The sequence below is a fragment of the Cervus canadensis genome, chromosome 17, assembly GCF_019320065.1.
Source record: "Cervus canadensis isolate Bull #8, Minnesota chromosome 17, ASM1932006v1, whole genome shotgun sequence".
NCBI lineage: Eukaryota > Metazoa > Chordata > Mammalia > Artiodactyla > Cervidae > Cervus > Cervus canadensis.
In genome coordinates, this window is record NC_057402.1 from 882906 (window position 1) to 1027084 (window position 144179).

General features: G+C 43.5%; 4 long non-coding RNA genes across 4 annotated transcripts; 3 read left to right on the forward strand and 1 right to left on the reverse strand.

Moving 5' to 3' along the window:
• The first annotated feature begins 30268 nt into the window (after window positions 1-30268).
• LOC122455230 lies at window positions 30269-54610 on the forward strand. The gene is made up of 3 exons (XR_006273619.1): window positions 30269-30422; window positions 30528-30578; window positions 54538-54610. It is a non-coding gene; the product is annotated as an uncharacterized LOC122455230 (long non-coding RNA).
• Window positions 54611-79968: 25358 nt separating this feature from the next.
• On the forward strand, window positions 79969-81787 carry LOC122455231. Its single transcript, XR_006273620.1, has 3 exons — window positions 79969-80031; window positions 80165-80367; window positions 81162-81787. It is a non-coding gene; the product is annotated as an uncharacterized LOC122455231 (long non-coding RNA).
• Window positions 81788-112797: 31010 nt separating this feature from the next.
• On the reverse strand, window positions 112798-117513 carry LOC122454741. Its single transcript, XR_006273513.1, has 3 exons — window positions 117398-117513; window positions 117016-117198; window positions 112798-112861 (listed from the first exon to the last, which is right to left on the reverse strand). It is a non-coding gene; the product is annotated as an uncharacterized LOC122454741 (long non-coding RNA).
• An 8384-nt stretch (window positions 117514-125897) lies between these two features.
• LOC122454833 lies at window positions 125898-138138 on the forward strand. Its single transcript, XR_006273539.1, has 3 exons — window positions 125898-126052; window positions 136039-136045; window positions 138030-138138. It is a non-coding gene; the product is annotated as an uncharacterized LOC122454833 (long non-coding RNA).
• The last annotated feature ends 6041 nt before the right edge of the window (window positions 138139-144179 follow it).

The following is a 144179-nucleotide window of genomic DNA, read 5'->3' on the forward strand; positions in this document are numbered from 1 at the left end:
GACAAATGTGGCTACTCCCAGTTAGTTTTCCTTCTTTCCACTTTGAATACAGATGTGATGACTGGTTCTAAGAAAGTAGTCTTATTACCAAACTGCGGTAGTTGAAATACCTGTAATGGAATAGCAGAAAGATACAACGAATCTGAGTGTTAAGTGGTATCGTGAAGCTGCTACTATTCCAGCCTTTCACTGCTTACATCTAGAAATTTAAGGGGAAAATAGCAACTTCCTAATTGCTTCATTGAATAATTATTGGATTTTCATAATCTACAGAATCCTTTTCTGATAAAGCTTGATCACTCTTTTTGGTATATGCCTGAGGGATTTAAAATTCCCTGAATGGTTTATAGCCCCTAACACTTTTTAAAATTGTTTTGGGGCTTCCCCAGTGGTCCAGTGGTTAAGATTTCACCTTCCAATGCATGGGGTGTTCATTCAATCCCTGGTCAGAGAACTAAGATCCCGCATATCTCATGGCCAAAAAACCAAACACATAAAACAGAAGCAATATTGTAACAAATTCAGTGAAGACTTTAAAAATGTCCACATTAAAAAAAAAAAAATCTTGAAAAAAATTTTAAAATGGGCAATATATTAATTGATTTGTCTATCCAACAAATATTGACTGCCTCAGTCCAATGTTTTCAGTGTTTGGGGCTTATCAGGAAACGAACTGGACCAAGATCCTTCTCCTTGTGAGGATTAAGGCCCACCTATCCCTTCCCCTCTATGTACTTGAGAGATCCTCACTGGAGCGCATCTAGCACATGAGCATTCTTCCCCACGTTTCTCAGTTTCCGTGAGCCAAGATCACCGTCCATTTCCTCCAGCAGAGCCTGACCCCGGGAGTGCCACTGACACGTCATCAATCACAATTTAAAAACCACACAAGACGTACAAAGCACAAATGTTTTGCATTTTCAATCACTGACGTGGCTATCTTGATATCATCCTGAAAACAGAAAAAAAAACGTGGACTCACATGACCAGCTTTCCCTTCTGCATCCCCTTCTGCTCTGGACCCAAGAAGGCAAAGGTCTGTTATCACAGAGGAAGGCTAAGAAAACATCAGGTTTCATCTTCACCGCTGTGGCATTTCAACAAATTCTTTTTGGCCTTTACACATGATGTTGGGAATTCTCCTACATCTTGCCTCCTTGTCTTTCTTGGATGACAGTGTCTCCTTATTCCACTGTATTATTTTTTGTTCATTTTCTAGCAGCCTGCTGTGGATCTTAAAATATTTTTAGGATTGCGGGGAGATGCTCAAAGTTTGGATGTGTGTGAGGCAGACAGTCATATTTATTGGTGCCTTTTCTGACTTGGAAAGGAAAAAAAAAAAGGTCTACATCTAAATTTAGTGAGGAGAAAATATCCTAAGTTGGGGCCTTTCCTGAAAGAGAGAGAGAGAGAAAAAAATTCTCATCTTTTAATATTATAAATATGTCTTCTCAAATGAGAATTGTTAGTGTCATTTCAAAGTAGTAAGATTCAAAGTTGCAGTAAAAGCAAAACTTTGGTAATAAGGGGGAAAAAAAAAAAGAGTAGAATCTATAAATGGTTTCATTCAAAGGGCTGTTTTTAATGTTGCTGTGGTAACAGATTAAGGAGGAGAAACTTGAACCAGACCTTTGACCAGTTGTGGGGTCAGGGGTTGCCTCGGTCTGTGTTCGGGCTCCTCTGACAACTTCCTGTATAATTTGACTATTATTTGCGTGTCTGGGCACTGTCTGACCCTGGAGTCTGGAAAAATGAGAAAGGCAGCCTGCATTTCCATGCCATATGGACTGCAGCGAGGGAGGGCGCGTTTAATCAGATTTGGGTGGGAAACATCGTTTGATCCCAGGTTAGAGGAAGAAGCGTGCATGGGCTTTCCAACAGACTGGGGGAGGAAGGGTCGGATGACAGACATGGCCGTGATTTAGGGCACATGGCCCCCGCCAGACGCTGGTGTGGCTGCAACTACATTTTAAATTTGGAAGCAGATCAATTATGAGAGAAGGGAAGAGAGGTGCTGGTGGCATTTCAAACTGTAAGTGGACTTCTGCCATGAAAGTCCAGAAAAACTAAATTTTCAAAATCCAAATAAATGCATTTCTAACACAGACTTAAATAACAAGAAAATGGGCCCTTTGGGCAGAAATAAAGAACTTAAAAAAAAAATGTAGGTATGTATATGGGCTTTCCTGGTGTCTCAGATGGTAGAGAATCTGCCTGCAACAGGAGATGTGGGTTTGATCCCTGGGTGGGAAATATCCCCTAGAGAAGGATATGGAAACCCACTCCAGTATACTTGCCTAAAGAATCCCATGGACAGAGGAGGCTGGTGGGCTACAGTGTGACTCTTTGGGTCGCAAAGTGTAGGATATGACTGAGCAACTAACATATATATATGCATATATGTATATATATATATATATATACACATATATGCATATAGTTTACTTACTAAAAATATAATAAATGCATTTCTCTACTTGGGGGACTTAATACAAGAAAACTGTATAATAGTACATCCAAGTTTCTGAGCAACATGAAATAGTTTACATGGCCATACAAAGTTCTTAAAATGTTAGCAAAGGTAAAGTCTTAACTTTCTAACCTGTAAGATTTTGTCATGTTAAACTATGTACTCATAGATTTGAGTAGCCCTGGGTTTTATTAAGAAAATTCAAAGAAAAAAAAAAAAAGAAAATTCCCAGGACCAGTGACCTCACTTGTTATAAAGGATCAAGGGCCCTCATCTTCTTGACACCCATCACAGCCTCCTGAGATGGATGGTAATGGTGGAGAGTCCAGGGCGGGTCTCAGATGACACTCATTCATCTTTGGATCCACATAGACTCTGAACAGCAATCAGTAGCCATATCTGGGTGTTGGAGCCAAGAACTTGGGCATCGCTTCAACAAACAGAGTGAAGGTAAGATGAGTGAAGTCCCATTGGCCTTAAAAGTCTGTAAGGGTGTAGGGAGCAAGGCAGGACATAGTCCTGCTCAGGGCTCAGGGCATAGTCAAGAGGCAAAGGTCTTTTTGGAGAGTGGTTTGTAAGTACCTGAGCTGATCCTGGAAGGATGGGAAGATTTAGGGAAGAGAGAAGAAGGGAAGATGAAGAGGAGCAAAAGGACCACGAGGTTCAGAGCTAGGTCAGACTTCTCAGATATCACCACACTCGACTCTTTCCACTTTATAGACCAGGAAACAGTGGGGCTTCCCAACTGCTACTGGTGGTGAAGAATTCACCTCCCAGTGCAGAAGACTTGAGATGAGGGTTGGATCCCTGGGTCAGGAAGATCCCCTAGAGAAGGGAGTGGCATCCCACTCCAGTATTCTTGCCTTGGAAATCCCATGATCAGAGGAGCCTAGTGGGCTCCCCCAGTCCCTGGGGCCTCAAAGAGTTGGACACAACTGAGTGACTGAGCGCCTAAAACTGGGTGGTGACAAAGTTCAGTAAGTTTGCCCTAAGTTACTAATATCTGGTTAGGTAAAAGCAGACCTGCGTTCAGTCCCAAGTGATGTGACACCTGAAGTGTCAGACCCAAGGTCACCCTGAAAGCAAGGACCCCAAGTCCCATGCTTTTTCTGTTTCAAGCGCAGAAGGAGAAAACATCTAATTTCTACATGTTAAAAGATCCTCAGGCTTTAGATATATGAGTAAGTTTTAGGTTTTAGTGAGTTCATAAGAAGATAAATGAGTCACAAGAGTTGACTCATTGGAAAAGACCCTGATGCTGGGAAGGATTGGGGGCAGGAGGCAAAGGGGATGACAGAGGATGAGATGGCTGGATGGCATCACCGACTCGATGGACATGGGTTTGGGTAGACTCTGGGAGTTGGTGATGGACAGGGAGGCCTGGTGTGCTGTGATTCACGGGGTCGCAGAGAGTTGGACACGACAGAGTGACTGAGCTGAACTGAAGAAGATAAAAGATCATAATCAGGGAGGTTTTGGTCTTAAGTTCCCTCTGACAAAAACTAAGATCTTAGCAAAAAAGACTTCTTTTCCTCTTCTAAGAAACATACTGCAAAACACTTCAGTTAATAGATTGGAGCTATTCTATTAAAATATATCTTCTGGCTACTGATTTTTTTCTTTTAGGCATGCATGTTCAGTCACTTCAGTCCTGCCTGACTCTTTGTGACTCTATAGACTGTGACCTGCTAGTACCCTCTGTCCCTGGGATTTCCCAGGCAAGAATACTGGAGTGGGCTGCTGTGCCCTCCTCCAGTGGATGTTCCTGACCCAGGAATGGAACCCATGTCTCCTGTGTCTCCTGCATTGCAAGCGGATTCTTTACCACTGAGCCACCTGGGAAGACCCTAGGGAGGACATTTATTATGAAACGTATGTCATAGAAACGGACACCACTTATGGAGCATCTACTCTATATTAGAGGGTGTTCAATAGTTCATAAACTCATTTAATCACAAGACCAAAGCTGAAGATGCATATTCATCACCTTGCTTTAGAGCAGAAGAAACTGAGGCTCCCAGAATGACGAGCCAGGTGGCTGCAAGCTGCAGCCCCCACCCAGGCCTGCCTTCCTGCAAGTTCCTCCCACTGCACCCTGCTGGGCCCCCTCATGACACCCACTCCTGGAATGGCCTTTGAAGAAAGTGGTCTTATTTCCTACATGAGGGTTGCTGCACTTTGCATTTTTTTTAGGTTGCTAATTTTTAAACATTCAATATTCTAGTGTTAGTAACTCAGTCGGTAAAGAATCTGCCTGCAGTGGAGGAGACCCAGGTTCAATCCCCAGGTCGGGAAGATCACCTGGAGAAGGAAATGGCAACCCACTCCAGTATTCTTGCCTGGAAAATCCCAAGGACAGAGGAGCCTGGTGAGCTACAGTCCATGAGGTCTCAGGAGTCGGCATGCCTGAGCGACTAAACCACCACCTCCAGTGTCAAAAATAGGAATTAAAGAGAGGTAGACATAGGAAAGGTCCTCGGGTCCAGGTCGAGGACAATGTCATGATCCTCTCGATCCTCTCTGGACCCGGGCCATGTCAGTTCTTCCTTCTGGATCTCAACGACTTCATCCCAAAGGGATACAAAATGTGCTGGGGACCAGGTCCTCTCTAAGGATTCTTCCACTGTAGAGAGAGAGTCTGTCTTCCCCTTTGTTTCTTGCTGGCGTCGCCAAGAGCATCAGACCATTGCAGAGTGGGGGAGGCCGAGGACACCCTTGCTCCCTTTTCCAGAGACCTGAGCCACTCTGTCTCTCTCTGTCATGTTTAGGGACAGGGAAGCTAGGGTTCATGCCCTGGGGTGCTTTGTCATCGTGGAGGTTCTGGTGTCTGGCTTGGTTTTAAGACTCGCCTTTCCCCTCAGGCCCTGTGTCCCCTTTCATGGCATGCCGTGGGGAATGTCGAGCCCTTATTAAATATCAGGAGCCCTCCATCTGCCTCTGTCTTTCCTCTGAGACGGCCGCCAGACAGCCGAGGTCAAGGCCACATGTGCCCCGCTGATCCCATGGCAGGAGGGGTGGGGGTCGGGGGTGCTGGAGGCTGCCTGTCTGCACAGGGCAAGACACAAAAGCGCTGCTATTTAGAAGATTGGTCTGTACCGTGGGAGGATCAGGAGCTGAACACCCACAGCACACACTCCCAAAGCCACGTTTTTGTGTTGTTTTTTTTCCCCTTCACTTCATTAGGCTGTCACATTCAACTGAGACGTGAGGACTCACTTTGGAGTCAGAAGAGGCAGGTGAGGGGGACAGTTTTCCCCCTTGCTGACATCTGTATCTGATGGAGTCAAGGGATGCTCAGTTCAGCTTTTAAGCCTTACTTGAGATCTGGTGTTCAGTTTATTTGAACCAAATGCTGACTGATCCAAAGACAGAGGTGTGTGTTTGACTTCAGATAAAATTATTTCTCTAAAGAAGATGATAATGAAGCATTCGGGCAGAAGGAAAAGTTTCCCCAGCCCTGGCTTTTCACCTCCTAGCTAATGGGTCTGGATAAGTTACATCACCTCTCTCTGCTGTGAGCAATAATAAAACCTACTGCTTTGGATTTTGGTGAAGATTGAATGAATCAGTATGCAAGAGCAGGGTGTGGCCAGTGATAAATGCACCATAAATGCTGATTGCCATTCTCATTGTCAGTTTTATCACTGTCATTGTTTGGGGACTGTATCGTTGCTTAGCCTCGGTGTCCCAAATTGTAAAATCTGAATGGAAAAAAAAATAATAATAATTTCGACTTTTCTTGCAGGTCAGAGCTCCTGGTTTTGGGTTCACAAAGGAGTTCTACAACAGTACTGCAGCTGTTTGAGAAAGGAAGCCTTGATTCTCAAACTGATTCATTTCTTAGATGCCATCCCATAATCAAAGTTGGGCAAACTCCAGGAGATAGTGAGGGACAGGGAGGTCTGGCATACTTCAGTTCATGGGATTGCAAAGAGTTGGACATGACTCAATGACCAAACAGCAACAACAAGAAAAAAAAAAAAAAGGCAGAAATTAGAAGGCCACAAATAAGAAGGCTTACCTTGCTTTTTGTCACTTGAAGGTCCTCATTTCCAGAATTCTCCCTTGGTCCCCAGAGTTCTTGTGTCATTATCTCCTATTGAAAGGATTCAGATGACATCATTTGCATGGAAACTCGCATACCAAAGATGCCATCTATGCCAAAAGCCTGCCTTACAATGAAGGGAAAGATGATTGTGTCATGTGGACTTGACGTTCCTAATGCCTTCAAATCAAATCAGTGCTAGCAGTTCTTAACTGCTCAAGTCTGCTGAAAATACATCACTTCTGCTATGGAAGGACTATTTTAGGGTGCTAACCTGCTTATCAAATGGTACTGACCTGTAGTGTCCCCGTTATCATTTAACCACTAAGCTGTATCCGAATCTGCAACCCCATGGACTGAAGACCGTCAGGCTCCTCTGTCCATGGGATTTCCCAGGCTAGAATACTGGAGTGGGTTGTCATTACCTTCTCTAGGAGATCTTCACAAGCCAGGGATCAAATCCTACATTGACGGGTGGATTCCTTACTGCTGAGCTCCTGGGGAAGCTCATAGCAGGCCAGGCAAAGATCGCTCAACTGAGGTGGGTGTAGGAGCTTTGAGTCAACGAGGCAAGCTAGGTTAACAAACTACAACCTTTCCCCAACCAACACCATCATGACTTGATGATGGTGTTTCTAATATCTTTTCAAAGAAGTTTCACTTGGAAATGTCTGCAGAAAAAAAAAAAAAAATAGGAATGACTCTGTTGATTGCAAGAAGGTGGCAAAGATGGATGGGGAGGGTCAGCAGACCCCAGATGGCCTTCTATTGGATGGAAACAGCCCTGAAGTCTGGTCTCGAAGACAAAATATTCTCTCTCTGTGTAAACAAAATTCACAGGGTGGCCCAGGAAAAGAGCATTTAGGGCATGTGAAACAGGACAGAAGAAGAGCCATGAGAGGTAGGAGAGCATGTCCTTATCAGAGAGTGGGAGAAAACACGTTTATCTGGAGACCCAGCGGCACAGTTAGGATTAGAGATGCCAATGGCAGGAAAAGGGAGCAAATAAGAGAGGTGTCTTCACCCTGTGAGATAAGACAGGGGAACAGAGGCCATAGACTCGTCCCGTCTTCTCTTGTGGGCTGATGCTGGGGGCGAGTCATTCTAAACCCTACAGTCCAGCAGGCAGGCTGGGCACATGAGAGTCAGCCAGCAAAGAAAAAGGGAGCTCTATGGTGAGGAAATGATCCAGAACTGTACAGCAGGAAAAGCTAAGAAAGACCTGGCTGTAACTTCAGCAGTAACAACTACAACAGCACCGATGAGAATGATAGTGATCATAACCACGCAAGCAGAGGTGATGCTATGGATACTCCCCCCTCTTCCACCTCACACTTCGCTTTCTGGCTCCTGGAATGCTTCCCTCGGACCTTCACCTTTGGAATCTCACCTCCACCTCCTGGACCTTGTGAACTGAATGTGTTAAACCTGGCCTCTCCAGCAAAGGTGAAGAAAGGCAGCCATCTCTCTGCCCGGGGCAGCCTTCACCTGCCGGAGCCTAACCCCTAGCTGTCCGCAGGAGACACAGCCCTGAAACCACACCTCTCACCTTTGGCTGATGTGACAACAGTATCCATGAGGTTTTGCTCATCCTAACTAGGGGATTGGAGAACGTGTGGTCCCAGCATGCTTAACGTGTCTCTCTAAGATAGCAACCATCACCCACTTATCTGGATGCGGGGATGTCTGTCCACACCACTGGACCCAGAGCATCCTCAGTGAATGAATGAGTCCCATCTCATCCCCACTGTGCTCACCCCGAGATCTTACATCATCATCAGGATGAGAGTAGCTGCCTGTGTGGGGCTTCACTGTGAGCCTGGCCCTGAGATCGCTGCTAATCTTATCCCTATTTTATAGCCAAGGAAGTGGAGGTATCAAAATACACCCAGCAAAGTGCCCCAAATCCCTATGAAGACAAAGCAAGGCTGGGACTGGAAGAGTCTAGCCCTGAGTCATGCTCTAACCATCACACTTACTGCCTCTCTTAGAAGGCAATCGCCAGCTGGCTTTTTAATTGAATGAAGCATGTATGATCCTGTCTCAGAGAAGAGTGACAAAGAAACCACAAAAGCGATTATCCCTTTGGGCAGGATATGTTTACCTGGTCCCCAGTGAACTTAAAAATTCTCATTTTCTGGCAAGCCAACTCCTCAACCTTTTGCAAACAGCACATTCAGTGACACTGTGTCATAGGAAGGTGCAAAAATCAAATGTTATAATTAAATTTTTTCTCAAGGCAGGGGGTAGTTTCCAGCCAAAGATAAGTGTCCATGATGATCAAGAGACAAAGCATTAAAGAAGGGGGTCGTTGAAAGCTCCCTTTAGCTCTTCTTTTTTAATATTATTGCTACCACTGAAATATAATTGAAACATCCTTCAAAGCAAGCTACGCCAGCCACCCTTCAGCTTTGATACCGCTTTTTAATCACGAGATATTGTTGTGGCCTCACAATGAATATGGAAAGCATTTAAACTATTTTGTGGATGGAGTGCATCGCTTCTGACCTCAGTCAAAAGACCACATTAAAAGGAGCGAAAAAGAATTCACTCTGAGTCCTCTGGGCTCCAAAACCCTGAGGGCATGTGGAACACAGTGAGGGCCGGATTCATCCAGAAGAGAGGATTCAGCACTGTGTCAATTGGAACAGGAGAGGTCAGCTTTGCCTCCAGAGGTAAAGTGTGATGTGTCAGGGCACCAGGGATGCTAAAAAGATCCTGGGCTTTGCCTTTGAGCAGTGGGCATACTTGCTTTCTTCTGGGCATGCCTTAGCTCAGGGTTTCTTAAGATGTAGCCAGTGGACTGTTGGTCCAGAAGATACTTCTCCTTCACCTGATGCTGCTCCGTCACCCGAGTCTGGGGGACGTCCCACACTGCTTCTCTTGCTGATTAACCACAAACACAAATGGATCCGAGGCTCTGGAAAGTCACCCAGAAAAGAATTCTCTGTAAGGCTTTAAAAACTTAAAAAAGAATTCTTCGGGGCCTTTGCTGTCTGTAGGACATAGTTTAGGACAAGTCACCTGACTCAGAAAGGGAAAGAGCATAATTGGTCAGGAGCAGTCTGGAGTGGCACCCTGGTTAGTCCTTGAACTTGTCTGCCACCTCCAAATCCTATTTCCCCCACGCTCACCCGATTACACGAGTGACCAGGAATAAGTCAGATGTAATTAGTTGAGGTTTTTTTTTTTTTTTTAATAACAAGACATAGTTGATCTGATCTTATTAAAACGGGAGTTGGGAGAGTATAAGACATAGAAATAAATAAGTGTAACACAAAGGGGAATGACGTCGATACCCGAGTGGGGGAAAGCCTCTCCAGATGGAGGAACTAGGGGAGGCGGAAGGGGTCTCCCCGGAGAAGGGTCCTGGGGGCAGGGTGGGAGGCAAAGTACACCTTGAAGCAGGAATACAAGGTGTGCGTGCTTCCTATTAATGAGAAAGAGTCAATAATACTCTTCTCCAGTTAAACAAAGAAAAGCATCTCATTGTAAAAAGAATTATAAAGAAGAAATGTGTCATCCATCACTCTAGCAATGAAAGATAACTGTGAGGATGTTCTTTCATATTCCTGTCAATTCTCTATAAAATACACAACTGTCTTTGCAAGACAGCTTATATATATAATATTTAGTATATATGTGTGGGCTTCCCAGGTAGCTCAATGGTAAAGAACACTCCTACCAATACAGGAGATGCAAGTTCAATCTCTGGTCTGGAAGATCCCCTGGAGGGGGAAATGGCACACCACTCCAGTATTCTTGCCTAGAGAACCCCATGGACGGAGGAGTGTGGTGGGCTACAGTCCATAGGGTTGCAAAGAATCTGACACGCTGAGCACACAACCACGTAGTATAAAGATATATATATAATATAATATGCATATTATATATAATACAATATCTGTGACTTTGTAGCATCTTTTTCTTTTTTAAAAAGATTTCTTACAATGGCAAAAGAAGCCTATATTTCTTCCAATCATTCTTTCTGATCAGTTTCTAACATTTTTCAATTTGACAAATCATTATTTGACTAAGTGATAATCTCATATCAAATAATTTTCCCCCTAATTTTTATATTTTTTAATATTTTCCATAACAGCTAAAAACATTTTTGTGCACACAAATTTTACCATATATCAAGTTTTGCTCTTAAGATAAGTGCCTTAATGATTTCATTAGTCTTTTAGGGTAGAGAGATACCTATCAATATGGCATTGATTGGGTGTATTGACATGCAAAGTGTTCATCACCCTCATGGACATATTCTTTGAATTTTCAACTTTGTTCCACAAAGAACTTCATCCAAATCCAGACAGACAGATATAAGTCACCTACCGTCTGGGGGTGGGGGCTGAGGAAGGGGGTCAGATTCAACTCCAAAATCTAATTCAAAGCTATGAAATTTTAACTTCTCATTTGAAAAAATTACTCTTCAAATGTGAGACTGAAAGTTTGGAAAAGGGATACAGATGGAAAAAGTGTCCCCTCTTCCTTGTCAAACTTCTGAAGTCCTTGGAACCAAAGGGGAAGACAGAGAAAAAGAGAGACAGCGTGTGAGTGAGGGTTTGTTGGAGGCAGGACTCTGTACCCTGCCTTCTGGGCCCCCAGCCTCCATTCCAGAAGAAGATCACAGACACCCTACTTTGAATCTGGAAGATCTACGAGTTAGGAGGAACCACCCACATGATCCATCTCTTCTGGAATTTTCGTTGACAGCAGACCTATCATTGCTATCCCAACACAAGGGGTGAGGATGGCAGGGAAAAGGAGGACAAGGCACCCGTGAGCCGGAGAAAGTCAGCGCAGAACAGAAGAGTCATTCAGAGCCCATGACAGCGGCGCAGAGGGTTGAGGAGAGAACCAAGGTCTGAATTGATCTAGTGATTGAGTAGATGGTGCAGGGTGAATTGTGTGTATGTGGAGGTGGTGGTGGGGGGTGATCTGAAGCCTCCTCTGAGTAAGCTGACAGCCAGGGCAAGGTGGGAGGTTGGAGTGTGAGCAAGAGGCTAACATCCCTGCCCACAGCTGTTCTGACCATATAATAAGCCCCTGAGAGTTTCAGACCTACACCAAGAAGGTAAAATCCTTGAACAAACAGAGTAATTGCCTGTAGAATGTACGTGCACAAAGTTAGTTCTAATAGGGATTTCAGATTTGTCTGAACCCTCTCATTTCATCCATAAGGAGCCTACAGCTCAGTAATTAGCCAATACCTACTTGACAGTGGGAGGAAGGTCAAGAAACCAAATCTTTAAGCAACTCCTGCTGTCTCACTGGGGAAATCCCCAGCAATTGATTGACCAGAGCAGAGTTAAATCATAGCAGCATCTTCCGTGACTCGTGACCAACTGTAGGAGAATAAGGATGGAAGACAAGAGAGGTGATGACAACACCTGTGTTCAGGTATGGGTGACCCAGTGTGGTCCACGGGAAGGGGCTGGTACTCCTAGCTCATCCTAATCACAAGAGGCCACATCAAAGGGACTAGCCAGAGGAGGACACTGTGAAGCTCCCAGAAGCATAGAGCAGTGGACATAAAAACTCCTGGCATATCTGGGCTTGTTTTCACTTATCACAAACCAATTGCACTCACTTCTTTTCCCAGGGTTTTTGATAGTTGAATTTCAGGATGAGGCAGAGACATATTAAGGATTTACTATGTATCAGACCTGAGTTTAATTCCTGCCTTTTCTACTCCATAAAGACATAAACCACTCAAGGCACTTATCCTCTGTTGGTTTAGTTTCCTCATCTGTAAAAGTGGGGACGACGGCGCCTCCTCTAAACTTAGTGACGTATGTGAAACAGCATGCACAGTAGGAACTCAATTCAGGATCAGGGGCTGACACTTTTCACATGCCATGTCTCACGAGTTCTCCTGTGACAGTGGTTATCCATTTTATAGACCAGGGAGTGAAAGTTCACTAAGTTGGATAATTTACAACAGACTGGGGAATGAGTGTCTTGGCCACTGTGTATGTATGTCCCCTGTTAGGACAAACGAAGATCAAAATTCCCCAGCCCTTAGGCCACAACGACGGGTTCAAAGGATGGTCATGGTACCCAAGTCTGACACATCACTGGTCCTTCTGATTTAAAACATAAAGAAAGGTCTTCACTCTCCTGATTGTCCACCTGGCATTATCCATGGCCAGGCCTGGGCCACACAGAATGACTGGTCTGAGAGTCTGAAGGTGACATGGAGGGGAATCAAGACACAGTAAGAAGGAAGGTCCAGATCACAGACTCATTTATCCCTGAGGCCAACTCCACCCTCTCCATCTTGTGCTTTGATTTATGACTAATAACTTCCCTCTTTCAGCTTTAGCTAATTCCAGTGGGGCTTCCATCACCTTAAATCAAGAGTCCTGGTGAATATAGGATATGGACCCATCCACCTAAATCCAGAGCATCTCTGTGTTCACTCTACTCCCCTAGAAGGAAGAAAGGAAAGAGGTAGGCAAAGGAAGAAGAAACACTTTCTCCTTAACTCCCCAATCAACAAAACGGAGCTTCCCAGGGTCTCTCAAGAGATGGCCTAGGTGAGCTCGAAATGCATGCTTGCATTTTTTAAAGAGCGCCCTTTCTAAATCACCTTATTTTGATGTAACTGCAAAAGGCAGTACTATTTTGGGTTCTTGCTATGATAAAACTGAAGCTGTAAGCTAGGGACTTTCATGAGAGATTGCACCGAAATGTCAACAGATGGCTTGCTAATCATGTTAAAAAATACTCATTTCTTTTCAAAAATGGCATCCCCCTCCCAGTAAGTAGATCAGAAAGCAGTGTTTATGATATAAAACATATTAGTCACAACGCCATTTAATTATCCTACTTAATCATCAAGGTCATAATGATAATTGTTTCTAAAAATTAACACCTCTTCCCTCAGCAAGGAAGCTTATCCAGAATTTATGGTCAGAAACACAGAACTGATACATTTAGATAGGATGTGAGCATTAAGCGGAGACGAGAGGAATAAGTATGGAGATTGTGCGAGAGGATTCACGAAGCCTTTTGCCTTTGCAGTTAAAGGAATACCAAAGGATGTGTTGATTCACTTTTGCCCAGTGGTCCAATTCTTCCCCAGCAAAGAGGAGGCAATGGAGACTTAAAATCATTCAATCATGATTCATCACGGGCACCACCATATTTTCATCTAAAAACAAGTGGGTATCTTCATAAACTGTAGGACCTACTCAAACACTAAAGACCACACCACATCAAGGTGGATTCTCTTTTCTGACTTGCAACAACCTCTCTACATTGGCTCTTGGACTCTCCTCCTTGATTTTATTGTTGATCCTTTTCTAGCTTATTTTATATGGCCTCCATTACTCCAATTTTATTCTTTTTTAAGCTTTTTAACATTTAATTTTCATTTTATATCAGAGTGTACTTCATTTGCAATATTGTGTTAGATTCAAGTGTTCAGCAAAGGGATTCAGTTATACAAATACATGTATCTATTCTTTTTCAACTTGCTTTACCATAGGGCTCATGACAGAATATTGGGCAGAGCTCCCTGTGCTATACAGTAAGTCTTTATCAGTTATCTATTTAATATATGATAGTGTGTGTTAACCCAATTCTGTCATTAAATGTCACACTTTCTGGGCTGTCTCACTACTCCTTTCCAAGAGTAGGATCTCCCCTTTCTGTCTCCTCCCTTCAGGACACAAATCCTGGATATAGTCTTTTTGGTCAGCATCCTCTAGCAGGTTGCATCCTCCACACTTCCGACACTCTTGAAGAATGCTTCAAATAACTGTGTCACCCCAGTCACTTGGAGTTTTACCCATCAAGCTGGTTTACGTACCAATGACTGAAGCTTATCTTTCTAAGAATCTTAAACAACTTGTAGCTCTTCAGCCCTAAAGTCCTTCTAAAATGAGTTTCTTGGGCAGGAAAAGAAATAAGCTTCACATTAGTTCTTCTTAATGACTACAGGTTGTTATTTGGGATTTTGATGACTCTAGGTGGCTCAGTAGTAAAGAATCTGCCCTACAATGCAGGAGACAGCACAGGAAATGCAAATTAAATCTCTGGGTTGGGAATGTCCTCTGGAGAAGGAAATGACAACCCACTCCAATGTTCTTGCCTGGGAAATCCCATGGACAGAGTAGCCTGGTGGGCTACAGTCCATGGGGTTGCAAAGATTTGGACATGACTTAGTGACTGAATATGGATGCATGTTCTATTGGGGTGATCCCATCAGAGCTACCAAGAGGAAATAGAATCATTTGATCCTACATAAAAGGACTTGGGTTTTTGAGCTTTTGAATTCTTGTGACATGCCATTAATTCTCTGCCCCTTGATCTCAGGCTGCCATCTGTTACTTCTGACCACAGCTCTTTCCTCGCAGGGTCAGACTTCTCGTCTGCAATAGCCTCAGGCATGGAGTGCCCACCTGCTTTGACTTGGTGTCTGACAGAAGCTGGAGGGGTTTTGCTGGGCTTTGTTGTAGAGCTGCCTCCTCCAGGAAGCCTCCTCTGCTCACCTTTCTTCCCTCTGAATGGTATAGGGGTTGGGAACACTCAGAATGCCCAACTTCAAATTCCTGCCTTGTCACTTATCAGCCAAGTGACCTTGGGTAACTTGCTAATTTGTTTTTTATGCCTCAGTTTCCTCTTCTGTAAAGTAGAAATGATTATTGTTTCTAATGCATGGGGTTGTTCTGGAGATTAAATCAATGAATATTTGTAAAGCACTGAAAGTGCTTTTTGGCGCTGCTGTATATTTATTAAATAAGTGGGGTTAACTCTTTTTTAGTCTCTCATTACATCATCCATACACATGAAAATAATACTTAATTTGTTCTCAAGTTTATTTTATCAGTAAAGGAAGCAAAAGACATCACATGTGGCTTATCTAATGTTTTGGGGGCACAGCTGTGCATCTTCCCTTTTTTGATTTTCTCACCACTCTTTTAGGTAAATAGCAGTCCCCTAGTCCTCCACCACATCCTGTAGCAGGGGCTCTGTACCCCTGACCACTCTGTCACAGATTATGAAATGGACTGTGATCATCTGAGTCAAGGTCAGCCCACATCTAGCTTTTCCTCTGAGGCCTGAGCACATGCTATTTGAGGATCCTCTTTATGAAAAAAAAGTATAAAGTTTGTTTATGACATCAAATATATATTTAGAATGAGAAAATACATTTCAACAGATTTTAAAAAATTAATGGATATTCAGAAGAACAAAATAGCTTGTATTCATTTACCGCCTGAAACATCTCAATAATTCTTTACCCCTGCATTTTTGGCTGTTTGTACATATAACTAAATTTTAAAATACCATTTTCTCCAGAGAGAGAAAAAAAGATAATTCATAGGTGATTTTTAAAAATTATTGTCTGAAGAAGTGCTTTGATTTACAACTCATTACTGTTCACAACTCATTATCGTTCACAGCTCATTATGGATTTTTTTTAAACAATTTTTATACAATTTTTAGGGCTTCCCTTATAGCTCAGCTGGTAAAGAATACATCTGCAATGCAGGAGACCCCAGAATCAAACTCCTGGGACGGGAAGATCCACTGGAGAAGGGATAGGCTACCCACTCCAGTATTCTTGGGCTTCCCTTGTGACTCAGCTGGTAAAGACTCTGCCTGCAATGTGGGGACCTGGGTTTAATCCCTGGGCTGGGAAAATCCCCTTAAGAAAGAAAAGGCTACCCACTCCAGTATTCTGGCCTGGAGAATTCCATGGACTATACAGTCCATGGGGTTGCAAAGAGTCAGACACAACTGAGAGACTTTCACTTCACTTCATGCAATTTTTAAAGGTTACTTTCCATTTACAGTCATCACAGAATATTGGCTAGTCATGTTGACTTTTAACATGTGACCAAGTACAAAAAATATTATTAAATTTCTTGTATAGATGTGCTGTTTCAAAACAGAGACACAGACATAGAGACTGGATGGATGGATACCAAAGGAGGAAGAGGGTGGGATGAACTGAGAGATTAGGATTGAACACTATGTATAAAACAGATAACTAATTAGAGCCTACTGGATAGCACAGAGATATTCACTCAGTGCTCTATGGTGACCTCAATGGGAAGGAATCCAAAAGAGAGTGGATATATGTATACAAATAACTGATTCACTTCACTGTCAGCAGAAACCAATACAATATTATAAAGCAACCCTACTCCAAAAAAATTTAATAAAAATAGATCTTGATATCCCACTATATATACATATATATATATATATGTATGTATATATATATATATCTGCTGTTTTAACTCTAATAGGGGCTTTTGTTCTACAAACCCAATTTCACTTTTAAAAAGAACTGTGTGTTTATACCTGAATATGTTGCATAGTCTAGTACATTTGTGATAGGACAGAACTTCCATTTTTACCAAGTGTTACTGAAAACCCAATGTTCTCCTACAGTACTACACATCTGCTAAGTGGAAGAACTTTCCACAAATAGCTTCTGTCTCTGTTATGTCTCCTTCTTTACTCATCTACCTCCAAGCCCTAGCACTGAGAACACATTCACATCCCAACGCCACCTCCAGCCACACTCCTTCCTGTTATCGGGGCAGGCGACTTAGTAACACAGATAGTAAATGGTTTCCAGAAGCCAGGTTATTTACATAAGGAGAGCAACCAGAATTTAGCTTTTCTTAAAAGTACATCACTTTGTTGACAAATGTCTGTCTAGCCAAAGCTGTGGTTTTTTCCACTAGTCATGTGTGAATGTGAAAGTTGGACCATGAAGAAGCTGAGTGCTGAAGAACTGATGGTTTCAAACTACGGTGCTGGAAAAGATTCTTGAGAGTCCTTTGGATGGACATTGTGATCAAACCAGTCAATCCTGAAATAAATCAACCCTGAATATTGGAAAAGACCCTGATGCTGGGAAAGAGTGAAGGCAGGGGGAGAAGGGGATGACAGAGGATGAGATAGTTGGATGGCATCACTGACTCAATGGTCATGAGTTTGAGCAAGTTCCAGGAGTTGGTGATAGACAGGGAAGTCTGGCATGCTGTAGTCCATGGGGTTGCAAAGGGTCAGACATGAATGAGCAATTGAACTGACTGAACTGAACATTCATTGGAAGGACTGACACTGAGCCTGGCTCCAATACTTTGGCCACCTGATGCAAAGAGCCAACTCAGTGGAAAAGACCCTGATGCTGGGAAAGATTGAGGGCAGGAGGAGAAGGAGGCGACCGAGGATGAGATGGTTGGGTGGTATCATTGACTCAATCGACATGAGTTTAAGCAAACTCCGAGAGATAGTGAAGGGCAGGGAAGCCTGGAGTCCTGCATTCCATGGGGTCACAAAGATTTGCACGTGACTTAGTGACTGAACAACAACAAGAAGTAACTGTGAGTGTACAAACCCCAAACTAAATGTCTCCCCACTTTCCCCTTCTCTGGATGCCCAAAAATGTTTTGGCTGCCCCAAGATCGCCTGGGAGGAGAGAAAGAGTAGAGACAGCTGTCTTTGCTAACGTGGATAAACTTTCTTACTAGGGCAGAAGTTCCAAAGACATAAGGCTGAAGGAACACATTTCTAGGGTTCTTCTTCAAGGGACCCAAGCTAGTAAAGATATAAATCTTAAGCTTCATTAGCTTCAAGGTACGTGTGCTTTAGCCAGAGACCACAAGTCTCCTAGGATTAGTGGGAAAGATGAGATGATTCAAGGAGATCTCTTGCCAAGGGTTATAGAAGTGGAATTCTGAGCCTATTGCCAAAAAGCTATAGGGATCTGAGCTAAAAGTCCTGGGTACACACTGCCTGGGGAAACTCTCAGGGTATTATCTGAAACAAAAGAGAAAGATGCTGATCAAGAAGGAGTGAGGGGAAAAAAAAAATTAGACATGCTGCTAAAATAATGACTGGGACCTTGAGCGAGAGGTCCAGGAAATGCATAGACTTCCAAGAACTGCTAACATTATAACCTTTTCTGAGATGTCTTGTTTGTTTTTTTCTGAATCCCCAAGCCACCGCTCAGGCTTCCGTGGTGGCTCAGACAGTAAATAACTTGCTTACAATGCAGGAGACCTGGGTTTGATTCCTAGGTCAGGAAAATCCCCTGGAGAAGGGAATGGATACTCACTCCAGTATTCTTGCCTGGAGAATTTCATGGAGAGAGGAACCTGGTGGGCTACAGTCTATAGGGTCACAAAGAGTTGGACACGACAGCAACAAACACACACACACTATCACTTTGTATCTGCAGAGAAAGCCCCATTAGTTTAGCCGGTCCGAAGAGTTGCTTTATCCCTTCAACTGAAAAGTTGCGCAATATCTGCTACTTTTGCAGGACTTTTGCTAAAAACAAGGAAACCACTAGAATGAGTCCACAGCCATGAGGGCCTCAGGTATCGATTTAAGTTGCTCAGTATGGTTGTTTGTCCCTCTGTTGCCACGGGATTGTTCTGGGTAGCTGAATTGATGAATGAGAAGTTATTCTTATGTGAAGCAAGAGTGTGGACAGTGGGGTGTAATTTTAAAGGAAGATTGAAAGTTGTTTCATGTCTACCCCAAGTCTTGGGATGCTCCCAAAAGAAGTTCGTTCTTGAAAATCACAAGCACTGATACACATCTCCAGAAAGAAAGGAAAACTCTTATCTCTCAAATGCCATATTCTTTCTGATGTTTTCCTACATCTTTTTGTTAGTGAGTGTTTAGCTCAAGCTTAGGATGTATCTTGGACTGTTCTAGTCACTTTAGAAGATATAAAACCTTGGAGTCTTGTTTTAATTCCTTGATATCCTAGTAATTACTTTAGTTAGTTAGTTGTAGTTGCTCAATCATGTCCAACTCTTTGCAACCCCGTGAACTATACCCTGCCAGGCTCCTCTGTCCTTGAAACTCTCCAGGCAAGGATACTGGAGTAGGTTGCCATTCCCTTCTCCAGGGGATCTTCCTGACCCAGGGACTGGACCCCGGATCCCCTGCATTTCAAGTGGATTCTTTCCCATCTGAGCCACCAGGGAAGCCCAGTAATTACCTTATATCCTTTCAAAACCATTTCCTATCTGCCATCATTATGAAGTTCACAAAGACATTTTCAGAAATTAACTGCACTAAACGAAACCACAAAGCCTCTCTCCTTTGAAAAGTACCATCATCTTATCATTTTGTTCTTTTGAATGAAGACTCCTTGAGAAACAGACTTATTTTTATAACCCTGCAAGAATTTTTCATGAATAAACATGCACATCAAAATATATATCTTTCTCTTGGGACCGTATACATTTCAACTTAGATTTAGAAAATATGATCACTTATTTGACAGCTAATTAGTTATTTGGTAACACTGTTAGTTTCCATTCCTTGTATTTTTGCCCTAAGTTCTCAGTTGGACTAGAGTCTCCTACAATAAACATTATGTTTAAAATACTATGGTGTTTCACTCTTGTTCTTTCTACATGTTCTACAGATGGAGGTGAATTATTTTAAAATGTTTGGATTATGGGATTTCTTCTTTGTGGGATTACACCCTTTATAATGATTTAATTATTACTTTTTGATTTTCTAATCTGGTCTATAACCTATATTTGATTTCTGAAAAATCTCTCTGTAGAATAAGAACATTTTATTACTAAGACACACGAGGAGCCTTCGCCTTAGAGAAGTTTCAGAATCTTTCAGCCGTGAATGAGGATGATGTTACGGAGAGTTTTCCTGCCACTGACTCTGTCCTCTTTCAGCTAGATCATAGTATCTCTCAGAAAGTCAATTCCCTGATAGCTGACGGTCACCAGGCACAGAAATGGAGGCCATGGACTGAGTGGATAAATGAAAGAACTAGAGATGAACCGTGTTCTAGTAACCATTGCTTGCCCACTTTCTGCACCAGATCATGTGTGGGTGTCTAACTCTTCTCCTAAGCCACCTCTGTGCTGTGCTATGCTAAGTCACTTTACTTGTGTCTGACTCTTGGAGACCCCATGGACTGTAGCCCACCAGACTCCTCTGTCCATGGGATTCTCCAGGCAGGCATACTGGAGGGGGTTGCCATGCCGTCTTCCATCAAGGTAACATGCTATGGGATCTGATTCCAGGGGTTTTGGACTATTGGGGAATTAAATGAACTGTATCCTTTCATCAATAGACTCCTAGCTTTTCCAACAACACTGTGGGGTCGAGAGAGGTCCATGCTTCCAGATGCTCTGCCTGGAGTTACGCTCAGCCTACTGTACTAATTGTCATTTACTGGACTAGCTGGGCTCCTCTGCATCAGCTGTCAAAGTTTTGGTCACTGACAACAGCCCAAAAACCTAGAGAGAAGGGAAAAGACGTGTGTTCTCAGTGTCCCCAGATGGTGACCGTAAGTCAAAACCCCACTAAAAGTTGAGTTTTTATGTTGGTGTTCTGGTAGCATGCAGGTATTTGCACTAGATCTTCTGTCTTCTGTTATTTGTTTCTGGAATATTCTGAGGATTGCCAGAATCCCCAAACCCATCAGCTACAACTTGGTTGCCCAAACAGTTTGCTGTCATGTGTGACTGTCACATTGCCAAACTAACATGAGCCTGGTGTGACTGTAGGTGGGTTTTGGAGCTTTCCCCATGCCTCAGAAATGTAACAGCCAAGTGACGATAGAGACAATGAATTCAACGCGTGCTCTCTCTCTCTCTTTTTTTTTTCTTTCTGATATTGCTTTGATTTTTAAGTTAATGAAATAAACATACTTTAAAAAAAAAAAACAAACTAAGCATTGCATGCGAGAGCCTCAAACTGTCAGCTTAAACCAATCTGAAAGTTATGCCTTTTAATGCAGACATTGGACATGAAAAAGACCTCACGGGTCATAAAGCTCACCCCCTGCCAATATCAGAGGAGCCCCAGGCTGGTTTGGGGGGTGTGAGTGTCTCGAATTCCCTTCCATCCAAATCAAGGGAGGGTTGGGCTGAATCCTGACTCTTGTTAGTCACGCCCTGTGGGGTGAGCTGGAGCTCACAGCCGCCCTCCCTGGCCTAGACTCCACTCTCAGCCTCCTCTGATCAAAATACATGGGACCATTATTCCCATTACTACCTGACCTTGGACTCTGGCCAAAACCCTGGACATAGACTTTGAGTCTTAAGGATGGTCCATGGGTTGTGCAAACATCTCTAAGGGATCCCAGTCCAGGTTCCCCACTTAGTCACCAGATAGGGAGAATCACCCCATCTCTATTGCTTAATCACATTTACCCCGGTGAGGGTTTAGTTGGGGCACAGCCATCCAAGCATTTATCTCAGCTCTGACCCTACCTCCCTCCTGCCTCCTCTTTGTGTCCAGGGTGAGACAAACCCAGCGGTTGCCTTCAAGATCACTGGCCTGCATTCCAGCCAGTTCTCATTTTTCGCTTGTGTTGAGAAAAGCGTGGGAAATTTCATCCTGATTTTAAAGCAGTGTCTTCTCCTTGGAAGATACTACTCAGTGTCTATGTCCAGTGAATTACTGCAGTTTGACACACTCGGAGAAATATTTTTGTCATAACCCACCGCTTGCTGCACTGTCGATCCAATTATTTGGAACAAGCAATCTGTCATTCTATTGTTCCTTTCCAATAGTTTGACTTTGGTGGCAGTTGTAGAAAAGAAACAAGTATTTATGCTTTCAATTTAAAAAGAGAGGTGAGGGGAGCAACCCAAAAGAACATCTTAAATATGTATTTCTGTGGTTACTGGGGACCAAAGGTCCGAAGATCTGATCACATCAAAGGACAAAGAGTGGTCCTCCTGGACAAATGTCCAGGAATAAGTAAACTCAGTCACATGTTTTGGCCACTTTAGGAATAACACACTACCTCCTAAACTCTCTGCCAATGAACATAGCCTCCTGCTACTAAAAGCCACCAGCTTTCTGGAGCTGTGAATATGGGACGATCTGATTAATTCTATTAATTAAAGAGTTTCTATTTTCTCTAGCCTTGCTGGAAATCACTAGTTGCCACGTTGCAAGCATTGTAAGGTATGAAATTCTGTATTGATTTATTTGTGTGTGCTCAGTCGCGTCCAACTCTTTGCAACCCCATGGTTGTAGCCTGCTGGGCTCTTCTGTCCATGGAATGTTTCAGGCAAGAATACTGGAGCAGGTTGCTGGTTCCTACTCCAGGGGATCTTCCCAACCCAGGGATCAAACCTTTGTCTCCCGCATCTCCTGCATTGACAGGCTGATTCTTTACCACTAGCGCTGTCTGGGAAGCCCTTATTGGTTTATATGCCTACTTTTCCAGAACCACAAAATGGGACTCCTGATTCAGAAAGAGATCTTTCCTTTCTTATTTGTGAATACATTTATTTATTTAAAGGTGTTTATTTAAAAATATAAAAGTGTAAGCATTGAATATAATATAATGTAATGAGAACATTATCTTTATAATGTTGAAGGAGAATCCAACATTCTGGACAAAGCAGGCATGAAACAAACAGTTATTTAAATTATAAAAAACATGACATCAATTTGTCAAAATTTGGGATTGACTACAAAAATGAATCCAGCATGTGTCATGTGTTAACTGGCCAGAGCTGCCATAACTAAGCACCACAGACCAGGTGGTTTAAACAGCTAAAATGTAGTGGCTCAGTGCCAGAGGCAGGAAGCTCAAAATCAAGGTGTCCACAGGGTTGGTTTCCTCTGAAGCCTCTTCTCTGGCTGGGACCTTCTCCTTGTGTCTTCACATCATGTTCCCTCAGCGTGCCTGTATTTAAATGTCTTCTTATTATAAGGACACCATTCATATTGGATTAGCGCCCACCTTCACGACTTCTTTTTAACATGATTATCTCTTAGAAAACACTGTGTACAAATACAGTCAGATTCTGACGTTAGGACTTCAGCATGTGAACTTGGAAAGGAAGCAATTCAACCTGTGTCAGGCCCTTCAAGCCACTACTGCCACCTCTATGTTCTTTACTACTGGCTTCCACTTAACACTGCTTTGCTGAAGATTCCACGGGCTTCATCCTAAAACCCATGGTCTTCACTAATCCATAAATTAATCCAGACCTACTCACATGAATCCACTGGATTCTCCCAATTTTTGCATCTTTACATGTGGCTTCTCCTTGCCTTACAAACCCCATAATCATTTGCCCTTCTGCTTTTCTGTCTTTGCTAACCCTTCTTCCTACCTCCTTTCCATCCCACTGGCCATTCCTTGGCTCAGAGCCTGTATCTCTTAATTTTCAAGTTTCTCTGAAGCCAGGGAATCTGAATTCATGTTAGGGAGGAACTTTCTGCACTGTATCAAAGACAGAGTACAATGAAAAATAATCTAGCTTGCAGATTTATTTTAAATTCAGAATACTTACACTAAATTCCCAATGTTAGCATTTATACTGACCTGGTAGCTTCTGAATTTCCCAAAGTAGACATAAATTTGAATGCGCATTATGGAAGTTATATGTGTCAAAGCAATTACTCCAGTGTAAAACTAAATAGCCAACACATATTAAAACTTCAGAGAAACATTTCACCTTGCTTTTTATTCTGAGGCAAATGAGGCCCCAAAGCCACAGAGGTAAATCGTTAGACATCTGAGTATAGGCTCTAATGTTTTTCAAAACTCTATGTCTTTTGGACACATGCCCTTCAGAATGGATGCTTAGGGTTCAAGTTATTTGAAGGAAATGCACCAAGTCCAAGAAGCACAACATCCTTAGAATAAGCTTGGCAGAAAGACCTGTTAATATAGATACATTGTAATTCACAAGGATGCCTGAACAATCCTAAGGTGGCTCAGAGGGTAAAGAATCTGCCTACAGTGCAGGAGACCCAGGTTCAGATGCCCGTGTAGGGAAGACCTCCTGGAGAAGGGAATGGCAACTCGCTCCAGTATTCTTGCACAGAGAATTCCATGAACAGAGAAGCATGGTGGGCTGCAGTAGTCCATGGGGTGGCAAAGAGTTGGACACGACTGAGTGATTAACACTTCCACTTTTTCATGGCTGGTGAGAGCATCCAGCCGTGGATGCTTAACCACTGTAAGCTGCAGTGGTTAAGAAAGATTCAGAGAAAGAGAGAAATAATCCTGAAGTTTTCTTAAGTTTAGGGAGACCAAAATGAACCAGACCATGGAGGAAGAAAGCACCTAAATGCCCAAATATTTGTGGAGCCACAGGAACAAATACCACATTCAACTTCAAATACACTTGGGTTCCGATTCCAGTTCTTAACCTACTTTGGAAAGATTGTTAACTTCTTTGTGTCTCAATCATGCCATTTGTACAAGGGGGCTAATCATCTGCTTGTCAGGATGACATGAAACTTAGAGAGATGATGCCTGCAATGTACCAGGCCCAGTTTTAAGCCCACAGTGGCCATGTAACAAGGCTCTTGTTAAGGTTTTACTCCAGTGGAAATTTGACAAAATGCATAGGAGGAGATAAGATTGAGAGATTCTGCAAAAATGTAGAGGCAGACACACAAAAGAAAAAGATATCCTAGTAACTGACAATTGTGTAGAACTCAGCATAAATCATACATCTCTGCTACATATATGATGAGCATGAATCTGCTCAGTGGCAAGTCTCCAGGATTCTGCAGCCAAGGCGATGCTGGACTATAATAGTCAATGGATGTTTTGCAAGAGAAGGAATTTTCCTGTTACACTTAATCTGAGACTGTTATTTTGAATCCTTGTAAAAAAAGATTACATGATATATCTTATCTCCCCAGTATACTATGGCACTGTGGAAGGCAAGTCCTTTGCAGTGTGTTTCTGGAAAGGCAAACTTTCCTAAACTTCAGAATTATGCAAAGACGTGCATCAGAAGAACTGGAAGCAAGGAGTTGAGACTGTGGTGAGTAACTCTATAAAGTCCTAAATGCGAAATACTGTCAAAAATAGTGAAGGGGGATTCTGGTCATTCCAAGGACTTGATTCAAAGCAGGAGAACCCACAGTGGAAAATGGCCCTAGATGCACACCAATGTGGGATGCTGAAGAAAATGAGTGAATGATACAGCGTCAGCTCAAAGAGATAAAAAAGCACCTGCTCATGACATGGTGGAGAACTGTCCTCAGTTCCTAGTGAGATGTTTGCATCAACACCAGGCCACAATTTCATGTGGTTTGTGCATACAGGTGGCTTAAATTTGTAAATGAAACCTGACTTCTTCTACTGTATAGAATTTGATTTTTTCAGTGAAGCTTCTCTCCTGCTACTATAAATCTGAATTTGAGATTCCTGATGATTTTCCCTAATGAGATGGAAAGAGATATCAAGAAGAGTGCTAGCTCTTTTATTTGCAGGGTTTTTTTGTATTGTCATAACAACCCTGAAATATGCTATTATACCCATTTATAGAAACAGCAGGACAGAGACTAGAGAGAGAGGCAAGGGAAAGGTCCACTTGCAAAATTTAAGGTGGCTCTGTCAGGTTCCAACCCTACACTGGCATAGCCCTTAGGGCAAGAACTTTCTTAAATATGACACTCTAGATGGCTTTCTTTTCTTTATAGAGTTGTATTTTTTTATTTATTTCTTGACTGTGTTGGGCCTTTGTTGCTGCATGGGCTTTTTCTCTAGTTGCTGAGGGCAGGGGCTCCTCTCCAGTTCTGGGGCAAGGGCTTCTTATTGTGGTGGCTTCTCTTGTTGTGAAGCTTGGGCTCTAGAGTATAGAGCTCAATAGCTGTGACACACCAGCTTAGTTGCTCTGTGGCATGTGGGATTTTTTTGGGCCAGGGATCGAACCCATGTCCCTGGCATTGACAGGTGGATTCTTTACCCCTGAGCCAGTAGGGAAGTCCCCTAGATGGCTTTCGTGTCTTGCCCTTGGAAAACAGGTACATGGAGACCTGACTACCATTATCAAGCTGGTTCTACTTAGACCTTAAATTTCTCCCAGTTGAAACCAGTTGACATTTGTCGAGACTCTGGTGGTTCATGGGGCACTATCTTGCTGAGATGTCCCCCTGGTGGAGGGGCCCTAAACCGTCTGAACAAGCTTGATTTCTGATCAGTTGATCACACGTTACATGAAATCAAAGAGGAGCCGTAGCAGTGTTCTGCGCAGGCGCACATGTCGCGGAAGGAAGCAGGTCTGGTCTCCAGGGATACCTGGGAACACAGCCAAATGGAGGGAGATGATTTGGTGCCAGTTGCTTGACTTTCCCCCAGCAGGAAGGCAAATGGAAAAATGGAAAGAAACCCCTGTTGATCCCTTCAGTGGAATCCGGCAAGGCCAGGGTGATGGAGATGGCAGAGCGTGTTCACTGTGGAACAGGACTCGGAACAGTTTTCACTTGGAGCAAAGCTGTCCTTACACCCCAACGTGTGCGGCACACAGTGGGCAGGGTCGGTGGCTAACCAGCCTGTTCCTGGGAACAGGGGCCCAGCAACCTCCTCCCAAGAGGAGAGGCATGTGCTGTGACTGTTATCTGGGAGGGACATCTGTGATCTCAGTGCTCCAGGCACAAGCTCTGGCAGGACATCCTAGCCACCCAGGCATTCAGCTCATCCCTCCGTCTGCTTGGGGTGGTCTGCAGCCCACAGGTCCAGCCACGGCCACCTGTGAGGCCTCATGTTGGGGTGCAAGAGAGCATTCCTAGAATAAGATGTCATTTGTCTATTTATGTTTGAGCCAGATGACAGAAGGTAGAGATACAAAAGCTAGGAGTGTTTCCAACTGGAGGTCTCCTTGGTATTCATGTAGCCTGGTGCTGCCTCTTCATTGCACAGAAGAATCTGAAGCCCAGGTAAACTAAATGATACCTGCCAAGTGCAGAACAGGAGTAGGATGCCAATGGGATAGGGCCATCATACATGGTCAATAGGACCAACATACATGGTTACAGAGCACAAAGATTATGTTCTTTTAAACCCTGAGTTAAATTTAAATATATTTTCATTCATTCAGCAGCTCTGAATCAAGGACAATACATGTATAGGAAACCCAAAGAGGAATGTCTTGCTGCCACATGCATTTGCTTTGTATGTTATTTGTTTATTTCATTTTGCTTCACCTGTCCACTTAGGTGCCTCGAATCTTGACCCTGACATAGTGTTCTGTTGAGTCTATCTCTTCCATATATGTATGTATTTAATTTTATTGGAGTATAGTTTATTTATACTGTTGTGTTAGTTTCAGGTGTACAAGGAGTGATTCAGTTATCCATATACATATATTCACTGTTTGCATGTATGCATTTGTATGATAGCTAAACATATTCTTTGCAAAATGATCTGTTGAGAATGCAGGTTGACCAGGTGGGAAGCAAACTGAGTTGCCCAAAGAAGAGAGGACACCTGTTTTGCACTAAGGTGACCGTAGTGAAGAAGGAGTGATAAGAGGATTCAGCATCTGTTTAGGAAATAGAATTTATAATATTTGCTAATGAGCTGATTTTGTGGTGAATGTTGGAATATTTGAAAATGTGGGGGAAACTTTCAGATTGCGAGGTTTTCAACACCTGTAGCAGCTGAAGGAGAAACAAGTCGATGACATCACTTCTTGTGCTCAGCAAAGCTCTCCGCCTTCACTTAGACTGAACTCACTGCTTAGGTGACTTCAGTCTGCAGTTTTTGCAGTGGTCACTAAACTCTAGGCAGCATTTGACAAGTTGTCAGGGCTCCTCTTATTTTCCACGTCAACATCCTAAAGACCGAAATGAACCTTTGGGATATATGGATACAAAGTCCTACGTTTAATGGACCTGAGATGGGGAAAAAAAAAAGAATAAGAACACATGTTCCCATTTCAGCAAGTCATACAGATGGGTCCCCACTGGCCAATGTCCTGTAATCGGGCTGTGTGGCCCAGGAGGGAGAGAGGCAGGAAAATGTACTAAAGGGTAGCTTTATGCTGAGTTTTCAAAATAGCCTCATTTCCAAGAAATCAAGGGAAAAGAAAGGTCATTTCTATTGGAGGTGTTATGGACTGATTGTATCTTCCCAAAAGTCCTATGCTGATTAGGAATGGGAGGCGATTAGGTCATGAAGGATTAGTGCCTTTATAAAAGGGACCCCGGAAAGCTTCCCTTGCCCAGTTTCTACCATGTGAGAATATAAGGAAAAGGCAACAGTATTCAACCTGTAGGAGCCACCATCTGAACCTGATCATGCTGGCACCCTGACCTTGGACTTCCAGCCTGTGAGAAATGTTTCTACTGTTTACACAGTGCTCACTCTGTGGTACTTTGCTATAGCAGCCAGTATGAACTCAGATGAGAGGGAACAGCACCAACAAAGGCAGAGAGGCAAGAGGGAGCTGGGGCCCCCTGAGTAGGGAGGGGGGAGGGAGTCGGTGGATAGAGAAGAGCTTGTAGATTTCAAGCAGGGGAGTGGCATAATTAAGTTTGCATTTTTCAAAGAGACGTTAGTTGAGATGGAAAGAAAAGATCCAAGGTTTGAGAGAGGAGATGGTTAGAAGTCACTAAATTATTCCAGGAGAGATTAGATGACAATTTGGGGTAACATAGTAGTGGTACCAAGATTTTTGAGAAAAAGTAACAGATTCACAGATTTGGTTGTCAATCCAAATGTATATATTCAAAACAATGTTGACTGATAGATATATAATGAGTGTCACATATAATTTTAAATGTTCTAGTAACCACATTGAGATTATCATACTGAGTGAAGTAAGTCAGACAGACAAATATATGATATTGCTTAAATGTGGAATCTAAAAAAAATGGTGCAAATAAACCTATTTACAAAACAGCAGAGTTACCAAAATAGAAAACAAAGCATTTTCCCTTTGTTTGGTTACCAAGGGAGGAAAAGAGGGAAGGGATAGATTGGGAGATTGGGATTAACAGAGACACACTACTATATATAAAATAAATAACTAATCAGAACCTACTGTGTAGCACAGGGATCTCTACTCAATACTCTGCAATAGCCTATGTGGGGATAGAATCTTAAAAAGTAAATATATGCATATGTATAACTGACTCACTTTGTTGTACACCTGAAACTAACACAAGATTGTAAATCAACTATCCTCCCATAAAAATTATTTTTTTATAATAAAGGACAAGAGGAAAGGTCATGGCTTCCCTTTCAAATAAATCTGTCAGTATTTAAAAAACAAACAAAACAAAAACAAACAAATTCTCTAGTAGCCACATTAAAAAAGAAAGGAATTAAAAAAACGAATAGATTTTGCTATTTTATTTGTCTCTGTCTATCCAGAAATCATCATTTTGACACATAAGTCAGCATAAAATATCAATGAGATAGTTTACATATCTTTTTTTTTCCCCACTAAATCTCGTGGTATTTTACAATCACGGCACATCTCAGTTTGATCTATCTGCATAATTTGATCTACTGTGACGTGTTTAACAGTGACACATACTATCGCCTGCTACCACGCACAGTTTTAGTCTAGAGTCTTCTAGAGATGTCACTTAAACATTGAGCCAGTGACCTCCTGTGAAGGTTCATCACTGCCATCCCATCACGAATACTGAACCAGGAGCCAGGAGTTTCCAGTTCTAGTCTCAGTCCTTCTACAAAATTTCAGTAAGATCCGAAGACAAGATAACCAATGACCTGGACTTGAGTCATCCTTTGTCTCCCTGGAAGGGCTGGCAGGGATGATCCCTTTTAGCTCTGAGGTCCAATGATTGAATAATTTTTCAGTGGTGGTAATAGGGAGAATTCTAGAAGATTCTTCTGAAGGACTGCCACAGTCTACGGTTTCCATGTGCAGACGTTTTTCCTCTGTGGAGTAATTTCACCCCAAGCCCTATTTAAATCCGATATGGTCAGATGGGTTAGCTGAGTCAGTCATTGGTCAGAAAGCCTGAGAGTGTGTCTATGGGTCTGTGGGAAATGCGCAGGGTGGTTCAGCCTCCAGGCTTGTCCCATGAGTCAAGACTAAGCCAAATGAAGTCAGGGGGCCCTGCCAGAGATAAGAGATGGCTTGGACCAGATCTCTGGATTCATCACCTGCTGTCCCAAGTTCCTTCTTGCAGAAGGTGAGGTGTTAACCTATCTGGCTGCATTTCAGCCTGAAAAAATGCATTTTCTCACCTGTATTCCCCTGAAAGCTTCAGATGGCCAAACTTTTTTCTTCCTTTCAGCTCCTCCTCTGCAATGGGTTCAGCCGGAGAAGTGCCAAGTTTCAGGAGAAGGTAGGGAGAGATGGGTATGTAAAAAAATATTTCCTCTCAACCACTAACAGCTCTGGGAGGTATTCTTTCATCCTAAGTTAAGAAAAGAGACAGAATACTTATATTCATAAACAGATTGGCAAGTGGATACATGACGAAGAGAAACAGAGAGACAGAGACCAGGAGACAAAGATGGAAACAGAAAGGTTTGTTATGAATATAAATATATGCTGACATCTGAAAAATTAACAGTTGCTCTGATGAGACCTGACAGGTGAGCAAAATATTATTTGGAAGAGCCAAAATAAAATTTACCATATACATTCTTTAAAACTCCTATACTTTTCTCATTGGAAAAAATAAAAATCATTGGCTCCTAATCAAAGCTTAATGGGTGTTTCTTTGCATGTAATTTCAACAGACCTGGCCAACAGAATAATTAGCATGGGTGTGAGTGCTGACTTATAGTGGAAATCTTTTTTTATTCCTTTTAATTGAAACTGGATTGAGCTTCACTACTCTGCCATCAGCCCCAGCTTGATTCGGCCAAGTCTCTGTGAGTTCTTTAGGCATTTGTGGGCATTTCCTATGAAGTACTTCTATGAAGTCCTTGCCTGAGCCCTCCTCTGTGAACTCCAGCCCCCTGTGTCCACTCTCTGTACCCTGTCAACTCGTCTGTCTCTGTATTATTCACTTTTTCAACTGAAAAGGATCTATAGGAGAGTTTCTGAATCTCTCCCATAAAAAAGAAAAAAAAATGGAGTCAGGGGCCAGTTTTATTACAGTTGTGCAGGGTACCACTTGAAAAAAAAAAAAAAAACAACAAACCTGTTAGGTAGTTAGACTATGGAAAGGAGTCCAGAATGGCAGTGACTAAAAGACAAAGCAGGGAAAAACCCGCAAAAATAGAACAAAGGAAGGCCCGAGGACTGGAGTGAGGACCTCAGGTAGAACAAACAGCATTCCTGGCTAGCCCGATTTACATAGGGCAGGCTCAGGGGGAGGAGAAAAACATATAAAAAGAGGAGCCAAAATTGGGCCCCCCTGGCCCTCTCTCTTCTCTTCTGTCTTTGGGGTTGGCATGCCCTCATGCCTCGAGGATGTATTTTCCCTTATTTTCTAAATAAAACTGAGCTGTAACAGTGGTGCGAGGGCTATAATGCCGGTCCAGTCGTCACTTCAAATTTTTGTTGCAACCAGCTAGAACTGAGGAAGTTACAAACTTCCCTGACAATTCTACCCCAGGACTTCTGAATTAGAATCAGCCTTTGTAACAAGGATCCACATAATTCTAAAGCTCCTTAAATGTTGAAAATGTTCTAGAAGGGCAGTGGATTTCTTGTCTTTGGTTGCATATTGGAATCACTTGGAGAGTTTTAAAAAGTACTTCCTGAGTTCCACCATCACATATTCTGATTTAATTATTAAGTGGTGTGACTTTAAAAATGCAGGATGTTTAAGAGTACTTCAGCTTCCCAGGTGGCCCTATTTGTAAAGAACCCACCTGCCAATGCAGGAGACATAAGAGATGTGGGTTCAATCCCTGGGTCGGGAAGATCCCCTGGTGGAGGACAAGGCAATTGACTCCAATATTCTTCCCTGGAGAATCCCACGGACAGAGGAACCTGACAGGCTACAGTCCATGTGGTCTCAAAGAGTTGGACACAGCTAATCAACTACCACTACAATACACTACAGCAACTTTAATATGCATGGCCAAGGTTGAGAACCATTATTTGGGTTTAGGGCAAATCCTCTGTACCGTCCTGGCAATTTGTTAAATGGGACCAAGTGCCCTCAGTGCACGCACACACACACACACACACACGGACACACACATCACACAGACACACACACACACATGGACACACACACATTCATACCATCTGCCCTGGTATGACTCCCCAGTCTTGTCACATGTTCACCCTTCTCAACAGCCCTAGGCAAAATTTTGAAAGTCAGTCACACCCTAAACTTTGTCACCTCAAAGTTGAAACTGAATATTATGAAGCAGTCAGGAGATGATTTTTTGCATTTTCTCCAGTCTATTCACATTGCTGTAACCTTCTCTCATTAGCAAAAGAACATTCTGACACGCAGTCCTCCATGTGCAGAGTAAACATGCAGACATATCCCCCAGCCCCCTTCTGATGGCCTACCCAACTTCCAAGCCCTGGCATACTGATGCCCCCTTAATCCCCATCCCATATCCCAACAGTTATTTATATGATGATCAATCTGAACATCTTATTCCACACTGTGGTTCCATAGGAACAGAGTAGTCTTGGACCCTGGAGTGGAGGTGACCCGAGTCTTGCAACAGTGCTTAATGTTTATACTTGAGAAACGAAATGCATTTTTCCCTCGCTGGTAAATATCTCCTTCATTGATAGTCTAATTTGTTTTCCGCTAGAAAGCCTGAAGCTGTAGTTTCCTTGGGGGCTAAGAAATGAGTTTGTGGATGACCAAGGCCAAGTGGAGGGTATGCCTTCATAACAGCATGCTTACTGATATCCAGACCCAGGTGCCTGGGCTCCTTGTCTTGGTTGTGGGCACCTGAATCGAAACATAGAACATGGTCTGTTCCTCTGCGGTAGTCTCTGCTGGGTGCCCTCCTGGATGCCCACAGCATGGCAGCTGTAAATTTCCTAGGCTATTTTGTCAGAAATCTACATTTAGATAGACTATTTTATGAAGTAGAAAGCCTGACATTTTTGGTGCTTCTTCCCTCCACCCATTTTTTTTTTTTTTTTGGATAGGTAAAAGAGTAATTTTGTAGCATCTTTGATAAGGAAAAATTACAGCACATATTCCAACCTATTATAAATACTGAAAATACATTAATCCTATATTCTGCAAACCCCCAAAATAAGCTGACATAGCCCCTGGGAGTCTGTTAAGTAGACAGATGGCAAGCTCTCAATTGCACACATTTTCTCTTTAATTTAAAGACAGTTAACCTCTCCTTTTTCCTGTTGAAAAGTAGGTCTGGAATTGGTGAGTTAATAACTTAGGGCTTTTTTCTTTTTACAAAATGTGCTTTTCCCTTCTGTGTCTAGGTGCTATTCTTTCTTCATTTATAACTATGAATTTTCTTACTTTTTGGTGGCTCAGATGGTAAAGAATCTGCCTACAATGTAGGAGACCTGGGCTTGATCCCTGGGTCTGGAAGATCCCCTGGAAGAGAATGGAAACCCACTCCAGTATTCTTGCTGGAGAATTCCAAGGACAGAGGAGTCTGGCATGCTACAGTCCTAGGGGTTGCAAAGAGTCAGACATGACTGAGTGACTAACACTTTCACTTTCATTAAATATATGTGTCCTACGCTCAGTTGCTCATCATGTCCAACTCTTTTCAACTCCACGGAATATATCTGCCAGGCTCCTCTGTCCATGGAATTTTCCAGGTAAGAATACTGGAGTGGGTTTCCATTTACTACTCCAGGAGATCTTCCTGATCCAGGGATTGAACCCTAGTCTCTTGTGTCTCCTGTGTTGGCAGGCAGATTCTTTACCACTGTGCCACCTGGAAGCCCATTGTACATACATATATATATGTATGTGTGTGTGTGTATATATATATGCATATAAGTATATATATATATAGATATATATATGTAGAATTGAGCTGTGACTCAAGACTTAATTAGTTAATTCTTTAAGTGAAAGTGTGAATTCTTTAGGGCTTAAATCAGCATTTTTTATGTCTAAAAATAAAATTAATCTTTTGGTTTGACTAGTCTTACTATGTTTAAAAAAATTATTGCAATGAACTGATCTTTTAAATTTTTTCTACTCTCAGTATTTTAATTCATGTATGATTAAGGATAAAGTTTAATCAAAATGCTTCTCATCTAATTTCCCCAGACCTCCTTGTTTCAGTGCTTAGGAACTTTGCCAGGTAAATCTCACTTGGAAATTGTGGTAGGCAGCCTCCAATGTGACTCCTAGTGAATTACCTCTCCTAATACTTACAATCTTGTATGGAATTTTTCTCCACTGAATCAGGCTGGACTTCACAGTGAGCAGAATGTGGCAGATGATTTCCAAGACTTAATTATATTAATAAAAGGCTCTGTAGCACTTTTCCTTGATCTTTTGGTCTCCCGGATGGTTAATTCCAGTGTAAGCCAGTTGTACATCATAATGACTAGAATGGCCAGCTATAGCAAATAAAAATGCAAGACTCCTAACTAAATTTGCATTTTAGAAAAATGATGGATTTTTTTTATAAGTGTGTCTCATGTACTGTTTGAGACATTCTTATACTAAAAGAAATCTGTTATTTATTTAGAAATTAAATTTAACTAAGTATTCTATATTTTATCTTGGAAGCAGCCCCTCCATTTATGATCAAACCTTCAGATAACTACAACTTCCTGAGATAACCTACCTAGAATTCACCAGCTAAACTACTCCCAAATCTCGACTCACAGACACCTTGAGAGCTAATAAGCAATTATTATTTTGGGATATCTTATGCACTTATAGATATTAGATAACTAATAAAAAAATGTTTCTAGCTAGTAAAGAAGCTATTGACAGCTTGTTTTTATTTCTGTTTTTGTCAAAGGAGGGTTTTCAGACCATCACCACATCCACTGATTCTGGAAAAGGAAAGAACAAAGTTATATGTCTTGATTAAGACAATTTCAAGGGGACTTGTCAAGAGTTTGTCAGCTAAGGGACTTAAATTTGAACTAAGAAGGATTCCTGAAGGACCAGAAGCATTAAATCTGATCCAAATTCCTTTGAATCTCTCAAGAATTGAACTCGGGGAAATTAAACCAGTTGACAAACCTGGAAGTCAGGAGTTATCTTCAAAATAAGAGAAAAAAACTCAGGCTAGGAGCTGAAAAGAAGATGAATAGGATTAATTTCATGGGGATGAATGAGGAAGGAGGATCTTGGCCAATTTCCCAAAGTGAACCTGAGACTCTTGGCTTGCCATCATTGACCTGTGTTTTTCCTGACTTCTTTAATACGTTTTGTATGCAGCAATGGTACCTGAGTCTTTTTTTGCACTAGGGCTTAGAAGCATCCTGACAAAAAAATAATCAAAACCCTATCTCTCTCTTTTACAAGTTCGGTGTTGTTGTCAGGCATTTGATGGGTGGTGGTGTCCTTTCTAAAGTTAACCATTAGAAAAGGAGTTCACATGTAAGCTCATCTTTAAGGAAGGTGAGCTGGAACCTGATCTCATCACCAGGGCCCTTGGCTTGTGAGGAAAGCTGGCTTCTGCAGTGCTTATCTGAGCCCAGAAATCTCTCTAGACCTGCCCACCCCCCACTAACCATGGCCATCATATACCTGCAGTGGCTGAGACTGGAGTATAACCTGACCTGAAAAGTCTGGATGAGTGAGTTAATCTCTAGAGAAGAGGATAATTATCCATTGTATTATGGAGCTCCATGTCCAGTGGCGATTCCCAGTGACACATAAATCCCTCATGGCTTAGTATTAGGTATGAGAACTAACCTGTTTAGACTGAGTGTTTGGATTAGTTACAGAAAGTGATGTATCTCTAAGAGGGAGATATTGACAAGCATGCTAAGTTGGACAAGTAGAAAATTCAGTAAATAATTATATATATGGAATAGGATCATATTGTAACTCAAATGAAGTCATTCCTGACAGTTTCGTGTTACACAAGGTAAGCCTGGAAGGTTGTTTGGACCTGTATTATGTTTTAAAACCAAATTGAGAAACTTGAGCTTAATGTCATAAGCCAGGAATTCTCCAATTTTAATGGGCATCAGAATGACCCGGAGAGCTGCTTAAAACACAGTCACTAGACCCTGTGTTGTAGAGTTTCTGATTTAGTAGGTTGGGGTGGGACTCCTGTGCTTGCATTTCTAATATGCTCCCGGGTGATGCTTCTTTTTCTGGTCCTGGGACCACCGTTGGGAACCACTGTTGTAAGCAGTAAGGTGTCAGTGCTGATTCTGAGCAGAGAAATAATGCAAACTGGAAGAAGGCTCTGGTTTAGAATTATGGGGCTAAAATGAGGTAGAAAAATAAAAAGAAGGGGCAGAGCTTCCAGACCAGGTCAAGCTGGGTTCTGCTTGTGCAGTGATTGAAATCCTTGAGAAGATGCTACAGAACAATTCGACTCCTCCTCCAGTGCCGAGAGCTTGCTATTCAGTGATAGCTCTCTCTTTCTGAGAAATCCCACCTTTTAGCGTCTTTCTTTTTTTTTTTTTTTTTTGGTATACCATTTTATTCAAGGAACTATAAAATGGATTTGAAAATACAAGGTGGAAATATCATTACATATTGTTTCTGGCACTCTTTTTATTAGTATATTTAGTAATCTTTAAGAGTTTTATTTACATTATCATTTACACTATCTCAAAGTTTTCTGTTTTTTTATATTATTTTGTACTCTTGATTTTTATTTAATTTTTTAAGTTTATTTATTTTAATTGTAGGCTAGTTACTTTGCAATATTGTAGTGGTTTTTGCCATACATTGACATGAGTCAGCCATGGGTGTACATGTGTTCCCCATCCTGAACCCCCCTCCCACCTCCCTCCCCATCCCATCCCTCTGGGTCATCCCAGTGCACCAGCCCTGAGCACCCTGTCTCAAGCATCGAACCTGGACTGGTGATCTGTTTCCCATATGATGATATACATGTTTCAATGCTATTCTGTCAAATCATCCCACCACCTTCTCCCACAGAGTTCAAAAGACTGTTCTATATGTCCATGTCTCTTTTGCTGTCTCGCATATAGGGTTATCGTTACCATCTTGCTAAATTCCATATATATGCATTAGTATACTGTATTGGTGTTTTTCTTTCTGACTTACTTCACTCTATATAATAGGCTCCATTTTCATCCATTTCATTAGAACTGATTCATATGTGTTCTTTTAATAGCTGAGTAATATTCCATTGTGTATATGTACCACAGATTTCTTATCCATTTGTCTGCTGATTGGACATCTAGGTTGCGTCCATGTCCTGGCTATTATAAACAGTGTTGTGATGAACACTGGGGTACATGTGTCTCTTTTAATTCTGGTTTCCTTGGTGTGTTGCCCAGCAGTGGGATTGCTGGGTCATATGGCAGTTCTATTTCCAGTTTTTTTAAGGAATCTCCACAAAGTTTTCTGTTAATTATTTTCTAACAGAGAAAAATCTTTTATTTATTTATATGTATTTTTATTAAAGTATTATTGATTTACAATATCATATTAGGTATGATATACAGGTATACAGAACACTGACTAAGTATTTTTACAGATTATCCTCCATTAAAAGTTATTACAAGATAATGGCTATAATCCTCTATGCTGTAAAATATATCCTTGTTGATTATCTATTTTATGCATAGTATTTTGTATCTCTTAATCCGCTACCCTTAATTTGCCCCTCCCCATTTCCCTCTCCTGGTTGATAACCACAGTTTTTTTCTATGTCTTTGAGTTGCTTTCTGTTTTGCATATACATTCATTTGTATTATTTCTTAGATCTCAAGTGAAATCATACAGAATTTGTCCTTCTCTCTCTGACTTATTTCACTAAGCATAATATTCCCTAGGCCCATCCATGTTTCTGCAAATGGAAGGATTTTATTCTCTTTTATGGCACACTAATATTTCAATGTGTATGTGTGTATATATATATATACATATTATATATATATATATATAGCATTGTATGTGTATGTGTGTATATATATGTGTATGTATATATGTATATATACACATATGTGTATATATGTATATATACATATATAGCATTGTATGTGTATGTGTGTATGTATGTATATATACATACATGTATACACACGTACATATATGTATACACACATACACACATGTGTATGTATATATGCATATATACACATATGTGTATATATGTATATATATAGCATTGTATGTGTATGTGTGTATATATATACATATATATATATGTGTGTATATATATATATATATATAGCATTGTATGTATGTTTGTATGGCATCACTGATTCAATGGACATGAATTTGAGCAAACTCTGAGAGATGGGGAGGGGCAGGGAGGCCTGGCGTGCTGCAGTCCGTGGGGTTGCAAAAAGTCGAACACAAGTTGGTGACTGAACATCAACAATATGTATATAAATATACATTTTCTTTATCCACTCAGCTGTTGATGCAAACTTAGGTGCTTCCAAGCCTTGGCTACTGTCAATGATGCTACTATGAACATTGGGGTGCATGTATATTTTTTGAACTAGAGTGGCTATCACTGAAAATTCTACAAATGACAAATGCTGATGAGGAGGTAGAGAACCTCAGTATCCTATTGGTGAGAATGTAAATTGGTACAGCCACTTTGGAAACCAGTATGCTTCAGTCATGTCTGACCCTGTGCGACGCTATGGACCGCAGCCCACCAGGCTCCTCTGTCCACAGGATTTTCTTGACAAGAATACTGGAGTGGGTTGCCATTTCCTTCTCCTGGAAATGAGTATGGAGGTTCTTTTAAAAAAAGAAAAACTAAAAGCAGATCTACCATATGACCCAGCAATGCTACTCATGGATTAATCCAGAAAAAAACAAAAACATTAATTAATTGGTCTCTTAGTTAAGGAAGAGCAAAGATATTTAAGGTTGTTAAGACCACACATAGGCTTTTCAGTGCAAATGCGTCTAACCCTCCAGTTTGTTAGAACAGGTGATGTCACTGATTTGGTGTAGGTGAAGTTGAGGTCAGAAGTAAAGGATGTCAGGTACTCTTACTCCAGAAAATTCTGTGCAGTTTGCTTTCAAACTGAGCTCTGAAAGTCTCCCCTGCTACTGAGGAAATTATCTACTTGAGGAAAGAAAAATGTTTCTTATGTGTGTCCGTGTGTGTGTTGGCGGGACGAAAGCTGGGATTTTTCTACCTCCTAGACCAGACTTCCAGCTCTGTGCTTGCCAGATGCAGTCAGCAGCTGGCACCAAAGACAGAAAGTAATGTTGAGCGGCTTTCTTCTTTCTTTATCCCCCTTGATTTTCTCAAAAGATTTAGACAGATGAAATAATACTCCTTCTGCTCCTTGCCCCTGCCATAATGCAGTCCATTTGTCTAAATTACAGACTTCAGCAATTATTTGTGCTTTTTTTCAGATTGAAGGAAAATTATCTCCATTCTTAGGAAGGTGGCAAAAGCAGCAGTAGAATCATCTCTTATCCTTCATCAGGGAGGAGGAGAAGTTTACTGAGTCCCTTCACTGTAGTACTTATTTTGTATATGTTATCTCCTTGGATCCTTCCTTTAGCCTCATGAGTTAGCAATCTCATTGGGCCCATTATTTTAACTCTAAAAGTTTATTTTAAGTCATGTTAGATTTGCAGAAAAGTTACAATGATGGTACAGCGTCTTTATATACTCCTTTTATAAAATTGTTGTTTAATTGCTTTACGAAATCAGGTTACTTTCTGCTGTATGGCTAAGTGAATCAGTCACAGATGTACATCTATCAGGCTTCCCTGGTAGCTCAGTGGTAGAGAATCTGCCTGCTAAGATAGGAGACGCAGGTTTGATCCTTGGGTTGGGAAGATCCCCTGGAGAAGGAAATGGCAACCTACTCTTGCCTGGGAAATCCCACGGGCAGAGAGACCTGGCAGGCTACATTACATGGTATCACAAAGAGTGGGACTTGACCTAATGATACAACAACAACAAAAACAAAATACCTATATCCCCTCTTTGTTAATACAGAGCATTGAGCCTTGCTATCTATTTTATATATAGCTATGCACATGAACCCCAATGTTCATTGCTCCACTATTTATAATAACCAGAACATGGAAGTAACCTAAATGTCCATCAACAGAGAAATGGATAAAGAAGATGTGACACACATATATGATGGAATAGTATTCAGCCATAAAAAATGGAATTGTGTCATCTGCAGACTTGGATGGACTTGAGACTTCTAATGTGAACATCTCACGTAACCACAGTTCAGTTCAGTTCAGTTCAGTCGCTCAGTCATGTCTGACTCTTTGCGACCCCATGAATTGCAGCACGCCAGGCCTCCCTGTCCATCACCAACTCCTGGAGTTTACTCCAACTCTTATCCATCGAGTCGGTGATGCCATCCAGGCATCTCATCCTCTGTTGTCCCCTTCTCCTCCTGCCCCCAATCCCTCCCAGCATCAGGGTCTTTTCCAATGAGTCAACTCTTCGCATGAGGTGGCCAAATTATTTGGAGTTTCAGCTTCAGCATCAGTCCTTCCAATGAACACCCAGGACTGATCTCCTGTAGCCACAGTAGCTTTTAAAATTAAGAAATTATCATGGATAGACCAATATTCATTTAATTACAAACTTTATCCAAATGTCATCAGTTTTCCCACAGATAATGTCTTCCTGTTCCAGAATTCCATTCAATAGACTGAATAGACAGTCCTGTCTCCCCCAATCTGTGACAGTATTTCAACATTTACCTGTTTTTCATGATTTGGACACTTTTGAAGAGTATTCTGTAAATGAAATAAAGTAAAATAAAAAGCTCCTCAACTTTGATTGATCTGATGTCTCCTCATGATTAGACTGAAGTTATGAATTTGGGGAAAGGAGACCACAGATGTGATGTGATTGGCTCCACTCTGCAGATGAGAAAAGTGAAATTCAAGGTGACTTAATAAATCAGTCAAGGTTATTCAATTCAAAAGCTTCGTTATCTCAAATTTCTGAGTCAATTCTTCAAAATACTTACATAGGAAGAATGAGAAAAAAGGTTTTTGACAGAGGCAAAGAGAAGAGTTTGGCTTTAAGGAGATAGGCCACTTGAGGTGGGGGGATGGCCCTCTCAGAAATTGTCTTTATTCTTGGGCATCACCTGGGACAAGCTCCAGGAGCTTTATTTTAAAGTTGAAAGCAATATCTGGGAGGACATCAGTTCAGTCATGTGTAGATTTTAGATTTTATCCGTTTCTATGGGATTTTTTTCAGTTTTGATTATCAATGCAAACAACATTCGCTCAGGCTGTCTATCATCTACTTCACAGCATGTTTATTTGCATCCCTTTCTTATTCATTACCAGCTTAGGGGAAACCATAATACTTCTTAAATGATTTGTGTGTTTTTAGAACATTTTTACAACATGAGTCTCTTTTAGCCCTAAAACAAATCATAAGATTTTTTTTTAATTTATTTATTTATTTTTTCAGTGGGTTTTGTCATACATTGACATGAATCAGCAATAGATTTACACGTATTCCCCATCCCAATCCCCCCTCCCACCTCCCTCTCCACCCGATTCCTCTGGGTCTTCCCAGTGCACCAGGTTCGAGCACTTGTCTCATGCATCCCACCTGGGCTGGTGACCTGTTTCACCATAGATAATATACATGCTGTTCTTTCGCAACATCCCACCCTCACCTTCTCCCACAGAGTTCAAAAGTCTGTTCTGTACTTCTGTGTCTCTTTCCCTGTTTTGCATATAGGCTTGTCGTTACCATCTTTCTAAATTCCATATATATGTGTTAGTATGCTGTAATGTTCTTTATCTTTCTGGCTTACTTCACTCTGTATAATGGGCTCCAGTTTCATCCATCTCATTAGAACTGGTTCAAATGAATTCTTTTTACGGCTGAGTAATATTCCATGGTGTATATGTACCACAGCTTCCTTATCCATCTATCTGCTGATGGGCATCTAGGTTGCTTCCATGTCCTGGCTATAATAAACAGTGCTGCGATGAACATTGGGGTGCATGTGTCTCTTTCAGATCTGGTTTCCTTGGTGTGTATGCCTAGAAGTGGGATTGCTGGGTCATATGGCAGTTCTATTTCCAGTTTTTTAAGAAATCTCCACACTGTTCTCCATAGCGGCTGTACTAGTTTGCATTCCCACCAACAGTGTAAGAGGGTTCCCTTTTCTCCACACCCTCTCCAGCATTTATTGCTTGTAGACTTTTGGATAGCAGCCATCCTGACTGGCGTGTAATGGTACCTCATTGTGGTTTTGATTTGCATTTCTCTGATAATGAGTGATGTTGAGCATCTTTTCATGTGTTTGTTAGCCATCTGTATGTCTTCTTTGGAGAAATGTCTGTTTAGTTCTTTGGCCCATTTTTTGATTGGGTCATTTATTTTTCTGGAATTGAGCTTCAAGAGTTGCTTGTATATTTTTGAGATTAATCCTTTGTCTGCTTCTTCATTTGCTATTATTTTCTCCCAATCTGAGGGCTGTCTTTTCACCTTACTTATAGTTTCCTTTGTTGTCCAAAAGCTTTTAAGTTTCATTAGGTCCCATAAGATTTTTTTTTTGACTAGTCCAATGCCTTCACTTTAAAACTGGGAGACTGAGCCTCAGTCAGTGTATCTTGAGTTACTCATCTAAGGAACATTATTGAACCTAATCTTTAAAGTAATACTCTAAAGCAAGTTTTAAAATTTCCCTTTGAAACACAAGGTAGTGATGGGAATCATCACCCACTTCAAGGTTTTAAATGATAGAAGCAATGCTTGAATGTAGCCAGATCTGCTAAACCCCAGCCTAGAGCTTTCTCACTTGCCAATCTGCTGGCTCAAGGCATTTGCCGAACCTTGTGATGATCTCATAGTATGACACAGTGATGAATCAGTATCCAGTGTATTGCCTCATAGTAAGGAGACGCCTAAAGGTTACCAAGCCTTGGGCACGTTTGCCACCTCCATTCCATATTTTAAAAGCAACAGGATTTGACATGGAAGATTAAACAGGATACTGAAAAGATGGCCTTAATCTGCGCCACCCCCCCAAGGTGGGTAGACACTATTGTTTTTTAATTTCCCCATTAATTAAGTAATATTTTCAATCATTCAATAGGCATGGAGAACTCTCTGTGTCTAACACATTGTCTTAGGTGCTTTGAGAAACAAAATAGATGAACTGGGTGTGTCCAGTCATCAATGAGTTGGTTGCCTTGAGTCTTTCCCTCAGGTTTGTTCATGAAAATTTCACACCAGAATCCATAGAACTCTGTACTGGTGTCTTTCCGCTGTACTGCTCTGGTAGAGAAGAGAAGACGTGGTAATATACACCATATAATGTGACCACCAAAAAATTCATGGTTAATACCAACCATAAACTTAGTTGTTCTGAGATTCTTTTTTCTTTGCACCCAGAAAATTCATCAAAGGTATATGGAGAAGTGAATATTCAATGGTGCCTCTATGATGAATATCTTTCTTTTGTTTTGTTTGTTCAGGGCCCATATTCCACTCCCATTCTGCCCTCTATCTTGAGTCCACAGGTTTCTTAATGGAACTGACCCAACCACAGCTCTAGGGATGGGACTAAGACACCAGCCTGAGTACTCATATTTAAGATAACCATGTGACCTAAGGAGAAGGGGATGACAGAGGATGAGATGGTTGGATGGCATCACTGACTCAATGGACATGAGGTTGAGTAGGCTCCAAGAGTTGGTGATGGACAGGGAGGCCTGGTGTGCTGCAGTCCATGGGGTCGCAAAGAGTCAGACATGACCGAGTGACTGAACTGAACTGAACTGATATGACCTAAAGCATGTGGATGAGACCTGGACATGGGAGTTTTGCAGAAAAGAGGTTCTCTTCCTCTGCTATTCTTATGCCATGGTGATATAAAACGTGACTAAGACAGAGACCAGCATAAGGGGAAAAGATTCTTACATATATCATTTGTGTGACTAGATCTAGCTATGCCTGAAACCTGACCAGTCCTGTATTTCTTAATTACTGGGAGCAATAATTAAATTTCTCTCACTTGCAACACAATGATTCCAGGTTAATGTATTCTTGTAAGGCGGTGTGGGGATGGGGAGGCAGTTAATGTTGTAGTTGAGGAGAGAGAAGAACAGAAGATTTGAGGGAAATGACATCTAGTTTCCACTAGCTGAGGCCCCTGGTCTTTGAAAGGTTACTTGGAAAGGCATTCTGAGTTTAAAAGGTGTCTCCCTAAAAGCCAGACATTACACGTTCTTGAGATATCCAGAGAACAGCCTCAGAATCTTATTACAACCTCAGCATTTTGAATGGGTTTTCAATTTGGGAAAATCAATTTTGTTCTTAATTCCATTCTGGATGATTGTTAGAACTAACAGAAAAAAAATTAATAGTCACTTCAGCCCTTTAAAGGCAAGAACTGCCCTCTTGTCTTCATATCATCTACTCAGTTCCTAGTTTTCCCCTGAAGGAAGAAGAGACGGGAGAGAGAAATATATATAAGAGTGCATTTTCTTTTATCATCAAAATGTATTACAGCTCCCGAACTGTGTATGTTTTGGCTGCTGGGTATAAATGTGTGTGGTTTTATAAAAGACACGGGAAGCTTGGCAGTGCAATTCCACCCACAGTGCAGCTCTGGTGATGTTTTGAATTTCAGGCTGCACCTTAGAGGTTAACTATACCAGAACCTTTCCTGGAGGTGGCCGAGTTAACACTCCCTATGGGGCAAATGTGCCTTAATATCTGACAACAGTAATAAAGCTTCTACCTCTGAGCACTGATCTGGCCCACTCAGGCACTCATTTAGTAAATATTTATTAAATACCTCTCATCTGCCTTCAGGGATCCCATTTAATTCTCATGGCAATCAAATGAGGTGGTTGCAAGGATAGATTAAGACAATGCAAATACCACACCTGGAAAGGGATGAGGCCAAAATATAGTGGAAGCCCCAGGCAAGACCACCTAATACCTAGAGACATCTGCAAACTCTTAGTGAAACTTATTTAGAGTTTTGGTAAGTAACATCTCTGCACTGCCACCACCATCTTACAAACATATGAATGGGCTTGTCTCTCTTTCTTTGCAACTGATGTAGCTGCTTATTAGACAGGTTGGACTTCTCCAGTGGAAGATTCAGGGTAAAAAAAAAACATGTTATAATTGGTATTGCTTGCTTTCTGAGACTTTCAAAGCCCAGGAGTGGCCACAAATCTGAGTGCACATTGGAACAGGGTTTCAATGAGTAGAACTCTAATGACAGAGGTTCCCATTTTACTTGCATTATACCAGTGGAGTTTGAGGGCTAGGGGCAACCTCAGAAACTGTCAGAGCCTTCAGATTCTACTTCATACTCTCTACCCACCCTCTCTGCCTCTCTCCTTTTTGCTTAATACTTTTTCCAAAAATGCTGTAAGACCCCTTTCTTCAGACTGTAAGTTTTTGAAGTGTTCTCCTTTTTTTCCTGTAATATTTCCCTGTAATATTCATTACAGCTGAAATGTTCTGTTAAAACCAGGAAATGTGGTTCTGTTTGTGGAAAGGCATTTCATACACTGGTCCCCAAATCCTAGACAACTTCATCAGGCTACAATTCTTTCTTCATGTGATTTCAGGACAAAGTCAGTTTTGAATGGCAACTCATCAAAATCCACAGAACTATATACTTTATCTTTTTTGTGAGTTGTTTTTTGTTTTTGTTTTTTAATCCACCCCCCTCTCCTCTGGATAGATAATCCCAGTGGGGAGGGGGAATGTCTGGGGAAGGGTGCCACTTAGGCTGTCAAGACTAAAAACCCTTAATCCTCCCCTTCCCTGTAATGAATTTGAGACACCGCTGATTTGGTTTCTCTCAAGCCTTTCTGGGTGGGCTTCCCCGGTGGCTCAGCAGTAAAGAATCCGTGTACAATGCAGGAGAGGCAGGAGACTCCGGTTTGATCCCTGGATTGCGAGGATCCCCTGGAGGAGGAAATGACAACCCACTCCAGTATTCTTTCCTGGAAAATCCCATGGACAGAGGAGGCTGGCCGCCTACAGTCCACGGGGCCATAAGGAGTCAGACATGAATGAAACAACTTCGCATGCACAAGCCTTTTTGGTACGATTCAATCCAATCAGTGTTTAATTTCCCTAACTGGCTCTGGGAGAAGATCTATTTCCTTGCATTTGTCTTGTAGACAATATTTGTTCAAAACTTTGCACCAAACAAGGAGGAAATGCTGATTTTTCTATTTATTTTTTTAAGGAAGAAGTTTTTGCAGGGGGTACATACTGGAAGGCCAGTTGGGGCTCAGCAAAGCAAGCAAGAGGGGAAGCCACTCAACCTGACCCTCTGGGCTCCCCCAGTCACCTTCCTGTGACAGCTCACCTTAAATAGAATGTTCCTGTTGAACTGTTTGCACTCAGCCTTGTCTTGTATCATATCAAGCTGTTCTTGTCTGTCTAAGTTTGCTTGCCTATAAACATGCTTCAAGTGTCCACTGGACACATGTTTGGGGTCTCCTTGTTCTCCAGTCTAAGTTCCATGTTCAAGGTCTTTTGCCTTCAAGGAGATGTTGCCCCCTCCCTAAACTCAAGGGCCATCACTTGGTCTGTTCTGCAGTATCATGAGTCTTCCTTTTGCTCATGCTTTCTTTCTCCTTAATTACCTGGAGGGATGGGCATTCTCTTCAGGGTAAGCCAGAGTGGCTAGTATAATGGAGGTGATTCATATCCAATAGCCAATTATTCAACTGATAACATTACCCATTCTTGGGGATCATTTCATTGTTTAATAAAAGCTGTGCATTCTCATAACATGAAAATTTCAGCAACATAAAAAAATGCAAAGACAAGATAGTTAAATTACTAAAATGCTTTCATCTAAAAAATGACTTTCAATAGTTAACATATTTTTAAACTCTTTCTAATGCATACACATAGATAAAAAGCTACATAGTTAAACTGAAACATAGGTGGAAATTATTCTGGTAAAATGTCACATTTACTATACATGTAACTTTTTAGGGTTTTAAGAAATAATTTATTTGCATGTAAAAGAAAAAAGCTGTGAAACTGAGATCATTGTTGAACTCTAGTTCAATATCTTTCAACAACTCAGATTACTACATAGTACTATATATATAAAATAGATAAACAACTCAGATTATTCCTTAATACTCAGATTCAGCTGCCAAAAAACAAAATGTGAAAAACAATTAGAAGTTAGAAATCATTGGCAGTTTATTATTTGATTCTTTCTTAAAAATGCTGTAAATATAACTTTGAGATAGTATTCATTTATTCTTTACCATGAAAAATGAAAATATTTGCACAAACACATTTACTTCTACTTTTTTATTCTGTCTTTGGAATTTTTCAAATATATTATTGTTTTTATATCAACAAGATTTATAACATGTGTATTTTATTCTGTAACCCTAAATCCCAGAGTTGCTTATTCCTAGCTCAGTGTTCAGATTTAATTCTCAGTGCTGGCCTTTTATTTATTTATTTATTATTATTTTTTTTTTTTTCTATCTCTAAGTTCTTTATTTTGATCTTCCTTTCCTGGAAATGCTCATTTCTCACGTTCTTCACTTTTTCAGAATTTTTGTGCATGAGTCTCATACATGAAGGACATTGGATAATATTACTAAGGAGGAAGATATTTTACTGAAGGGGGATATCACTTTAGAAAATCAGAAATTTAGACATAGAATGTATTGAACCAATAAATTCAGGGAGGGACCCTGAGAGAGGCAGAGAAGATGAGCAGGAAATGTCCATAAGGCCTTGCACCAAATAATCCCATTGACGAGTTCATCCCAAGCACAGCTGGGAATTCACCTGGGTCTCCAGACCTACCAGGTTAAAGCAGTGTTTTGCAGACACTTGTTACCTGTTTTGATACCTTTCTCTCATTTAAATTTCTTTACAATGGAATGTTGCAAGGAAAGGGTCTGAGATGATAGCATTCTTTTGTTCACCTGGTGAATATGTAAAGAATAAGACTGACTTGATAAAATTGACATGATTGACTGGGCCAGCTCCATCTTGGAGGATAGATGACACGGGGGAAATCTTGGACAGGACAGAGGTTGAGATCCTGAAGCTATGGAATTGGACCACATCAGTTTGTGAACTGGGAATTGCCAACATGTTTCCTAATTAAGGATATTGCTGAAGGAAAGGAAATCCCAGAACTGAGAGATGCAGAGCCTTTACAAATGTGTTTGGTACAGTGGTTGATTGTGGTGGTTCCCTAACTTGATGTCATTCCCCACAGGATGCTATACGTCCAAGGCATTAGGTGAGCAGAGATTCTTAAGACACGCATCATTGCTTCAGAACTTGGGAAACACTGCATTCCAGTCTTCTGGCATTGGTGTTTGTTACAGAGAAACCTGCAGTGAACGTAATTATTTCCTTCTTTGTTAGTAACTAGCTTATTTTTTTTCTCTTCCTTGATGCCTGTAGCTTTCAGCCTTCATCCTTTTCCAGTAAATTTTGCCTATCTTGATGTTGTTCACTCCTGTCAAATTCTTCTGGGACCCTGGGACCTACTATGTACTTTTAAAATTAACTATTTTATTTTTAATTGAATTATAATTGCTCTACAATGTTGTGCTAGTTTCTGCTTTACACCAACATGAATCAGTCCTCCTTCTGGAGCCTGCCTCCCACCCCTCCAACCCATCAGGTCATCACAGAGTACCGAGTACCTTGTCCTTACCCTGATGTGTACTATACATTTTTACTCCAAATTCAAGTCTTTATCTAAGCATTAAACTTTCTTTATAGCATTGGATGTTTTCCTATGACCTTTTAAGTTGACCTCTTGATTCACCGTGCTCATTGTCTTCATTCTGAATCTCCTTCCCCGTATGTAGTAACTTCTCTGTAGTCATTTAAAATGCTTTTTCATTTAAGGGACTGTCATTTTTCTAAGAGAATTTTCTATGCCCTTGTCTCTGCTTTAGTTTGTTTATCCCCCATTTTTTTTCTGTTTTTTTTTTTTTTCTGATGTACCTTTTACTTCTTTTCATTTTTCTCTTATACCCATTTTCCTGACCTCAATTTCTTTCTATTTAATCCTACCATCTAGTCAGTAGTCGGTTGCATCTCTTTCCCGAGATGTTTTCCCAAAACACCAATTTTGAGATTGGTGTCTTCAGTGGCTCCCAACTCTTCATCTGTTTCCAGGATTTATTCTTTCCTAGATTTATGTTTCTTACTGATGTGTTCTCATTTCCCTCCTTCCATTTCTTTCTCTTTTCTCAACAACTTTTGAACACCCTGATACTTGCTTTCACTTATTCATCTTCAATAAGAACAGTCCTTTCTGGGGCTAATATTTTGTTAAAAGAGTGGGAAGCTGGATTAGTCTGAGATTGTACGTGTTGTGACAGACATCTAAAATGCCAATTTCTTGCAGTCAGGTGGCTTGTAAGCATCCCTTGGGACCACATGACCCACAGCTGCTTGTGCTATGTTATGTCAGTTATGGCTTCCGGTCCCTTCTGCCCCTTACCTTCTACCCCTTACCATCACTCCTTGTTGGTGAAGTGATAGAATCTCAGAAAGTGGGGACAGTGCATCTGTGTTCCACCTTCACCTCTACCAACCTTGATGTTATGCAGCACAGAACTGTGTCTAGAGAGACACATCATTCTGCTGTGTCCTTTTTTTCTTCGCTCCATCTTCCCCTCTGTGTCTAATCCATAAGTCAGAGTCTAAGGATTTAAAGAATCCACCTGCAATGCAGGAGACCTGGGTTCGATCCCTGGGTTGGGAAGATCCCCTGGAGAAGGAAAAGGCTACCCACTCCAGTATTCTGGCTTGAAGAATTCCATGGACTCTATAGTCCATGGGGTCGCAAAAAGTCCTACAACTGAGCGACTTTCACTTTCACATTCTACCCAAGATCTGAGGAGATCTGTGTTGGCTCTTGCCTGCCTTCCACATTTGGATTCACATTTTATTATATCTGGCAGAAAGTCTTCATATTTTGTGGTTTGGGATTGTGGCCATTTCCTTGTCTCATTGAAAATGATGGTCTCTTCTTTACAGTGTGTGTTTCTCAGAAGAGAGAAAGACTTTCTAGCAAAAATTATATCCTCTGACCATGCTTTCTGCATTGTTACAAAAGGTACACAGAATTTTTTGAGATGCAGGAGAGAAGACAAAATTTTTAATAGTAAGGTTGAATTGTCCGATACTCTTTCTTTGTTCACAAAAGGTCTGCATGAAGAGAAAACTGATGTGGCAAAAGGGTTATGTTGATAACTTACCTCTCCAGAAGCTAGCAAATTTCCTGAAAGTCAAGGCAATTCTGAGAAAGCTGCCTTTAACAGACTTTGACTACTGGATTTCTAAGTTACTTTGCAAAATAGAGTTCTTCTTTTTGTCACTGGCCTTGGAAGCTCATACAGGCAGTAGTAGCTAAGAAGAGAAACAACGATATCTCAGATTTCTAAAACTGGCTTTTTCCTTAGCTGTATAACTTTGGTGACATTATGTAGCTTCTTTAAAGGCTCAGTTCGGTCACCTGTGAGATGAGTATTTGTGTTGATAAGGTGAAAATGAACACAAGAAAGAGCTTTTTAAACTATAGGGCCCTTTGCCTGAGAAATGATAATGGCAGGAGAACAGGTAGAAAGTCTGAGAGACATGGCTTTAAGTAAGAATTACTCTCCTGACCTTTGAGACACTTATTTTCACTGACTCTAACTTTCTTCATCAATAAAAGAGATAGTCTATGCAAGATGATTGAAAAGATTTATTGAGATGATCACATAGGTGGAGAGTCTGGAGGCAAAGATAGGGAAATTGTTGAAATTCAATTAATGACTGGTCCTCTTTAAATTCTTGCTAATTTACTTTGTCATGAAAGGTTCAAAGTATCTATGGGTGTCAGAAATTCCGAGGGACCTTTGCAGGCCCCGGACTTCCCTTGTGGCTCAGTTGGTAAAGAATCTGCCTGCAATGCGGGGGACCTGGGTTCGATTCCTGGGTTGGGAAGATCCCCTGGAGAAGGGAAAGGCTACCCACTCCAGTATTCTGGCCTGGAGAATTCCATGGGCTGTATAGTCCATGGGGTCTCAAAGAGTCAGACACGAATGAGTGGCTTTCACTTTTGCAGGCTCCTCACATCCCCTGCCTGCTGCCCAATCAAGGTCCATAATATTCTTGTTTACTGAATACTTTCTATCTGCAACTACCTGTGGAGCCACTGACATCGTTGAAAAAAAAAAATACTGTGGAGCGGCAGGCAGGCCTGCACCGGGACTGGGACCCACTGCAAACATGGCAGCCCAGTCCTGCTCTTTGGGATGCTCTGGCCCTTCCTCCTCACCAGGGTGGCCTTTTATGGGACTAACCCCACTTCTTTGACATCACAGGACTCTTATTCATGAATGGCTTCATTTGACAGTTCCACTTCTTACCCGCCGTCTCTGGTAGTAGAGTCTAGATTCTTCTTGCCCCTGCTAACACTCGCCATCATAGTCTCTGCTCATTCCAAAAGCATTCCCATTTCTATGAGTGCAAAATGATAGGGTTGGTCTAGATCATCTCTAGGACTGCTCTGGAATGTGGTGGTTCAGTCGCTAAGTCATGTCCGACTCCTGCGATCCCATGGACTGAGTCTGCCAGGCCCCTCTGTCCATGGGATACTCCAGGCAAGAATCCTGGAGTGGGTTGCCATTTCCTTCTCCAGGTGATCTTCCTGACCCAGGGATCGAAGCTGGGTCTCCTGCACTGCAGGCAAATTCTTTACTGTCTGAGCTATGAAGGGGGAGAAGGCAAGAGGACAAAAGCATGGGAAAGATTCACTACTATTCCTGAGCCAATGAGGTACAACTCTGTAACCGGGCACTGCTCTATCTGGCCTGGAAGGATTTTGGAATCTCCTTCTACACCATGGTCCCGCATCAGTTGTAGGTGAATTAAAATCTCTTCGCTGTGCATGGACCAAGAAACAATGGAAGACAGTGATGATTTCCCCTGCTTCTCTAAAAGCTTGGTGCCAAGCCCTGTGTCTAGGACAGGTGGGTGCTGAATGGGTGCTGAACGAATGAATTATCTCAGCCATCAAAGCTCTCGCTTCTACATCTTTGAAGCTGGAACTGAAAAGTGATGTCATATCTCTGGGAAGGAGCATTGAACGCTCCTTTATTTATTTGAGAGAGAAGCGTCTTGGAGATGATGTAAGTTGGGCAGAGGACAGACCATTCTCCGAAGGGAAGAGACATCGTTAAGAGCAATCGCAGTTCCTGCCTTGTTGGCTTCTTCTCAGAAAGTAAAGAGCAGTTACTGTAAGGAAGCTGGCTGTCTGGGCCAGCGGCTTTATCAATGAATAATTTCCTGAAAGGAAGAGAATCTGTAGAGACCGTACACTATATTTGATCTCGGTGTGTGCACCAAGCTCACAGGACTATCTTTGATTCAAAGGAAGCGAGATAATTGTTTCCCAAACAGACTCTCGCTGGAGAGCGTGCCCCCTCCCACTTGGGTGACCCGTGCACCAGCAGCCTCGGGTCTGCCCCAGACAATTATCCTGTTTTGCTAGGGAACAAATTGCTCTTTTGGGGTAATTCCGAGCAAGTTTGCCAAGTTCACAGCCATCCCAGGGGAGCCTCTGGGGGAAAAGCACTCTCCAAATCCCCTCTCCGGCCCTTTGAAAGGGAAGCAGGTCATTTTTTACAGAATTCCAAAGAAAGCAGCTAATTCTGAATTATCCATCCCACCTTGCGAGAGGCCTCGGGGGCCATCCGCTGAGTTCCTCGTGCTGGTCTGATGCTAGGGAATCAATTTCCCATGCAAGTAATTATGCATGCAATTAAGTAATTGTAGATGGAAAGGGGGAAAAAAAAAGAGGACAATGCCAAAAAAGAAGTTGTGTGCCTTTAACTTTCAAAAGACGGCCTGTAGGGCCTGGGAGTTGAACCCCATTTGGATCTGATTCTTGCAAAGGAATGAATAAAATCCAGAGCTTGGGAAAAGAATAAAATGTTAGCTATCATGGAGTACTAAGAATATGGTCCCTGGTGTGTGTGCAAAGCATAGATCTGTCATTTGTCTGCTCTGGGATTTTGGGCAGGTTACTTAAGCTTTCTGTGCCTCCCATCATTATTAAGTCAGGTTAATAATTGAACCTGCATCACATGGTTGCCAAAATTTAAATAAATAAATGGTGTTAAGTCACCAAGTCATGTCCAACTTTTTGTGACCTCGTGAACTGTAGTCTTCCAGACTCCTCTGTCTTGCCTGGGATTCCCAGGCAAGAATATTGGAGTGAGTTGCCATTTCCTCCTCCAGGGGATCTTCCTGACTCAGGGATCAAACCCACATTTCCTGCATTGGCAGGCTGGTTTTTTACCACTGAGCCATCTGGTAAGCTGGCTCATATATATATATGTATGAGTATATATGTACACACTCACACATATATATACACATTCATACACACACATCACCAAGTCATGTCCAACTCTTTGTGACTTTGCACTGTAGCCCACCAGGCTCTTCCATCCATGGGATTTTCCAGGCAGTAATAGTGGAATGGATTGTCATTTCTTTCTCCTAGGGATCTTTCTCTAGGGATCTTTCCCAACCAAGGGATCAAACCCATATCTCCTTCACTGGCAGACAGATTCTTTACCACTGAACCACCTGGGAAGCCCACATAAGTGTGTGTATATATATAGAGAGAGGTGTGTGTTTTTGTGTGTGTGTGTGTGTGTGTGAAGTTTAAAACAGTACCAGACATTTAAAAATTAACTATTATTGCAGTTTAACTGATGACATTTTAAGTAAATTCTGAGCAATCATTTTATAAAATAGTTAAGATACTTAGCCTCATTGGGGATTCTTTTCTTGTGACCTTTTCCCTTTAGTCGTAGAAAATCAACCCAGTAGATAAAGGGAAACAAGAACAAAATGCTTGGTTAAGAGATGACAAAAAAAGCACATGGCTTCTGAATCTGGCAGGGAAAGGGTCAAGGCCACAACCCTCCAGGACTCCCCAGAGACCTGGTGTTGTTTACAGTATATGTTTAAAATAATATTCTTGCTTAGTTGGGGCTCCCCTTGGGACAATGCAATTTCAACAGTAACAGAGGATTAATTAAAGCTGGTCTCGCTGGTGAGCCTGGTGATTTGGGAAGCAGCAAGGGGGTGCACCCCCCCTCGACGGCCCCCTCTGCCCACCAGGAAAGGGCCAGGCCTGCTGGAAGTAATTAGTGCAGCCCAGGGGCTCCTGATGCCTTTGCCCCATTTGTATGATTTTGACTAATACTTTCCTGTCACCTTCTTTGAATGCAGGAGAGGCAAGAAATGAACAAGGAAGATGGAGCCTCTCCAAACCAAAATTAATAAAGACTGAATCCCTTCTCAGGCCACCTTGGTAATCTATTTTTCAGACCTTGTAGGTAAGGGCCTCTGGATGGATCATACCTGTGCTGTGAAGGGTGGTTCCCAGAAGTTTCATTTTTGAAAACAGACACAAAGACATACACTGGGGACAGGGAATGAGCTATCTGGATGGATCATACCTGTGCTGTGAAGGGTGGTTCCCAGAAGTTTCATTTTTGAAAACAGACACAAAGACATACACTGGGGACAGGGAATGAGCTATTTTGGAGGCCCAGGGGCTGCAGAAAGGAGAAGAGACAGGCCACTTTATGTCCCAGGAAGCATCCACAGGCTGCCCATTGTCTGCTGGACCACGTAGATGCTCTTGACTTAGGCTGCACATCTCAGGGTATCAGCCCTGCCTCACTCCAGCCATCCTTCATTGGCTCAGGGAGTGAGCTTTCCTACCCTGGTTCAGATCTTCCAAGAATGGACTTCCTGGGGTCCATGATCCTGTCTGGAAATTGTGTACCAAAGTATGGGAGCGCAGAGAGGGTCCATAACTCCCTGGCCGCTAAAGGGTTAAGAACCACGGCTCTAGGGCATCCCTATTCCCTTTAGGACAAGGGCTTCCCTGGTGGCTCAGCTGGTAAAGAATCTGCCTGTAATGCAGGAGACACAGGAGATGTGAGTTCGATCTTCTAGACTAGGAAATGGCAACCTTCTCCAATACGTGCCTAAAAAATCCAATGGAGAGAGGAGCCTGGTGTGCTACAGTCTAAAGGGTGTACAAGCACGTGTGCCTTTTAGGACAAAGGCCAACCTCCTCACTATGATGAGCGAAACTCTCTAGGCTCTAGGATCACATCTCTCTGGCTGTTCCTTCCCCACACCCTCATCATCAGAGTCCACAGTCCATGCCTAGAGCCTCTTTGGAACCCAACTCTTCCCCTCTCTGCCTGAAGCTCCCTGCTCAGACCCAGATGAGGCTTTCCTTGATAACCCTTTGCCCTGCTGAGCACTCCCACCCTGTTCTATTTTCCAGATACCCCCAGATCACAAAGGTGAGCTTTGAAACACTGGACCCTGTGTGCCTATGTCTGTATATAGTTGGGAGGAGAGTCTGGTGAGGTGTTGGACTCAACTGAGTAATTAGGATTAGGACCTTGGTGCTTTCCTCGTGGCTCAATGATAAAGAACCTGCCTGCCAGTGCAGGGTTAACGAGTTCGATCCCTGGGTTGGAGAGATGCCCTGGAGAAGGAAATGGCAACCCTCTCCAGTATTATTGCCTGGGAAATGCATGGACAAAGGTGTCTGGTGGGCTGTAATCCGTGGAATCGCAAAAGAGTCGGACATGACTTAGTGACTGAGCAACAAGAGCAACAACAATAGATCTCGAGCAAGGCGAGCGGTTCCAGGCGCTGAGCTTGGAATACGAAAATGCTGATAATCAAATGAAATCGTTAGAACAGGGAAGGTTCTCTCGAACTGTGATCTTTGATGGATAGTCACTAACCATGTGTGGCCACTTAAATTAAATGAAATGAAACATTCCAGTCCTCAGTTACAGGAGCACTTCTAGGGCATGCAGTGACCCCACGTGGCTCATGGCTTCTGAACTGTCCTGCATTATGTGGTCTGTTGCAGAGTGTATATACTTGTGTAGAATGTTGCATAGGACGCATCCATCTTTGTGGACATTTCTGATGGACGGCAAGGCTCTAGGTAACTCAGCTCCACAACTGGCACATTGGGATTTTAGAAACCTCCAGATGGCTTAGCTGTTGGCCCTTTCTCCTGCTGATCCCAGGTCTTCCTTTCAAAGGGACTGGAATGACCAAGAAATGACTCCCTGCTCATCTTGTGTGCATTCCTCGCACTTGAATTTGTTCGATTGTCTTCCTTGAGGCAGGGAGAGCAGGAAATGGAGGACCTCTTCCCTTCCTCCCCCAGGAAACCCAGACAGACCCTCCTCTCTGCTGTGGGTCACCGGTGGGGAGGGATGGGGCTCCTGCGGTTCCTGTGGACCAGACACATCTCAGGGTGGGCCTGGAGGTGAGGGTGAGACCCTTCAAGTAAACGTACCACTGGCTAAGCCTTCTGGCTTATTCAAACCTGGGGCTTTGGAAATAGGTTTTGGGACAGAAAATTTCAGCCGGTGGGAGGAAAAAACAAACATTAAAAGCTGAAAGAAAGTTTGGTGAATTTTTGGAAAAAGACTCAAGTATGGAGTTTGAACAAGCTCTGTTTCCAAGCATAGGAAGCAGGGGCAAGCTCCGGCCGGGGAACTGAAGAAGCTCATTTTAGCGCCTCTTTGCCACCCACTGGCAGGCCATCTAAGGTGAGTCCCTGCTCTCTTTCTGGGCCAGCACACTCCCCGTTTGTTTACTAAAGGGGCAAGCGAGAGCTCTCAGTGTCCCTTATTCCAAAGTAGGGTGCCAAAGGGTGCCAGCCTGTTTCCTTTGGTAGCTCTTAGAATGGTACACTCGGGAATTCCACTGAAGACCTTTTAGGTCTGTGGATGGAGCCTGCTCTCTTGAGGGTCCCCATGAGGCAAAGACTCAACACCAGACCCGTATTCACCACTCCAGCCTCTCTGGGTCTCTAAGCCTGAAACTGGTGGAGGAAACGAGCCAACTGGATGTTTGGAAATCACTCTGAATCACTCTAATGTGTGCTGCTGATCTGTTTCCTCCATCTCCACAGTGCCTGGGTGATGCAGGCCCATTCAGTTAGAAATGGATGACTAATAGCCCCCGGTCTCATGGTCTGCGCAGGCTTCAGGCTTTCACCTCTCCTCCCAGACACCCTCTCCTTTAACTTTCTCATCCACTCCCCCAGGAGGGCAGGCTGGAAATTGTCGGTGTGGCTGCATGACAGAGGCAGGCTTTAGAACCCTCCAGCATCTCTCAGCAGAAGTGGAAAAGCTGAGTCTCAGCTCAGGGCCTCTGAGGCTGGTCCCCTGGGCAGGTTGGATTTAGAGCCTCCTCCTTTTGCAGGGAAGCAGGTGAGAGTCGGACTGTAATGAAGGCTTGATGCTTTTGAACTGTGGCGCTAGAGAAGACTCTTGAGAGTCTCTTGGACAGCAAGGAGATCAAACCAGTCAATACGAAAGGAAATCAACCCTGAATGTTCACTGGAAGGACTGATACTGAAGCTGAAACTCCAATACTTGGGCCACTTGATGCGAAGAGCCAACTCGTTAGAAAAGACCCTGATGCTGGGAAAGATTGAAAGTGGGAGGAGAAGGGGACGGCAGAGGATGAGATGGTTGGATGGCATCACCAACTCAATGGGCATGAATTTGAGCAAGCTCCTGGAGATAGAGAAGGACAGGGGAGCCGGGTGTGCTGCAGCCCACAGGCTCCCAGAGAGTCTGACGTGACTTAGTGACTGAACACCACCACCAAAGTGAGTCCATGAGCTTCTGTGAAACTATGTGCCATTCCGACCAGCGGCTGGGCCCAATCACCACTTGCTGCTGTAATCCTACAGTCATAGATCACAGGGAGGTATTGAGAGAACCTGGAGATGAAATCAGGTTCCTCTTCCTTTTTTCTTGTGAAGCCAACACTTGTGCAAATTCACCTCCTGCAGGCTCATAGTCCTCCTTTGCAACAGAGAAGGGAGTCTCTGCCCTCAGGCTGGTTTTGAGAACAGAAGCATGGTCAAGAATCTTTTTCCTTTCCTTACGACAGCTCGCAAGAATGGTTAGGCAGAAAGAAGGACAAAGCCTCTTGTTCCTGGCCGGGGAATGAGCACTGAGACTGGTAAGCAGATGCTCCTAACAGATGTGAGACTGGTTCTCCCCAGACGACTGTTTTGGATGGTGGAAGCTTCTGCAGAAAGTAGGGAGGCATGTTGACTGGGTCTATGAGAACCTGCACAGAGACCCCAGAGCCCAAGGACTGAGTCTTTCTCTTGTATCCCCATCCACCCAGGCTTCTCCGGCTTCTCTGTCCACTCCTGGCATGATACCCATCCCTTCAGCCAAGCAGGGAAGAGGTGGGGTTAGGGGAGAGGGTGGATTCCTGATTCTGAAGGAAAGAGGCCAGGCTTTGTCCCCCTGCGTGGTGGGGTGGGTGACTCAGGGCTTTTGCGTAATTTAGCAAGAACTACGTGAACTCAATCCTTCCTCTCCCCACCCCCCCCACCCCAGCTGGCAGTCCCACGCATCCCTCTGCATGACTTTCCCAAAGTTGGTGATTGATTTCAGAGTTGGGATGGGAACGAAGCTGCCAAGTTTCCGGGATAGGGCAGGGCCTGCAGAGACCTCACTGGCCTCTCCCTCCCAGGGTGAATAAAAGCAACTGCCAGGGGACCCTGCCCTCAGGTGAAAAACTGATCTCTTGTTACCTGGCTTTTTGATTTTCTAGAAAGAAGAGAAGCAGATAAGGAGCTGACGGGGACCTGGGAGCCACGGGTTCTGCTCCAACTCCTCCCTAACTTTCAGTGCGACTGGAGATCAGGAGTGAGTGAGTGAACATCACTCAGTTGTGTCCAACTCTTTGCGACCCCATGGACTACAGCCCTCAAGGCTCCTCTGTCCAGGGGATTCTCCAGGCAAAAATACTGGAGAGGCTTGCCACTTCCTTCTCCAGGGGATCTTCCCAACCCAGGGATTGAACCCAGGTCTCCTGCACTGCAGGAAGGTTCTTTACTGTCTGAGCCACCAGAGAAGGAACTCAGGTATAAATTAGGAATTATGACCTAAGGTCAGATGCTACAAGTCACATCTAAAGCACCATTGGAGTATGCTCTTTTAAAGAAATTAGCCCGGTTTTTCCAAGTCGTTTTGCAGCAGCAAATGCACACGGGCCTATGGGGGCAAAGTCTCTGGTCTCCCCACTGAAATAGAAATGTTCTCCTTAGGGTCTGTGTACTTCCTTTTCTCTCCTTGTTCATTGTCACGTATCTTTCCTGCCAAAAAAGAATAACAAGAGCAATTAATTTTATTGGGTTCTGACAATGAGTTAAGCCCTGTCTAAGCACTTTCCCTGCCCTCTGACTGACTCCTCAGAAGATCCATGAGGTCATGGCAGTGTTGGTGACCATTTACAAAGGGGGTGACCCCGGTTCAGAGGAGGGAGATGTCTGCCCAAGCCCCCATTCTCGGTCACTTGAGAGCCCAACTCTGTGGCCAGCTGCTTGCTCTCAGGGAAACTGCCTTCTCCTTTGGAGCACCCAAGCCTGGGGTCAGCCTGAGATCTTCCCCTCGGGTCATCTGGGCTCACAGACTGGGACTCCCAGTCTCCCCACATTCTTACTGGGCTCCATGCTCTCAACATCTGGGGTGCTTTGGTAAGTCCTTCTGGTCTCTGGGGACAGGACCTGTCATTCCTGCAGGGGCTACTCCCAAGAGATGCTAAGGGTAGGGGCCTGTGATAGTCTTCCCCAGAGTCCTGAAGTCACAGGAAGTTATCAAAGAAAGTGAGTGAGGAGGACGGGAAAGTGGGGGCAAGGGAAGGTGGTGTACAGTGCATCCGAAGGCAAGCATAAGTATCTAGATTTTAAATCAAAGCTAAAATGCATCCAGGGACTTCCCTGGTGGCTCAGTGGTAAAGAATTCCCTTGCCAATGAGGAGCCTCTGCAATGAGTAGCCCGTGCATCACAACTGGAAAAAAAACCTGTGGAACAATGAAGACCCAGCACAGCCAAAAATAAATAAATAAACAAAATGTATCCAGGAAGGACTGTATTTGTCCTGGCTTCCAACACGCAGTGTTACCAGAGATGCAAAGGGCTTGAGGACATTTCTGTTTTGAACCTCAATTAAGTCAGTAGGTTTGATTAAAAAAAAAATCTTTGTAACTGAGTTTATTACAGAAAAAAGTTAAGGGCTATATTCATCTACAGGCAGATGCCAGAGGACTTGTAGTATTTCTTAAAGGATGGAGTGAATGGGTGAGCTAAATGTAAATGGTTTAGATTATTAATAATTACCTTTAGTTTTTGTTACATTTTTGTAAATGGCAATGATTTCAGTCCTGTGAGAGTATGGGCTGTATCTGGAGACTGAACAGAAAGGCAGCCCTTCTTTCCAGACTGGACACTCATGATGGAAGGTCCAGGGTTGGTGGGAGGATGCACTAGATGTTGACCAAACCTGCTCTCAAAATTTGGCTCTTCTCTTTCCTAATTCTGAGTCTCCTGAAAGTCATTTATACCAGTCCAAGTTTCTTCATTTATAATATAAATTACTTTTAGAAGTTCCCTTGCCATTTTGTGAGGACTCAAGGATTCTATAGCATCCAACCCAGAGTCTGAAACACAGTCCTGTATAGAGAAAGATCAGGGAATCAAGAGCAGAGATCCTGCCTATTAGCCCACCAGCAACTGTATCACTCAACTGCCTTTGACTGTTCTGGGAACAGAACATGTTGGGTCCAAACGATTAGCAGACTCTGGTTTTTCATTCACATTGGATTCTGGGAGCCTGAGCTACTGAGATGTCGGTCAAGGGAAAGTGTTGGATGCTCAACTTGGCATACAACCTTGTCTCCATCCATCAGTTTATCTAGATTGTCCTTACCTCAGGCTGAGCCGGAAATCCAAACACCAAGGCTGTCCTGAGGCTAGAGGGATGGAGTCCATCAAGTGAGCAAAGCATTGGACCAGCTACTTAAGGACGCTGGGTCCATCCTTAACTACCTATGAGTATTCAAAAAAGTCATTAACCTCCCTGATCCCCAGTTTCCTCATCTGCAAAATGGATTTGATAAAGCTGATCTCCTAGGGCTATCTTGAGGTTAAATGAGATGAAATATTCAAAAGTCCCTATCTCATTAAGGTATCAAAAATATCCTGGCAACTCGGGTATGTTTATGAACAGATCTAAACTTTATACCTTTCATAGATGATTTTCCAATGTGAGGTCTGTGGGAGCCAGTCTATGAAATGCACCTCCATTTCTCAATTGAGCTTTCAAGACCAGGATTCCATCAGTCAGGCTCCATTGCGCAGACACAGAAGGAAGTGAGAGGGTAACAACTTGCCTTGGGCACATGAAGAAGCATTCTGAGAGTCAAGGTGAACATTCATGACTCCCAGACCCCTGCGGGCTAAGTTGCTTCAGTTGTGTCCAACTCTGTAACCTTATGGGCTGTAGACCCAGGCTTCTCTGTCCATGGGATTCTCTAGGCAACAATACTGGAATGGGTTGCCATGCCATCCTCCAAGGGATGTTCCCAACCCTGGGATACCATCTGCATGCATTTTCCATCTCCTGCATTAGCAGGTGGTTTCTTTACCGCTAGCACTACCTCGGAAGCAGATTCCCCTATAAAGACCGCCTCCTGCTGACATAGAAACTCATAAGGAAAGCTTGGAGTCAGCCAGGATTTACCCTCAAGGTGGGCTCAAATTCAACACACATAAGAAAGATCTTTACCTTTATTCTGAAATCTCTATCATCCTAGGTGATTCCTCCATCTTGGAAGGCAGCAAGTAAATAAAGGAGACATCACTCAGACTTACCTTCACTGTGAGCCCTTGAAAACCTGTATGCCCTCACACACCAGAATTTACTCTCCTGAACCTTAGCTTCTCACCTCTGAACTGGGAATAATGAAAAGTCTTTAGGGAACAAATAGGATGAAATGTGTAGAGTGCTTAATGAATGCCCCTGCCACACCTATCTCCTGAGATGGTCACATTTTTTAAAAAAATTATTGATTTTTAATTGAAGGATAATTGCCTTCCAATATTGCTTTGGTTTCTGCCATACATCAGTATGAATCAGCCATGGGTATACTTATGTCCCCTCCTTCTTGAACCTCCGTCCCACCCCATACCATGCCTCTAAGTTGTTACAGAGCCCTGGTTTGAGCTCTGAGAGTCAGATAACCAATTTTCCCCAGGATGTCTGTTTTGAATTCAGAGAACTTCTCAAAGCTTCAGAACTTCTCCAACTTGAATGAGCCTGGGAAGTAGCTGGGAAGTTTGTGGATTTGGACTCTGTGGTCTTGGGTAAGACCTGAGATTGAGACTCTGCATTTCCTACAAGCTCTCAGGATTCTAGTGGTTCATGAATTCCACTTGGAGTTTTGGTGACTTCCCAGGTGAAGGAAGGTAGAACCAGGAAGCATTCAGCCAAGGATGTGATTTGTCTTCAGCTCACAGAGGCCCTCCCCTCTGTATGCACATAAGCACAGACACACTCCTGCTGACGTATACTCCTGGAGACACACGTAAGCATGCCTTGGTGCACACTCACCTATGCACAGACTCCCACCTCACTTGGCCTTCACCGAGTTGGCCGGCTCCATACTCGTCCTCAGAGTCAGAGTTCCAGCTCCTGTACCAGGCGCAGTTCCTGAGCACACGATTGATCCTGGAGCCTTTTCCGGGCGTGACAAAGCTCATTTCACAATTGAGGAATCTGAGTGCCATAGACTGAGTGCTTGTGTTTCCTCAAAATTAACATGTTGAAATCCTAATACACTGCTCCCCACCCTTCCCACTCCCTGTCTGGAGATGATATTAGGATGCAGGGCCTTTGGGAAGTGATTAGGTCATGAGGGTGGAGCCCTCATGAATGGGGTTAGTGCTCTTATAAATGGTGCGGTAGTAAAGAATCCTCCCACCAGTGCTGGAGATGCAGGAGATGGGGGTTTAATCACTGGGTCAGGAAGACACCCTGGAGGAGGAAACGTCAACCCTCCCCAGTATTCAGTCCGACACAACTGAGTGACGGAGCACACACACAGCACACACGCACACTCATAAAAGAGACACCACAGGGCTCTCCGCACACTTCTACATGCACGGTCATAGAGAGCAGACGGCTGTCAGTGAACCAGGAAGAGTGTCCTCCCCAGACACCAAATCTGCTGACACCTTGCTCTCAGACTCCCCAGCTTGCAGAACTAAGAGAGATATATATTTCTGTTGCTTATAAGCTACCCAGTCTGTAGTGTTTTGCTATAGCAACCTGAATAGATTAAAATACCAAGTCTTGGGGCCATAAGGAGAGATGACACAAGCCTCTCCATGAGTAAGTGGCAGCTCAGAAGCTGTACCTGCCGTGGTTGACACTTTTCACTGTTACCTGGTCTTTCCTCCTACACAGGAGTCACAAAGAGGAAGATAAAAATAAATTTTTAAGAAACATTCACATGTGAGAATTATAGATGGTCATAGTGAAGGGGAATTTATTTAGAAGATAAGAAATTTGGGTCCTTAGAGAAGAAAAAGCCTGACTGATACTTGGAGGTCATGGGGCCCCCCAGTGACCCTGACATCACTACACCAATCTGTGGGATCTTCTCCGGGCTGGTGCCATAGTGGACAGTGGGTTGCAGGTCCTGCTGTCATCTCTCAATCTTTTATCATGTAACACACATACAAGCACACGTACACACAATCACACACAAAACAGTGGTGGGAAGTGATGTGTCGACTTCTCTGCATCCAAACTTTGTGTGTGTTAGTCACTCAGTCATGTCCAACTCTTTGTGACCCCATGGAGAGTAGCCCACCAGGCTCCTCTGTCCATGGGATTCTCCAGGCAAGAATACTGGAGTGGGTTGCCATTTCCTTCTCAAGGGGTCTTCCTGACCCAGGGATTGAACCTGGGTCTCTTGCATTGCAGGAAGATTCTTTACCAACTGAGCCACCAGGGAAGCCTATCTAACCTTTATAAGGCTGCTATTTCAGTCCCTGATCCTCTGGTTGTCAACGGCAACCTTAATTTCACTATTTGCAGAGAACCAGGATTTGGTCTCATGCAGGTCCCACCTGGTTGCTCACAGGGGAAAGCTCATGGAGCTCAGTATTTTGGGTGCCCTGGTGTCATCTAGCTTCACGCTCACACTCTCTTGTTCAGTCAGTTCAGTTCAGTTCAGTTCAGTTCAGTCGCTCAGTCATGTCCGACTCCTTGCGACCCCATGAATCGCAGCACGCCAGGCCTCCCTGTCCATCACCAACTCCCGGAGTTCACTCAGACTCATGTCCATCGAGTCGGTGATGCCATCCAGCCATCTCATCCTCTGTCGTCCCCTTCTCCTCCTGCTCCCAATCCCTCCCAGCATCAGGGTCTTTTCCAGTGAGTCAACTCTTTGCATGAGGTGGCCAGAGTATTGGAGTTTCAGCTTCAGCATCAGTCTTTCTGTTACATTATCCTTTTCATCTCCAAGACCGATTTCTCTATGATACAGTCAGATGTGGATTTTGGACAAAGGGATTTCTGTGAAGAGTCAGGCTGCTTCGTGATGAAATGTTTATAAGGTGATATCTCTACACATGGTCCTCTCTCCCAGATTCATTGGTGTTGTGATAAAAACCACATTGATCCACACCTATTTGTCTTGTTGTCTCATCTCTTTCCCACTCCTCACCATCTTTGCTTACAAGCAGTATGACTTTCCTTGTAATTCCCTAATTCAATCCCGCTGTTTTTAGACTTCTGTGCTCTTCCTCATCTATTTGTTCTGCTTGGAATGCCATCCTTTCATTTATAAGACAACTCAGGGATCCCCTGAGAAAGGCACCTGCCCGGCCATAGCTCTTCTTTTATCCAAAGGAGTTTATCTGTGCACCTATCCATCACTGTGCATGAGTTTCTATCTTAGCCCCTTTCTCCCTCTATTTCAGAGATTTTCTTTTCACTACATCTCCTCTGTAGGCTCAGGCATTCCTGAAGTTGATGAGTTTCCTATTCACCCCTGTAGCTCTGGATGAATGGATTGGTAAGAAGGTTAAGGAGGAACAGCTAAGCAGATGTTGAGAGAGTTGGTCCACTATAGTGAAGGTTGCTCAGTTGTGTCCGACTCTTTGTGACCCCATAGATGATACAGTCCTGAAATTCTTCAGGCCGGAATACTAGAGTGAGTAGCCTTTCCCTTTTCCAGGAGATCTTCCCAACCCAGGGATTGAACCCAGGTCTTCCACACTGCAGGCGGATTCTTTACCAGCTGAGCTGCCGGGGAAGCCCTTGCTCCAGGACAGCAGAAGAGTAAATCCACATGGGAGAAGTTCTCCAAAGCTGAGCAAAATTCATTTTGTTGCTGAAATTAGCAATGAAGAGTCATAGACACTGCTTGTGTAGGAAAGAGATTAGGTCAGCGCAGTCCACGGGAAGAATGACAACCCTGTAATTACAAATCTACTGTCTTCTCCTGCTCATACTCTCATTGCTTACCATACTCCAGCCACACTAGCCCTGCTGCATTCCCCGTGAGCACACGAAAACTGAGTTCCTCTTCTACCAAGCTGCTCATCAGCAGCTGCTTTAAAACCGGAGCTCCAACATTGGGCCCCGTCTTATCTCTCGGGTCCTAACCCAGACATCACTTCCTTGGAGAGGTACTTGAGCCTCTCCCTTGTATACCACCAGTCCATCCACCGCCCTCTATCATATCGCTCTGGTTTACTTCATCCACAGTACTTTTCACTACTCAAAAATATCATGTTCTTTTTTTTTCTGCTTATTTTTTCACTGAACCCCTCCAATAAGAATGTGGCTTTTCATTGACTTCAATCTGGTTTATCTTGTATCCAGCACCAGGATTGCTTGCCACAAAATAGAAGCTCACTTAACATTTCCTGAATGAATGGATGAGTGAATGAATAAAAAATGGATGAAAAGATCCAGAGAGTAGAGACAGGACATCTGTTAGGAGGCTGTGTTAGCTAATGGCCTTGGGAAGAGGGAAAAGCCTCTGAGGGGGAACAGTGGCCTCTGGATAGACTGGGTGTGGTACTATATTTCAGTCCCAAAGGCAAGGAAAAATCTGTTAACACCCCCATAACCAGTGCTTGCACTGGTGAGTGGACAGAGCCCCTAGGGGTACAGAGAAGACTCAAGGAGTCAGCTTTGTGAATGAAGGAAAAGGCGTTGTAGAAGGAGGAGCCCAGTCCTCTTTAATGGAAAAGTCATGCATTTCTGGGTGTGATTGAACTGTCAGCTGGAAATATGGGTCTGAAGTTGAGGAAAGAGATTTGAGGCTGAAAGTATCATTTGAAAGGTACTCATTTGTCCCTTTATTTATGATCTGACACTTTAGAAAATTTGACTACGAACTCAAAACTTACTGAGACAGGTATTTGAAAAGCAAAATAAATAAATAATTAAACTGTGACCCAGACCCTGTCTCCGGGGAGCTTACAGTTTCATTGGTCCTTCTGAGCTTGCACATTTTCAGATGAGATTTCTGAGGATTTGGGTAAAGCTAATAAAAGAGAAAGATTTTGTTGTCTACTCTAGGCAACAGGAGAGACGGGGTGGGGTGGGGGAGGAGGCATTAGAAAAAATGATTGAAAGAAAGAAAACAGGAGAATTTACTGTCACAGAAGATAGAGAAATCCCACTGAAGAGAGATGCTTCCTTTTGTTTGTGAATGATTGCAGTGTATTTGATGCTATGGTACCTTAAAGGTCCACAGAATAAATGCTGTTGAGTGAGGCAGCCCTACATTGGTGTCCGAGTGCTCCAGCGATCTCTCCTGCTTCTAGAATAATATCAAGACTTCTATACGCCTCCTCTGGTCCATCCTGGGACCAGAACAAGAAATAGAAAAAGGAGGGCAGCCAGGTCTTTGCCCTCACAGTGGCAGCTTTTGGTGGATCAGAAGCTCTGCCCACTTGCAGTTTCAGCTGGAATCTTGAGTCTCGTAGCCTGACAGCATCTTGGCACATTTGGCCCTATGTGACCTCACATCCTCTCTATTTAATGATGTGAATTACTTTATGAAAAGCTCTTGAAACAATGCCTGGTGTATCGTACACTCTTAAAAATAATATTACTCTTGCCCTTATTATTCCTTGTCAGTGAAATCTACAGCCATCTCTAAATTTTTTTTAAGTCTGCCAGGACCCTCAAGCAGTCAAGTCACACTGAGGAACCCCCTTGCTCAAAGGACCTCTTTGTGACCCCATGTCACGGCTCTGTTAAATCTTGATGCACAGAAAAACTCTTTCAGCCATTGTGGTCCACAACTACTTAATTTTTTTTAAGTATATAAAATGACTGTTTGCCTTTATCAGATAGGATGTTTTACATATCTGGCAATTATATTTCTCCTTTTAATCCAAGGAGGTTTTTTTTACTGAACTCTACATGGAACATCTCACATTTGTCCTTTAATGCCAGAGGTGGGAAGGGGAGCTTCATTTTATTAGCAAGAGGGACAATTAAAAGCACTCCCTGCCCAGCTTTCTAGCTCTCCTAAATACTTTCAAACACACTTGCAGTAATTACATGAGGTTAGTATTAAATGTTCCACCTCACTAGATGGAATCGTGGCTCAAAGAAGTCGTGTGATTTGCCCAAAGCCACTGAGCTAAAAAGGCTTCCCTCATAGCTCAGCTGGCAAAGAATCTGCCTGCAACGCAGGAAACCCTGGTTCGATTCTTGGGACGGGAAGACCTGCTTGAGAAGGGATGGGCTACCCACTCCAGTGTTCTTGGGCTTTCCTGGTGGCTCAGCTGGTAAAGAATCTGACTGCAATGAGGGAGACCTGGGTTTGATCCCTGGGTTGGGAAGATCCCCTGGAGAAGGGAAAGGCTACCCACTCCAGTAGTCTGGCCTGGAGAATTCCATACTCTATAGACCATGGAGGAAGGCAATGGCAACCCATTCCAGTATCCTTGCCTGGAAAATCCCATGGACGGAGGAGCCTGGTGGGCTGCAGTCCATGGGGTCGCTAGGAGTCAGACACGCCTGAGCGACTTCACTTTCACTTTTTACTTTCATGTACTGGAGCAGGAAATGGCAACCCACTCCAGTGTTCTTGCCTGGAGGATCCCAGGGACCAGGGAGCCTGGTGGGCTGCCGTCTATGGGATCGCACAGAGTCGGACACGACTGAGGGACTTAGCAGCAGCAGCATAGACCATGGCGTCTGCAAAGAGTCAGACACGACTGAGCAAGTTCCCTGAGCTAGGAAATGATTAAATGGGGGCATGCACCTTGGTTGTTTCAATTAATAAATTATGTTCTTTCAAATATTTCCAGGTGCTTCTAAAATTAGGAATTGCATGTAATTTGCAATTTATGACTCAAGTTATTCATATATATGTTTTTAAGTAGCTTCCCTGGTGGCTCAGTGATAAAGAATCCACCTGCTAAGCAGGAGACATGGGTTTGATTCCTGGGTCAGGAAGATCCCCTGGAGAAGGAAATGGAAACCCACTCCAGTGATCGCATGGACAGAGGAGCCTAATGAGCTACAGTTCATGGGGCTGTGAAAGAGTTGGACACGACTTAGAGGCTAAACAACAACAAACATGTATATTTATGCATGAAAATAAATCCCTACCAATGTTCTGTGCAGTGGAAATAAACAACGGTATAGCCCACGGAGGGGGCCATGTAGGTGGTTATCTGAGTGCGGGGCTGTGTTCACCAGTCCTGGGCTTCGGTGCTAAAGATTCTCACTTGGAAAGTGAAGGAGGTGCCTGGAGCTTAAGCAGATGGGTTGCTTGCCTCTCCCCGAAAAGAACAGCACCATATCAGAGTCTGCTGGGGTTTCACAAAGCCCAGACAGAGGCAGAGGTTGTGGCATAACCCATAGGAGAAAAATTAAGGGAACGCTGAGACCTTTGCGAGCACGGCTTCCGCCTGATGACTGCCACTTGGTTATTTGTTGGCGCGTCTCCTGTCCTCGATGGCAGGCTTCCACCCGACGCCCCAGCGCCTGCCTGCCCTTCGTCTCTGAGCCGCCCTGGTGGGGGACCGCCGCAGCACACAAGCCGACATCCCTGCGCTGCCGGCCCACGGCCCCCTAAAAATAGCTTCTTGCTCTCTGAGTCTTGAGAAGAAAATAACTTGGTTCGCTGGAGGCATTTTTGGGTTGTGCGGCTCTTTGTGGTTGTACTGTTGTGTTTTGCTCAGTGAAAAGAGAAAGTTAACATTTGTTCCTCCACACAAATCTCTTCTCCATCTGGAATCAATGGGGGGGCCCTCGGCGGATCACCCCTGAGGACTGGCTGATGTTTATAAGATCTTAATCCTGGGGGGACAGGCTGGCTGAGGAGGCTGGTAATAGGATAAGAAACCTCTCTTCTCCAGGGTACCAGCTGGAAGCCAGCCCAGCTCCTAATGTCGGGAAGTTTCCAGCTATCACGAGGCTCTTTCTGCGAAATGTGGTGGTGGGCTGAGTCCAAGGTGGCTTCTGCTCCATCCCCCACCCCATTCCTGTTTCCGGGTTCGATATCAAGGATTTCCACTCAGTGTCAAGGAGGCATTGGGACCTGAGGGCACGCTCACCATGATGAGTTTGGCATGGACACGTACAGGAGAAATGGGAACGTGTTTTCCACCAGACAAACTTTGTGCCAAATGCTCTGCAAGATCAGAGAACACACTACCCCAATTAACCCTTAGAGCCATCCTCTGCTTCCCAGATGGCGATAGTGGTAAAGAACCCACCTGCCATTGCAAGAGACTTAAGAGGTACTAGTTCAATCCCTGGGTTGGGAGATCCCCTGGAAGAGGGCATGGCAACCCAATCCAGTATTCTTGTCTGAGAATCCCCACAGTCAGAGGAGCCTGGCAGGCTACAGTCCATAGAGTCACAAAGAATCGGACACAACAAGTGATTTAGCATGTATGTCAGCTTCTGCAGATGGCAATGGTACCTTCCTTACACAGATGGGGAAACTAAGGATCAGAGAAGGGGTGTAATTTACCCAAAGCTGCACACGTAAAATGCTTTCCTGATGCCAGAATCTGTCATCTTTTCATTTCTCATTAATGGTATGAATTTAGGAGAAGGGGTGCATGTTACAAAAAAGAGATTGAAGTGAGTGAAGGCCTGGGGTACAGAGTGACTCTGGAGATAGAGGACTGGGGGTATGACCCAGAGGAAGATCAAGACCAGCTTAGGAAAAAAACTGAATGCTGGCCAGAGGTCTCTACATTTGGTCTACAATCTCCACTGGGTTTGTAAGTATTCCAAATGCAACTGGAAAGGAGATTTGAAATTGCATCTCCAATGATTTGAAATGAATTTATGGTAAGGGAGAAGACACGCATGTGGAGCTATAGGAAAACATGTGCTTCTGGAATCAAGTGGGCCAAGAGGGCCTGGCTGTAGCCATGGGAGATGAAGGCCCAGGGGAGTGAGACATGCAGAGCAGAAAGCTGAAACATGTGCAAAATCTCAGATCAGCCCAACCTTGGTGAAAACATACACCTCTAGCTGTGTGACCTCAGTCCAGTTACTTAACCTCTCTGTTTGAGCTTCATCCTGTCCTTTGACTCTGGGTAAAGCTGCGTACCTTCCAAGGATATGCTAAAGGTGACGGGGTGGTGCAAACGACAGATGCAATCTGTGTCTGAGGTGTGTGCATGTCCGTACTCCATTGTGTCCAACTCTTGGTGACCCCCATGGACTGTAGCCCCCCAGGCTCCTCTGTCTTTGGGATTTCCCAACCAAGAATACTGGAGTGGGTTGCATTTCTTTCTCCAATGTCAGAGGCATATTAGGACCTTAACAAGCACAGGGGGACTTTCTCTTGCCCACGATCAAGACATGTGCTTCATTCAGAGCAGGGCTGTTGAGTTCCTCCCCTGATTGCAAGGGCAGAGCATCCTTCCTTCAGCTGGGGTGGGTGGGGTGATGGGAGTCCCAGAAGGACATTGCAGCCTTCATTGGGAAGCCAGGAGGAGAAATGGTTCCATGTCTATGCCACATTTGCTCTCTGCACATCAATTCTTGAGTCTTTCTTGAACACCCCAAGCCCAGTTCTCCCTCTCAGCAGGTGCATAGACTTTCCTCACTTCCAGAAATATCTCTCATTTCTTCTCTTCTCTGAAATCTCCCAAGGCCCAGACCAAAGGCTACCTTCTTGGTGAAAAGTCCCCTGGATTTCACCTCTGTCATTTATGATGGTCCCACTCTAATGTCGTGACATAACTGCATTGTTGGTTTATGTCCCTGTAGCCACCCAGAAAACCCAAGTTTCTCAAGACCAGGTTTGAGTTACCTTTGTGAAAATAGCCGCTGTCATCACGTTTCCATGTTTTGTGCAGATTAGGTACAAATGATGGTACAGACTGGAGAATGAACAGAATCAGAGATAAAATAGACACTGCTTCTTGGCTGCTATACAGTCCTGGCCTCATGCTAGGAGTTTTGTGATTAATATTTATTTAATGTTAATTTTTATCTAGTATTTACAATGCCCCATTGGTAGGTGTCATTTTCCTTCATGACAAGAAGGGAAACTGAGGCTCCAAGTAACAGAGCACCGCAAAACCTGCATTCAAAGCTGCCTGCCTTTCGAAGTGTAGGTCTTCAAGCAGACCTTCTCTTTCCCCAGGACTTGGAAATAGTATGCACAAACAAACATCTTCCTTGGCTCTGCTCCATCACACAGAGCTGTGCCGGGTCTGTGGGACATCCTGAGCAGTGTCCTTGGGGTTCATTGTGGTCACCCTGCCCCATCGGCAGCCTTAAATGCACGTGGAGGCTGAATGCCCTGGCACAGCTGAATTTCTCCTGCACTTGAAGGCTCCTTCATTGACAATGATGAATCCGAAAATGGAGACATCGTCCAAAGGCACACATTTGAATGGGATGGGAACAATAGCGTCATCCTTGAATCAAGGGGTGGGCAGAGTGACTACTTCAAGTGTCTGGTTTTTATTCTGTGTTTTAGTCATCTCAACGCTGCATTTGTACAAAGGAGCAAGAAGCGTCTCGCTGTGTGTTCTGTCCAGTGGTACAGTGCAGAGGCGGCCGGGGGCGGGGGGTGGCCCGCCCTGGGAGGCAGCAGCTGTTTGGAGAAAGCCACTGAACCCAAATGATGAAGTCCTCAGATGGGCAGAAGTAGGGCTGCCCAGAGATGCCCCGATCCTAGTCTACAGAACCCAGGGGTACGTTACCTTTGGTGTTAAGGGGACTTTGCAGGTGTCGTTCAGATGTTGAGAAGGGGGAATTATTTTAGATTATCAGATTTGTAATCACAAAGATCCTCAAAATCAGTGAACCTTTCTTGACTGAGTTCAGAGTCAGGGGGAGAAGTAACTATGGAAAACTCAAGAAGGATGTGATGTTTATGGCTTTGCAGAAAGAGGAAGGGGCCCATGAGCTGAGGGATGAGGGAGACCTTTATAAACAGAAAAAGGCAAGGGAACTTCTTCCCCTAGAGGCTTCAGCAAGGAACAAGTCAGCTGATATCTTGACGGTGGCTCAGTGAGATGGAGATAGATTTCCGTCCTACAAAATTGTGAGATCATACGTTTGTGTTGCTATACGTCACTCAGTGGATGCTAACTGACTAAAATGATAACAGAAGACTAATACAAATATCCACTCTTTCGTTTCCCCAACAACAAACTAACAACTCTTGAAACGGCAGCCAGCTCACCTTGAGCTGTGGCTTTCTAGCCCCAAAATGCTTAGAGCCCAGGACGACTTTGACATCTACAGGTGTCAATCATGTCCGACTCTTTGTGACCCTATGGACCACAGCTCACCAGACTCCTTTGTCCGTGGGATTCTCCAGGCAAGAATACCAGAGTGGGTTGCCATGCCCTGGTCCAGGGGATTCTTCCAACCCAAGGATTGTACTTGTACCTCTTATGTCTCCTGCAATGGCAGGCGGGTTCCTTACCCAGTAGCACCACCAGGGAAGCTCTAAATGACCAGCGCTGGATCCCAAAAGACAGCATGGGATATGGGAATATTCTTGGGGCTTTCAGTCAAATCTGCTGAGTTCAGGTTCTGCTTTACTCATGCACTGGCCTTCTAGCCTTCAATGACCTTGATCAGCTTAGTCTGAAAATCATAGCGTGTGACTTCTGCTTATGTTGAGGATCACACAAGATGGTAAATCTATTATCTAACTATCACCACTGGAACCTGGGAGACGCTCAGTAAATTTTATTGTTTTTATTATTTCGCTGTTTTTCTTTAGTTTATGGCTTTATTTCCTCCCAAATATTGGAACTAAGTCATTCAGTTACCTCATATGAGTGTCAGTGATAACTCTCAATACTGTCAAACCACAATATTTCCTCTTATGAATTTCTGAAATTTTTATTAAAGTAGTAAGTGGATATCATTTTAAAAAATCAAATGGTAGCACAAGAATTAGCACACAAACAAACAGAGTTCTCTACTCAACCCAGACTCCAGACTCCTGCTTTCTAGAGGCTAACATTTTTAATTTCTTTAGTCTTTTTGATGATATTTGCTCTTCATTTTTATAAATAATATTCTTATAATACCACTACATCTCAATTTTCTCTTTTGTACATACTGTTATATTTAAAATGGATAACCAACTAGTATCTGACTGTATAGCACAGGGAACTCTGTTCAATGTTATGTGGCAGCTTCGATGGAGAGAAGTTTGGCAAAGAATGGATATATGTATTTGTATATCTGAGTCCCTTTGCTGTCTACTTGAAACTATCAAAAATATTGTTAATTGGCTATATCTCACTATAAAATAAAAAGTTTAAAATAAATAAATATTAACTTCCTAATACAGACAGTGATTTAACTCTCTTAAAGTACACACATATACACAGACATGATTTCCTATGTAGTTTTAATAGAAACTTTTGATAAATCATAAATGTTTGTATAAGTTAAATATTGAGCCACTTATTGACTACAATTTCATATTCTTGGTGGTGGAGCTATTTTCCCTGAAGTAAATGACTATTTTTTAAATTATAATTTAGTTTGCTTAATTTTCTGTATCACTATTATTTATCTAATTTTTATCTTAAAAATTGTAATATGGTACACAATATGGTTTAACACTAGTAGTTTATTAGAATTCTTTTTTCCCCCTTGGTAATATCCATTCTCCACTTCTCTGTTATGCTTCAGTGAGATGGGCTGTTTCTGAGGCTGACTTCTCAGCTTTGACTGAGAAGTCTTCACTCTCAGCTCAGAAATTTTCTCTGCCCCCTTCTCTATTGTATCCCCTTGTCTTGAATTTGGTCTTTGTTATTATCAGCTTAATACTTTATTCTGTTGGAGAACAAACTAGCAACTTCTAAGGCAGCTTGTGAAAGTTCAAATTTCAATTTCTTTCTTGTCTGAAAATGTCTTCATTTTACCTTCATACTTGAGAGTTTGAATGGAAGTCATGTTCTCTCATAATAAGAAAGGCATTGCTCCTCTGTCGTCTAGTTTCATTATCACGGCTGAGAAATCCAATTTTCTCATCATTCAAATCTAGTTGTTTTTCTTTTTTTTTTTCTGTGAATGTACAGGATACTGTATTTATTCCTTGTGTTGTGGAATTCTATATTGAAGTGCCTTGATGTGGATGGCTTTCTTGGAACTGTGCCAACCACTTTGGAGAAATAGTTGTTGTTTAGTCACTAAGTCATGTCCAACTCTTTGCGACTCCACGGATTGTAGCCTGCTAGGCTCCTCTGTCCATGGATTTCCCAGCTAATCCTGGAGGGTTTACCATTTTCTTCTCCAGGGGATCTTTCTTACAGAAGGATAAAACCCTTGTCTCCTGCATTGGCAGGTGGATTTGTTACCACTGGGCCACCTGGGAAGCCCTTGGAGAGATGGAATAGCTTTCAAATGGAAACTCAAGTGTTTTCATTCTGAAGAAAATTTCTTGTATTTTATCTTGAAAAACATTCCTTTGTTTTCTATTCTTGGAGCTCATATGGGACAAATACTGAGTTTCTTAAATTTATCTATGTATCTTTATTACCACATTTTTATATACTTGAATTTGTTATTTATCTTAAAAATTTTCCCAGTCTAATCTTCCAATCCCTTTATTGGATTTTTTTCCTGCCCTTACGCTTTTTGAACTCAAAGCGTTCTATCTTACTCTCTGAATATTATTTCCTTGTGTTTTAATGTTTATTGGATGCAATATTTTCTTTTATTTCACTCAATATAATAATTAGGTTTACTTGCAACTTTCTTCTGGTCAATGCAGTCTCCATTTCCAGTGGTTTTGTCTTGCATTTGTTTGTTTTGGTGACTATATTCCATGCTATGAGTTTTTATCTAATATCTGGAAGTACTTGGTTGTCAATTCTGACTTGGGAGCCAGTGACTAAATACCTAAGAGGAAACATTGTATGTTTGGATGGAACCTGTCCACCGCTGGGTCTCACTGTTGCTTAAATGGAAAGTCCCCTGGGCTAAGCACCTATAGCCTTTTCTCTCAGGTCAGTCAGCGTCTCCTGAGAGGGTACCCAAGGAAGGTGTCTAATTGCCAGTGCTATGACTCAGGTGTGGGAACATTGTTTTTCAAAGACCTCTGATTAAGATTCCTATCATCTCCAGGGCTTGCTGAATTCATATAGAAACACAATCCAGTGTTTTATTTGTTTGTTTTCCATGAGAAATCTCTATTTTCAATACCTGTATTATATTCAACAGTTATGGCTTCAAACTTTCTTAAGAGCTCCAAAACACAAGTGGTATTTTCTTGGCATCAATCTCCAGGGTCAAGGAGGAAGAGACTGAGGTATCAAGGTCATAAATAGGTGCCAGGATTTATAGTGAGCAACGTGTCTGCATTTTCTGTCATTTGCTCCTTTCAACCACTGTGGGAGTTCTCCTTACCCCAATCAGACAGGTGAAGAAGCCAAGCTCATATGACCATATGGTGAGGTCACCTGCCCATAGCTGCATGGCTAATCAATGGTCAAACCAGGTTCCAAAGGAAGCTGTGGCTAATTTCCTCTGTTCATGACCTTCCCACTACTCCATATTTGATTCTTGTTGCTATAGCAGATTTACTGAAGATGCTTGTCTTCATCAGTACTTGGAGCTAGGAATCATACTTATCGTCACCACTTTATAACTGTGAAAGCTTTCATCACATAGAGACTTGATATAACTTGATTAAGACCATGCCACTCATGGTGATAGAATTGGAATTCAAACTCAGTCACCCAGATTCCACAAACTGCAATCTGCACACTTTACCACTGGGCCATAAGCCATTTTCTCTCTTTCTTCTCTTTACTGGAAAGTCTGATATGCTAATTGGTTAAAGAACAAAGTTCAAACTTTTTAGCAAAGCATGCAGTGTTCTTTATCTCTGTCCCCTGCAAATCTCTTGTCCCCCTTTCTTGCACGTTATATATGCACCAAATTCCTTGCAGATTCAGGAACCTGGCACACTTTTTCTTTTTATGTATTTTGCTTGTGTTGGAGGCATTCAAGCATCCAGTTCACCCACACGTCTCAAGTTGCCTGGGTATTATTGACAGATCTTTCAAGACTTAGTGAGAATGTCATCTTCCCTGGGACAATTGCTATGCCCCTTCCTTGCACCAGATGAGGACTCAACCCACGATGAATTGGGGGCTCACAGTAGGCTTCTCGGGAATCCAGCATACGCTTTGTACCACACACATACACGTCCATTCTTAATTCTCTTTTATTGGCTGACTACCTATCACCCCATATTATAAGGTCAAGATCTGTCTGGTCATCTCTACTCTCTCCATCTAAACACAGACTTTGGCACTTAGAAAGTGCTTTAAAATATCTTCAGGAAAAGAAAGAAAAAAGAGAGAGAGAGGGGAGAGAGAGAAAGAGCAGGAGCAAGAGAAAAGACAAGAAGAATAAAAAATAAATAAAACATAAATGTGAGCTGCAGTTGCTTGGCTGGTTTGAGTTTTTTTATATTCATGTTAACACACATATAAATACAGGGAATTCCCGTTGCTAAATTCAAGTTTGCAAAGCTTTGGTCTTTCATAAGATTACATCATTGGAGAGGAAATCACTACATTTTTTAAAGAGGAGCCAGACCAAATACTGAGAAGTGTATAAAGGGAGAGAAAATAATAAACTCCAGAAAGCAATTGCCATAAATGTAATGTTCACCTCCCCACAACACACGCATATGCCAAAAAGGCTCTGCTTTTGCTGAATTTGCAGTAGCTAAAGTCATTAATTAAAACCATGTCCAAACCTACATCAACCAGAATAATAATGCCAATAAGATTAACCATGCTAATCCATCTTTTATAAAAAATTTTAAATACAAAAATAATAATAATAAAAATAAATCAAATGGAAGAAGAAAACATAGGCAGACATAGCCCTCTAACCAATAAAACAAACTTAAAAAAAAAAAAAACTGATTAAATAAAAAAAGAAAGAAAGAAAAGAAAACTTCCAAAGTGGTTGAACCAGTTCATCATGGTCTGTTAAGGAAAACACATTTTTTTGTGTCATATGGGAAGGCGTTTTTCACGGTATGATCTAGGCATTCTCTCCAAAGCATGCTGTGTGAAACATTCTCAGGCTTTATTTAGCATCAGGTCATATTCCTCCTTCCAAGGTTGACCACTTGTTGTAAGAATAGATTACCCTGAGCAGTTTGTGCTGAGATAGGCCAGCCCCTTTAAAGCCAGGATGGAGTATGTTAAGTTGAAACCAGCCAAACACATGGTAGAAAGAGTGAAGGACAGCTTCCTGCAAATTAAAAAAAAAAATCAAAAGATGGTCATCTTGCTACCATTAGTGTTCTTGCTGCAGCTCCCAAGCCAAAGTCTGAGACAAGTCCTAGGTCTTGCAAGGCTCTTGAAGTCTTAAAATCTTCATCACTGGGCCCTTCCTCTGTTTGACTTGCTCTCACACTCTGATGTACTGTGAATCCTATCTGGCCCCTTTACAGATCCTTTCCCGGAGGACAAGTGGAAAACCGGGCAAGGTTTTAGGTTTGTGTAAAGTCCTGCGGAGAAACCCGAACATTTGATGCTTCTGGTTCCATGAAAGAGTGTTTGAAGTAGATTCCAGGTACTAAAATTAAAAAAAAAAAAAAAGATCTGATTTTTCTCTTGCATGCTGAAGGGAGGAGGACTGGTTATGGGAGTCTGACTTTATGTCTGTGTGTCTCATATTATAAGAAATCTTGAAGTTTTGATAGACTTAATCCTTACCACAGGAGCGTATAAAATAGCAGAGTTAAACTGCCAACAAAAACCAGGGCCACACCAGGGAAGCCGTGGGCTTTCAAGTGGCTACCTGCCATGTCCTGCCTGGCCAACTCCCAGCTAATGAATGAATGCACAGTATCCCGATCTATCAAGCTGGACTTGGCTTTGCCCTGGTCCAGGTGAGGTCTGAGGTGACCATCACTATTCAACACACTGTCTTTCTTGGACGAGCTTCTCTATCCTGTGGAAAATACGCAGGTGAAGAGGAGCTTTTGCAGGAACAAAGCTCTGCATTTCCAGTCGCCCTTGTAGAGGCTTTATCGGTTCTTCGGCGTATGCACGTGTTTGTCAGTACTTTTTTTTCCACCAAAATGTCTTTACGAATTATGACAACTCACAGATCTTTCTTTGTCTTTTCCTAGTTGCTGCCGTTCAGACTGATTTTCGTCTTGCATATGATTTTAATACAAGCTCTTGTAATATGATTACATTAACTGTTGAGCAATATCGCCTCAGCACAACCAAACCACAGGGCTTTTTTTAACTGCACTGGGAATGCCAGGGCTGGATCTACACTTTCAATTCCCCATTAGAGTTCATCAGAAAGAGAGGCTGGCTTTAAAGCCGTGTGTAACTCTGCATTTGGATGGCTGGGTGTAAGGGCTCAGGAGAAGGGCATGGTGGGGAGGTAAATAGTGCATTCTTTTTTTTTTTGGACTCAAAGTAAATTTTCCTTCTTCCCTTCAATGATTCTAGTGACTTCCTGGAAATGTGCCCTCTTTCAAGTTTGGCCTTTGGAAGTTTGGGTAAAAGTGGGTTCTTTCTTTTTACCAGTTTTCCAGAAGGGAATTCCAGGAGAACTGTGAATTGTGGCTAATGGACAGAGGGAAGGGAAATAATCTGCTGTGATTTATAGGGAGGAATGCCTCTGAATAAGATTCTGAAGTTCAAATTACAATGATTATGATGACAACAATAATGATGACAAAGAAAAGAAGAGGAGAAGGAGGAGGGGAAGGAGATGGCTGGATTTCATTCACCCATGTGTGTGTGTGTTTTAGAATTGTGTGTGATCAGTATAGAAACTTTATGTTCCAATTGTCTTATTTGGTTATTTCTGGAACAGTGTGATGTCAGAATTTCCATGCCATTGTCTTTAATAAAACAAAAAGGATTCTACAATCCCACTAATGAAGGAATAAAAAGTATAGCCTCTACACTGCCTCTTGACATGGAAATATTCCAAGAATTGATCTTCTCAGACTGTGTACCTAGAATTTTTCTTTTGGCTCAGAAAATATCACAATCCTGTCATCGAGGGAGGATGTGTATGTGTAAAGAGGTTTTATACGGGAGGTGGCAGACATAACCTAAGGTATATTCTGATTAGGGAAACAGCACAAGCCACTCAAAGCTTTTGGTCCATTCTCAAACCCTCAAACCCAAACAGGATTTTTTTTAAAATTTTCACTGTTATTTTTTTCTCAACACATTATGAGCACACAAAATATGAATATATATATATATATATATATATAGTTTGTTTGTTTGTTTTTCCAGGTTCACATCTGATGTGCTTTGCTTAGCTTAGAGAGGATGCATCTGATGAGGGTGGCTAAAGGTAACCATTCTTATAACTCAAGAGCAGATGTTAATGATTTTGATGCATAAAAAAAAAAGAGTTGTTCATGGATCTGCCATTAATATGATTTCATTCTCTCCCATTCTTCCATCTTCTTGTCCTTTGATATCAGGGCAGAAATCTCTTCTGTTCTGAGCTGATGTCATCTGGAAATGCTCTCTTTCCTTGTTCTGGAAGACAGGGCCTGTTTCCAGACAAGAACACATTTCTGAACACTCCTACAGGACTTCTGTGGTCAGTGGCCCTGGCCTGCCAAGATGAAGGGGACTCTGGTTTCCAGAATTTTAAGATCAGCTTGTGCCAATGACAGACCAGGTATTGCTGTCCAGGGGCCCAGAGTCAGGACCTGCTAAGGAGACCCTTGGTTTTAAAATGCCTTGGGGGATGATTTATCTTAAAGTATCCTTCAACTTGCTTTCTTAGCAATGCCTGCTTAGACTTCCCAAAAGGGTTAAGAGTGCCTCCTTGTAAAGAGCCAAACAATAATGAAGACACGCTATAATATTTTCTTTTGATAACATATGAAAACCAGAAGCAGAGGAGCAGCAACGTGCCAGTGAAGTTTAACAACCAGAGCTCTGGGAAAAACAGCCTTGAATGGCTGCTATTCAGTTACCAAGTCGTGTCCGACTCTTTGTGACCCCATGGACTGCAGCACTTCAGGCTTCCCTGTCCTTAATTATCTCCCAGAGTTTGCTCGAACTCATGTCCATTGAGTCAGTGATGCCTTGAATGATAGCAGCTTTGACTGTTTCTGTGGTGTAATAGTCAAACCCACCATGGCTGATTTCAAGCTATCTCCCTTAATGTGAATTTGGAAAGAGGTGCCTGTAATTGGCTCCTATAAGTCAGGACTGAAATGGAGCAGAATCCTACGGTCCTTGCCCCTGTCTCCAAACTCCCCAGTCCTCAGCCTGCCTTTTGCTTGTGGAAAACTGTAGTCAAAGAACAACTTTAATCAGAGAAATGAGAACATGCAGAAATGAAGGAAAACAGTCAAAGGAGACTAATTAATAATAATGCAGTCATTAAGCATAGTCAAGGATCTTCGTTCTTTCTCAAGGGCTATAGACATTATTCTGAGCCATACTCTGTGAATTGTCTTATAGGTACTGAAACCCCTGGTGGAGAAGTTAACTCATGATGACTAGACTGTACCCATGACACCAGCTGCCACAGTTCCAAGAATTGGTTTCAGAGGTATGGAAACAAACCGAACTTGGAACTGAAGATTAACTGTACCTAAAACAACCAAGATGACACTGGTCAGACCACCAATGATCAATCTGAAGATGGCTGTCAGAGCTGACTGTGCTGCTTCTGCATGTAGCCCCCTCCTTCTGTCTATAAAAGCTCTGGCCCTACTTGCTGTCAATGTCAGGAGTTGGCCTTTGGACAGATGTCCACCCTCTCCCCCAGTTGCCTGCATCTGAAATAGAGCAAACTTCCCTTTCCACCAACCTGGCCTGTTTGCTTGCTTTTGGATGGCGAGCAGCTGGACCTCATACCATTCAGTAACAGGACCAACTTTAGCGCAGCCGCTGCTTTAGGCTATGGAATAGCAGATGAAGAGAGCATAGAGTTTGGAGAACAAAGACCAGGCTTGGATTCCAAATGCACTTTGGAATTCTGACTCAAGTATTGCTAAATTACTTTTGGATCCTCGGTTGTTCAGTCACTAAGTCATGTCCATTGAGTCGGTGATGCCATCCGACCATCTCAACCTCAGTCATCCCCTTCTCCTCCTTCCCTCAATCATTCCCAGCATCACGGCCTTTTCCAATGAGTCAGCTCTTCACATAAAGTGGGCAAAGTATCAGAGCTTCAGTTTTAGCATCAGTCCCTCCAATGAATACTCAGGGTTAGTTTCTTTTAGCATTGACTGTTTTGATCTCCTTGTTGTCCAAGGAGATCTCAAAAGTCCCAAGACTCTCAAAAGTCTTCTCCAGCACCATAATTCAAAAGCATCATTTCATTGGTGCTCAGCCTTCTTTATGGTCCAACTCTCTGCTAGTCCCTCCAAAAAATAGAAGAATGTGCACTTTTGCAGCTAAGTGTAAGCTTAATAAGGAGATGCATGGGGAAGTTTTATCTGGCAAGCACATTATTTTCATCCCCGACTCACCTGAGAGGTGCATGGACTGCTCTAAGGGTGCCACTGGATTCCTCTCATTTTATTTTTCCTACTATGTCTTCTCATGTGTAAAATGTAAAATAGTTCTAATTTACAAAATAAAAAGTATCTCAGAGAAGTGAGGAAATCCCCTCATAAAACTCACCCTCTCTCGTTTGCATTTCTACAGAGCCTTTTCATTGCAACCTCTGTGAGATGAGAAAGTATTTATTATATACTAATGGATATCCCTTTGGAATCTCAAAAAAAAAAAAAAAAAAAAAGGAATTTCCTAAAGAGAAAGGTGGCAAGATCCTTGGGCTATACCAATTCAAGTACTAATAGCATCCTTTTATCTCTTCCCATCAGTTAAAGAATGATGGACTGTATACAAAAGGCATTCTTGTGTTCTCTGAACACAGGATTGATTGCTTTTTGGGAGCTATGAAGACAAGCTAGCCATGCCACTGACTTATTTATTTACATTCCACTTATAAGGAAGCTGACACATAAAGGTCATGAATTTGGGATTGCAAGATGCTGGCTTCTCCTTCCATCTCTTCCATTACTGCATGGCTGACCTAGGTTGAGGCCTTCCTTTCTCCAGGAATCAGAAGAACCTCATCTGGAAACAAAGAATATTCATAAATTTCTCATTGAGTCTATGTGTATGTTTGCAAGACAGAACGCAGATAATGAGTACAAACTCCCAGAGGACAGAGTCTGCCTCTCCAAGCCTTTCACCTTCAGTATACATCCAGCGGCAATTTTGTTCCTATTTGATTAATAAGTTGGTCAAGAGTCTGGAACAAAAACCACCAACAGAAGACACTCAATAAGTGCCAGTGGTATTGAATCCAGTCCCTAAGAGCCTATAAAAACCTCAGACTTCAGGAAAATGACAGCTCTATGGTTGTACCATTTCCAAATCAAGAGAGACACATATTTCTTCATTATGAGCTTACGTTCAATGTGAAACGACTTCTCCAAAATAACCACCATAAGCAGTTAATAAATTGGGAATAAATAATGTACAACACTGCAAATTGCATCCCTAATAATCTATCATACATGCATCTGCTCTGGATCATGCAAGACAACCATGACACCTTGATTTAATTGGGCCAATGAGTGGTGGCATATGCTTTATGGTGGTCTCATTGACATCTTTTGCACCCAAGGAATCAAATTAAACCTACTTGCATATTAAGCACTATGTGGTCTTTTCTGCCCTGGAAGTGAACATGTGTCGCTATCAGCCTGGGCTTGATGGCGTGGGAAGAGAATCTTGGGGTGCAGTGGTGAGGCCAGGCAATATCCTATTGATTTCAGTGAGACCGTACGTTCTTTGAAATGATCTGCAATGGTCCTGGATGGTCTCTTTCTCGGTCCAGCTGCAGCGCTAATAAAAGCGCTTAGTAATAATGGCGTAATTGTATGTGGGGGCCTGAAATATTGCCACGTATACTGTATCTTCTCCATCTTTGCCTCCGAACCACTTCGATGGTCTCTACTAGGAAAATACTAGAGCTGCCTTATCAGATGACCTCGGCCACTCCTTAGCTGTGCTCATGAATGCTAAACTGGCCAATTCCAACTCATTTGGCACTGGAAGGGCAGTTTAATTCTAGCTGCTTCAATCCTGATTCTCAGAGAGCAGAGAATCAAAGCGGTGCTGAAACAACTATCAGATCAAATATATTTTGTATCATCCTTCTTGAGGAGAGGTTAGCATGCTGGTCTCTTCCATCGGAGGGCAGGGCAGGGAATGGAATCATCATGAGGTCCTTGGGAAGGGGAAGCACAGCGGGTCTAGCTCTTCCTCCTTCTCCAAGGGCCGCTTGGCTGTGTCCAGCAAGCCCACCTCCCCATGGTCACGCCTGCCCCCGCCTGCATTATGCAAGTCAATCTCTCCTACAAGCTTCTATTCACTGGCGGGCAGGAAACTCAGCCTTCCCAAGCCCCAAGCCTGGAAGCTGAGCAGCTCTAGGCAATTATCTGTTTTGAAGGAATACACTGATTTGACATTCTTAAGAAGTCACAGACGTCTGATTTCATAATATAATTTGTAGAAGTAAAAAAGGCAAGTTAAACATTTGCTTACACATATCATGTTTACATGTGTTCAAAGAACTTTCCAAAACTTTGCAGTCTCATCCAACTGCATCTTTTTTAAGCTCGCTTCGCTCTTGTAGGTTTGCAAACAAATTCCACAGCACATTCAACCGCAAATTGATTTACTTTTGGGGAAACTCCTTGAGTTTCGCGACTTTCTTCTTGCTGTTTAACGTACACACAGATGCAAAAAAGAAAAAACAATCTCCTAACACAGGAACACAAATCTGGCATCCGGAGGAGTCGATTTTTTCATTTATTCTCAAAGTGAAGGGAAAGCAGCAATGGATGAGATCCAGATTGCCAAGGAGTGTGCAAATGACTTCTTGGTCCCCGCTGGCAGTGTGAGTGAGCGCATCTCAGGGCAGGGTGGCGGAGGGAGACAGGAGCGTCCCCACACGAGGGAAGACCATTTGTTTAGCACGTAACCTGGGTGTCCGGCCTTCCATCATTCAGTGAAGGGCATCACCACTCTCAGGCGTTCAACTGCATTGCCTCTGGTCCCTCCCATTGAGTAATCAGTCCCTGAGGCTGAGTCCCACTGAATGGAATCCTGTCTCCTGTATCTTGAATTTGCTTCTCCATCCCTGATGCTTTAGAACTTGGACTCTGGCAATAACTTCCCCCCAAATTGTGCGGACCCAGACTCTTTCTGTCCCTTGCTCCTCATTGCTACCAGAGAGAAAAATACATTTGTCCATCCGAACCAAGGGACATCCTTATTAAACTTACAAGGACTCTCCCTCCTTCAGGATAAAGGGTCAACTCCACAGCATAACTTTGGAGGCCTTTTATGATCAAGCCCCTGCTTTCTTTGAATCTGATTTCCATGAGTATGTCTCAAGCTCCAACCATATTCTGTGTATGTGTCTTCCTGTGCATCCCACAGGGTCTTTGCATATGCTGTTCCATTGACCGTGAAAAACTTCTTACCATTTTCAGCCAGAAGACACCTACTCATCCTTCAAAATCAGCTCAGATTCCATGTCTGGATCATTCCTGAGTGCCCCCCAGAACAGGGTTAAGACTTTCTTTCCCTTGTCCCTAGCATCATACATTTCTCTACACTAGCATGTGTTACTTTCTATAATCACTTGCCTTTTCACTGATGCATATCTCACTAAAATTTAATTTTCATGAGACTGAGGTTGTGTCTGTTATGAGATTTGCAAACTGTATGTCTTTTAGCACCACGCTTTGATGACTTCTGTACATGCAACAACAAACACAGTTCCTGGAATGCAGTAGATGCTGCAGAAAAGTTTCACGCAAATGAATGGCTACATGAAGGAGATAGATCGTGAAAATGGACTGGTATGCAGTAGCTCAAAATGCGATGGCTCAGGCCCTTCTGCCTAGGAAAGGTCCCTCATAAAGAAACCCAGATTTATTACATAAAATCAGGCCACTGAATGCTGTGAACTCCGTAGACAGTGGGTAGGAAAACCACTCCCTCAGGGGCCTGAAATAAAGGCAACACCATTGCATCACTGCATTGGCCCCAATCGTTAAACATTACCCTTCTTACACATCTACCACTGCATTGGACGCCTTGATTTTCTGCTGATGCTGGAGGGGGCCTCAGAGAAGCTGAAGGCATGAGGAGAGGGCTAGCACCTGGAAGGGAGCCCACGGGGGCGCCAGAGAGCTGGAAAGAGGATGGCGGGGTGCCCCCTCCTGCAGCTGAGTTGGCCTAGGGCTTACTGGACAAGGATCTCTCATCTGTACGGAGTCAGCTTCTCCTTGGCTGGAGTTTCAGAATCCCCCCTGCCCCTGTGCCGTGAGAGGGGATGGAGACCTTACTGACTCCCTGCCTCCCACCCCAGCTGGGCCTCTCGTCACTTTAAAGTCACCTCTCCCAGTTTGGCAAAGATGCTGAAGGCCTGGCCACTGAAGACAGGCTCCATGGAAAGCAGCCTCTGCGGTGCACAATGAAAGAGGCCGGAGTTTACCAACAAACAGGACTTTCAATCTGCCTGACTTCTGTCCCTGAGTAAAGGAGCATCTGCCCAGCCTCCCGCCTTCCAAGGTTTGCAGTTCTGTTTTTTGTTTATTTGCTTTCTGAGAAGTTTGTAAGTACCCCAGTGTCCAGGCTGTAAAGGCTGACTCCGGAAAGATCTTGTTGGATTATAACCTGGTTGGCAGCTGGCTGCCCCGGGCCATCCTCGTCTCCAGCCAGAGCTCTGCCATTAAGGCTTGGAAAGCCACAGCGCTAATAGGAACCAGGCAGGGAAAGTGAAGCTGAAACCAGGAATGTGCGGCCAAGGCTTCCAGCTCTGCTCAGCTGTGTGGGGCCCAGTTCAGTCACGCATTGCTGCAGCTGGGACGCTCCAGACCGGGGCGTTGGCAACCGGGGTGCCTGGACTCGGCCCCCAGTGCTTTCTAGGTGCTTCTGTCCAAGCTCTTGGTTGCCAGACACCCCTTCCTGGTCTCTGGGAGGCAGTCTGGTGTTCAAACCCCGGGCCCCGTGGGACTCAACCAGAATGTAAGCGATGGGGTGGAGACTCGCAGTCTATTCTTCAGTCTGGTCCTTGCAGGCATTTGGAATGAAGTGGGTAGAAGAGGCCTGGATACAGTAGAGTTATTTTGGCCAAGGTCTCCCTCCGCCAGATCTGCAGACCTCAAGGTGTGTGACTCATGGACCAGAAGGAAGCAGGCGTGGACGCTGACCATCAAGGTGGTCACCTCATGGAATCATGGACAGAAAATTAATTGCAGGCTACCAAGGATTGATGCTTTAGAATTACGGTGCTAGAGAAGACCCTTGAGAGTTTCTAGGACAGCAAGGAGATCAAACTAGTCAATCGTAAAGGAAATAAACCCTGAGTATTCATTGGAAGGACTGATGCTGGAGCTGAAGTTCCAATGCTTTAGCCACTTGATGTGAAGAGCCAATTCATTGGAAAATACCCTGATTCTGGGAAAGATTGAAAGCTGGAGGAAAAGGAAGCAGCAGAGGATGAAATGGTTGGATGGCATCACTGACTCAATGCACATGAATTCGAGCAAATTCTGGGGAGATTGTGAAGAACAGGGGAGCTTGGCTGCTGCAGTTCATGGGATCTCAAAGAGTCAGACATGACTTAGTGACACATCAATCCAACTTCAAAAGCCCCCACACAACTGTCCTTGAAAGAGCCACCTACAGGCATGCTGCCTGAGAACTCTGACATCACTGAGGAGCTCAGAGTCAATGCCCTTTAGAAGCATCACCTTCTAACCATCACTTCAGGCAAAGAATCTGCCAGCATTGCTGGAGACCTGGGTTTGATCCCTGGGTTGGGAAGATCCCCTGGAGAAGGGAAAGGCTACCCACTCCAGTATTCTGGCTTGGAGAATTCCATGGGCTGTATAGTCCATGAGGTCCCAAAGAGTCGAGCACAACTGAGTGACTTTCATTGTCTGTCACTGTCTAACCTTCAGCCTCCCTGCAGATCGGGCAGCTCTCGCTGCAGGCTGGACTGCCCATCCTGGAAGCTCTGTGCTGCCAAGGACAACACAACTGCTCTGGCCCAGGGGGTGCCAAAAGGTAGGGTTGGGGTGGAGGGCTGGGGCACGAACTTTGGGAAATCTTAATACCGTTGCAGAGTGTTGGTAGCACAGGCAGTGAAGAATCTACCTGAAATGCAGGAGACCTGGGTTCGATCCCTGGGTCAAGAAGATCCCCTGCAGAAGGGAATGGCAACCCACTCCAATATTCTAGCCTGGAGAATTTCAGGGACAGAGGAGCCTGACGGGCTATAGTCCATGGGGTCACAAAGAGTCAGACACGACTGAGCGACTAACACAACACAACAATACTGTTCAGATCATGACTAACCCTCAGGAGCTGAGGGGTGTGGAGGCTGAGAGCGGGGAGAGGGTGTCTTCAGGACCTGGGATGTACATGGTACTAAGTTAAGTGAATGGCCTACCAGCAGCTAGGTTCTATGATTTTTATTTTGTACCTGCTATTTTGGGTTTGTTTTTCCATGGAAAAGCTGGCGTGATTCATAACAACAGAGTTGGCAAGTGAATTGGCAGCACGCATAGGAGGTGATGTCTTACTACCTGCGTGCATGTGTGTGTGTGTAGAATACTTGTATATTTGAGAGGTGGGTTTAGATATAGATACACATTTTTATAATTATAAAAGAATTTGTTATTATTATAGGAAACATGGGAAATATTAAATAGGTCAATTCAGTTCAGTGGCTCACTCATGTCCAACTCTTTGTGACCCAATGGACTGCAGCATGCTAAGCTTCCCTGTCCATTACCAACTCCTGGAGCTTGCTCAAACTCATGTCCATCAAGTCAGTGATGCCATCCAACCATTTCTTCCTCTGTCGTCCCCTTCTCCTCCTGCCTTCAATGTTTCCCAGCATCAGAGTCTTTTCCAAGGAGTCAGTTCTTTGCATCGGGTGGCCAAAGAATTGGAGCTTCAGCATCAGTCCTTCCAATGAATATTCAGGACTGATTTCTTTTAGGAATGACTGATTTGATCTCCTTGCAGTGCAAGGGACTCTCAAAAGTCTTCTCCAACATCACAGTTCAAAAGCATCACTTCTTCGGTGTTCAGCTTTCTTAATGGTCCAACTCTCACATCTATACATGATTACAGAAAAAAACATAGCTTTGACTAATTGGACTGTTAAATTGATAAGAAAATGAAAATCATTCATGATTGCACCATCCAGAGATTCACATCTTAACATACTTTGCTCTTCTAGCAAATATTATTTTACATGTTTGAAGTCACACTGAATACTCAATCACATCTGGCTTTTTTTTTTCTTCATCTAATGTGTTATAAGTAGGTTTTATGCCCCCTGCCCAGGAAATAATTCTATTTTAGGTTAATTTTCATTTTGTTTAATAAGGATACATTTTTTTCACTTTATCTGAGAGAGTAACAGGAGCAGGATCACTGACTCAATAGACATGGATTCAAGCAAACTCTGGGAGATGGTGAAGGACAGGGGAGCTTGGTGTGCTGCAGTCCATGGGGTCGCAGAGAGCTGGACACGACTTGGTGATTGAGCAACAACAGCAAAAGAGAACAGAAACTTTGAATTTCTTTGAAATGTTTCAGCTGTTGATATTTGTCCACTCTCTGGATTTCTGCAGCCTCTTGGTAGTTTGAACAAAGAAAGAATAAAGTCACCTGCTATCCATGCCCAAACTATAGGTCAGGTGTGTGAAAAGAAATTAACCACACTGAGCTGAATGGTGGTCTGATCTTCTTATAGCAGAGTCATGTGAGGCCCATGGAGGCCGAGGAGGACTCTAATGCCACAAAGAGTCAGGGGACAGAAGCAGCCACGGAGAGCCCTTCTCCTGACAGCTCTGGTGAGGGGCTGTGAGCATGTTTAACTTCCCATTAGCTATTTAACTGACATGTTTATTCTTTTATTCCCGTACAGAAATCCATGCGTAAGCGATAACCTTGCATGTCAAGCATACGTAATCATGGTGTTTCTTAACCAAATTGAAAACATTCAGACCAGGGCCAGATAGAAGTGTGGTGGGGTATTTTCAATTGTTCATGCCAAAAATGAGACAGAGACACTGTTTTATTTCTTTCTTGTATGCGTGTGAAGTTTGAGAGAAGGATATACTAGGGTGTGGAGTAATGGAATAAAAGGCAAACTTAATCCTATTTTGACATCAAGCCTTCACTTCATTGTGCTAGAATTGGTTTGAAAAACAAAACAAACCTTTGCTTGGCTGAGCACCCAACTTGCCAATTTGTAGATCTGTATGTAGGTGTGCACATACATAATGGCTCTCTTTATCCAGGGACTCTTGGGAAAATTTCAAGTGATATTCTTTCTTGAGCTGCTCAGTGTCACATACCATCTCAGACAAGTTACATCCAAAGACCAGTTATGTCCTAGGCCTGTAGCCAGGCTCTTTGTATCCATATGTCAGTGTAAAAAGGGGATAAATGATGAGCAGTCAAGACAGACATATGGGGGGAATGATTTCTATTTTGGGTGTGTGTGTGTGTGTGCTCAGTTGCTTAGTCAGGGTCCAATTCTTTGCAGCCCCATGGACTGTAGCCCACCAGGCTCCTCTGTCCATGAGATTCTCCAGGCAAGAATACTGGAGTGGGTTGCCATTTTCTTCTCCAGGGGATCTTCCTGACCCAGGGATGGAAATTGTGTCTCTAGCAACTCTTGCATTGTCAGGTGAATTCTTTACCACTAAGCCACCCAGAAAATTTCTTATGTATCCTAAAGGATAATCGTTATACTGAGAGATGTTAATGAAACAGAAATGGATTTTATTGTCACTTAGCTGGGTGGCCTTGGCAAAACCCGTCTTCACTCTGCTTCAGTGTCCCCATCTTTAAAGTGAAGCCAGTGGTAGTTTCTGCCTGTGAGGCTGTTGTGAGAGGTTGGTGTGACCATGAGCATCCTACCTGCACATATCAGGTACCCACCAAAGAGAAATCATAGAAAAGAAAAATGCAAGCCTAGTTAGCATTAACCCAGTGAAGGACTCCACGTGATGATAGCACATCTGATTCTAATTCACAGCCATCCTGGTGACTTTTCCCATATGTGAACTTCCACAGCCCAGGGATCATACTTGGGCTGTGAAAGTATGAAAATAAGAAACTCATCACAACACCGTCATACTGAATATCTAGGCATCATGGTCTGAACATCTTTTCTCACCAACAGTTAGAGGTGCTGGAGGTTTGAGAAGAGGACCGACCTGTCCACGCTTATACGCTGAGTAGGAAATGGGCCATAGTCGAAGCCAAAGCCAACTAAAGCCTAGTCCTGTGTTCTGGGTACCACACCACACTGCTCCTCATCCTGTCCCTCAGGGAACTGGTGAGTGGATTCCCTGAGATGATGCTTTGCAAATCAGCCAACAGAGGACCAGCTGCTGCCTATACCTACCAGGCATTCTTCCAGGCACAGTTAGTGGGCACACAGTATGGGCCAGGATCTCTAGTGGGCACTGGGGATTAGAATTGAATAAATCCCCATCATATTTTAAAAGAGTCTATATCATCTTTTCTCCTGTCTAGATCATTCTCCTGCATCTCAAACTTCTTGTGAGATCTTGGCTTAGACAGAACCTTCAACTTCCATGTCCCGTTTGATTCAGATAGTAAAGAATCTGCCTGCAATGTGGGAGACCTGGGTTCAATCCCTGATTCAGGGAGATCCCCTGGAGAAGGGAATGGCAACCCACTCCAGTATTCTTTCCTAGAGCAGTCCGTGGACAGAGGAGCCTGGTGGGCTACAGTCCATGAGTCACAGAGTCGGACACAACTGAGCGACTTTCACACACTTGACTTTACCCACAGCATTCTCTGCTTACTTACATTCCTATACCTACTGAAGCCCTTTTGCCAGAAAGTCTTCCTCCTTCCTGAAATTCCAGTGAGAAGATACACAACCCACTTTTGAACATACACGTGACCTTTTGGTCCTACAGTTGCTTTATATCTCAGTCTTGGCTTATTTTCATGGTTGTATTGACATTGTAAGGTTATAAAACTCAACAGTTCAATTTACCTCAGCAGAGTCGTCAGCACACAGTAGGCAGTTAGCAGGTGTGTTTTGATTTACCAGCTCTGAAGCTTCCTGAAAGTGAATCAAAGGGTGAAATGCAACTCTGGCGAGCCAGGAGCCGGGACTACAGAGCCCAGACGGTCAGAGAGCACTATCTCCAACAGTTTGTGTGCCTAACCAGTTCCCTGAGGTGCGATCAATGAGTCAGATCCAAGAGAGCCTTCAGGACTCTGGGTGAGAAGTTCAGTTGGTTGTAAGGTGAAAGGCAAGGGCAAGCTTGAGGTGTGCTTGAAACAGAATTCATCAGCACAGCCTCTCCTGATGAGCAGACTAGTTCTATGCTGGAATAGAATGTTGTGGAAACAGTCTCCTCTATCTAAGTGGCCAAAAAGAGAGTTGTGTTTGCTGGTTTGGGTCAGATTTGATAGCAGATCCCCTCTTTGCCCTTATTGATTATGGATGTGTTTTGCCAATTCACTCACTGCGTGAGGCTTCTTATACCATCAAGTTGTCCTGGTGAAGCTTTGAGTATTAATCTCCATCAAGGCAGCAAAGAACACTCTCATGTGAGTGAAACTCGCATGAAACATTTGCTTCCATCAGCTATGACCCTGTCCTTTATACCAGACTCAATATATTCACCATCTGGGCACTGATTCATCTGAAAGGGGGAGATCTGCTGACTTCACCATCAGCCTGGTCCCTGGAAAGCACAGAGGTCTTGATGGTTCTGCTTATACCGCAACCAAAGGAAAGATCTAGATGCTTCTGTTTAATTGAACTATAGCAGATTTACAATGTTGTGTTAGATTCTGGTGTATGGCAAAGGGATTCAGTTATGCATATGTATACATATTCTTTTTTGTATTGTTTTCCTTTATGGTTTATTACAGGGCATTGAATCTCGTTCCCTGTGCTATACAGTAGGACCTTGTTGTTTATCTATTTTATAGATAGTAGCTTGCATCCACTAATCCCAAACTCTTAATTTATCCCTCGTCCCCCCACTTCCCCCTTTGGTAAACTTAAGTTTGTTTTCTATGGCTGTGAATCTGTTTCTGTTTCATACATAAGTTCATTTTTGTCACATTTTAAATTCCACATGTAAGTGATATCATATGGTGCTTGTCTTGATGTAAGAAAGATCTAGACTAATGTTGATGCCCAGAGATCATGGTGGTCCCTTTGGTGTGAGAGCAGTGAATATGTTCACAGATCTGGGTGGAGGGTGTATATTGAATATTTTCCATTTGAAAGGCTCCTCTGGGCAACAATAAAACTCCAGGAAGGAGTTTCTTCCTCATTTCCATTCACTTAGCACAATCTGCTTGCATGGCAGATGTGTCAGGACCCATGTGGAGGGTTAATGAGGAATAAATTTATAGGGCAGTGCCACTGTCTTTAAGATACTCGGGCTGCCCAGCAAGATTGGGATGACCATACTCCATACAATAAAGGAGGGTTTAACAGAGATCCATGAGGTATGCAACAGCTCAGGCTTCGAAGTCAGACAGATACCAGATCCCAAACCCAGACCTACCCTAATTTAGCTATTTGCCCTTGGATTTAGTTTTGCTCCCCAAATCTTTCTTTTTTATTCCTTTCTTCTTTTTCAACCCAAATAGTTATTAGTTTGAGATTGTTTTCTTTTGTAACACGTGATAGTATGTAGAGTGTGCCAACCACTTAGCACCCAACTTAATGCCTAATACCTGCTAATTATTGTTACCATCATGCTTTTATTATTGATACTTTCATCACCATCAACTTCATCATCATCATCATCTCTATTTAGTGGATGAGAAAAGGCTTCATGGTAGAGGAAAAATCGAGTAACATTTTGAAAAACAGGCAAGGATTTTCAAGGTGCCTGAAGGCAGAAGCACAACCCAGAGAGAAGAGTTTGTGCAAAGACTCAAAAGTGTGGTGGGGTGGGTGGGAGGGCTGGGCTACTTTCAGAGATCAGCAACCACTGAAATGCTGAAGGAAAAGATGGATTTCTGGATGAACTGGGGCCAAAGGGGTTAGTATATATATATCTTTAAAGAGCTGAGTTGTAGCCTAATAGATGATGATCAAACCATGAGACATCTCAAATGGGATGGCAAGAAAGTAAGTAGAAGTTACTGATGACATTGGACCAAAGCTTAGCATGATGGTCAGAGTGGACACTGGGTTGGAGGAAACTGTGAGATAAGCTCATCTAGAGAGATCAGGAAGAAATGGTACTTAAGGAAGGCGCTTAGTACTAGAAGCAGCCAGCCATCAGAAATGCAAGACAGGTGGCTGAGGTTTATCTCTAAAGGTCATGAGATGGTCCTCTTGCCCCCTTGCACTCTGAAAAGGCTGTTAACTTCTTTAGTTCTTGAAGCAATTAAAAAGCTGCAATTTGGACTTTTATTTGCAAAGGAAACTATGACTGCAGATCTGACAACATTCCTGTCAGATTTAAACTATGGATTCTTTCTTCTGATCTCTCAGTTTGATGGCCATGAGTGAGCTGAATTCCACAGAGCTAAGAGAACCTGCTTCCAAGATCAGCTCACTTCTAGCTAATGGTATCTGTCAGTCCAGATCTTTTAGAAAGGCTGAATGAATTATTTGAGGGGAAAGAAAAGGAAAATAAATATATAGCATAGAATTTCTTCTTCTAGCAATAGATCCTCTGGTTCTACCGGAAAGAGATTTTAATTTAAACATACACGACCTCAACTTTTCAGGAAGATTTCTACTGTGTCATGTAACAGATCCCTGAAAATTGCTTCTATTTTCTTTTTCAGATGTGGTGCTAGGAGCACAGAGATGAAAAATTGGTAGTCCCTGGCCCTTTGAGGGCCAGAGTCCAACACAAGACACCGGAATGCAAGTGCTTGAATGAAGATGATATAGCAACTACAGTGGGAGCTCAGAGAAGCAGCTTCATCTGCCTGGGAAAGGAAGGCAGGGAAGAGCTTTTGTACATGGGTAAAGAAAGCCTTCTATCCCATAGTGGTGAAGATACATCTGCCATATGGAGACCATATTTTTGAATCAAAATTGGGATAGATGATCTGACACTAGCTCTGTCGGTGGGACAGAATATTTGAAATCAAGGCTGTCCAAAGAAACCCAGGACATATGGCCACCATAACCAATCATTATCGTGCTTACGGGGCCATGGTTTGATCCACAGAATAACCAAAGCCAGGATTCAGGCAGACGATTTATGTTAATACTTAACTGCAGATGTGTAAGAACTATATTTCCCGACCTTATCTATCAGAATAGGCAAAGGCTAGTTTGCTAACAAATTCATAGCATCCTAAACAAAGCCAGGCATACCAGAATGTTAGAATGACAAGGCTGGAAATACCTTTAGCAACCACCTGGCTTAAACTTCAGCCCTTTGCAATGGCTGGAAAAACTGAGACTCATTCCTCAAAAGCATGTATCTGCCAAGGGACAGAGTTGGCACTCCATGTTGTCCAAAGCCCACTGAGGTATTGCACTTCTTTAGGGTCAAATTTGGGGATATGCCAGAAGATCCCATGAATTATGAGAAACCCCAAAACACCGGTCTTGGCCCCACAAAGTTGACATTTAGTAGGCTACCATCTTGTCAAACAACCAGACTACCATATTTGATGACCTTGAACTCAGATCTCACAAGGATATAGATGAGGCTCCCAAGCTGAATGTCAATACCAGGCCATTTAAGATGCAGAAGTGGTCGTGACAAAAGTTAGCAATGTCAAAGAGTCCAGGGTACCTAGTCCTCTCATATTTTGCTGACAATTCTCCATTGGTGATGAGGCAGTAACAGAAAGGAGGCTCATCACAAAAAAGTGGGGGTATTTAGTTATGAGCATTCAGGAGTCAGGAGTTCAGTCTCTGCGGGGCAAGCAGAAGGTCAAAAGTCCATAGGTCTCTTTCCAAGATGGCCTCAGGGAGGTATGGGAACCCACTTGATAACTGAATCCTCTGATCTCTAAACTTTTTGACTCAGGAAGAGGCTGAGCTTTAGAACTGCACATTTTCAAGTAACACTGAAAGGGTAGACTACCCACTTCAGTATTCTTGGGCTTCCCTCATAGCTCAGTCGGTAAAGAATCTGTCTACAATGTGGGAGACTTGGGTTTGGTCCCTGGGTTGGGAAGATCCCCTGGAGGAGGGCATGGCAACCCACTCCAGCATCTTGCCTGGAGAATCCTCATGGACAGAGGAGCCTGGGGGCCTATAGTCCATGGGACTGCACAGAGTTGGACAAGACTGAGTGACTAAGCACTTTTACAGACCTCCAAAAACGCAAGATGCTGCCTAGCATGTGAGAAGTGTAGACAGAGAAGTGGCTTTGTATATGGGGCTGACAAATATCCACACAGAACTCTGAGATTAAAATGCGTGGTGGACATTCTCCTCCTAGTGTAGGTCTGAACTGGAGGAATGGTAATTAAAAAGGATAAATGGTGTGATCTGTACTTGGGCTACATGTGGCTTCCTCTGGACTTCCAGAACAATTCCACCTGAGGGATGCAGATCTATTTGTGGGCATGTGGTCCAGGCTGGAAACCACCAGACTTCTTTTTTTTTTTTTTCCCTTTCCCCTTCTTTTCTCTTTTCTGATTTCCTTTGCTTCACACGCTTTTGTTTTCATTACTCCCTCTCTGGGCTGATATATACTAGTGACTTTAAGTATACAGCTTTCTTTGCCTAGATACTGTTAGGCTCTAAGTTACCCTCTAGATATGTTGATTATTCTTAGCCAGCCCTCCATGGGTCCACTCATCCATTCATCTACCCATCCATTTCTCTTACCATCCACCCAGCCAGGTATGTATTTATTCTTTCCTTCAGTTCAAATCAGCAGGTATTTCCTGAATCAAAGATAATTGTCAAAGACCCATGAAATCCCCTTTTTGAACAAAGATAAATATGACCTAGACCTTGAATTGGGCTTCGCTGGTGGCTCAGTGGTAAAGAATCTGCATGCCTAAGTACCAGATGCAGGAGACACATGTTCGATCCATGGGTTGGAAAGATCTCTTGGGGAGGGAAACAGCAACCCACTCCATTATTCTTGCCTGGGAAATCCCATAGCAGAGGGGCCTGGTGAGCTATAGTCCATGGGGGTCACAAAACAGACGGACATGACTTACTGACTAAAAAACAACAACAAACCTTGAATTAAAGATATCACTCATAATCTAGGAGGTCGACTTGTAATTATGTCTTATTAAGTGCTATAAGGGCTTGATCGGTGCTTGATAAGAGAAGTGTTTAGGATGTATACTGTTCAGCCTTTCAGTGAGCAGAAGTTGGCCATTTGAAGGGAGAGGGTGGGCAGGAAACACTAAGTTGGTAAGGCAGAAGCACAGAAACAGGAAAAACAACAAATAGCTGGATATTTCTAGAGGAGGAAATGTGAGGTAGAGGCTGATAGTGCCAAAACTACAGAGCTAAAAAGGGTCCAAGTCAGAGCAAAAAATATAAACTACTAATCTTTCCAACAAGTGTGTATTTTAGGCCTCATCCCATCACACACTTAGGGTGACCAATTGTCTTGGTCCCCCCAGGACTAAAGAGATTCTGAAGATACAGGATTTTCACTTTCAAAACCAATGCAGTCTCAGACAAACCCAAATGATATATGTAGGAGGAAGACTAATGTCCCCAAAGATGGTCAAATCCTAATTTTTCAAACCTGTAAATATGTTATCTTCATGGCCAAAGAAAAGAAAAACTTTGCAGATGCAATTATTATACATTAGAATTTTGAGATGAGATTAACCTGAACTGCCCTGGGGGCTCAGGGTAATCACCTACATCCTGAGAAGGGAAAGAGGAAGGGGGGTTCAAGTCAGAGGAGATGGGACGATGGAAGCAGAGATCAAATGATGTGATTGCTGGAAGGGGCCACAAGCCAAGGATTGTGGACCATCTCTAGTGGCTGAGAAAAAACAAGGAACACCTTCCCCTCCAGGGCCTCCAGAGGCTCATAGCCATTCTGACACCTAGATTTTGGCCTTGTTAGATCTCTTTGGCACTCCTGGCCTCCAAAGCTATAAGAGAATAAGCGTGCGCTGCTTTAAACCACTGAGTTTATGGTTATTTGTCATGGTAGCAATGGAAAACTGATACACTCTATTGCCAAAATGATATGTTTAAAAGATGGGTGCAGATGGTGCCTTAATGATTTTCTACTACTGCTGGGAAGATCCTGGTTTCTCCCCAAGTAGCATTATTTTGTTAAGTACAGGAGGTATTGTAGGGAAGACCCAGAGCACCTCGAAAAGCCATCCATTCATTGGTCACCCTGGCATGGTGGGAGCACTGGAGTGGGATTCAGGATGACTTAGTATCTGCCTTGTTCTGCCTTTCCTGTCTCTGTGAGCTTGGCTCACTTCCCTGGACCCTCTGGTTCTTATTTATCTAAGCCACCTTCCCTGGTGGCTTTGATGGTAAAGAATCCTCCTGTAATGCAGAAGACCTGGGTTTGATCCCTGGGTGGGGAAGATCCACTAGAGAAGGGAATGACTACCCACTCAGTATTCTGGTCTGGAGAATTCCATGGGATGTATAGTTCATGGGATTACAAAGAATTGGATATGACTGAGCGACTTTCACAAGACAAATTAAATGATATAGATCTATCACTTCAAATTTATAAAGCTTTTACATATTATTAAGTGACCATGCATTTGTCATATATTTGTGGCAAAGCATATATTTTCAGGGAAAGGCAACATTACCCCCAAAATGGGCTAAAGGTTTTTCTTGGGGGAGTAGACAAATTTCACTCTACATTTGAAGCACAAGCATATAGATGGTACATAAACAAGTATTTAATATATCGGTGGTATCGATATTTCACAGGGGGCAATTAGGAAAAAAGTCTCTTAGTATTTTAATGAAAATAAACAATATTGAGAACCACCTATCTAGTGAATGTACACCACATATTGATATCCATTGACAAGCACACACTGTTATATTTAAAATAGATAAACAACAAGGTCCAACTGTATAGCACAGGGAATGCTGCTCCTATACTGTAATAACCTAAGTGGAACAAGAATTTGAAAAAGAATAGATACATGTGTGTGTATTACTGAATCATTCTGTTGTACACCTGACTCTAACACAACATGGTTAATCAATTATACTCCAACATAAAATCAAAATTTTTAAAAAATCACATGATAAAGAAATATATATATATATATATATAAATGAATCACTTTGTGTACATATGAAACACACGACATTATTAATCAAATAAGCTTGATATAAAATTTTAGACAATTAAGTATTTCAAACGGCACTGGGAAAGATGATGGAGCAGACAAACTGAGGAACTTTATGAGGAGTTAAGCTGATTTAACTTAATTTAGTTTACTTTGATTTTTCCACATGGCTATGTGGTTCCCACCACTCTGAGCTTGGTCTCTTTATCTGGGAGAGAAAGAATCCACCTAGGATTGCTATTGTTCGGGATGGTGGTAGTGGTTTAGTTGCTCAGTTGGGTCTGATTCATGCGACCCCATGGACTGTAGCCCACCAGGCTCCTCTCTCCGTGGGATTTCCCAGGCAAGAAAACTGGAATGGGTTGCCATTTCCTTCTCCAGGGGATCTTGTCAACCCAGGGATGGAGCCCGTGGCTCCCTCACTGCTGGTGAATTCTGTATTGCTGAGCGACCAGGGTAACTGATATGAAGAAGCTAGACTATTGGCTATAGACTCTTTGCAATCTCATGGACTCTAGCCCACCAGGCTCCTCTGTCCATGGGATTCTCCAGCCAAGAATATTGTACATGCCCTCCTCCAGGGGATCTTCTCAACCCAGGGATCAAACCTGAGTCTCTTAAGCCTCCGGCACTGGCAGGCGGGTTCTTCACCACTAGCGTGACCCAGGAAGCACACACAGAGCACAGCCCACAGCCATGACCTCTTCTTTTCCTTCCAGCGTTTTTTTCTCCTTAGAAAGCTATCCTCTTGGGACCTTTTCCTTGCTGTCCCTCACCCGCTCCCACTGCCACAGACTTTTGCTAATGAAATGAAAACATATAGAAAACACCAGCTTCATTTCAGCTCCTGAATAACTAAGCCCAAAACAAGTATGCTAGAATATTCCAGAACCCAGGAAGCAGACAGCACAGGCATAGGTTGACCTCCATGGCCAGTGATGAAAAGAAGGCCCATGGGGTGCCTTGGGCTTCCCTTGTAGCTCAGTTGGCAAAGAATCTGTCTGCAATGCAGGAGACGTGGGTTCAGTCCCTGGGTTGGGAACATCCCCTGGAGAAGGAAATGGCAACCGACACCAGTATTCTGTCCTGGAGAATCCCATGGACAGAGGGGCCTGGCAGGCAACAGTCCGTGGGGTCGCAAGGGTTGGACAGAATTTAGTGATTAAACCACCACAGGGTGCCTTGCCCAACCGCCCCCTGCTGGTCAGCACCAGTACTGCCACACTACCAGGGGGTCTGCTTATCGGTTCCGTTCAGTCCCTCCGTTGTGTCTGACTCTTTGCGACCCCATGGGCTGCAGCGTGCCAGGCTTCCCTGTCCATCAGCAACTCCCAGAACGTACTCAAACTCATGTCCATTGAGTCGGTGATGCCATCCAACCATCTCATCCTCTGTTGTCCTCTTCACCTCCTGTCTTCAATCTTTCCCAGCATCAGGGTCTTTTCCAATGAGTCAGCTCTTCGCATCAGGTGGCCAAAGTATTGGAGTTTCAGCTTCAGCATCAGTCCTTCCAGTGAATATTCAGGACTGATTTCCTTTAGGATGGACTGGTTGGATCTCCTTACAGTCCAAGGGACTCTCAAGAATCTTTTCCAACACCACAGTTCAAAAGCATCAATTATGAACTCATCCAATTTCAGCTGAGGGTTAAGTACAGAGGGTCTGTTTTGCCTGATAGCTTCACATTATTACTGTTTTGTCCACATCAACACCACTTTTGCTTCCGAAGACAGACTTTGTGTGGAATCATCCCTGCCTACACTAAGAAGTGATATCTTGTGGCTTGTTGCTGTTAAAATAATGACATAGTGTCCTGACATAGAGTTCCCTTTGTGGATACCCACTGAAGTAAAATGCATGTCTGGAACCAATGTCGGGGGGACAGAAAGGAATCTGAAGGGCACATTTTTCTTCTTTAATCTGACGACCACTATGGATTGTAATTCATCCTGTTGCCCCCTTTGCTCAGGCTGTCAGGGAACTCAAAACCAAATTTGTGTTACATCCCTAACGTCTGTGCAGGATTTTCCTTCTTTTATTTTTACACCTTATGTATTTTTATTTATCTCTTCTGCTGCTCCTTTATCCTTCCTAGAACCGTGATGCACTGATTCTCTCTCTGAACAGCTAACACCAGCTTTCCCTCCTGGTTAGGGTTAGGACTAGCATTGTTCTTGCCATTCAACCTCATTGCTGACTCCATCAAAGGTTGAAGCCTTTCTTCACCAGAATCAATGTCACACGTAGACTGTGACCCAGAAGACATGGCTTAGAAGGTGCCGCTTAGATCTTGCTTTTGTATTTGACACATGCCTTTGAGGGTGAACTACCCAAGGATGTGTGCTAAGTCTCTTCAGGTGTGTCTGACTCTGTGTGACCCTGTGGACTGTAACCTGCCAGGCTCTTCTGTCCTTGGGATTCTCCAGGCAAGAGCACTGGAGTGGATTGCCATGCCCTCCTCCCGGGGATCTTACTGACCCAGAGATTGAACCCTCATCTCTTATGGCTCCTGCATTGGCAGGTGGGTTCTTTACCACTAGTGCCACTTTGGAATGAAGTGAAAGTCACTCAGTCATGTCCGACTCTTTGTGATCCCAGGGACTATACAGTCCATGGAATTCTCCAGGCTGGAATACTGGAGTGGGTAGCCATTTTCTTCTCAACCCAGCGATCAAACCCAGGTCTCCCACATTCCAGGTCTTCCTCTTTGCCAGCTGAGCCACAGGGGAAGCCCAAGCGCTCCTAAAATCATAAGAATGGGAATCTTGCATGATGCCACTACACCAGTGGTACTTAAAAGAAAATTCTGGAATGAACTCCAGGAACTCAAGTCTGGTGTAAAGTTCAGATCAACAAATATATCTTGACCACTTAACGTGGGTGTTTTTGAAGCGGGGCTGAACAGACCCTGTAGTTCTGGAGCCTAGAGTCTAGCTGGGCAGCTGGCAGGCAAGCTGTCCAATGCAGTCTCATAAGCAGCCCAGCAGGAGAGGTGCCAGGTGCTCTGGGGCACAGTGGCAGTGCCGCCTCCCAGCCAGAGAGAAGCAGGCCACGCTTCCTGGAGCTCCCCTCCCAACGCCCAGGCATTTGAGCTGAATTTTAAAAGAGAGGAAGTTAAAAACTCATGTCTACATAAAAATCTGCACACCAATGTTTATAGCAGGTTTATTGATCACTATCCCCTGGAGAAGGAAATGGCAACCTGCTCCAGTATTCTTGCCTGGAAAATCCCTTGGAGAGAGGAGACTTGAGGGCTACAGTCCCTGGGGTCACAAAAGAGTCAGATAAAACTAAGCACGCACACTTTCCTATTCTCACTTTATTGATCACTGATAAAAGATAGAAGCAACAAAGCTGTCCTTCAATAGGTTAATGGATAAATGAAACCGTGGTACATCCCTACACTGGAATATTATTTGTCAATGAAAAGAAATGAGCCATCAAGCCTTGAAAAGACATAGAGAAACTGTAAATGCATATTTCTCGGTGAAGGAAGCCAACCTGAAAAGGCTAAATACTGGATGGTTCCAACTATATGACATTCTAGAAAAGGCAGAACTATGGAGATGATAGAAAGATCAGCAGTTGCCAAGGTTTGGTGGCATGGAGCGAGAGATCAGAACAAAATAAAACATAGACAGGAATAAAAAGGAAGTCACGGAGAAAGAACGTTCCAGTTGTTGGCAAAAGTGTGAACCAAGACATAATTCTGTACAAATACAGAGCCCACTTACATCAGAACAGGAAGTGCTATGTTGTAGGAACTAAAATATAAGGGAGGGATAACCCATGTGACCCATCTTGGAAGCTGCTTTCCAGAAGGCCCCACTGAAGAAGACCTTCACTTTTCTTTGGATGGAGATGTGGGAAAATGTAGAGTAGGACTAAGTAGAATTTGCTATGGTGAAGGGAGAGCTAGGGGCTTCCCAGAAACTGTGGCATACAGCCTGAAGATGCCCCATCATCCAAGGACACAGAAATAAGAGACCCAGAAGAGCCAGATTCTTGGTGACATGACTGAGCTTCTTGATCAAGCCTCACCTGAAGTCAGAAGACCTTGACCTGTTCAGAAAACTCTGAGTCAATAAATTTAATTTACAGAAAGTTATAACAAATGCATAACCCTGTATATACATACAGTCAGCCATAGCAAACTTCTCTGCCTCTTTAGATAGGGTTAGATATTGGGTTGGCCAAAAATTCCTTTTGAGTTTTTCCATGAGAGTGAAAGTGTTAGTCCCTTAGTTATGTCCTACTCTTTGTGACCCCATGGACAGTAGCCCACCAGGCTCCTCTGTCCATGGCATTCTCCAGGCAAGAATACTGGAGTGAGTAGCCATTTCCTCCTTAAGGGGATCTTCCCAAACCAGGGATCAAACCCAGGTTTCCCACATTGTGAGTACATTCTTTACCATCTGAGCCACCAGGCCATAAGATGCTACAGAAAAACTCGAATGACTGTTTTGGTCAACCCAATACAACTCTGTTTTATCATTTGTTATCATTTGCTTGCTAATCACCCACATCAGTTTTGCCAGTTGAAATGAGGTGGCCATCAGCAGCTTTGTGGTTGGGTTTTTAGCTTCATCTGCATTCATTTTCCGTGGGAGAACTCCTTACAGTTTATCAGGAGCCCTGAAGTCAAGCAGCTGATTAGATTAAGGGCTATCCACACCTGAGCACAGAGACACCCCCCCCCCCAACCCCAGGTCCCAGGGACTATTTCTTTTGCTGTGTTCACAGGTGGGTTTTTAACAAAATTAGTAATGAGATCTCACCTCCAGATCCCTTCTCCCTGGTGAATTCACTGCAGGGAATCAGCTGGTCTGCAGAGAGCTCACGTGACCTATGTTTTTCAACGATGTTGAAACTCTACCTTCTCTCTGCTGTGCCCTCCGCCTGCACCACCCCCACACAGACAGAGAACCTTCACCCTGTCTTTTCCTGTTTCACCGAAGAATTTGTCAACAGTGGCTTTGCCCCCATCCTCTCTCTGTGTCTCAGACTCCAAGCAGTACTGATTTGCAGATAGTTACAGAGCAGTTGTGGAGATGTATCTGTTATGTGGTCCTTTCTAAAGATTTTCACCTTCTTTCATTTTAATGTTTCTCCCTTCCTTCATCTTTACCCAATAAACGGTGTCCAATCTCACAGCTTCAAGTTAGTTTTCTGATGACAATTACAGGTGATGGAACCACACCGTCTGCTCTGGGGACTGTGACCCTCTCCCAGGTGGACACGTAGCTCCCCCACAACCTGTTCCACCTTGATCAACGAGGTAAGAAATAACTATTCCCCAGACACGGAGTGTCTGACTCACAAAGAAAAAAAAATTATGGGAGGGATAACAGGAAGGGTGTGGATTGTGTCTGGTCTTTTACTTTTTCTTTTCATATTTTATTTGTAGAGTTTTAATGACTAAGTAGTAATCATTTTGTTTACCTATACTCCAATTTTAATGAATTCTTCTGACTGTAATTACCTAATTTTTATATTTTAAATGACTAGACTCATACAGTTTGGAGAAAATTGTATCTTAACATGACAGTAACAGATAGTACCAAATACTATGTAAGTATGGATTAATCAATAAGCAAATTCAGTTCTTGTGAACTGCAGTTAGTTCTTTAAATTGAACAGGCTTTGATAAAAGGAGGACCAGGTTTTATTGCTACTCTCCAAGGATAAAAATCTACCCCATGATTTGGCTCAGTTCTCCTCTTGTTTCTTTATCACACAGCAAAATATTGTTAAGGGAGGTCATTATAAACAGGCTCACTTGTCCTGTTAAAATGAATTTCCTCTTTTCTGCACATCATTATATTTAACATGAGAAAAGAGGTCTAACCATACACTCAAGCCATTTAATTCTGGAAAGTTCACAGAAGATAAACACCAGAGACACCACTTCTAACAAAAGTGAGAAATGAGATTGTCCCCTCATAGGAATGTGGGTAATAGAATCAGGCATTTCAACTTCTAAAGGTACCTGAGCTGTTTAGGATGATCCCAGTAACCGTTGCATTTGGTACCACTTTTAGATGCTTCATCAGGCCTCACTCCCATCGGCTGGGATCCCTCCAGCATCGCTGCAACATGTAGGCTAGCATGCCCGCTCCACACCAACCTAGCTGTGAAGCGTGTAGGATCTTAGCTCCCAACCAGGGATCGAACCCGTGTTCCCTGCAGTGGACGTGCAGAGTCCTAACCTGCGGACTGCCAGGGAAGCCCTGAGGAGCCTCAGGTTCTGACAGATCATATCACCTGCTGCATGCGTGTGCACTTTGTCACTCAGTCATGCCTGACTCTCTCACCCCATGGACCGTAGCCCACCAGGCTCCTTTGTCCATGGGATTCTCCAGGCAAGACTACTGGAACGGGTAGCCTTTCCCTTCCTCAGGGCATCTTCTCGACTCAGGGATCAAACCAGGGCCTCCCGCATTAGCAGGCTGATTCTTTACCAATTGAGCCACCAGGGAAATCCTGTATCACCTATCGCAGTTACATATTTTGTCAAGATGCTAAACCAAAGGTGTCCAAAGTTTATTCTTTCTCTGTCCCTCCCACTCTACTATACTACATTACTTTTTATTCCTTTTTCCCCTTTGGAGGACTCACGCCAAACCTTCCTCATGTTCTATTAGGCAAGGCTCATTGGATTAAGACAGGCAATTGCTTGAACCTCCCCATCTTCTGCTGGGGCCCAGGCAGAAGCAGGCATGGACCTCTTGAGACTAGCAGGCCCCGGCACAGGTGACAAGGGTCCAGGCGAGACCAGAAAGGGCAGGAGGTGAGGCGGCTAATGGACTCCCACCATCCGCCTACCGGGAACCCACGGGGCCCAGGGGCTTGGAGCTGTTAGCCAGCCGAAAAGAGCATTTTCAGCTATCCCAGGGGACAGCCATTTAGCCAGGACAAATAGGCCATTTATACTGACCATATTTTGTGTTAAAACCAAGGGAATTCCTGGTTCAGCCTACCCCAGCTTTCTTAAGCTCGCTGAATAAAGAAGCTGAAGAGGAAACACAGGCATCTGTGTGGCCTTTGTGACCACAGAAGATGGAGAGATAGATTCCCCGAGGGTCCCGTGGTGGGCCCACACTTATGGGAGGAAGGCAGAGGGGGCACAGGGCAGGTAATGGTCATTGAACGTAAAACGAAAAGGTTATAATGAGGGTGAGGGAGCACAGAGGAGGCCCACAGGGTGGGATATAGCCATCAACCACAGGACAGTGTGGAGGCTGGTTTGATGAGATGGTGACCACCACCACGACTCTGACTGACCACCTGGATGCGGAGGAGATGAGCTGGGGAAAGGGTGGTGGAGAAGATGACCCCTACCTGAGACTAGAAGGCTGCCAAGTGCCAAAGAGTTTACAGGGCCAAGATGCAAGGGAGAGTAAGAAGGAGAGCAAACATTTTCATGCAGTGTTCTCCTTAAATTTTAATTTGAATTTAACTTTAAATCAATGTTATATTTCAAATTATTTTAAAATTAAATTTAAATTAAAAAAAGAATGCCTGTATGCATTTTCAGGGTGACCTTTCTAAGCTCTCCATGACCTAGATGGAATCACACCTCCTCCCGGAAGTCTTTCTTGATGCTCCACATCCCACTCTCCATTCCTCAGCATTCTCTGGATACGCACAAGTTGTATCTTGATTTCAGCCTAGACCCTCTTGTTTGATGCGGGGATGATAGCTCCAGCTCCACTCTGAGCTGTTGGAGGACAGTATTCTTGCTGTAGAATTCCTCCAATTCTCCTAATAAATTCTGCTCGTAACACTCAGCAGCTAAATGTATAGTTCCTGATGACTGAATTAAAAAATGCTAGATTGCCTGCTAAAAGAAAATAAAAACATCACCTCTTATTATAACATATATGAAATCTCATTTTCTCTTAACCAAATCTCCTCTTCATTTTTAGTTAAAAGAAATAAACTCTTTAGAAATTGCCTCTATGTCAATGTATGTTGCTGTTGTGTTGTTGTTTGCTAAGTTGTATCTCACTCTTTTGCAACCCCACGGACTATAGCCTTCCAGGCTCATCTGTTGATGAGATTCTCTAGGCAAGAATACTGGAGTGGGTGGCCATTTCTTTCCTGATACACATATCAATGTATAAAAAGTTGTAAACCTCAGACACTTTACTTTTCCAAGATTTCTGAAGGAAATCTGATTGATTTCCATAGAACTTCCAAGTATATAGAAAACTTCTGGAGTCATTTTCACATTTTCCTTCACAACAGACTGGGCTTGTATTTTCTCCCCATTTCACTGGTGAAGATGCTGACATAGGGAGCGAACAAAGGTGAGATCAACAAACCACAGGAGAGGAGACATGCCCAGACTACCTAACATCAGACTCACGCTCATTTTACTATAGTACATGGGCTCTTGTTTTTTTGTTCAAGTTTTACTTTAAAAGCAGATACAGCAACATTTATTTTAAAACATTAGCTGGAAAACCCAATGCAATTTGGAAAGACAGGCAGGCTTTGTGGCCGAGTGAGACATGAAAACGCTGTGTTGTCGTGGGGGACCGAGCACAGATGCATTTCTTATCCTTTCTTCTCTCTCTTTTTAAAAAATATTTTATTATTGTTATTTTTGTGTGGGGGTGCAGATTTTGTTTCATTTTCTTTTTCTTTTTCCTGGAATATAATTGGCTTACAAGGTTGTGTTACTTTGAGTGTACAGCAAAGTTATTCATACACACACACACACACACACACACACACACACACGCACACACACATATATATACACACACACACAAACACACACATATATGAGTGAGTGAAAGTTGCTCAGTCGTGTCCAGCTCTTTGCAACCCAATGGCCTATACAGTCCATGGAATTCTGCAGGCCAGGCCAGAATACTGGAGTGGGTAGCTATTCCCTTCTCCAAGGGATCTTTCCAACTCAGGGATCAAACCCAGGTCTCCCGCATTGCAGGCAGATTCTTTACCATCTGAGTCACTCGGGAAGCCCAAGAATACTGGAGTGGGTAGCTTATCCCTTCTCCAGGGTATCTTCCCGGCCCAGGACTCGAACTGGGGTCTCCAACATGATTTCCCAGTATACGCGATATCAAGATATTGAGTATAGTTTCCTGTGCTATACACTATGGACCTCCCAGGTGGCGCTAGTGGTAAAGAACTCACCTGCTAATGCAGGAGACATCAGAGATGCGGGTTCAATTCCCAGGTCGGGAAGATCCCCTGGAGAAGGAAATGGCAACCCACTCCAGTATTCTTGCCTGGGAAATCCCATTGGCAGAGGAGGCCGGCTGCCTACAATCCATGACGTTGCAAAGAGTCAAACACGACTGAAGTGACGTAGCATGCATATATATGCTAGAGTCTTCTTTCTCCTCTTTCAAGAATTAAAATGGTGGAGCAAGGTATTGTGCTTTCCTTAAGCCAATTTCAAGGTGTTGCAAGGAGCTATTTACGAAGGAGCAAGAATGGTAGAACCACCTGCAGCTTTTAAATCAAAAGGTTCAAACCTGAAGATCAAACGCACCATTGAGTACACAGTGCTTTCAAGTAAAGAGGGAATATGGAGAGAAAACTCAAGAGGAAGTGACCAACAGTTGGCACTTAGGTTTCAAAGAAATTGACCAGCTGGGAAGGACTATGGGATTTGAGGTGAACAGGCTGAGCTGGTGGTGATAGCACTGTCCTGAGTCACGCTGTGTTCTGGGGGAGAGACAAGGGCTGGGAACCCCTGAACCAGAGGGGATCGGTCCTGGCTTTGATCCAATAGTTCCATGGAGACAGCACCTGGACTGTCGTGCAGCTTTGGGCTGCGTGGTGTGAGAAGGAAGGGCAAAGACTAGAAGGCATTCAGCCAAGGGGGCCAGGAATAATTAAAAGAAGAGTGAGGTTACCTTTCATGGACAAAGACCGACTATACTTACTCTAAATGACAACAGAAGGAGACCAGGAAGATAATTGAAGGATCCTGAAGATCAAAGGGCTAGAGGATTTGCTCTCTCTTTGGCACAAAGGTCTAGAATTGCAAAAACCAGAACAAATGTAGGATGGTAAAATGCAGGTTGTTTGAAAGAAACATTCTTTAAAAAAAAAAAAAAAAAACTGGGATGTTAGCTTAGGAACAACTCAGAGTTGAGGGACCATTCAAAATCTGTTCGTAAGAGCTCAAAAAATGTTATTTGGAAGGGAGAAACCATGTATGACCAGTAAAAGAATAACTTAGAAGATCTGCTAGCTAGATCATAATCACTTACCATGACAATGTGACATAAAATTTTTTTTAAAAAAGCAAAAAGAAAATCTCTGTTCTGATCAGTCACGTGTGCATTCTACAACCAAAGCTTTGGGAATAGAAACAGGACCCCTAAGATTCTTACAGTCATGATAGAATATAGAGTATCTCTTTGGAAGAAATTCTGGCATAAGCTTAAAAGAGAATGCAGGTATATTTCTAAATGTGTAAACTCAGGGATATTGAAAGGCACATTACAAGAGGACAGATTGATGGGGAAGAAGACCACTTTCTGAGGCCAAGTCCTGCTAAATTAATTCTATAGCTGATCTCAAGAAAAAAAAAGGAGACAATAATTTGTTCAAAAATACATATCCCATTCATTTTATACATCCCTTCATGGGGCCGGTCATTTTGTAGTGGACCAGGGAGCAGGGGTATTCTAAGAAGTACACTGCACACTGATGTCTGAAAGGTGGCTAGGTGCTAAAGAAGGGGAGAGACGGCAGATGAGAAGGCTGAGACGCAGAGCAGAGCCCAGGGCAGAATCAAGAGGAGCCCGATACGGCTGGAGGGCTCTCAGGTGCGAGACGCAGAAACCCAGAGCTGACAACCCAGGTCAAGCTCTTTGTGAGCCATACAGAGGCTTTTGAACATCTGCCCCAGACAAGCAGGGGAAACACTGAAAGCTGTCAAATAGAAAAATGGTGAGATAAACTTGGTATTTTAGAGCAATGGTCCTGGCTAATAGATGGAGAATGGATGACACGGATAAAGACTAGAGACAGAGAGATAAAATAAAATAGGAGTTTGTTGCAGAAGTCCAGAAAAGAAATGATGATGGTCTAGGTGAAGAGAGTGAGAGAAATGGACGATGGTGGTGGATTGGAGGGACTGAACAACTTTGAAAACTATTGTAAAGGAAGCACGCAGGGGCCTTGATGCTCAATCAGATGGGCAGATCAATAAAGATGTCTAGGTTTCTCACTTGGACATTGAGCATGGATGTCAATGAGAGAACATTGAAATAGAATAAGGATTTAGGGATGGGTAGGTGGCTCTAGTGGTAAGGAAGGCACCTGCCAATGCAGGAGATGCAAGAGACACAGGTTTGATCCCCAGATTGGGAAGATCCCCTGGAGGAGGGCATGGTAACCCACTCCTGTATTCTTGCCTGGGAAATCCCATGGACAGAGGAGCCTGGTGGACTTACAATCCATCAGGTTGCAAAGAGTCAGACACGACTGATTTGACTTAGCACCCATGCACAGAGAAAAGTAAAATCAATTTGACACTATTAGAGATTTTGGGTTCTGGGAAATAGGCCATCCTTGGGCAGGACTGTCACTACATCTGTGAATGGAAAGGTCTAGGGTGTAAGGAGAAGCAGGACTAGAGAGGGAGCTTTGAGAGGCGTCAGCTCGTAAGTGGCTAATGCTGCCTGGGAAGCAAACGAATGGCCAAGACACAATTATGATCATGATATTTTTAAATGACCTATGGCCAAGCTTGAGGAACACCAACATGTAATGGCTAGTAGAGGAAGACTGTTCTGGGAAGGATGGAGAATGAGAAGCACTGGAAATACAAGAAGGAAGCCAAGATCCAGGGGAATAGATGTGAAGACTGAAAACTCCATGGACAGATGAGTGGGCTACAGTCTCTGCGGCAGCAAAAAATCGGACCTGACTGAGCTCACACATACTCACTATGACATGTCAGGCTTGGCTGATACAAAGATGAATCAGACAAATATAGTTTATTTCACTGCCCAGAGAAGTCAGGAAGACTTTTGAGAGAAAGTGACAATTGCTGTGTCTTGAAGGGTGAACAGAAATTGCTATAAAAGAGGTCACATCCTTCCCGAGGGACTGAGTGTGCCAAGTCAGAGTGTTGGCTCAGTGTGACATGCTTGAGGCATGAGAAGCATTTGCCTGTTGCACATCCAAAGGGTGAAAGGATGTTTGTTGAAGGGCTGTTTGAGGGGACAGGGGATGTACCAGGGTCTGGAGCAGGAGTCTGTGCTAAAGGTGGGGGCCCTGAGAGCGTTATAAGAATGTAAGGAGTATATCCTCCTGGTCTAGAATCACGTGTTTAGTAAATGCCCTGGATGCTACAGAACTGTACAAAGAGGAGCTTTATTTAAGAAAGAGAATCAATAGCTTCAATATGAATGTGGGAGACGCAGCAGTGAGGGCTCCCTGGAGCTGGGAAACACCAGTGATGTTGTGGACATTGTCTTGTGCAGCTGGGTGGAGGACTCTGCAGTTCTGAGAAGATAAGAGAAGGCCAGGATTAGAGGCTGGTGGAGAATAATTTAGTTAGAGTGAAACTGACTCTAACAATTGTCACCCATACAGGTATTTCCATAAAAGAGCATGCAGGAGATCCAGGTTCAATCCCTGGGTCGGGAAGATCCCCTGGAGAGAGGAATGGCAACCTACTCCAGTATTCTTGTCTGGAGAATTCTGTGGACAGAGTAGCCTGGCAATCTGCAGTCCACGGGGTCACAAAAAGTCAGCCACGACTGAGCAGCTTTCACTTTCAAAAAAATAAAAATGAAAAAATAAATTAATAAATAAGCCACTAGACAATAGTGTTGACTGAATGCTAGGAATTAGTAGGAGATGAGCAGAACCTTAAATCTTGGTGATGAATTTTTATTTGATTCCCTTAAAGTTGTACCAGAGATGCCAGACCATGGCCCAACCTCCCTTAGCATCATGAGTGTTTCAAGGTCTTCGGTAGGGAGGCAGCTGCCTTATACTGAACATCCCTGAGTTCTAGGAGCATCACCCATGTGATCAATCCATGTTTATGCTGACAATGAGGTCGTACTCACAGGGGTTAATTAACCTGACCTTGGTCAGAGTTTAACATAGGCTGGGTTGAATAGCCCAACTCATTCAGGCTCCCAAGGGGCTGTTTCTTTCTTTATATCTGCGCTATCTTCACTCACTGATCATATTTAGTGAAAGTGAAAGTGTTCATTGCTCAGTTATGTCCACAGTCATGTCCAACTCTTAGTGACCCCATGGACTATAGCCCACCAGGCTCCTCTGTCCATGGAATTCTCCAGGCAAGAATACTGGAGTGGATAGCCGTTACCTTTTCCAGCGGATCTTCCCAACCCAGGGATTGAACTCGGGTCTCCCGTGTTACGGCAGATACTTTACCATCTGAACCACCAGGGATCATACATAGAATTGAGCATTTTCCTGGCAAAACAGTTGGCTGGCCCTACTGCTAACTGACTTTTTAGCTGCTGGTTTGCTAAGGACCAAAGGAAAGGCTACACGTTAGTGGTGTGAGGTAGGAGGAATCAGTACCTGCATCACTAGTATGATGATTCCTGCTGACAGTGATGAAGGCCTCACCTAGGTGACTGGTGAGGCTTTGCTCTAAGGACCTTTGATTTTTATCAAGGAATATGCCTGCGCTTGTTCTAGAAACTCCCATAAAAAAGCCAGGACAGAGGTAGCAATTGGAATGGGATCACAGGTCCTTCTCCCCTCCCACCCCTCCATATTTACTGAGCGCTTCCTGGGTGACAGATGGCATGGGGCATCCTTCTTTTTCTTCTCAAGGTGATCAGGCGGTTATATCCCTATGGTACAGAAAACAAAAAAGAGGTTTGAAGACTACATTTTCCCAAGGTCGCGTCTCAATCTGGGTCTCCATAGAAGTAAGTGCATCGCTCTAAATAATCATTTACACATCTGTCTCCTCCATGACAGAGTGAACAATTGACAGGAGAAAGCTTCGTCTTCCATCTCAGAGGCCCCAGTGCTTAGCGGTTTGGGGGCACGTAGCGCGGGCAGCTGCATAGACAGCCATGAAAGGCTACTATTTGTCAGGCATTTCATTGGGCCCTAGGGCTCCAGTAATGATGTTAATCACTCTTGGAGAGTTTGCTCCCCCTGATTTTGTGTTGCATCCATTGTTCAGTTTTAATCGTCTCTCCCTTGTAAGGAAGGTCATATCATCCTTGTTTTTGTGAATGTAGAAACTAAGAACCTAGTGGTTGAATAGACCCACCTCTGTTCACAGGGCTTGCTAAGTGGTAGACAGGAAACAGAAGCCACAACTTCTGATCCACAACATCCTAAACAATGTACCCATCTATCATGTAGCTGCCAAGATGAATTGGGCCCTATTCACAACTTCAGGGTGATGCTCATTTCAGAAAGGTGCTCTTGGAAGATAAACTGAGGGATCTGGGCCCCCTTTCTATGCTGCTTGGGGTGGATCTGTGGGTTCCAGTCAAAAAATCCACATGTTTGAAAGGGATTAAATCTCTACTTGGAGAGAAAAAAGTAACTAGGTCTCAGACCTATCTTGAGAAATGGTTAAGTCATCAAGAGGTTGACTGCTTCTTTGGTGGTCAATGGTTTCCAACTTGTTTATTTATCTCTTTTTACCACAGGAGTTAAAAAGAGGCTGCCAACCAACCCCAAGCAGAGATGGTCCAGGAGATCTTAGATCTGTGTGATACCCTGGCCATAGCACCACTGGGGAGAGACTAGCGATACAGCAGTGAAAAATGCCAGTGTGGATGATCACCATAATTGCTTTCTGGAAAGCGACAAATCTAATTCCCAGTAAAATGTCATTAGAATTTGCCAGGTCCTTTGATGGGGAAAATAAAATACCCTTCCTAGAAATTTCTCATGCTCTGTGGTTTCTAGAGAGATTCCAATGACTGCAGGGAAAGATAATGTGATGATATGATTTTGGAACCTATGTTAATTTCCCTGCTCCATCAAATGTCTGTGGACTGTTCATAGACAGTAAATTACAAAGCCCAAGCTGATTTTTTTTTTTTAATTTCTATGAGAATGATGTATCCAGGGACACTCAGTCTGAGTTCAGTCCTGCCTTTCATTGAAGGTTATTAAGTTCTGACTTTGTTGTCTCTACAATGGGGCTAATACTAGAATTTTCTCTTAAGTTTGTCGGGAGCTTTGCACGCTAGTCCAGGTTGAGCACTCAGCCTTGTGCCCGGCACTATAAATGTTAGCATTGATCCTGACTGTAACACTTGAACTGTTTCTCTTCTTCTTCTTTAGGCTGGGGTATTGTGACTGAGCTGGTTTTATTTAAATAACTCTCTTTCTTCTGTGTCATCACTTCCTTACTGGGCTGATTGACTTGCTGTGAGTGGAGGACTCTCTAAAGGTAGTTTGGTGAGCTCACCATACCCGACAATGCTCGGGGGTAATTTCTAGTGCTGGTTAAGTGTCTCTGGCCCTGAACTTTGTGGAGAGAGGATTGGAGAGTTGGGTGCTGAAATATATAGTCAGAAGACTCAATTCCTTTCTTGTAATAATTGAAATCATTTCAATTCATTTCTCTCTAGGTTGGGCAGAAACATGCTTTCAGTAGTGAGAAAATCTGGAGGGAATCCATTGACCTGAGCAGTCATATAATGCATGAAGTTAATGGACAAAAAATGATATTCATTTTCAGTTTATAATAGCATTTTTTTCCCGTAGCATCTAAACTTAGGGGCAGCCAGGGATGCTATCAGAGCAACAACAGAACCACTGGCAGATACGTGAACTTTGTTGTATCTAACAATTATTGGATCTACGGTGAACTAAAATAAAAACCAACCCAAGTTTTGACACTAAGATAATAAATTATAAATTATGGAAGTCTACGCCACCGATGATCTTGTAAACAACAGGCTGGTCTCTTAGCAACAGACCAAGGAGATCAGGCTGTTGATAGGAACAGAGCAGACAGGACTGTTTTGCTGTGCTTGCTACGCAGGACCAGAAACAACATTTTAACACCCGCCTGAGGCCCCTTCTCTGCCTAGGACTTCTTTCTTTAGCGACCAGCCTGGGCCATGAGCAAAAAAAGTTGTCCTAGAATTTCAGAGTTTCTTTATCACCAACCCAAGTGCCAGGTCCCATGGAGAGGATGAAAGAAATACAGGCTTAGGAGTCAAGGGCTGGGACAAGGATGCCCTACATGCAAGTGAGGGAATCAGAAACGAGGACGAAGGAGAAATAAATGCATTCTCATTGGGCGTTGTCTGAAATTAGAACTCTATAAATGGGGACTCCTTTCCCTGCCCCCCCCCCCACCTCCAACTCTTTTGATTTTTAAAATCTCACTTAGGGTGGTTGTCATGAAGAAATTTAGACAAGACTTTGACAATGTGCCAAAATGGTTTATTTTTAAATGTTGTTCCCAAAAGCACCAGAATATTAAGTTGGAGCAAATGTTGCTTGGAAGAGTGGAGGGGTGGTGGTCACACAGACGTTGGAGGGAGGCTGGGAGGTTTGAGGTCTGTAGACTTTAATTATCAGAGGTGGTCGGGCTAGACGATTCATTTGCTTGGAAGCCTTTTTAAAAGTGTGTATGTGTGTGTGTCTTTCTAAATTGCAGTCTTTTCTGGGTTGGGGTGGAGAGAGAGAGGTTTTCTTTAATTAATTAGATGTTTACCTGGAACATCTTCCCTCAGTGGTTTAGACAATCACCTGCCCACATGTTAGGAGTGAAATGTGATAAAGTCTCTTGGAGTGTGATTTTCCTAAAGAAAAAAAAAAATCTTAGGATATTTAGTAGCAAACGGCCTTTCTCTTTGTGATGGAAGCAGTGAGTTCTATGTTATCCATCCACGAAGAGATGGACACAGACGCTGACTCAGGATTTTAAGAACACATCAGCCCCTAATTGTACAGGGACCACGTGACCTGCATCTCCCTCCATAGGGCCGACTTCGCGCAGTTTAATTTTTCAGGATAAACATGGCCAACTAAAGTATGATGACTTGGGGTGTATTTGGCGTGTCATTTTAAACTTTTCATACGTGTAAATTTATCTCTGTCAAAGAAAGAGAAAATACTCTGCGGTTCCCCAGGGACCCCATTTTTTTTTTTTTCCAGGCTCCCTCTGATACCACGAAAGGTGGCTTGGTGACATCCGAAGTGATTAGCTCCCGTCCTGAGGTTTTAGAATGTATTTGTTCTTAGCAGTCGTCTGCTGGGATGAAATTCTACCCGGCATAGTGCTCTGGCCCCAGTGGAGAGGGGCCCTGGATCTGTCAGACACCCGGCCCGGCCCCCTGGGTCTGGCCCCCTTCGCATCCACATCCCTAGCACGCAGGGCAGCTCCCGCAAAGAAGGCACAGCTCCTTCCTGCTGCTGGCAGGGCCTCAGAGCCTGGCGATGTCAGCTGGCTTCCCCAAGCATCGTGCCAGCGCCCAGATTCCACTCCAGGACCGAGTGACCTCAAACCCCTCCAGGCTCTCTCCACCACTGGCCTGATGGTTGCCCTGGGGACAGGTCATTACCAGGCTCCCTACTGGGTACACTCTTGCTTTTTCTGGCCTTCCCCCCCACACCCTTTTTTAATTAAAAAGAACGTACCATCATGCATTATCATCAAAATCAATAGTACACAAGACAAAAAGTTAAAAGGTTAAATCTCCTCTCATCCCCTGTCCTAGCCCCCCAGACATGTCACTCCCCCTAATATCACAGCAGATCTTTGTTGAACTAAATTTTCATTGTTTGCAGGGGAGTGTTTCTGAACAGAAAGAATGCGATTCCTTTTCTTCTGTTATTTGTTTATAACAGGCACATTTCAAGGAAATGAGAAGTAACCCTTATCTTTGATGTGTTTTAGTCTCACTTATCTTGTCAACACACCAGGGAGAGGGGGCCGAGCTCTTTGAATCACCTCCCCCACCCCCGACCCCAGTGGGACTCTGAATCACCTAGGCTGGACTTTTCAGAACCCACCAACCTTGAATCCATGACACGAGGAGTCAGAATTGATAACTGAGCACTTCAGCGGTTCCGGTGAGCTCTGATCTCGGCAACATGAGTTCTCCCCTTTCCCCGCTGGATCAGAATCCTGCCTCAGATTCCCCAAGGGGATGTGTGTGCATCGTCCGGTTGGAGAGAAACCCAGCGCAGGGCTCCGCTGCTTGAGAGGGAAGACACAGAACAATGAAACGAGTCATCGAGAGAGACTCAGGCTTCCAGGGAAGACTCCTGGAACTCAATAGGCACATGCACCACGAGACGGCTGTCAGTGCAGCCCCTCACTGCTGGGAGAGAGTGGAGGGTTGCTTCTCCTCTGAAGAGGCCCGACTGTAGCAAAGACTGTGGGGAGGATCTCCCACCTAGTGGCTAGCAGGCCTGTCTAGTCTCCGAGATGGTCTAAGTGGTCCTGCGTTGAGTGGGGAAGCAAGCAGAGAGCAAGACCCTTCCTCTGCATCTGGTTTCCTCTGGGTCCCGGGTCCTGCTCCCTGCCCAGCCCTGTGTGAGCTGGTTTTAACGCAACCCCGCCAGGCTTCCTGGCCCCACAATGCAGCACCCCGGCTGGCAGGCGTTCAGCTCCACACTAAACACTTGGCCCCGTTTCAACACGGCTGCCAAGATTTGGCAACCAGAGAGTTGCAGGGAAGCAGCAGGCTGCTAAACCCTTTCACATTTTTAATTAGATCCACACACCCATGTCTTTGAGCTATCATAAATATACAGATGACATAGAGAGTATTATTCCTGATTAGAGAGAGAGAGAAAAAAAAAAAAGGAAGCCAAATCTCGATCATGGTCTATCTTACTTTATTAGAATAATTGACCTATCGCTAGCTGGGGGGGATGAAGAGGAAGAGAGAGGGGAGAGCTATTTGCTTGAGTGACACTATGTCTTGATGCCGAGAACCTCCCCAGGAATCTGAAAACACAGGTCTCGTCCTGCCTTGCTGTCATCCTGGGCTTTGAGAGCATCACCAGAAGAGGGCATTCTTGGCAGTCACTCAGCCTCCAGTGCCCAGGAACTCGAGGGGTGGGGGGTGTTCCAGGAGTTGTTAAAGCCACCCCCACCCCCCTTTCTAGGTGATAGCCTCACCACTCCGCAGAGCTCTGGGGTCAGCACCTCTGCCTTAAAAAGCCGTCACTTTTGCTTCAATGTGGCTGTAATATGTTTTTGTCACTTTACCTCCTCTGCTGTTTTGTCTCTGGGTATCCTTCACTGTAAAATAACATATAACTGCTGCCTCTTATTTTTTTCTAAATCTCTTGCCACAACACATACACCCTGCTTCTTTCACTCAGAACCCAGCTTCTTCCACTCAGCTCGTGGGCCATCCTGCAGGTCTGGGAGGGCTGAGCCGGTCAAATCTTGAGTCTTGTCGAATCTTGAGTCTCATCGTCCTGGACTCTGACTCCAGCTCTGTCATATGGCTTCAGACACATGACTTCTAAGCCCGTTGCTTTGGTTCCCTCATCTGAACTATCTCAAGCAGGTCTGACCTCAGAGATTGTGGGGGTTAAATAACATGCGTGTTAGGCTCCTAATGCTGAGGGCTCCCCACGACTGCACCTGATCTTTATTATTGTTAGGAAAAAAAACGCACGGCAGTACACGTGCCTTTCAGAGGCTTGCGGACAAACCACAAGGACTCCCAGGTGGAGTCTTCATAGAGTTCTCCCTGTCCGTCCCTGCCCTGTCTCCCCTCCCCTGTGTGACAAGGACCGCCTGTGTGTCTCAGACAACCACCTCTGGCTGGATTAGCTGCTGCGAGTTGAAGGCAAATAGGGTTTGACTCAGGCCTCCGTGTGGGGAGGCGTGTGCTTCATTTTAAAACATGTTAAGAAGGAAATGAAACACTTGATGTGCCAGGAAAGGAGTATCTCTGGCTGTCCCATCTGAGAGCACGAAGTGCACAGACAGGCCCACGGAGGCCTCGCCACGTGGCTTCTGGGAGACGTCCAACACACAGGCCTGCCACCCTGGGCTGTTTGTCACCCGCTCTCCGCTGAATGTTGTGGACATCCGGCAGCATTTGGGCTTTCTTCTTCTCTTTCTTTGATTTTTGATTTAGTTTTGCTGTTATTCCCTCCCTCCCCCACAGGACTTGAAAATAAGATCATCTTTTACGGCGACAACATTTCCTTTGTGTTTTTCCTGCCAACAGGACAGCCTGACAAACTGGAGTGACCGTGTCTGTGAAATGGGCTGGAGCTATTTCCAGGCCCAACTTGTGCCATCCCACAGAGGCAAAGGCTGAGGACAGACTGTGCCCGGAGGCCTGGATGTCTCATTTTCCCCTGCAGCTCTGGGCTTGTCCCCAGTCCCTCACACCTCCCTGTCCCCGCCGCCCACTAGTTACAGGGAATCCCCTTTAATTAGGAGAGAAAGGATGCAAGCTACACACACAGACACACACACACACACACACACACATACACACACACACACGGATAATGAAAACAGAACCCCGGCGTGAGGAATATTTCACCAAGACATGGAGAGAGCAGTGATCTGGCAGGGCCACAGACAGCAGCATCAGCCCAGGTTGAGCTCCCAGGTGTCTTCCAAGGTCATAATCAGGCTCCAATAGGGAGAATACGGCTGTTCATTATTAGTTATTTATACAAGAAGCAGCGGCTAATTTCCACCAGAGTGAAACAATGCATAATCTAGATAATGTCCTTCCTGGAGCCAGAGCTGTCAGCCTGGAGTCAGTCCTGAGTCCTGAGATGCTATTGGCGGCCACCGGTGTGCCATTCCCACCTGTGCTCAGAGGAGATGGGCAAAGAGACACCCGGACCCTCCCTGTGTCCTGAGTCGGGTGGGGGTGGTGGGGTGCCTGAATGAATGTGGGCTTTGAATGTTTTTAAGGCTGTATTAGGTGGCTTGGGTTGCAGAAACAGAGCATCGCGGCCTGGGTGATTTAAGCAACAGAAATTTATTTTCTAACATTTTTCTAGTTTAGAAGTTCAGGATCAAAGTTCTGGTCACCTTGGTTTCTGGTGAGACCTCTCTTCCTGGCTTGTAGATGGCCAGCATGCATAGGGCCTTGCCTTGGGGCCTTGTAGAGAGAGTGAGGGGAGAGAGAGAAAGCTAGCTAGCTAGCAAGCTCTCTGGAGTCTCATCTTAAAGGGTACTAATTCTGTAGGATCCGAGTTCAACTCTTATGGCTTTATTTAACCTCAGTCACTTCCTTAGAGGCACCATCTCAAATCACAGCCACACTGAGGTCAGAGCTCCAACATGTGAATTTTGGAAACACACAAACATTCAGTCCATCGCAAAGGCATTTCATGTGCTATCGAAAGGAGACAGAGTCAGGCTGGGATTCTACTCTCACTCCACCATATTAGCTGTGTGACCTTGTGCACATACACCAGCCTCTCTGAGCCTGATTTCCATGCTTGAAAATGAAGGTAGACAGTGTTTCCCTCGGAGTGTGATTGTGAAAACAAAGGGTGAGGTATAGCACTCACAGTGACTGGCCCGGGGAGGCACTCACAAGAGGAGGCAGCTATGGCGGTGGTGATGTTGTTAGTTACCATGTGATATTAGCATTTATTAACAGCACCCAGATATTCTTGTCCAAAATGATGCCTTAGAGTCTTGCATCCTCTCTACTGCTGCCTATATATGTTACCCTTCATCACCAAGGCTCATGGGTGTCAGGCAGGCAAATAGGAAGTGGAATAGTGGGTAGCGGTGTTTATTATGGGATCCAGAGGAAATGAGAATGCTCAGTTCCAGGCAGGGTTGGGGTTGGGGTGGGGGGACTTTTTAATCTATAATCACTTAACTATTAGTGAATTGTCCGTTCATTGTTGCCAACATTATGCATTAATACAGTCATGACCCCCTAGTCTGAAACTCTTTAAAAAAAGATTTTTTTTTTGAAACAAACATTTTACTGGTGTGTAGTATTAGTGTCAGGTGTATAGTAAAATGATTCAGTTTATATAGATATATATGCATATAATTTTTCAGATGCCTTTCCATTATAGGTTTTTACAAAATATTGAACACAGTTCTCTGTGCAGTACAGTAGGTCTTTGTTTATTTTACATATAACAGTGGGTCTCTGTGGCTTAAAGCAAAGTCCTGCAGGAAGAAAGAAGCAGTCTGTTTCTTACTGGGAATCTAAAGCTAAGTGACCCAAACTCGCAATACCAAAAGGAGGCAGAATCCCTTTCAAAGGACTATGCAATTCCAGGGGTAGGAGGAATTGGGAGATTGGGATTGACATATACGCACTATTGACATTATGTATAAAAGAGATAACTAATGGGAACCTAATGTATAGCTCAGGGAACCCTACTCCACGCACTGTGGTGACCTAACTGGGAAGGGAATCCAAAAGAGGGTATATATGTATCTACGCAGCTGATTCACTTTGCCGTACACCTGAAACTAACACAAGATTGTAAAGGAACCATATGCCAATAAACATTAATTAATCAAAAATTTGGAAAAAAATTAAAGTAAGAAACCTCAAAACACACACACACACACACACACACAAAGGACTATGCAATTCCAAAGTGAAGTGAAAGTCAGTTGTGTCCAACTCTTTGCGACCCCATGGACTATACAGTCTGTGGAATTCTCCAGGCCAGAATATTGGAGTGGGTAGCCTTTCCCTTCTCCAGGGGATCTTCCCAACCCAGGGATCGAACCCAGGTCTCCCGCATTGCAGGCAGATTCTTTACCAGCTGAGCCACCAGGCAAGCCCAACAGTACTGGAGTGAGTAGCCTGTCTCTTCTCCAGCAGATCTTTCTGACCCAGGAATTGAACCCGGGTCTCCTGTATTGCAGGCAGATTCTTTATCAACTGAGCTATCAGGGAAGCCCTGCAATTCCCAAGGCCACACTCTAAGCTGCACAATCCTGACGTAGTCAGCAGTTGCAGCAACAATGGTGCAGGACCACCCCAGCCCAGTGTTTGCAACACTGAGTGTTTATTCTCATGCTCACTGGTCTCAAGTTCACAGTCGTTCTGTTGTGAGACTTGGTTCAGCTGCAAGGCTCTGCTCCAGGCCGTGTGTTGGCTGGATGTGGTTTTGGCTGTAGACTGGATTCAAGTCCACTCAGTGTCCATTTGCTCTGGCTCCCAGAGTGGGAGGACGCTAGCCACTGCAGGCATGTTCCACATAAATCCAGAGAAAAGCAAGCATATTTAAGGCAACTGATTGCATCAAGTCCACGGGCAACCAGCGGCTAAGCCCAGCCATGAGCAAGGTCCAGATCAGGGAGTGAGAAAGCAAAATATGGGCCCAGTCTTGTGAGTAGGGTCGGGAGAGAGTCAAGTTTAGCTGCACAGTAGTCCAAACTAAGAGGAGCCTGCATACACTAAGAAACAGAAAACTAGAATAGTGACAACAGCCACCCTCCATTATCAGCAGGATTGTACATCCCCCATTTATGGCCTTTCTAGTGGTTTACAGGCAGCATCTAGGTTTCCCTCGTGGTTCAGATGGTGAAGAATCTGCCTGCAATGCAGGAAATCCCAGTTCAATTCCTGCATCAGAAAGATATGCTGGAGAAGGGACAGGTTACCCACTACGGTACTGTCGGACTTCCAGAGGATCAGGAAGATCCCCTGGAGAAGAGAATGATTACTCATCCTAGTATTCTTGCCTGGAGAATTACATGGACAGAGGAGCCCATGGGGTCACAAAGAGTTGGACACGACTGAGTGACCAGCACTTTCACAGGCAGCATCCGTTCTGATTGGTGAGACTCAGCTCTGACTGATCAGTGCCCAAGTCTTACTGACTTCAAGATATTTTGTCTTTCACCCTTGATTATGAGTATCCAGCGATACCAGAAAACTCTAACTTCTAGAACCTGTGACCACCTGCCCCAGTGACCCTCTGCTCAGAACCCTGCTCATCCTAAAGGCAGAGTCTAGCCCTGCAGCAAGTGTCAAGTGGACACAAGTTTCAGAATCCAGGAAATGGGGATCAGAGCTCTGATGCTTCCAAAAAGAGTGACCTTGAGCCAGCAATGTGACCTGTCTGGATCTCAGGTTTTCAGCAGAATGCTTATGGGATATTGTGCGGTTTGAAAGTCTCTTCCTGGATGGAAGAGACTGGAATTCTGGAATTCCAGAACGCCCTGGAATTCTGTTGCTCTGCATCCATTCAGTATTCCCTCCTCTGTGTCTCACCCTCAGGATTGGCTTGGAGCAAAATAGTCTCTAACTTCTCAGAGCTTCCTGCAGGTAAAAATGGGATAGCTGTCCCAGGAGTACCACAGGCATTATCAAGATGGTCTAGACAATACCACCTAAGACAAAACCCAATTCCCAGGGGGGACTCAGTCATCTCAGGGGCCCATCACTCATCACTATCCTATTTGGCTCCAAGCCAATCCTGAGGGTGAGACACAGAGGAGGGAATACTGAATGGATGCAGAGCAACAGAATTCCAGGGCGTCTACACCATCCAGGAAGAGACTTTCAAACCGCACCAGAGGGATTTGCCAGGAAACTAACTGGCATTCCCAGAGCAAGGCATTTTAATTCCCCATGCTGCTGCTATAGCAGCCAGAAAGTTCTCTGCATTCCTGCCCCCTGGGCATTGCACAAATAACACAAGCAAGATGTAAGCACGGGTGGTGTCTGGGAAGATCCAGGGGGCGAGTCAGATATACAGTGATAACTATTATCATACCTGAAAATTAATTTGCATTATTCCTTTTAATCAAAGGATGAAAAGCCCCGGACAAACATCAGGGTCAAAATTAGATCCTCTCTAACATAGGTGGAAGGTGGCAGGATTAGCATTATTTTTGATTTTAGACAAAACAAAGCATTCAACATATATTGTTGAGCACCTACTCTGTGCCAAGCACTAAACCAGGGCACTAGGGCCAACAAGGTCTCTGCCTCTCAAGAGCATCCTTCATCACCTGTGTCTGGACAGAGAGAAAGGAAGGAAGGATGGTTGTATGAGGCTTCTGTCTCCATTTGTGGAATGAGAGCAGATAAGACATCCCATGATAAAACAGGAATGCCGATGCCCAGTGAAAATGTGGCCAAAGTATGATGCCCATCGGAAGTCCACTAAGTGAGTGTTAGTCACTCAGTCATGTCTGACTCTTTGTGACCCCATGGACTGTAGTCCACCAGGCTCTTCTGTCCATAGAGTCCTCCAGGCAAGAATATTGGAGTGTTCCACGCAAATGTTCAGCAATTAATAGCATTAATAAAGCATTTTCTGTGACCTCATCATTGTTCTAGTAATTGCAGGCAATAATCTTTCCCTTCCTCACCGTAGTTTAGAATCTGCTGCTGCTGCTTCTGCTAAGTTGCTTCAGTTGTGTCTGACTCTGTGCAACCCCATAGACGGCAGCCCACCAGGCTCCCCCGTCCCTGGGATCCTCCAGGCAAGAACACTGGAGTGGGTTGCCATTTCCTTCTCCAATGCATGAAAGTGAAAAGTGAAAGTGAAGTCGCTCACTTGTGTCTGACTCTTCGCGACCCCATGGACTGCAGCCTACCAGGCTCCTCCGTCCATGGGATTTTCCAGGCAAGAGTACTGGAGTGGGGTGCCATTGCCTTCTCCAGTTTACAATCTAGCTTAAAAGAATTTATTATTATGTTGTCCATTCACCAAGTCATGTCCGATTCTTCATGACACCATGGACTGCAGCAAGCCAGGCTTCTCTGTTCCTAACATCTCCCAGAGTGTACCCAAGTTCATGCCCATGTAGTACTATACACATATGGAAAACACACAAAAAGATGATACAATATTATCTTTATTTGTTTTCATTCTAAACATAGCCTATCTCTTTGGAAATTCACTGGGGACAAAGTCTGAAGAATTCTCATGCCACAAAGTTATCAGTGAATGACCAAAAATGGAAATTCAGTATGGTCCACTCAAAAGGAGGAGGGGACATAGTATCAGCTCCACACCAGGGTTTTTATAATTACTTCACCTGCATGCCAATTTGCCCCTGAGTTTCCTGGCAGTCAAGGCAAAGGGAAAATATAGGCAATGGCAAACGTGTGTTTTTATTTTTGTTTTATTTTTAAGAAGAGAGGGCACACACGAAATCCTCTGGGGAGAGCTAGTTAGCATCGTGGACAAAGTCCAAAACACTAGCTTCTAGAATAAATGCATACCGAATTTCATATGACTGTTTTCCATAATGACTCTCAATAAAAAGCAAAGATGTAACAAAACACAACTCAACGGAGGTGATTTGGCAAGGAGCTAGAGAAAGTGGTCCAAGTCGGTAGCTTTCCAGGGATCCAGCCTGATGAAAGACTTTAACTCAACATAGCAACTTCCATGAGTAGATAAATAACATGTGCTCCACATCATTTTCTTTATCATTTCTCCAAGTATGGGTTTTGGTGAAAAATAGGAGGACCTAGAGATGGGGTAAGCTGTGTTGCTAATTGATGGAAAATGTACACAATTTGGAAAAGCAGAGAAGTAGGCGATAACATAAAAATTTATTACAAATCAACTGATTTGGCAATCAATCCATGGATTAACCCAATAGCTGTTTATGAACCATCATCTTAATCACGACAATGTCTGGTGCTGCGCTCTATACCAGGACCCCAGACACCAGCCCTCGGTGACTGAATGTCTCCGAAGGGAAATGATGGTACAGAAGGGTAATTATAGCCCCAAGGAGAAAATGCTATGGCAGAGCTAAGCACAGGGGACTGCGGACCCCAGAGAAGGGACGGCTGGACAGGTGGTTAGGAGAACTTTCTGAATGAGCCTGTGCCAGCAACCCAAATAAAAATTTAAAATGAGATGGCCTGATAATTCAGCAATCTCACTCCTGGCCATATATCTGGACAAAGTCATAGTTCAAAAAGATACATGCATGCCTATATTCACAGTAGCACTATTGAAAATAGCCAAGACCCAGAAGCAACCTAAATATCCATTCACAGATGAGTGAATAAAGAAGATGTGGTACATACATATATATATAATGGAGTATTACTCAGCCATAAAAAAAGAATGAAATAATGCCATTTGCAGCAACAGTTTTAACTTCCTTGAATAGGGTAGCCTTGAAAGGCATGCCCAGCAAGATGGGGACTGGTATTTCTCAAAGTTTCACAATATGAGGGGGTGTCAAAAAACTTTGTGGACAAAATAAAGGATATCTAATTTTTATTTATTTATTTATTTTTAAATTTTTTGTCCATGCTGCATGGTTTATGGGATCTTAGCTCCTAGATGAGGAATCAAACTCGTGGCCCCTGCAGTGGAAGCACAGAGACTTAATCACAGGATGGCCAGGAAAGTCCCAAAATAAGGGATATTTTAATGTGATACCTAAAACATCAAAGTTAATGCTACAAATCCACAGTGAATAAAATATTAAAAATTTAGATGAAGCAGGATCTGACCCTGTACATGCAAGATTCACCTGTCTCACCTCACCCTAATTTACTCTGTGAATCACTCCTCTATTGAAATCTTCTAATATTTTGTCCATTATGGATATTTTTACATTATTTTCTAATTCTGAAAATGTCAGATTGTCCAGAAAATACAGTACAGAATTGAGTTTAAAACTGACCAAGGGAAACTTCCACCATTATCACCTTTTAAGAAGATGCGAAAAGTACACTTGCTTGACACAACAGAAGAGAATCTGATTATGATCCATGGGTACTGGGATTTGTTTTGATGTCATTCCATTACAATTTTTCAGCGTCTTGTAGGGAAAATACACTCAATGGGTCTATTGGGATTTAAGGCCAGGCTAGGTGTGTCTGTAAATTATAAAATGTTTGATTGTAATATCTCTTTCATGATGAGTTGGCATTTACATCTCTCCACTGCCTTGAAATAACTCATGTTGAGGGTAAGCCAGTGATTTATTAAGTGTAGTGACTACAGACCTTGTCATAAGCTCCAACCCCATCCCCCAGCTAAGAGGCTGTGTGCTCCTCAATATACCAACTGAGACTAGAACACAGGTATTGACGCATCTCAGTAGGAGCAATGCTTAGGACTTATTGAACAAAAACAGAGCTTTTAAAAATAACATAAATCCATTTTTTTTTGCCCTTAGACTCTCCAAAAATACATTCAAAAATGGCACTGACACCTCCTCCTGTCCCTGCCAATAGAAAGCTCATTTACTCATCAGAATGTCCCACACAAGGGGCTGGAAGTAAGTTGAGGAATTTCTAAAGAATTTTAATTCTGATCTTGCTTCTGAAAAGTCATCACACATGAATCCTTGAGACTGCCTACGTAAGTCCTCTTCCCTTCTGGGTCCTCACTATTGTTTGCTCTGGACCAACTCTCTGTACCATTGGTTACCTCTTTGCCTGAATCAAAGAAGACGTCTGGAAAAGCAAGCCTGGCTTCTTCCCAGATCATTTATTGACAACCACGAACCTCTCTGATGTTTCCAGTTGAAAGTCACAATTAGTTGGTGTTTTAATGTGTGTGGTGTTTTTCACTTTCTCTAATTCTTTTTTGAGCTAAGGTTTGTTGAGTCAAAGAACCCTGTGGCAGGAAGAGAGATTATATGTTTCAGAGTTCAGAAGTCTAACCTTTTGCTGGGAAAGTGCCTGAAGGTGAAATTGAGCCAAGTTCAAAGGGAAATCTAATTGACTGCTCTTGGTCTACCTTCCTTGAGAACTGCTGCCCTTGCATCATCAGTCTGCTGCTTTGGGGTGTCCAGGGTGGCCCTTGAGAGATGGTCTTTAAAATGCCACAAAAGGATCCCAGTCTTTTGGTACAAGATGGCTTTTGGGGTCCTCCTTAAGCCCACCTCATCTACTCATTCAGCAACAAATATTTATTTGGCACCTACTTACTGTGTGCCAGGCACTGTTCTTCCATGGAAGTTGTGTTCAAAGTCTTTATCTTGGGGACCAATGCTGCCTAATACCAGACGAAAACATGCAATCTTCCTACTGGGTTCATGCCTATCAAAGAAGTTCTTCGTAGAAACAATGGCAGGTCATTCTGTATAAATCATTATTAGGGGCCCCACCAACCAACAGGACCATCCAGTTGATTTTTACTAAGTATTCCCAATTCCACAAGTGCTAAAATGTCCCTCTTTTCCTTTCTCCTCTTCCCTTGCTTATTTTTATGCCTTGGACACTCTGTCATGTTTGCTCCCTTCTAAGGAGCTCTCTGCCCATAACTCCATAGAACAGATGCCCAGGACAGGGTATGAAACATACATCTCTTCGCACCTTGGAAAAGTCCTAAAAGCAGACTAAAGAAACCCACCAAGTGCTAATACTCATGACTTTACTTTGAAGTTCAACACTTTTCTCCCATCATGTAGATGGATGATCAGAGATCTGGACAAAGCAAATTTGACTAGGTTTCTCTTATTGAATAATAAAGATGAAGAGGTTATCATAATTGCAAGATGGAAAGTCCCTTGAGAGTCTGTGGGATCCACCCCCCTGCCTCAGGTAGACATGTATGCAAAGTACCCTAAATAGGAAGGAAGATGGCTCACAACACCACTTATTACTGTTGTTCTTCTTTCAAATAACTTAAAAAAAAATTGTAGCATAATTATTTTACAGTGTTGTTTCAGTTTCTGCTGCACAACAAAGTGAAACAGCTACATGTATAAATATATCCTCTCCTTTTTGGACCTACCCCGCCCATCACTTCCCCCTCATCCCATCCCTCTAGGTCATCACAGAGCACTGGGCTGAGCTCCCTATGCTATACAGCAGGTTTCAACTAGCTGATTATTTCACATGTGGTAGTGTTTATGTCAGTGCTACTTTCTCAATTCATCCTACCCTTGCCTTCTCAAACTACAAACAAGAGGAAAAGAAAACCACCAGAATGGGAGCAAATGTTTGCAAACAAAACAATGGAAAAAGGATTAACCTCCAAAATATACAAGTATCTCATGGAGCTCAATATCAAAAAACAAACAACCCAAACGAAAAACAGGCAGAAACCTAAACAGACCTAAACCAACCCTGTGTGTCTTTCTCCAAAGACATACAGTTGGCCAAGAGACACATGGAAAGATGCTCAACATCACTAATTATTCAATTCAGTTCAGTTACTCAGTCATGTCTGACTCTTTGCCACACTATGGACTGCAGCACACCAGGCCTCCCTGTCCATCACCAACTCCTGGAGTTTACTCAAACTCATGTCCATTGAGTCGGTGATGCCATCCAACCATCTCATCCTCTGTTGTTCCCTTCTCCTCCTGTCTTCAATCTTTCCCAGCATCAGGGTCTTGTCAAATGCGTCAGTTCTTTTCATCAGGTGGCCAAAGTATTGGAGTTTCAACTTCAGCATCAGTCCTTCTAATGAATATTCAGGGCTAATTTCCTTTAGGATGGACTGGTTGGATCTCCTTGCAGTCCAAGGGACTCTTCAAGAGTGTTCAACTCCACAGTTCAAAAGCATCAATTCTTCAGCATTCAACTTTAATTACAGTCCAACTCTCACATCCATACATGACTACTGCAAAAATGATAGACTTGACTAGATGCACCTTTGTTGGCAAAGTAATGTGTCTGTTTTTTAATATGCTGTCTAAGCTTTTCTTCCAAGGAGCAAGCGTCTTTTAAATTCATGGATGCAGTCACCATCTGCAGTGATTTTGGAGCCCCCCAAAATAAAGTCTGTCACTATTTCTACTGTTTCCCCATCTATTTGCCATGAATTGATGAGACCAGATGCCATGATCTTAGTTTTCTGAGTGTTGAGTTTTAAAACAACTGTTTCACTCTCTTCTTTCACTTTCATCAAGAGGCTCTTTAGTTCTTTGCTTTCTGCTGTAAGGGTGGTATCATCTGCATATTTGAGGTTATTGTATTTCTCCCAACAATCTTGATTCCAGTTTGTGCTTCCTCCAGCCCAGTGTTTCTCATGATGTGCTCTGCATATAAGTTAAATAAGCAGGGTGACAATATACAGCCTTGACGTACTCCTTTCTCTATTTGGAACCAGTATGTTGTTCCATGTCTGGTTCTAACTGTTGCTTCTTGACCTGCATACAGATTTCTCAAGAGGCAGATCAGATGGTCTGGTATTCCCATGTCTTTAAGAATTTTCCACAATTTGCTGCGATCCACACAGTCAAAGGCTTTGGCATAGTCAATAAAGCAGAAATAGATGTTTTTTTTTTTTTTCTGGAACTTTCTTGCTTTTTCGATGATCCAGTGGATATTGACAATTTGATCTCTGATTCCTCTGCCTCTTCTAAATCCAGCTTGAACATCTGGAAGTCCACAGTTCACGTACTGTTGAAGCCTGGCTTGGAGAATTTTGAGCATTACTTTACTAGCATGTGAGATGAGTGCTATTGTGTGGTAGTTTGAGCATTCTTTGGCATTGCCTTTCTTTGGGATTGGAATGAAAACTGACCTTTTCCAGTCCTGTGGCCACTGCTGAGTTTTCCAGATTTGCTGGCTGGCATATCAAGTGCAGCACTGCACAGCTTCATCTTTTAGGATTTGAAAGAGCTCAGCTGGAATTCCATCACCCCCACGAGCTTTGTTCATAGCGATGCTTCCTAAGGCCCACTTGACTTTGCATTCCAGGATGTGTGGTTCTAGATGAGTGAGTGATCATACCATTGTGATTATCTGGGTTATGAAGATCTTTTTTGTATAGTTCTTCTGTGTATTCTTGCCACCTCTTCTTAATATCTTCTGCTTCTGTTAGGTTCATACCATTTCTATCTTTTACTGTGCACATCTTTGCATGAAATATTCCCTTGGTATCTCTAATTGTCTTGAAGAGATCTCTAGTCTTCCCCATTCTATTGTTTTCCTCTATTTCTTTGCATTGATCACTGAGGAGGGCTTTCTTATCTCTTCTTGCTATTCTTTGGAAATCTGCCTTCAGATGGGTATATTTTTCCTTTTCTCCTTTGCCTTTCACTTCTCTTCTTTTCTCAACTATTTGTAATGCATCCTCAGACAACCATTTTGCCTTTTTGCGTTTCTTTTTCATGGGGATAGTCTTGACCCCTGCCTCCTGTACAATGTCACGAACCTCTGTCCATGGTTCTTCAGGCACTCTGTCTATTAGATCTAATCCCTTGAATCTATTTCTCACTTCCACTGTGTAATTGTAAAGGATTTGATTTAGGTCATACCTGAATGGTCTAGTGGTTTTCCCTACTTTCTTCAATTTAAGCCTGAATTTGGCAATAAGAAGTTCATAATCTGAGGCACAGTCAACACAGTCAGCTCCTGGTCTTGTTTTTGCTGACTGTATAGTGCTTCTCCATCTTTGGCTGCAAAGAATATAATCAATCTGATTTTGCTATTGACCACGTGGTGTTGTCCATGTGTAGAGCCTTCTCTTGTGTTGTTAGAAGAGGGTGTTTGCTATGACCAGTGCGTTCTCTTGGCAGAACTCTAGTAGCCTTTTCCCTGCTTCAGTCTGCACTCCAAGGCCAAATTTGCCTGTTACTCCAGGTATCTCTTGACTTTCTACTTTTGCATTCCAGTCTCCTATAATGAAAAGGACATCTCTTTTAGGTATTTGTTCTAGAAGGTCTTGTAGGTCTTCATAGAATCATTCAACTTCAGCTTCTTCAGCATTACTGGTCAGGGCACAGACTTGAATTACTGTGATATTGAATGGTTTGCCTTGGAAACCAACAGAGATCATTCTGTCTTTTTTGAGATTGCATCCAAATACTGCATTTCAGACTCTTTTGTTGACTGTGATGGCTACTCCATTTCTTCTAAGGGATTTTTGCCCACAGTAGTAGATACAATGGTCATCTGAGTTAAATTCACCCATTCCAGTCCATTTTAGTTTGCTGTTTCCTAAAATGTCAGTGTTCACTCTTGCCATCTCCTGTTTGACCACTTCTAATTTGCCTTGATCCATGGAGCTAACACTAGTTATTATTAGAGATTAATAATTAATTTCACTAATTATTAGAAAAATGAAAATCAAAACTGCAATGAGAGGTCACGTCATACCAATCAGAGTGGCAATAAAATAATGTTAAGAAATTAATCTATTGGGACATAGTACCTGTGGACCCTCTGGATAGACATTTGCCAGGTCTGTTGGATCAAAGTCACCCATGTGATAACTAAATGGACTCTTTGGCTACCAATCTACGAAACTCTCACCATTGGACTCTGTGTGTTCTTTCTCCTAGTAAGCAGATCCAAGCTGTCCTTTACAAGGCTGATGGCATATCTTCCTGAAGCCATGGGCCAGATCAATGTTGCCCTCCTCCTAGATTTAGAAGCCCTCAGTAGCTTTCCACTGTGTGCCCAATGAAGTTTACAGTCATTAGCATAGCATGTAAGACCTTTCACCATCTCTCTGTACGTCTGGAAAGAAAGTGAAAGTGAAGTTGCTGTCGTGTCCGACTCTTTGCGACCTTATGGACTTGAGCCCACCAGGCTTCTCCATTCATGGGATTTTCTAGGCAAGAATACTGGAGTGGATTGCCATTTCCTTCTCCAGGGGATCTTCCCACCCCAGGGATCGAACTCGGGTCTCCCACATTTCAGGCAGACTCTTTATCATCTGAGCCACCAGGGAATCCCTAAGATTCTGGAGAAAGTGGTGAAAAGAGAGAGAGACTCTGGAGAGAGAGACTCTGGAGCTCATAAGAATCAGATCTTAGTTCTGCTGTTTACTGCCCTTTCGTCTTTGCGACTAAGCCTCAGTTTCCTCATCTCTGGGTAAAATGGGCATTGGAACCTCCATCTCCCAGTGCTGTCATGAAGACTGAATGAAACAAGATATGTACAGCCCTGAGAAGGCTGCCTAGTAACAGCAGGTCCCCAAAACACTGTACCTACAGTTGAAACTATGCTAAGACTCTCTGAACTCCTCTCTGATTTACAAATATATTTCCTGTCACATTCTTCCTCTCAGTCAGAGCTCCATTTGTGACATTCTCCCTCTTTCCAGAACACTCTCGGCTAAATTCAGCCTTCCATGTGAGTTCCTACTGTGGATCCTCTACCCTGACCTCACCCATCTTATCAGGAGCCACTCCTGGAGGAAGTGATTTATGTATTTATCTATATCGAATCTTATTTCCCATGATATTTCTTCTTGAGAATCCAATGTGGCTTTTACATCCTTCAGCCAATTTTAAAAAAAAATTATTTCATATTGGAGGTCATCTGTTTAACAACTCTGTGAGAGCTTCAGGAGCACAAAAAGGGACTCAGCTCTACATATACATGTATCCAGCTTCCCTCAAACTCCCCTCCCATCAAAGCCACCACATAACTTTGAGTAAAGTTCCCTGTTCTATACAGTAGGTCCTTATTGGTTATCCATTTTAAATATAGCCCAAGAATACTGGAGTGGGTAGCCAATCCCTTCCCCAGCAGATCATCCCTGCCCAGGAATCGAACCAGGGTCTCCTGCATTGCAGGTAGACTGTATACCAACTGAGCTATCGGGGAAGTCCAAATATAACTGTGAGTACATGTCTATCCCTAACTCCCTAACTACCCCTTCCCTCCTGGTAACCATAAGCTTGTTTTCTAAGTCTGTGAGTCTATTTCTGTTTTATAAATAAAATTGTATCATTTCTTTTTAGGTTCCACATAAAAGGGACATCATATGGCATTTCTCTTTCTTGCTCACCAAATTGTAGGTTCCCAGAGGACAGAGATGCTTTTTTGTAACTGTGTTCTCCAGAGGCACTGATAAAGCGGTATTCATCAGCTTGTACTAGGTCGTGCTGAAGTAACAAACAACCCCCGAATCTCAGCAATTTATTGCAGCGGTTTATATTTTGCTCACACGGATGTTAATGGTGGGTCAGTAGGAGCACCCCTCATTCTACCTTTGCACTGAGATCTAGGCTGAATATGCAACGTCTCTCTGGCACTTGAACTTCTCAAGACAGAGGGAAATGAGTGATTGCAACACTCTGCATTGGTTCTCAGGACCACTTTCCTCCTATTGGCCAAAGCCCATCATGTGGCTAAGCTTGATTTTCTTTATTGGTGGGCCTGGTGAGCATGCGCTCTTACACGATGGCATACCGCACACTCCAGGGCAACAGGCGGGGCCTGGGAAGGACAGTAAATGTTGGAGCACGTGACTACAGTTTACCGCGCTTACACATCTGAGATGCTCGGGGAATGATATTTAAATGAAGGAAAGTTATATCAGGTAAACTCTAAAGCCTGGGATCTGATGGTAATCAGGGTATTACTAAAGACAGTGCCCAAGTAATTGCAAAATGTATGCTTTATGAAGAATTGCCAATGTAATTTATTTCGCTCTAAGTAAGGAAGTAAGTGACTTTGGGCTTTCCCGGTGGCTCAGTGGTAAAGAATCCGCCTACTAAGGCAGGAGACAGGACTTCGACCCCTGGTCTGGGACGATCCCACATGCTTCAGAGCTCCTGTGGGCCCCAACTCCTGACCTGGGCTCTAGATCCAAGGAGCCAACTACTGAACCCATGTACGCAGCTACTGAAGCCCGCGTGCGCTAGATGTGCTCTGCAACTAGAGAAGTCACTGCAATGAGAAGGCCACACACCGCAATTAGAGAGTGGGCCCTGCTCAGCACGCCTAGAGAAAAGGCCGAGCCGCAACAGAGACCGGGCACAGCCAAAAATGAATGAATAAATAAAAATTACTTAAAAACTAACTGTTCTTATATCCCACACTTTCCCTATGAAACTCTGTCCCTTATTTCATTGGCTGCTAGGAAGCTCAAGCCTAAATGATGCCTTCCCCATCTTCGTCAATATACTCAGAAATGTATGCCAACCTTTTCCAGAATTGACCTCCTGCCTGGCATCATTTTATTTCACTTTCATCCTTATTTACCCAGCCATAATTTTATCATGCTATATTTTCCACAAGCTACTTTTTTTTTTTAAAGTGAATTATAAACAAACCAGCTTATCTTAGATATACCCTTTGAAACTGTTTGAAGCTTGTCTGCCCACTGGACTTCATTGTATTCTCGCTTAATGTTTTAGCTCTGCTTTTGAGGAATAAATGAAAACACATGTGCAAGACAAATCACTCCTTGTCCTTCCAAATATGCCATGAACTGCCTGATCAAAGGGAAATGAGAAAAGCCACTTTACAGACAGGGCCCCAGGGGTCCCTGAACCAAGCCAGTCTCTCTGGGGCTGGGAAGGACAGATTCCCCCTAGTCTGGTCTGGTTCCCCAAGGCGCCTGCCTGACCCATCACCTTTGCCCTCATCATCAAGGAGAGAAAACATACATACAAGCCTTTAAGCGTAGAGGGACTGTGGGAAATAATATTACAGACAAGCCCTAGACCCCTAGGAGGCATCTCCTTCAGATAACAGGGAAGAAGATGAATTGCAAATACCTGGTCAGTGTGTCTCTTAGACAAGCCAGTCTGACTCTGTGGGCATGCGGCTGACCTGCTCTTTGTACAGAGGGTAAGAGCAATTTTATCCCTCATCCTTTGCTCACAAAGCATTCATTGCATGTACCTTTTTGAGCTCTGTGTGTGGCTTCTTACTAGGTTTAGGGTTAAGGCTGAATTACTGTGCTAAACTTGTTTTACGAGCCTCCAGAAGCTAGCTCATGCCTCCTCCTCTGCTCCGTTCCCTTTTATTCTCCCCAAGAGCCCATTGTCAACCAACATCATCAAAGTGTTTTTGGTTCCTAACATTTTTCATCCTCTTGCTCAAGATCATGCCTTTTCAGTTACTGCTTCCTTGGTCAGGGATGCCTTTCCTCCACCTCTAACATGATTCTAATGATGATGATGTCATAGTAATAACCATAGCAATAAGCCCTAGCTAAGTCTCCATCAGCCTTCCTACTCCATCCAACATAACATTAGGGACATTTTTCATTTACCCTTCAGGATGGGTTATGTTTTCCTGCTTTGTGAACTCAAGCAATGCCTCCACCTGCTATAATCTTATGTTTGCAGGTCTTTTTTTCAACTCTTCTATGATTCCTTCAGGTCAAAAGTCAAAACAAGCTCATCTCTTCATCTCTGCTACTACACCAGTCGCTGGTATTTGTGAGATATAGAATGAGTGTTTGCCAAATAAACGAGTGGATGAGTTAACTAGGCCCCAGCCAGTTACAATGGTTAAGTGAGTCACAAAGAACAAAACAGTGTGGAGACGGTCAGAGGAAACAGGAAGAGGAAACCACTCTTTGAACTCACAGTGTTTACACCACCTCAGGCCCAAGGCAGGGGAGACTTACTTCACAGAGCAAAATGTCCTCCAGGTTCATCCATGCTGTTGTAAGTGTCAGGATGCCCTTCTTTTCAAAGCTGAGTAGGATCCCATTGCATGTATACCCTGCCTTGTCTTTATCCATTCATCTGTGAATGGACTTTTAGGTTGCTACCCTGTCTTAGAATTGCAAATAATGCTGCAGTGAGTGTGGAAATGTAGGTATTTCTTTAAGATGCTGATTTTAATTCCTTTGTATTTTGTTGTTGCTTTTTGGTTGCTCAGTCATGTCCGACTCTTTGTGACCTCATGGACTACAGCGCCCCAGGCTTCCCTGTCCTTCACTATCTCCTGGAGTTTGCTCAAACTCACATCCATTGAGTCAGTGATGCCATCTATATAGAAATGGGATTGCTAGATCATGTGATATTTTTAGTTTTTTGAGGAAATTCCATACTCAGAAAGGTTTTCCATAAGGACAAATACTACATGATATTGCTTATAGAATGAATCTAAAACAGTCAAATTCATAGAATCAGAGAGTGACATGATGGTTTCCTGGGGCTGGGGTTCTGGGAAGGGAACAGGGAGGTATTACTCAACGAACACAATTTCAGTTATATAAGAAGAACGCTAGAGATCTGTACACCCTGTAAAGCCTGGTGTCCAAAATTTGCTAAGAGGGCAGATCTTATGTTAAATGTTCTTATCGCAAATGACAGTAGGAGTTGTTATAAACAACATGGGAAAACAAATATTGCATTTAACACATATGTAAGGAATCTAGAAAGAGGGTACTGAAGAACCTATCTGCAGGGTGGCCATGGAGACACAGACGTAGAAAACAGACCTGTGGACACAGAAGGGGAAGGAGAGGGTGGGATGAATTAAAAGCGTAGCACTGAAGCACATACATTACCGTATGTAAACAATAGATAGCCAGTGGGAATTTGGTGTATGAAGCAGGGAGCTCAAACCCAGTGCTCTGTGACAACCTGTAGGGGTGTCATGGGGCGGGAGGTGGGAGCGAGGTTCTAGAGGCAGGGGACACATGCATACCGATGGCTGATTCATGTTGATGTAGGGCAGACACCACCACGATATTGTAAGGCCATTATCCTCCAATTAAAAATAAATTTAGAAAAGCAAAGCAAAATGGAGAGAAAACACTTTTGGAGGTGACGAGTAGGTTTATGGTATAGATTGTGGTGATGGTTCCACAGGTGTTTACTTACCTCCAAACGTATCACGGTGTATGTATTTCTTACATACAACTTTTTATATGCTCAAGAAAAAAAAAAAGTGAGGGAGGGATTCAGGGCATGTCCTCGCAAGAGTTGGAGGGAAGAGGATGAAGCTGGCTTGAGAGTGTGACCTTTCCCTCCTCTGAATTTGACCTTGGGATGGCTACTCACAGAAGGGTATGTCCTGGAAATTCTCCGTGACTGTTCAGGGATGCGGAGACAGCCTGACAAGACAAGTCAGTCCACGGGGTCGCAAAGAGTCGGACAGGACTGAGCGACTTCACTTTCACTTTTCACCCAAAATATTATTTCAATCTGCAAACCACGTAAGATCATGAATGAGAGATTTTCCTTCCTCATCTGTGTACTAACTATCTGAATCCCAGTGGACCTATGTCATGCTTCCCATGCGTCTCAGTTCAGATCAGTCACCTTTCAAGTGTTCCAGTCGCACATGGTTCATGACCACAGTGCTAGAGAGGACAAAATTCAGAGGCACTGGTGTGTGTGTGTGTGTGTGTGTGGGTGGGTGGGTGGGGGGGGGAGTTGTCCCATATCTAGTGGGTCACTGACCTGGGGTACATGTGGAGAAGTGCCCTTCAGAGCAAGAAAATGAATAGACCTAAAGATGATCACACTAAGTAAAGTCAGTCAGACAAAGACAAACATCATATGATATCACTTATATGTGGAATCTAAAAGATCACACAAACTTATTTACAAAACAGAAACAGGCTCACAGATTTCAAAAACAAACTTGTAATTCCCTAAGGGGAAAGAGGGGAGGGATACATTCGGTGGCTAGGATTAACATATACACACTACTATATATAAAATAAACAATAAGAACCTGCCGTATAGCACAGGGAACTTGATCTAATATTTTGCAATAACATTTAGTGGAAAGGAATCTGAAAAAGAGTAAATACATGTATGTGTGTAACTGAATCAATTTGCTGTACATCTGAAGCTAACACAACACTGTTAATCAATTACATTCCAATGTAACATAAAAAGTTTAAAAAAAGACACAGACCTTGATTTGAGCCACCAGTGAGTGGGGTGGGACTTCCTGGGGCTGGCATGAGAGTGCCATGAGATCTGTGATGAGCCCCTTCCCCTCTCAATGAGTAGACAAAATCAGCACCTGCTACATAAAAGAGTTGGACCAATATGATGGTGTCTTGCAAGCACTTCCATCAATCTCATAACACTGACAACCACTCAGAGTTGGAAATCGAGCGCTCACGGATAGATGGAGACCCTGAGACTTAGGTATGTCAGATAAGGGATTAAGGGCAGCCCTCGAAGTCATGGACAGAGGAGCGTGGAGGGCTACAGCCCATGAGGTCGCAAAGAGTTGGACACGACTGAGCAACCAACACTCTCATTCACTTCTCAAAGTCAAGCGCGGGTTGAGGTCAGTGCTCTGACCAATCCCACAGGCTTGTGAGTGATGGTTATTTTATGAAAAGTTACTGGAGCTCTGAAGGATGTCTGCACACAGAAGATTGTATCTGCAGAATCGCTGCAAATGCCTACATTACCCAGTAGATAACTTCTGTTCTGGGTACTTCCTGCCTTCTGGATGATAAACTTTGCAGGCTGCCTTTCATCCTATTTAGGTTAGAACAAAACCACGTTTCAAACAGGGCTTCTTCTCTCCACCTCTCTCTCTCATTCAGGCTGATTTGGGTTCTCGGGCATTGACAGAGAAGGCTCCCCGTCATTTTCTCTACATTTTTTGAAGAGAGGAAACTGGAAAAAAAAAAATGTCAAAACACTAGGAAGGTTATTGCAGCATCAGAAATCTTGACAGAGGCTTGGTTAAGCCTCTACCTCTGTGGGAAACAAGAGCACATCTGGAATGCGTCCTGAAGTTACACGCCTCCCAGCAGGTCTTCCTCCCTGCTTGGCCCCAGACGGTTCACAATCACTTCTCTTGACATCCTTGGACTACTGATGTTGAGAAAGCCTAGGAACCAGGGCCCTGTCTCAAGATGGGTCCCAGGAGAACAGTCTACCAGCATAGATTTTTCTTTTATATTGACCTGGGTTCAAGTCCCAGTATCCTACTTAGCATGTGACTTTCGGAACATCTTTTACCTTCCTCTCAATTTTCTCACTGTAAGAGTTGTATTAATCATAATAGCAATTTTTCCAGGGTTGGTGTGAGTATTGAATAAAATTGTGCAAGGATAGTCCCAACAGGTACTGGCATATGATCAAGAAAGCCAAGCTATTATTTATGGCCATTGGGAAAAAGCAATATAGATGAAGTGGCTGTCCCATAGACCTTAAAATAATGGAAATATATGACACATAGCCCCCAGAAGTGCCAACTTACCACCGATTGTGAAAGTGCAAGTTGCACAGTCGTGCCCAACTCTTTGCCACCCCATGGACTATACCGTCCATGGAATTCTCCAGGCCAGAATACTAGAGTGGGTAGCCTTTCCCTTCTCCAGGGAATCTTCCCAACCTAGGGATCAAACCCAGATCTCCCACATTACAGGCAGATTCTTTACCAGCTGAGCCAAAAGGGCAGCCCAACAATACTGGAGTGGGTAGCCTGTCCCTTCTCCAGTGGATCTTCCTGACCCAGGAATTGAACTGGGGTCTCTTGCACTGCAGGCGGATTCTCTACCAACTGAGCTATCAGGGAAGCCCACAGATTAACACATACCTATTTTACTGAAAATGTCATGAGAAGATATAGAAATGTTTTTCATTCAATGACATGTGGGAAAACTCCACAACCCTCCTTGGAATCTTTTGTCCTCACTCCAGATTTTCCTGCCTAATATCGGCTTCTCTTTACCATCCTCTTCTTTTCAATGGCCTCTCTGAGCTCCACTTCTGGATTTCAGCTTGCTCCCCACCTGGGATAGCAGAATGCTGTCCAAGTGTTACTCCATCTTAGAAAGCTGCTGGGCACCATTCAGGGTTATTCAAACATGACACACCAGACTGCCTATCATGACTAGTAATACATGGTTTCTGACTCCAAGGAGCTAGGGGTCTGGAAAGGAGGTGTGTGCGTGTGTGTGTGTGCACGCATGCACTTAGTCATGTTCGACTCTTTGCAACTCCATGGACTGTAGCCCACCAGGCTCCTCTATCCATGGAATTTTCCAGGCAAGAATACTGGAGTGGATTGCCATTTGCTACTCCAGGGGATCTTCCCAACCCAAGGATCAAACCCTCCTCTCTTGCCTCTCCTGCATTGGCAAGTGTGTTCTTTACCAGTTGAGCCACTGGGAAAGCCCGAAAAAAGGAAGACAGACATACAAAGAGGTGAGTGCCCAGGAGAAATGTAAGGTCTTTATGAAGCATACAGCAGGAGCCCAAGTAAGGCTTTTGAAGCTTGAAGATATCAAGAAGAACTTGATTGAGAAAGTGATGTCTGAGCCATCAAATGATGGAAGTGAAGGAATATTTCCCACTGAAGAGGAAGGACTTTCCAAACAAAATGGGGGTGTACAAGGGCACATATTGTTAGAAGAGAGTGGAGTATTCGGGACAATGTAAACCATTACATACTGTTTATGAACATCTGCCTTCCTTGGCAGGGAGAACTAGCGGTAGTGGGGGTGGCAGATGAAACTTAAAGGAAGACTTGGTTGGGCATGTTAATGAATTTGAACTTGATGTTGAAGGTAGTGAGAGTCTACAGAAGGATTTCAGGCTGAGAGATGGCATCATGACTTCTATTTTAAAAGATGAATCTGGCTGCTATGTTCAAGAAGAAATGATAAGTTTAGAGGAAGAGACATGAGTTTGTAAGGTACTTTGGTGACACAGAGAGGAGAACCATAGAATGCCATTCATCTCAAAATCCTAGCGAAGGAGATAAGTGAGCCTGAGCAAATAGAAGGCAATGCACACACTTGTGAGCAGAGATGTGAGGTTTGGCTTCAGGAGCTTCCATTCCATATTATGGGCTTCCTAAGTGGCTCAGTGGTAAAGAATCTTCCTGCCAATGCAGGAGATGCAGGTTCGATCTCTGGCTCGGGAAGATGTCCTGGTGGAGGAAATGGCAACCCATTCCAATATTCTTGTCTGGAGAATTCCATGGGCAATGGAGTCTGGCGGACTATAGTCCATCGGGTTGCAAAGAGTCAGGCACGACTGAGTGACTGAGCATACACACGTCAATTACCAATCCTATGGCAGGATGTCACTCAACAGATAGGGTTTCTGTGATGGCTTGGACCTGGCCTTCCCACACAGGCATCTTTGTGGGATGACCAAGTGACATCCTAAGTTCTCTTTAGACACCATTGTCATTATCACTCTCTCCCAGGTCATCCTGACTTAGGCTCAGATTTCTCCGCATCGCCTGTTGATGTTGCCAGTCATCTTTTCTCTGGGTTAGTTATTCAGTTTCTCCTGTTCTTTCTCATCTCTCCACCAAACGGGGGAGGGGCAAAATGCTCAACTTGACTTCTTTTGCGATTAGCAGGACCAGGTTCAAATTTATTAGTCCCAGGAGCAGAAGGCTAATGAGTTAAATGCCCTGATTTAATTAAGCCACCTAATGGTTTCAGCTTACATAAATTCTCACCTGATCGGTCCAGCATCTCTTAAATACATTATCCCTGGCACTCCGCAGGAAGACAGAGAGCTAGATCTCCAAATCGTCAAGCAGATCCTGGTGTCCCCAAACATTCAGCTCAGAGGCAGAGGAGAGAACCAGTCTATCCTGTCTCAATACCTGAATCTTTCATGGCCTCAAATGTGAGGATCTGCCAAAGATAATCAATGTTCAGAGCAGCTGGTCACCTGCGGGGGTTGGTAGAGTTACACTGCTATGATCCATTACTCTGCTCTCTGCAAACCTGTCTTATTCCCAGAAAGGAAGTCCAGTGCGGTGAAATGATTCATGGTTTGGGTGTCAGAAACATGGTATTAAGTCACTTACTAGCTATGTGATCTCAACAAGCCATTTAACCTCCTGAGTCCCAATGCTCTTATCTGCAAAATAAGCACTGCAGAGCCAGCATCACTGCACTGCTATGAGGGTAAGAGAAGGTAATGGCCTAAAATGCATGATTTCAGTGACTGATCCCTTTGACTATTATTTTCCAAACAGGAAAAAAAAAATAGCTTGGAAAATAATAATGTGTGGATCATGACAAACTGGAAAATGCTTAAAGAGATGGGAATACCAGACCACCTTACCTATCCAGGGGCTTCCTTGGTAGCTCAGCTGGTTAAGAATCTGCCTGCAGTGCAGGAGACCCCAGTTCAATCCCTGGGTCAGGAAGATCCCCTGGAGAAGGGATAGGCTACCCATTCCAGTATTCTTGAGCTTCTCTAGTGGCTCAGAAGGTAAATAATCTACCTGCAATGCAAGAGACCTGGGTTGGATCCCTGGGTTGGAAAGATCCCCTGGAGAAGTAAACGGCTACCCACTTCTGTATTATTGCCTGGAGAATTCCATGGACAGAGGACTTGGCAGGCTACAGTCCAAGGGGTCACAAAGAGTGGGACATGACTGAGTGACTTTCACTTTACCTACCAGACCACCTTACCTGACAGACCACCTTACATGCCTCCTAAGAAATGTGTATGCAGGTCAAGAAAAAACAGTTAGAATTGGACTTAGAGCAACGGCCTGATTCAAAATTGGGAAAGGGATACAACAAGGTTGTATATTGTCACTCTGCTTATTTAACTTATACGCAGAGTGCATCATGCGAAATGCTGGGTTGAATGAAGCACAAGCTGGAATCAATATTGCTGGGAAAATATGAATAATCTCAGATTCGCAGATGATATCACCCTTATGGCAAGAAAGTGAAGAGGAAATAAAGAGCCTGTTGATAAAGGTGAAAGAAGAGACTGAAAATGCTGGCTTAAAATTCAACATTCAAAAAATTAAGATCATAGCATGTGGTTCCATGACTTCATGGCAAATAGATGGGAAAACAATGAAAACAGTGACACTTTATTTTCTTGGACTCCAAAATTACTGTGGATGGATGGTGATTACAGCCATGAAATTGAAAGACGCTTGCTCCTTGGAGGAAAAGCTATGACAAACCTAGACAGCATATTCAAAAGCAGACATTACTTTGCCAAAAAAAGGTCCATATAGTTAAAGCTATGGTTTTTTTTTTCAGTAGTTATGTATGGATATGAGAGTTGGACCATAAAAAAGGCTGAGCAGCAAAGAATTGATGCTTTTGAACTATAGTGTTGGAGAAGACTTTTGAGAATCCCTTGGATAGCAAAGAGATCAAACCGGTCAATCCCAAAGGAAATCAGTGCTGAATATTCATTGGAAGGACTGATGCTGAAGCTGAAGCTCCAGTACTCTGGCCACCTGATGTGAAGAGCCAACTCATTGGAAAAGACCCTGATGCTGGGAGAGATTGAAGGCTGGAGAAGGGGACGACAGAGGATGAGATGGCTCGATGACATCACAGGCTTAAGGGACATGAGTTTGAGCAAGCTACAGGAGACAGTGAAGGACAGGGAGGCCTGGTGTGCTGCAGTCCATGGGGTCGCAAAGAGTCAGACACGACTCAGTGACTGAACAACAGCAACGAAGCCATAGAAAGCTGAAGACACACCCGGACAAGTAAGACAGTGGCTACAAAATATCCAGGGGAGGAAAGATTCTGTACACTCCAACAATGGCAGCATTTTGCCCACTAAGCTAGAGCTTTGTAAGCAGCACAGCTTTTATCTACAACAATGCTAAAAGATGGAGTTGGATAATTTCTTAATTTAAAGAAAGGAGAATAAAGATCAGAGATTTA